General features: G+C 48.1%; 4 protein-coding genes across 4 annotated transcripts in view; 3 read left to right on the top strand and 1 right to left on the bottom strand.

Annotated features, from left to right (window-relative positions):
- Positions 1-15,358: 15,358 nt before the first annotated feature.
- Positions 15,359-23,663, top strand: C8H1orf87 (chromosome 8 C1orf87 homolog). Its single transcript, XM_083158249.1, has 4 exons — positions 15,359-15,416; positions 20,124-20,185; positions 21,615-21,810; positions 23,503-23,663. The coding sequence occupies exons 1-4, from the start codon at positions 15,359-15,361 to the stop codon at positions 23,661-23,663; spliced, it is 477 nt and encodes a 158-aa protein (XP_083014375.1).
- Positions 23,664-28,775: 5,112 nt separating this feature from the next.
- PSMA4 (proteasome 20S subunit alpha 4) lies at positions 28,776-37,182 on the top strand. The gene is made up of 9 exons (XM_083157630.1): positions 28,776-28,933; positions 29,859-29,925; positions 31,894-31,936; positions 33,500-33,662; positions 33,768-33,845; positions 33,969-34,057; positions 34,746-34,876; positions 35,219-35,342; positions 36,862-37,182. Exons 2-9 carry the CDS (start codon positions 29,923-29,925, stop codon positions 37,014-37,016), a joined length of 786 nt encoding a protein of 261 aa, XP_083013756.1. The 5' UTR covers positions 28,776-28,933; positions 29,859-29,922; the 3' UTR covers positions 37,017-37,182.
- Positions 37,183-38,384: 1,202 nt separating this feature from the next.
- HOOK1 (hook microtubule tethering protein 1) lies at positions 38,385-108,559 on the bottom strand. The gene is made up of 22 exons (XM_083157629.1): positions 108,293-108,559; positions 96,226-96,311; positions 94,609-94,681; positions 93,674-93,724; positions 92,413-92,545; positions 91,902-91,969; positions 89,984-90,046; positions 82,806-82,889; positions 60,005-60,162; positions 59,783-59,923; positions 57,133-57,334; positions 56,024-56,134; positions 55,809-55,896; positions 55,389-55,449; positions 54,361-54,501; positions 46,958-47,051; positions 46,705-46,739; positions 46,505-46,587; positions 46,090-46,190; positions 45,410-45,511; positions 43,518-43,586; positions 38,385-41,234 (listed from the first exon to the last, which is right to left on the bottom strand). The coding sequence occupies exons 1-22, from the start codon at positions 108,335-108,337 to the stop codon at positions 41,070-41,072; spliced, it is 2,154 nt and encodes a 717-aa protein (XP_083013755.1). The 5' UTR covers positions 108,338-108,559; the 3' UTR covers positions 38,385-41,069.
- Positions 108,560-139,820: 31,261 nt separating this feature from the next.
- The window catches only part of LOC146026729 (E3 ubiquitin-protein ligase RNF170-like), a 25,349-nt gene continuing 20,990 nt past the window's right edge, over positions 139,821-144,179 (top strand). The window contains exons 1-2 of the mRNA XM_083157628.1: positions 139,821-139,858; positions 140,782-140,886. Of these exons, the coding sequence (XP_083013754.1) occupies positions 140,849-140,886 (38 nt within the window). The 5' untranslated portion in view covers positions 139,821-139,858; positions 140,782-140,848. The remainder of the gene's footprint in view (positions 139,859-140,781; positions 140,887-144,179) is intronic.

Raw genomic sequence — 144,179 nt, 5'->3', positions numbered from 1 at the left:
GATATAAGTTATTTGGCTAACATTTCATGGGGTCCTGCAGACCGATTCAGGGGTGTGTCAATATTTGAAAATGTGACAGTTAGTAATGACTGCACCCCTGCACCATCTTGGTGATCTGGGAGATGTAACAGTAATAAATACACCTGTGCACCAGCTTGGTGATCTGGGAGATGTAACAGTAATGACTACACCTGTGCACCAGCTAGGTGATCTGGGAAAGAGTCCGGGAAACATCACAGTTAAGGTGCCCATACACGCAGCGATCCCGGCGGTGCAATCTGTGTTTTGAGGTGCGCGCTCCCGCGGCACCTCATCGCACAGTACAAAAAGGATGTGCTGCACATACTTTTTGTACTTGCTTTTCATCGCATCGCATTGCATGCACAAGGCATGTGATGTGTGCTATTTAAGCTCAAAACACACTCCCGCATCGGGACGTGTATGGGCACCATTAGTAATGACTACAGCTGTGCACTAGCTGGGGGGGTCTGGGAAATGTCAGTTAGTAATGACTGCACCTGTGCACCAGCTAGGGGGTCTGGGATATGTGACAGTTAGTAATGACTACAGCTGTGCACTAGCTGGGGGGGTCTGGGATATGTGACAGTTAGTAATGACTACAGTTGTGCACCAGCTAGGTGGTCTGGGATATGTGACAGTTAGTAATGACTACAGTTGTGCACCAGCTAGGTGATCTGGGAAACATCACAGTTAGTAATGACTACAGCTGTGAACCAGCTTGGGGTTCCGGCAAACATGTATGATATCATTGTTCCAGTGACGTAACTAGAAAATTTGCCCCCCACTCCCATACATTCATTACATTTTTTACATACATTTCCATTGGATTGGATTCTTGCTCATTGCCGGAGACTTTATGCTCGTTGCCAGGGGTTTAATGCTCATTGCTGGTTCACACGCAACGCTGTAAAATGTGCACTCTCTGGTGTCTTAGATATGCATGCTGCCTGTACGTGAAGAGGGCGGACAGCTGACATCCGCATCACACCTGCATTAGTAATGAGCTCCGGATAAACGCAGCATAGCGATCCGATGTGAATTACCCCCAATGTCTACAGCTACCCACAGTAGTGCATTCACATAATGCCCACTTTAATAGCTCCACATAGGCACACTAGAGACCAGTGGTTCCAGGGCCGGTGCTACGTGTTTGGCGCCCCCCTCCTGCAAACTATAAAATTGCGCCTTCCCGTACTTTACATAGAGCAAGAAGGGTGTATAATGGCTGTAGTATTAATAGTGCCTCTTATACACATAATGCGCCCAGTAGCAGCAGTGCTGACACTAGACAATTTGGTGCCCTGTGCCAGAAAGAACCAGTGCCCCACGCTCACACCAACAATAGTGCACGCCGAAGGCGCGCATCAAAAAATTAGGGCGTGGCTCTGTGGGGAAAAGGCCAATAATAGTACCAATTCACATTACACCATTCACACTGCGCCAGGCAGAGCCCCTTAAGGTCCATACACACTGGGCGTTTATGCCCAGCATGTATGGAGAGCGATGATCGCTATCATCGCTAGGGGGAAAGCCGCTCAGTGACACACAGCCCCTTGGTGGGGGTACAGCCCCTTGGACACACTGCACCAGGTACAGCCCCTTGGACACACTGCACCAGGTACAGCCCCTTGGACACACTGCACCAGGTACAGCCCCTTGGACACACTGCACCAGGTACAGCCCCTTGGACACACTGCACCAGGTATAGCCCCTTGGACACACTGCACCAGGTACAGCCCCTTGGACACAATGCACCAGGTACAGCCCCTTGGACACACTGCACCTGGTACAGCCCCTTGGACACACTGCACCAGGTACAGCCCCTTGGACACACTGCACCAGGTACAGCCCCTTGGACACACTGCGCCAGGATTAAGCACACTGTAATGCCCAATAAACATTATGCCGCACACCAGTGACTCCTGTACGACTCAGAGCTCCCTTCATCTAAGCATGACAATGATTGTTGTGGTGATAGTGAATGGCATGATCTCAGACCCCTCGCCTGGTTCTCATTGTATATTTTTTTATTTTTCTGTATAGCCATAGATTTCTTAGACCTGGAAAACATGCACTGTTGGGGGTACTTGAGGACCGAGGTTAAGAACCACTGCTTGCACAGACCTGATATTATAAAGCAGGATTTGCGGGTAACTCTTTACTTCATACAGCAATTCTAGTTATCCTACCCAGTGTCACACTCATGGGCAATGCTGCCATCTAGTGGTACGGAAGTGTAAAGATAGAACAAAAATAGGTGGATGTGAGACATTTGCGTTCTTTCTCTATTGTTTTCACAAGATAAAGAGCTTTTCTCAACTCTTCTTAATTTATTACCAGGTGAACTGAGATTTCTCCAGAGATGAGTTTGTTCTGCTAACCTCTGTCCCCATAGATCTGGGGCTTACACTGATTTAGTAAGTATCATCAAGGATTGCTTCTCATCGCTGGGTTATGTCCATACTTGCCTACTTTTGAAAACTAGTTTCAGGGAGATTATAATTGGTAGTAGAATTTTGAAAAGTGCCCCATTAAGGGGTTATGTCATGCTCCACCCAAAGGGTGTGTCTAGTTCCATATATGGAGAGATTGTTAATAGGAGATTGTGAACGTGGCACCTAGAAGCGTGGGTGTGCACTGCTACATCTGAGAGGAATCTTGTAAAATGACTTATATCCAAATGTAGATGAGCCCCAAAGCAGTTAGTAAGAGCAACTATACTTGGTAAAGTGCTGGGAAATGGTGCTGATGATTCAATGTAAACGTATCTATCTCTCATTCCTTTTTTCCCCAAAAATGTAACAGTGTTATGTGGGCTAGGTGACATGAGGGAGATTGCTAGACTAATGAGGGAGAGAGGGAGATTGCTGCTATGTCAGGGAGTCTCCTGCAGAATGCAGGAGGGAGGTAACTATGATGTAACAGTGTAATGTGGGCTAGGTGACATGAGGGAGATTGCTAGACTAATGAGGGAGATAGGGAGATTGCTGCTATGTCAGGGAGTCTCCTGCAGAATGCAGGAGGGGAGGTACCTATGATGTAACAGTGTAATGTGGGCTAGGTGACATGAGGGAGATTGCTAGACTAATGAGGGAGATTGCTGCTATGTCAGGGAGTCTCCTGCAGAATGCAGGAGGGAGGTAACTATGATGTAACAGTGTAATGTGGGCTAGGTGACATGAGGGAGATTGCTGGACTAATGAGGGAGATAGGGAGATTGCTGCTATGTCAGGGAGTCTCCTGCAGAATGCAGGAGGGGAGGTACCTATGATGTAACAGTGTAATGTGGGCTAGGTGACATGAGGGAGATTGCTAGACTAATGAGGGAGAGAGGGAGATTGCTGCTATGTCAGGGAGTCTCCTGCAGAATGCAGGAGGGGAGGTACCTATGATGTAACAGTGTAATGTGGGCTAGATGACATGAGGGAGATTGCTAGACTAATGAGGGAGAGAGGGAGATTGCTGTTACAGGGAGTCTCCTGCAGAATGCAGGAGGGGAGGTAACTATGGTGTAATGTGGGCTAGGTGACATGAGGGAGATTGCTAAACTAGTGAGGGAGAGAGGGAGATTGCTGCCATGTCAGGGAGTCTACTGCAGAATGCAGGAGGGGAGGCAGCTATGGTGTAACAGTGTAATGTGGGCTAGGTGACATGAGGGAGATTGCTAGACTAATGAGGGAGAGAGGGAGATTGATGCTATGTCAGGGAGTCTCCAGCAGAATGCAGGAGGGGAGGTACCTATGATGTAACAGTGTAATGTGGGCTAGGTGACATGAGGGAGATTGCTGGACTAATGAGGGAGAGAGGGAGATTGCTGTTACAGGGAGTCTCCTGCAGAATGCAGGAGGGGAGTTATCTATGATGTAACAGTGTAATGTGGGCTAGGTGACATGAGGGAGATTGCTAGACTAATGAGGGAGAGAGGGAGATTGCTGCTATGTCAGGGAGTCTCCTGCAGAATGCAGGAGGGGAGGCAGCTATGGTTATGCCATTTTGAGATTACATGATTTCCCTGTACCTGGCATCGGGGCTTACAAAGCTGGAAAGGCTTCTGTTTGTCTCCACTAGGTGACGCTACATTGCAGAGGTGCAGGGTTAGTGTTCACTGCTGTAAATTGTAGTACCACAAAAATTGGTAAAGCTGCAGTAAGTGGTGATACTGATAATTATTTAGCACCAGATCATAGCGCACTCTGTGGGATCCGCTCGTTTCCTATAAGTGGATCCTAGAGATCTATTTTGGGGTAAAAGACGCTTTATAACATGTTTCTCTGAACTCTGGGAGGAGTCTACACCAGCAGCCAGAAGCTGATGTAAGGTGGGCTTGTGTGCTTTAAATGCCAGGGACTATATTTAGCCCCGGACTGGTCCTGGTCACCTGTGTGTGTAACAGGTGGGTAAGTCTTCCATTACTCCCATTATATCTGTGCCCCACCTTAATATAGAATTTATCCCCCACCACCCCTGGTTTCCCTGTACCCGCGCCACCCTCCTTTCCATTGTGCCCCTCACTGTTCCTCACAAATGACCACACAAAGGTCGACACAGGAAATAGGTTGAGATGCTTATGGTCGACAGGGTTGGGATGTTGATTCAAGTATTAGGTTGACAGTGTCTAGGTCGACATGGGTTTTTCTTTTTTTTGGCACTGAATGTCAACATAGTCGACATGGACGCCATATTGGTGCACCGCATACCGTCGTATGGCTCGCTGCGCTCGCCATGCTTCGAACGCACTATTATGTTCTCCCTCCAAGCCATAGTGAATGGTACGGCATAAAATACCACCTGTCGGTATGAAAAAAAAAGTGAAAAACCTTTGTCGACTTTTTTTACTGTTGACCTACCTAGACACTCAACCTAATGCTTGTGTCAACCTTCCAATCCTGTCAACCTTGAGCATGTCAACCTACGTCCTGTGTTGACCTAAGTGGTGTCGACCATTAGTAGTCGACCCAGTGTGTGTCGACCTTTATTGTGTCGACCCAACCACCATATACCGTAAATAGACTGCGTTAGTAAGGCGGTAGATTAACCCTTAACGCTTCGGGCTCCCAACATTTATATTTAGATATTTACATATTGAGAAAGATTCATTTTATTGTTTTAATCTTTAATCTTTGCCGGCATTTTTAGCATATGTAGAATTTTTTATACTTTTTTTTTTTATAGGGGAGCTTGGGGGGGGGGGGGCAGACCAGTTAATTGTGTAGGACCCTATAAAGTGTTAATCCGGCTCCGTCCTAATTATAACAGGCATAAACAATTGTCAATGTGTGCGACGCTTGTACAGAAGCAGGCGCCGGAGCACAGTATCACTAACACAATCCCAACAACACAAGGACAACAAGCAGCGCTGATATATATATATAGCGGGTATTTATTTAGCACATCTATTACATGATAAGGGATCCTGTCACCTCTCTGTGTCCTGGCTCCAGTTTGTGTATTCTCTGCCTCACCTTAGTAACCTACCTGCCCAAGGGAGGGTGCAGTCACTCTACAGAGCAGAGAAAGCACCACAGGTTCTCTGTGCTGCTGTGAATATCGTATCCAACCTCCACCTAAGCCGGATACCAGCCTGGGCGCAGCGTCAGGTACATGAAAGGGCCACATCAGCATTAACAGAATCCTTCGATCACATTGGATCTTATTGCTAATGTACCACTGGATGTATACCAGGAGAGGCAGGGAGGTCAGTACTGCGGCAATAAAGTCATATTTATCAATATCATTTATGTATTGTCGCCCATTGTACCCATCGCTGTGCACTGTACTTTCTAGCTATGTTCTTCACTAGGGCTTAATCCTACATTTTTTAGATCAAGGGGTATGATAAATAGTACGAGATGGTAACGATTGGACCAGAATCCACGCAACCATTACGGATCTTCAAGAAGCTACAGTATTAGGACCACTCTGTGTCTCCGGGAAAATGGCCACCACAACAGTTTCCCGCAGACCTGCGCACCACGTAGTGTTTACAATCACTGTTACTGATGCAAAAATGGGTGCAGGTTGTGCAGAGTGGGCCGATCTGGACCCAGGGGGTATTTTGGACAGGTAGGATATTTGTAGGCTGCGTATATTGTTTTTGTCCAGAGTCAAGATGGTGCACAGTGCGGTACAGGGGAAATACGTAGTGACTGGGAAAATGTCTGACTGACAGACTGTCACCAGGGGTCCTATTCATAGAAAAAAAAAATGTATAAAATTGGAAGTTGTGATATTCTGAGTAGTGGCGGCCCCCATAAATCCATAAATCTGTGAACATATGCAGCCTAACAAACAGGTCTTAAGTAGGCTCTATGAAAGGAGCAGGGTGTTTCTGTAACATGGTGACTACACCACATATCCTTAATTATATACATGATAATCAGTGGCGTAACTATAGCCCCACAGACCCAGCGGTGGCTTGGCTGGGTAAGTTTGAGTGCAGCATGGTCTGCAGAAGCAATTGCCGCTAATGGGGCTGCCGCCACCGCCGAGACTGTTACTGCCACTAGCAGAGCTTCCTGTCTGCAGTCCCGGCGCAAATACCCCTCACAAAATGGCCGCCCCCTCACAGCAGACTGTTATTAAGGATGCTAGAGAAGGCGGCGACTTCCTCTTGCATCCTAAATAACTGTCTGCTGTAAGACGGCAGACATTTTGCGAGGGGTATTGTGAGGGTTATTTTGAAAGTAACAGTTACAGGAGAAGCACCGGGGCTGGAACACACAGACAGGAGGATCTGCTGGTCCCAGCGGGCCAGCAGTGGCAGATGTAGTGTTGAGGGGGTAAGGGGGGGGGGGTAAGAGGAGGGGGGCGCGCGCAAAAATATTTGTGCATATTGTACAGTGTGTGCGCACTATGGGCTAGATTCAGACCCATTCAGGCAGGCTGCAAATCTGCAGCCAATCTGATAACCGAACGACCGCGCACCTGTACGGAACCGAGTGTGCATGTGTCAGCTGTCCATCCAACAGCAGCCAGTGAAGGGGCTGCTCGTAGGTTAAGCTACACCCTGCGGTAATGCACCGTTCTCTGGGAGTGCCCCAGGAAAAGCAGGCGTTCTCCGGCCGTTGGGGGTGAGGGCTGCTGATGTTGCGGCTTCTCCCCGCGGCCTTTGCAGTGCTGGGTGAGTCTAGACTTATTCCGTGCTGGGAGCAGAGGGGGAAATCAAGGGGGGGGGGGGCGTTTTGCAGGGCTGCATTAAACTGCTCGCTGGACCCCGAACACACGCAGCCCAGGGAGCAGATCCGGGCCCAGCATCTACCCAGCTTAAGGCAGCAGAAAGTTTGATACATCTACCTCGTGTTTCACAAGCTATTTTGTGAGGAACCCTATTCACAATTCTATGATCATACTCGCCACGCATCTGCGTTGTAGTGTTCCATGTTCATGTCCTACTTGGAAATCATTATTATGTGAATTTACTTGTTTTACTTTCGCTGAACGGAATGTTCTGTAGGTGTGGACCGTAGCCAACATATAGGAACCATTGTCCTTCTGTCCGGTTGGGCTGGGACAGTTTGTAGATGTCGCACGTCAGGAACCCTCGGCCCGTCTGCGACACCATGCCGGAGACGATTGTAAAGATTATTGGAAGCAAATACGTCCGATATTCCGTGACCCAATCTAAGCAGTAAGTGGGAGCATTCTGGAGTTTTTGTACCTTAAAATCAAAGGGGATAAATATATTGGTGAATAATTTGTGTGCACCTTAGGGACGGCGCCTCAGGTGCTCGGTAAGCTGCGATGTTCCCGAGCAAACCTGAATCAGGGCCAATGAATCATCTTCAATGAGTATTATAAATGCTTATTTTTAAGGTAACAGATGACGTTAGCTCTTGGGACTTTGTGGCCGCCTTGGAGCAAAAATAGTCTATAAAGTTATTTTGGTTCAAAACCTGAAAATGCACCAACTGTGGGATTAGTAGGTGGCAGGAAAGGTATCAATAATAGCAACGAGTTTGCAGGCTAAGTATTCTGTCACTGCTGAACGGACAATGAAGGAAAATAATATCATGTATGAAACATTTATTATTTTATCACAGAGGCCCAGTCAGAAAAACTGATGTAGGAACCAGCGAGTCAGAAATAAGGGAGATCTTCAGTGGTATCCGTGACGTAGAATCCTTCAGGCAGGAATTACTCAGATCGGACCAGTCGTCCTGTGGCCTCCTCTCATTCTCTGAGGTACAGACCTGTGTTCTACGTGGCACTTTTCCACGGGGGTAATGCAATAGTGGTTTCCAAGCTGAATATTTTGCCTGCCAAGAAGATTAATGTGACTCTTTCATTAAGCATTGATTAGAAAAGTAAATCAAATACAACCAAGATGGGGGCCTGCGTCGTGATCCCATTGTCTACCTAAAGCCTCCTCTGTGATCCACGGAGAGATTTATCAAAGCTTGGAGAAAGATAAGACAATCTTTGATAAAATGCACCCCCCCCCCCCCTCTCCATTTACTGCAGATCTCCCACTGCACAGAATCCTACCTGCCCCCTTCCCAACGCGTTAGAAAAGATGAAACTAGCAGCAAGAATAGAGGTTCAACTCAATAAGATGGATGATCATGATAGTTGTCTACACTCCCACATTCTGTGGAGGCTCTGGTTTTAGTCATAAATCTCCTGCAGTCCTGCATTGTATTTGTATCACCCGGACTCTTCAGATTCTGCCAGAGATGCCACTAAGGAGATTCTTTGCAAGGACAGTGATTTGCTGTAATTACTGTGATATGCTGTAGCCGATGAGAAGTTCCTGCTGACAACTCTAAACCCCCCCCCCGCCCTTGTGGGAACCTTTGATAGGACAGAAGCACATGATCACACAGGGTCTTCTTATCTATGCTTATGTGCACTGGCCCATAGCATGCTGCTTCTGCTAGTGAGTGACTTGGGGATATATAAGAATATTTGGTAGAGATGTTTCTAATGTTTTTTTTTTTTTTTTTTTTTTAACAATAAGTCTTCTCTGAATTATTCCTTTTGCTTTCATGCTCAGTATATGGATATGATTAATTTTTGCCCTATATTTGTTTACCTGTACTTTGCGTTCATATTGATTGTTATGTTTCACAAAATTGAGGCGGAAATCATTTTCCATAGTCTGGGGTTTTCTATCCTTAAACCTGTCTGTCAGCTCAGATTTATTGGAACCTTGTTGCATGCAAGTTGTGTCATATACCAAGTTGTGTTCTTAAAACTATTGTGTAGTTGTATTCTAGTGGCCACTGGTAGGTTGTCTATATAGGGTTCCCATGAGGACAAGAAACTCTCCACCTTTTTTTCTTTTATCAATAATGTCTCCGTCCATTCCATTCTGAAGACATGGCTGACTTTGCTCAAGAACAAGGGGAATTGCGGTGGTGTACTATCTAGCAATCCCTGTGGTAGAGATGTTTCGGTACTTATGTAGTATCTGGGCTGCCGATTTCTAAATCGGGTCGGATCGGGAGATCGCATCGCATCGCATGCGACCATGCGATTCGATGCGATGCGATGCGATGCGATGACCCGATTTTTCCATAGGAATCAATGTTAAAATGGACTGAGTCCATTTTAACATGGAATTCAATGGGAAAAATGGGTCCTTTTCATACCCCTACTATCCAAGTGGGCATGGAGTTGGATATAAACCTGTGGCGAGCGTAGCGAGCCACCGAGCCCGAAGCGTGGCGAGCGAAGCGAGCCCCGCGAGGGGACGAATACCGTCCCCTCGCGGGGCTCGCTTCGCTCGCCACGCTTCGGGCTCGGTGGCTCGCTACGCTCGCCACAGGTTTATATCCAACTCCATGCCCACTTGGATAGTAGGGGTATGAAAAGGACCCATTTTTCCATAGGAATCATTTTAACATTGATTCCTATGGAAAAATCGGGTCATCGCATCCGATATCGCATCCGATATCGGATGCGATGCGATGCGATATCGCATCGCATCGCATCTGATTGTATGCCTTAACTTAAGGCATACAATCAAAAAATCGGCAGCCCAGATACTACATAAGTACCGATGTTTCTTTAGTTAACACTTTTTTTTATTTAGAGTAGCTGGTGTCCGTAATGATTTGGCTAATGCTATAATATTATGGAAAACAGCAAGTCTAATATAGGTATTGAATACAAGTTGCAGTATAGTAACAATAAAATATCATATTACTGCTAATATATTAAGGGATGATTTTACACAAGGCATAGCTGCCTACCCTCCAGCATTCTGCAGGAGACTCCCTAACATAGTAGCAATCTCCCTCATGTCACCTAGCTCACATTACACTGTTACATCATAGTTACCTCTCCTCCTGCATTCTGCAGGAGACTCCCTGACATAGTAGCAATCTCCCTCTCTCCCTCATTAGTCTAGCAATCTCCCTCATGTCACCTAGCTCACATTACACTGTTACATCATAGTTACCTCTCCTCCTGCATTCTGCAGGAGACTCCCTGACATAGCAGCAATCTCCCTCTCTCCCTCATTAGTCTAGCAATCTCCCTCATGTCACCTAGCTCACATTACACTGTTACATCATAGTTACCTCCCCTCCTGCATTCTGCATGAGACTCCCTGACATAGCAGCAATCTCCCTCTCTCCCTCATTAGTCTAGCAATCTCCCTCATGTCACCTAGCCCACATTACACTGTTACATCATAGTTACCTCTCCTCCTGCATTCTGCAGGAGACTCCCTAACATAGTAGTAATCTCCCTCATGTCACCTAGCTCACATTACACTGTTACATCATAGTTACCTCCCCTCCTGTATTCTGCAGGAGACTCCCTGACAAAGCAGCAATCTCCCTCTCTCCCTCATTAGTCTAGCAATCTCCCTTATGTCACGTAGCCCACATTACACTGTTACATCATAGTTACCTCCCCTCCTGTATTCTGCAGGAGACTCCCTGACATAGCAGCAATCTCCTTCTCTCCCTCATTAGTGTAGCAATCTCCCTCATGTCACCTAGCCCACATTACACTGTTACATCATAGTTACCTCCCCTCCTGTATTCTGCAGGAGACTCCCTGACATAGCAGCAATCTCCCTCTCTCCCTCATTAGTCTAGCAATCTCCCTCATGTCACCTAGCCCACATTACACAGTTACATCATAGTTACCTCTCCTCCTGCATTCTGCAGGAGACTCCCTGACATAGCAGCAATCTCCCTCTCTCCCTCATTAGTCTAGCAATCTCCCTCATGTCACCTAGCTCACATTACACTGTTACATCATAGTTACCTCCCCTCCTGCATCCTGCAGGAGACTCCCTGACACAGCAGCAATCTCCCACTCTCCCTCATTAGTCTAGCAATCCCCCTCATGTCACCTAGCCCACATTACACTGTTACATCATAGTTACCTCCCCTCCTGCATCCTGCAGGAGACTCCCTGACACAGCAGCAATCTCCCTCTCTCCCTCATTAGTCTAGCAATCCCCCTCATGTCACCTAGCCCACATTACACTGTTACATCATAGTTACCTCCCCTCCTGCAGTCTGCAGGAGACTCCCTGACATAGCAGCAATCTCCCTCTCTCCCTCATTAGTCTAGCAATCTCCCTCATGTCACCTAGCCCACATTACACTGTTACATCATAGTTACCTCTCCTCCTGCATTCTGCAGGAGACTCCCTAACATAGTAGCAATCTCCCTCATGTCACCTAGCTCACATTACACTGTTACATCATAGTTACCTCTCCTCCTGCATTCTGCAGGAGACTCCCTGACAAAGCAGCAATCTCCCTCTCTCCCTCATTAGTCTAGCAATCTCCCTTATGTCACGTAGCCCACATTACACTGTTACATCATAGTTACCTCCCCTCCTGTATTCTGCAGGAGACTCCCTGACATAGCAGCAATCTCCCTCTCTCCCTCATTAGTGTAGCAATCTCCCTCATGTCACCTAGCCCACATTACACTGTTACATCATAGTTACCTCCCCTCCTGTATTCTGCAGGAGACTCCCTGACATAGCAGCAATCTCCCTCTCTCCCTCATTAGTCTAGCAATCTCCCTCATGTCACCTAGCCCCACATTACACTGTTACATCATAGTTACCTCTCCTCCTGCATTCTGCAGGAGACTCCCTGACAAAGCAGCAATCTCCCTCTCTCCCTTATTAGTCTAGCAATCTCCCTCATGTCACCTAGCCCACATTACACTGTTACATCATAGTTACCTCCCATCCTGCATTCTGCAGGAGACTCCTTGACATAGCAGCAATCTCCCTCTCTCCCTCATTAGTCTAGCAATCTCCCTCATTTCACCTAGCCCACATTTCACTGTTACATCATAGTTACCTCCCCTCTTGCATACTGCAGGAGACTCCCAGATATAGCAGCAATCTCCCTCTCCCCGTCATTAGTCTTGCAATCTCCCTCATGTCACCTAGCCCACATTACACTGTTACATTATAGTTACCTCCCCTCCTGCATTCTGCATGAGACTCCCTGACATAGCAGCAATCTCCCTCTCTCCCTCATTAGTCTAGCAATCTCCCTCTTGTCACATAGCCCACATTACACTGTTACACCATAGTTACCTCCCCTCCTGCATTCTACAGGAGACTCCCTGACATAGAAGCAATCTCCCTCTCTCCCTCATTAGTCTAGAAATCTCCCACATCTCACCTAGCCCACATTACACTGTTACACCATAGCTGCCTATCCTCCTGCATTCTGCAGTAGACTCCCTGAAATAGCAGAAATCTCCCTCTCTCCCTCATTAGTCTAGCAATCTCCCTCATGTCACCTAGCCCACATTACACTGTTACACCATAGTTACCTCCCCTCCTGCATTCTGCAGGAGACTCCCTGACATAGCAGCAATCTCCCTCTCTCCCTCATTAGTCTAGCAATCTCCCTCACGTCACCTAGCCCACTTTACACTGTTACATCATAGTTACCTTCCCTCTTGCATTCTGCATGAGACTCCCTGAAATAGCAGCAATCTCCCTCTCTCCCTCATTAGTCTAGCAATCTCCCTCGTGTCACCTAGCCCACATTACATTGTTACATCATAGTTACCTCCCCTCCTGCATTCTGCAGGAGACTCCCTGACATAGCAGCAATCTCCCTCTCTCCCTCATTAGTCTAGCAATCTCCCTCATGTCACCTAGCCCACATTACATTGTTACATCATAGTTACCTCCCCTCCTGCATTCTGCAGGAGACTCCCTGACATAGCAGCAATCTCCCTCTCTCCCTCATTAGCCTAGCAATCTCCCTCATGTCACCTAGCCCACATTACACTGTTACATCATAGTTACTTCCCCTCCTGCATTCTGCTGGAGACTCCCTGACATAACAGCAATCTCCCTCTCTCCCTCATTAGTCTAGCAATCTCCCTCATGTCACCAAGCCCACATGACACTGTTACATTTTGGGGGAATAAGGAATGAGAGACAGATACAGTTACATTGAATCATCTGCACCATTTCCCAGCACTATACCAAGTATAGTAGCTCTTACTAACTGCTTTGGGGCTCATCTACATTTGGATATTAGTAATTTTACAAGATTCCTCTCAGATGTAGCAGTACACACCCACGCTTCTAGGTGCCACGTTCACAACCTCTTATCACAATCTCTCCATATATGGAACTACACACGCCCTTTTGAAAAGGATAATGACACACCCCCTCAATGGAGCGCTGTTCTACTACCAACTATAATCTTCCTGAAACTAGTTTTCAAAAGTATGAACAAGGTCAAATTGCATTTGGAATTTATTGCATCGGCATTATATTAATCATGTATACTGTTCTGAGTGAGAAAAAAAGAAATACCACAAGAAATATATAGATGCAAACAAGAATCCCATATTGCAGGCAGCAGTGTTACTATCAATCAACTTGCAAAACTAATGTTCTATAGAAATATCTCGCAACAACAGGGTTGAGGCATAGACACGCCCATATGTGGAGCTAGACACGCCCATATGTGGAGCTAGACACGCCCATTTGGGGAGCTAGACACACCCGTTGGGCAGAGTGTGACACGCACCCTCACACGTCTCATCCTACTGTAATCTCCCTGATCCAAGTTAGCTAAGGGAAGCTAACAAGACACACGCAAAAGGTTGACATGAAAATGGTCAACGCGTGAAAATGTCGACATACATTTTTCATATATATTTTTGGTGTCTGTGTCAAAATCTGCCGACATCGACATACCATGTAAGTGTACTCGCTGTACTTGGCAGACTAATATAGGGCCAGATTCTCTAAGCTTCGAAAGTGATAAAATGGAGAGTGATAAACAGCCAGCCAATCAGCTCCTACCTGCCATGTCACAGACTGTGTTTGAAAAATGTGAGACAGGAGCTGATTGGCTGGCTGTTTATCACTCTCCATTTTATCACTTTTGAAGCTTAGAGAATCTGGCCCATAATCTTACTCTATGCCCACTTGGATCGTGAAGTAAGAACAAGTTGGTTAAAAAAAAAATCATGTCGACCTTTTGCTTGTGTTGACTATTGGTCAATGTTGACCTGAACCATAACAACCTTTTTCATGTGTCGAACTATTGCTGTCGACATAGCCTGTCGACCAATCCACCGGATCCCCACATCAGGAGTAACAATGTCTGCTGAGTTCCCCGTGGCTTCCATACGCTGACGATATATCGATGGATTACTATAGAAATACATTATTATAGGGATCTAATAACCGTCTGCAAATGATAATTAACATTTGTCTATTTGTTTTAGTTTCAAAGTGTGTGCACGCGTCACGGGGCATCGGTTCCCCTCTCGCTGCTGATACGTCTGCTGTCAGAGGACGCCTTCACTGAGCGGGGCAAAATACGGCAAGTGGGCGTTATCATCAGCTATATAGGGGTAGATGTACCAAGCCTAGGTGAGAGAGAAACAGAAGCTGCCTTCTGTCATTTCAAAGACTGCGGGGGTAATTCAGATTGGATTGTACAAGCGTTTCACAATGTTTGGGTAAGTGTAATTGAGGTTATAAGTAGTTTAGGGTCTGATTCAGCATCATTAGCAAAGAAAAAAAACACAGACATGTGTTTGCTGCGCTGCAGGTGGGGCAGATGTCACATGGACAGAGAGAGTTAGATTTGCACATCAACAATATACACGTATTTGCTCCCCTTACAAGGCGACATGGTTTGTTCCAGATACAAAGGGGGACAGAATCGACTTCTTTTTTCATTTTGCACCTTCTAGAAGTATCTGATTGGTTGTCCATAGCAACATCTGTTTGGTTGCCCAAAGCAACATCCCAAGTGAAATAGAACTGCCATGCTGTTACCTAGCGGGAAGCCCTGGCCGGGGGAGGGGTGATCAGTAGATGAGGAACCTCCTCAAAACCAGGAAAATCTGTTTTTACAGATGGACAATGATTGTAGAATTGCTGCACGGAGCTGATTGTCAGATGTCCCACCAGACAGAGAGAGGTAAGCAACCACTGTGGTGTCTATGACAAACGGCCAGTGCAAATCACTAGTCATGGATTGTCCCTTACACTTACTGAGCAGGGGGGGGGGGGGGGGGTGTCAGATGGAGATAGAGAGCAGGGCTGGTGGAGGGGGGGGGGGGATATGGCGGAGATTTGTCTAAGCTTGGAGAGAGATAAAGTACCCACCAATCATGGGGCCTTATTCTACTTCGCTCTTTCTGACAAAATCCTTCTTAGATGGACAAAACCATGTGCACTGCAGGGGGGCAGATGTAAAATGTGCAGAGAGAATTAGATTTGGGTGAGATATTTTGTTTCTGTGCAGGGTAAATACTGACTGCTTTATTTTTACACTCCAATATAGATCTTTCTTTGAAGTAAAACCCCACCCAAATCTAATTCTCTCTGCACAAGTAACATCTGCCCCACCTGCAGTGCACATGGTTTTGTCCATCTAAGAAGGGATTTGTCAGAAAGAATGAACTAGAATAACCCCCATGGTTTGGCCAGAGATTCGGACACTGGCTGATGGTCTGGTCGCTTCGCATGTGCAGGGACCGGCTGCGAGCTCTTTCAGACAACTTCATCCCCGGCAAGGTGCTCGCAAGCCTAATTGACAGGCGGGGGAGGGGTGCCAGGGTGGACCCCCCCATGTTTCATGAGCGTGCCCACAAAAACAGTGGGCTCACCCATAGAAACACTGTGCAGCCGCTGAGTGACTTCTGGGCTGGCAGAGGGGAACAGTGAGCAGGATTGGCAGAGGCGTATAGAGACCTGGGTTGGCAAAGATGGATAGTGACAAGGGTTGGCAGAGGTGGGTAGAGAGCAGGGTGGGCAGATGTGGATAGTGAACAGGGTAGGCAGATAGAAATAGTGAGCAGGGTTGGCAGAGGGGCAAATAAAGCTGGGTTGGCAGAGGGCAATAGCAAGCAGGGTGGAAGATGGGTTGGCAGAGGGGGATAGCGAGCAGGGTGGGAGATGGGTTAGCAGAGGGGGATAGTGAGCAGGGTGGGAGATGGGTTGGCAGTGGGGGATAGCGAGCAGGGTGGGAGATGGGTTGGCAGAGGGGGATAGTGAGCAGGGTGGGAGATGGGTTGGCAGAGGGGGATAGCGAGCAGGGTGGGAGAAGGGTTAGCAGAGGGGGATAGCGAGCAGGGTGGGAGATGGGTTAGCAGAGGGGGATAGTGAGCAGGGTGGGAGATGGGTTGGCAGAGGGGGATAGTGAGCAGGGTGGGAGATGGGTTGGCAGAGGAGGATAGCGAGCAGGGTGGGAGATGGGTTGGCAGAGGGGGATAGTGAGCAGGGTGGAAGATGGGTTGGAAAAGGGGGATAGCGAGCAGGGTGGGAAATGGGTTGGCAGAGGAGGATAGCGAGCAGGGTGGGAGATGGGTTGGCAGAGGGGGACAGCGAGCAGGGTGGGAGAAGGGTTAGCAGAGGAGGATAGCGAGCAGGGTGGGAGATGGATTGGCAGAGGGGGATAGCGAGCAGGGTGGGAGATGGATTGGCAGAGGAGGATAGCGAGCAGGGTGGGAGATGGGTTGGCAGAGGGGGATAGTGAGCAGGGTGGGAGATGGATTAGCAGAGGGGGATAGTGAGCTGGGTGGGAGATGGGTTAGCAGAGGGGGATAGTGAGCTGGGTGGGAGATGGGTTGGCAGAGGGGGATAGCGAGCAGGGTGGGAGATGGGTTAGCAGAGGGGGATAGTGAGCAGGGTGGGACATGGGTTGGCAGAGGGGGATAGCGAGCAGGGTGGGAGATGGGTTGGCAGAGGGGGACAGCGAGCAGGGTGGGAGAAGGGTTAGCAGAGGAGGATAGCGAGCAGGGTGGGAGATGGATTGGCAGAGGGGGATAGCGAGCAGGGTGGGAGATGGATTGGCAGAGGAGGATAGCGAGCAGGGTGGGAGATGGGTTGGCAGAGGGGGATAGTGAGCAGGGTGGGAGATGGATTAGCAGAGGGGGATAGTGAGCTGGGTGGGAGATGGGTTAGCAGAGGGGGATAGTGAGCTGGGTGGGAGATGGGTTGGCAGAGGGGGATAGCGAGCAGGGTGGGAGATGGGTTAGCAGAGGGGGATAGTGAGCAGGGTGGGACATGGGTTGGCAGAGGGGGATAGCGAGCAGGGTGGGAGATGGGTTAGCAGAGGGGGATAGCGAGCAGGGTGGGAGATGGGTTGGCAGAGGGAGATAGCGAGCAGGGTGGGAGATGGATTGGCAGAGGGGGATAGCGAGCAGGGTGGGAGATGGATTGGCAGAGGAGGATAGCGAGCAGGGTGGGAGATGGGTTGGCAGAGGGGGATAGTGAGCAGGGTGGGAGATGGATTAGCAGAGGGGGATAGTGAGCTGGGTGGGAGATGGGTTAGCAGAGGGGGATAGTGAGCTGGGTGGGAGATGGGTTGGCAGAGGGGGATAGCGAGCAGGGTGGGAGATGGGTTAGCAGAGGGGGATAGTGAGCAGGGTGGGACATGGGTTGGCAGAGGGGGATAGCGAGCAGGGTGGGAGATGGGTTGGCAGAGGGGGATAGCGAGCAGGGTGGGAGATGGGTTGGCAGAGGGAGATAGCGAGCAGGGTGGGAGATGGGTTGGCAGAGGGAGATAGCGAGCAGGGTGGGAGATGGGTTGGCAGAGGGGGATAGCGAGCAAGGTGGGAGATGGGTTGGCAGAGAGGGATAGTGTGCAGGGTGGGAGATGGGTTGGCAGAGGGGGATAGCGAGCAGGGTGGGAGATGGGTTAGCAGAGGAGGATAGTGAGTAGGGTGGGAGATGGGTTAGCAGAGGGGGATAGTGAGTAGGGTGGGAGATGGGTTAGCAGAGGGGGATAGTGAGCAGGGTGGGAGATGGGTTAGCAGAGGGGGATAGTGAGTAGGGTGGGAGATGGGTTAGCAGAGGGGGATAGTGAGTAGGGTGGGAGATGGGTTAGCAGAGGGGGATAGTGAGCAGGGTGGGAGATGGGTTGGCAGAGGGGGATAGCGAGCAGGGTGGAAGATGGGTTAGCAGAGGGGGATAGCGAGCAGGGTGGAAGACGGGTTAGCAGAGGGGGATAGTGAGCAGGGTGGGAGAAGGGTTGGCAGAGGGGGATAGACAGATGGGTTGGCAGAGGAGGAAGAAGAGTAAGACTGGCAGCGGTGGATAAGGAGCTGGATTTAGCGTTACCCACACCGGTTTTTCATGTGGGGGCACAAAATGTGCCAAGCTCTCAATGTGCCCCATTCTGTGTACATACTGCAGTCATTCTCATTGTTAAAGAAAAGTGATTGTTTGTGGACAAGGGTTAGTAACACTCGCGTGTACACAGTACTGATAAATGTAAATATATCTGACTTGTTTGAATTAGTCCCCTGAGGGTTAAATGGCTCTGACCCCCCCCCCACCCCACCCCCACTGGCTGAGAGCTGCTTGGGAAGCAGAGATTGCTAGCTGTTGGATCGAGAGCTCACTGTTTCCCATAGCTAAATGAATGCCTGTATTCTGACTTCCTCATATGTGAACTGTGCCACTTGTATAAGAACTGAAATATGTTCCGTTCCTTAATCCGGGATTGAACCTGAAGCCATCTGTTGGTTGGCAATGCATCTGTCAAGTGATCTGTGAGCAGTCTTTATTGCTGCCGACTATTTGTGATTCCTGTCATTAAAAATGTATATTGCAATCTGTCCTGTTCTGCATAAATCACACGAACATCTCCTCGGGAAGCTGCTGACAACTGATATTTAAAAGAGATTGGTAAATAACATCCCATGCATGTACATCACTGTTACATGCCGACACAAATAATCTGCTTGTTTGATGCTGAGTACATCACAGCACATTGCATCACCTGCCCTTCATCTCTGTGCCGTAAGCTGGGATGTTATTACCAACATTTCCCTGCCACATATACTCCTTTCAGATCTCGATGCCAACACGGGTCCAATGCTTTCACATTAAACTCGGGTTGCCCTTATACAGAGGGTGACCCAGGTTTAACCCTTCTTATAACCTGGGTGAAATTGTTGGGTTGGTCGACTCTGGTTGTAAGCTTTGGTGCTTCCACACTGCACCTTGACCTAGGTCAACCCGGCACTGACCCAGCAATTACCCAGGTCTGAGGTGCAATGTAAAAGGGGTATAAAAAAAACAGACACCAGCTACTTCTGGCATGCGGTCCTTCCATTATGTTTCACTGATTGACCTGTGGGCCAATCAAAACACAGGGGTGGGGCTTCGTGGGTGTCAGATGGTGGAGCTATGCTCCGTGCCCCGGCGCTTTGAAAGAAAAAAAAAAAGCAAAACATTGTCTTGCTATGCCATCGATGGAGGTAAACTATCGGGTTCTCCCCCATCGATGGCAAAAGTATTCAACATCGGCCATAAACCATCAATGATTTTGAATCATCGATGGTCGATGGCCATCCCTAGCTCCCCGGTGCCGGGAAGGGGGATGAGTCGAGGTCGGACTGGAAGAAGACCAGCTCAGGTCCGATGCAGACGGAACCGTGCATCGGACCTGAGAGGGATGTCAAACACATCCGAATTGGGACGATTTCTCGGCCCGATCAGCCAGGGTCGGATGAAATCGGCCCAAATCGTACTAGTGTATGGGCACCTTTAGTCTTTTAATTTGGTATATGGTGTGCCCTGCTCAGACAACACCATCAAAGAAATATGTGACTCATGAAAGTCATTCTCCTGCTGTTCATATATAGAAAAATAATATGTATTTTTCTCCATAAAGCAAAAGAGGATCCCCCCTCCCCCAGCGAGGAGGCAGACAGTACACCCCAGCCTGGGCACACGGTAAGCCTGCTCCAGATAAGTCTAGTTCTGCTGTGAAAAACAGTTAAATGGAAATGATTTGCCCACTAGCAGGGCCGGATATGGCCTTTGGGGGGCCTGGGTCACTTGTCATTACTGGCTGCAAACTGCACGGGAGAATATTACACTGTCAAAACACAGAGTAAAGGCAGTATCAACTTGGTCAAGGTGTAACTGCATGGGGGGGGGGGGTAATATTTATCTATAACACATGAAAAGCCGGTGTTTGTCCCTCTGTACATTTCTCTGTAGTAGTCCTGACAGGCTCAGAGCTGCCTCTGATTAAAAATCCTCCCATGACAAGGCCGCTGCTGCTGTCCTCCATGGGCCTGAGAAGCATATGAGGAGCTCCACCAAGCAGAGCTCAGCACAAACCTCTCAGCCTCTGACCTCTTGTGCAAAGTCTCATGGGACTTAGTCAACTCCCAGTAATGTGCTACATTCCAACCACAGGAGGCCCTATATAGAGGGGGGCACAGGGGTAGTGACCCTCTGAGACCCCCCCCCCCCCTTAATCTGGCCCTGCTCACTAGTCATGCTCATGAGAATGTGACCAGGAGGTGGCAGAACTTAGGTGGAGTCTACAGGCCTCATTCAAAGCAGTTGGTTTACATACAGCTAGAATAGTTGGTGAATAAAACCTGCGTTACCCCCAAGCTGCAGCATGATTGAGACGCTCCACCCATTTGGAGGCTGTAGGGACCGGTTTTACAAGGCAAGGACAATGTCTACGTCTTCCGGTGCAGACTATCTGGCCCCTATGAACATTTCCCTGCGCCTTTGGACTCATTCTGAGCTGGCAGTTATGTCAATACCATAGAATTATGAATCAGGCCCTATGGCTGGTAGGTCAGTCCGCACCTTCACATTACATTAGTAACAACACGTGAACCAACCCTTTGCTGGGTGGGAGATACGCGTCAGAGACGGGGCACCCTTCCCCGGGCACACAACTAAGAATTGCACAGATCTGTAGATATACAACTCATGGCACTCCCACAAGTCAGAGCGGTTACATGTGATTCCCATGTTACCGCCCAGTTCCCGCCTTCAAAGGCTTCAAAAACGTGATAAAGCGGAGAGTGATAAACAACCCACCAATCAGCTCCCAACTGTCATGTTACAGACTGGGTTTGAAAAAAAATGACAGTTGGGAGCTGATTGGCTGGTTGTTTATAAATGCTGAGACTTGTAGTTCCACTCAGAAAAGAGAAAATGCAGGTGCACCATTTTGGCCAAAAATACGGGTCCAAATTTGCACCTAGCGGTGATGTTTGAGAATGACGCCAATACCTTATAATTTTTTTAAATTTTTTTTTATTATATGTATTGTAACTTTACCAGTCACTGCCCAGACAACAGTAGTGGACGTAGACTTGGCATGTATTACAATACCTAATGTTATTCACAGGATGTTTCAGAAAAGCAGACTTCAGAAGGTCCATATTTGGCCGGAACAAGCTGCAGCTCACAGTGGGACTCCCGGCCCGCGACGGAACCTGCTTTGCATTCATTTGAACGCAGGAGTTGTGAAGACCAGGAGGCTTGGATCGATCGGTTCAGGAGGATGGAAGATGTTCTCCAGCTCTGCCAGATAAAAGACACGGGTAATTAATTCACAGTAGACTGACACTATCACCAAAACTACTGTACGTCACTTTAAAGTTTAATTTCTCAACGCAGCCTTCCGATGAAATTAATAATGTCCCTGGACGTAAAGTGATGACTTTATCCTAGTGGCTACTGTGGGCAAACCTGTGGCCAAACTTACAAAGGAGGAAAAAAAAAATCAAATTTAAAGTTAATGTTGAATTTATAATTGTAAACACAGAAAAAAATGCGCACGAGTATACGGAAAGACACGCGGTAACACAGATGCTGGATTTGTCCTCCGGAGACCCATTATCCAGGAATTGCGCAAAGCCAGGAAGAATAAATATTTTTTATTTTTATATTACATTATTTTATTATTATTTTTTTTAGAAATATCAATTTGACCATAGATGACCGATATTTAAACTGGCAATGATTGGATTGTGACCATCGTAATTTTACATTTTTTGTGCCTACCTGTCAGGTGTACACAGTCAAGGCTGCTTCTTTTACATTGTCCTGCATAGATTTGCAGCAACGTGGCGGGGGTTAATGCCAGACTGCCTGATAAACAATGGCTCCAGTTCAGGCACTGGGGGAGCGAATTAGAAAGCACAGGAGCTGGGAGGTCCCTCTGTGATTGGCGGCTGCTGGAAGATTATCTTCCAGCAACCACCCAACCGCCCAAGGGTATCAATCTGATGGAACAATTCCAGGCAAGTGGTTTAGAAAGTCCACCTGCAATTATGGTGTTGTGGGAATATGGGTATTCTGTTTCCTTTCCCAATCCCAAATTATACTGGTAGGTTTATTGGCTCCCAACAAAAATTAACCCTATTGTGAATGTGTGTATGTACATGTGGTAGATAATATAGATCGCATGCTCCACTGGGGAAAGTTAACTGTATTGAAAGTGTGGCAGAGACTTAGGTGCCACAGTCTGAGCACCTAAAAGGTGGCTCGGATCCTTGGAGAAGCCATAGTTTCAGGCTTACAACCTGGGTATAGTCCAGAATCCAGGTTTTCCGAGGATCACATAATGGACGATGCCTCAGCTGCTCCAGGAAGTAACTGCCCTATTTAGAGGGATTTCTCTGTCTCCTGATGCTGGAACAGCTGGCCAGGCAATAGTTAGGACCATGTACACTTAAGTGTTAGATGGACTATGTTGGACAGACATGGTCAAAAAGTCGACATAAAAAAAAGGTTGACATGAGTTCTTCATGTTTTTTGGTGTCTGTGTTAACAGAGGTCGACATAGACACTGTATAAGTGTACCACTACCCATTTATCACTAAAGATTTCCACAATAGATGTGAACACCCGCACAATTAACTTGCTCCATATGGCTCCATCCAGAGGCCGCTGGCAAACACAACCCATAGAGGTGAGGAGCAGCATTGGCCTTTCATTACAACAGATTGTTACCCCCCCCTTTCCGCAATAAATGATATCTTTATGTACTTTTACAATGTTTCTTGATCATACAGTATATGCCATTTCCTGATCATTGCTGCTAAACCTACATTCTGTTAGCGATAAATTTACTAAAGCTTCTAAAACAGTGAACTGGAGATGTTTCCCATGACAACCAATCAGGTTCTGTTTATCATTTTCTAGAATACAATAGCGAAATGATAGCTTCAATACGATTGGTTGCTGTCAGCAAAACCACTTCAATTAAGTCTACTCCTCATTGTTTTCAGGTCGAGTAGAAACCTCGAGAGCAAAAGACGTCATTCACAAGTTCAACGCCTTCTATAACTTGACTTTGAGCGCAGAGAAAATCACCGAAGCTCTGGAAAAGTTCGGCTCGGGAGACGGCGTTCTCCTGCGCCCCACGCTCCTTTTCCTGAAGGAGCTGTGATCAGGGCAGGCGACAGGGGGGGTCAAAGGGGACACTCGTACCGGGCCCGACCAGTTGAGGGGCCCCAAGACTTTGAGGGACTGAGGGTCTGAAAGCATGGCTGCCTAATCACTCGTCTGGCTACCTGTACTACCACACAACACACAATGCTGTGCCCTCTCATCACTGCCCTCCCGTATTATATTGCATTGTAAATATTAATGATCTATTTACTTCTAATAATAAAAAGATACATTCAATATGCAATGTAATAAGAATCCGCGTTCAGTGTTGGGGGCTCCCCGAGATATCAGTGTTCCGGGCCCCAAGATTTTTGTTGCCAGCCCTGGCTGTGATGTGAGAGCGCGAGACGCTGACTGGCGGGGAATGATCGTCTCCGCATTCTGTTTACAGCAGTTGTCAGTCACCACAGAAGTTTGGTGTTCGCTGAGGACGATGCTGTTTTTGTTACTGGTATTTAGAAGAGAATCGCAATAAACGGCATTAGTAATGCTGATGAGGGAAAATACATTTGCTCATCAAATTGGATAATATCTCACTTTCAAGGTGAGGTGTGATAGCATACCGCTCATTAGTCGATGCGGGGCGCCTGGCAGATTGATGCGGTACCCACAAGAGGGACAACAACATCCGCTACCAGGAAAGAGAAATAAATAACTAAACTTGTGTTGAACAAAAGAAAATGCAGTGTGATTACCAGGGCGCGATATACCTAGGGAATGAACCATGTATAATGGGCCTGATTCACACCTGATTTTCCTGTGTGCGCAGTCTGTGTGTAGCCCAGGACTTACCCGGCAGCTGCGGTTGAAACAGGATGTTGGGGCAGAGTTGACATCACACACACCCTCCCCTCAAAAAAAAAATGTCCAGTTACCACCGACAAACGTTGGTTACCTGTCAGTCAACTTGCGAACGGCCAGCAATTAAAAAAGGAGTAGGATGTAATCACAGGACGGTCTCGTGCATGCGTACATTGTTCTGTTGGCATGCGCAGTCTATCGACAATCGCCTGATATGCTAATTTGCAGTTCAGATATGAATCAGGCCCAATGTATACTAGCTCTTGGTCACCTTCACCCAATACACAACAGGTGAGATCACTATTGGCTTTGCCTGGTTAAATCTAAGCAGCTGTGTTGGGAGGGTTTGAGCATCGAATGCAAAGATGGCACAAGCACTGTGCATAAAAATAAGGGAAAACAGTGGTGTAGGTAGTAGCAATAAAAAAAAAGTGACTTAACGTGTTTCTTCAGAAAAAACTGAGGGAGGTTCCTCAGAGAAGCGCGTTTAGCCACTTTTTATGAAACATGACCTTTTGGGATGCCTTAAACCTTTCCAAACCAGGATACCAGGACAAGAGCGGTCTGACCGGCATGGAGACACCTACAGCCGCTGGAACTGTGAGAAATCTGGTACGATAGGTCAACAGTGGTCTAGATTCACACCAAAAGGTCAGCAGGTCAATATTGACAAAAGATCAACACAAGCATAAAGTCGAGAAGGCCAAATTGAGTTTTTCCCATTTTTTTCCCATTTTTGGCTTTTTCATACTTTAACATCCACACGATAGAGAATGGTAAAGTCCGCTTGCCACGCTTTGGGCTCGGTGGCTCGCTGCCCTCGCCACACTTTATTAAATCAACTCCACGCCATAGTGGGGGTATGAAAAGGTCGGGAGGACCCGTAACGTGTGCGCTCAGGGTGATGTGGATAGTGGGGGTGTGCATGGGTGCTGTTAAAATGAAGTACCATCACATCTCATCGCATGGGTGCTTATACAATGAAAAATGCGATCCGCGGGCAGGGGTGCACGAAAAATTTACTGAGGAAAATCGCATCGTGCTGCACAGCAAAATTGCATGCGATGCGTTTTTCCTACGGTGCCGTAAGTATGTTAATTGTGCACCCTGCAAATACACAAGTACATACAGTATATACTCGAGTATAAGTCGACCCGAACATAAGCCGAGGCACCTAATTTTACAACAAAAAACTGGAAAAACGTATTGACCCAAGTGGGACCCTCACTCGAATATAAGCCGAGGGGGGGGGGCTTTTTCAGCATACAAAATGGTCTGAAAAAGTAGGCTTAAGGTGCCCACACACTAGAAAGATCTGCAATCTTAAGATGTGCGCATAAATTTGCCTTCAAATCTTTGGTCTGCCCTGGACCAAAGATTTCAGGCGAGCGCACATCTTTACCAAAGATTTTTCTTAAGATCCCGTGTGCGTTCCTATGGATCTTTTGTTAAATCTTCTGATCTTTTGTGCAGCACGTAAGATCAGAAGATTCAGCTGAAGATCCACGGGAGCGCGCATCGGACCGATTTTCGACCGATTATCGGTAAATATCGTACGATATATCGGGCGATTTATCGAAAATCGGACAATCGGCCAAAAAATCGTTCTAGTGTGTGGGCACCTTTATACTCGAGTATATATGGTAAAGGCCCCCATACATTAGGCCGACTTGTCCTAGGGACAAGTCGGACCCAATTTACCTGCGAGCCGCCCGGCAGCTCCCCGGGAGGCTCACATACAATTTGGCACTTGATGTGCCATTTTTTACATGGGATAAATCGCATGCGATTTATCCCATGTAAAAAAAAACCCCGGGGAGCTGCAGGGCGGTGAGGAGTAGTGGGGGCGGGCGGCGGCGGTGGTGGGGGCGGGAAGCGGCGGCCATCGGTGGTGGGGGCGGGCGGCGGGTGCGGTGAGCGCTGCTGACCTGGCCGGGCAGTGTACTTACACATAGCAGCAGCGGGGACGGGACGCGTAGTGGCGGCTATTAGATTTTTAAAATATTTGTCAAATGACCGGCCGCTCTCTGATTGGCCGGAGAGCTCTCAGCCAATCAGAGAGCGGCCGGTCATTTGACAAGTATTTTAAAAATATAATAGCCGCCACTGCGCTGCCCGTCCCCGCTGCTGCTATGTATGAATGGGCAGCCTGTGATTGGCTGAGCGCTCTCTCAGCCAATTGCTGACTGGCTGAGAGAGCGCTCAGCCAATCACAGGCCGCCCATTCATTGTATGGGCTTTTTTTTTTAATTCCGTACTGACAGCTCCCGTCGGCTCCCCCTGCCCGGCTCTATGCCGCCTGTGTCCCCTGCAGCGCCCCCAGCCCCCCCTGCTCCCTCTACCGCCGCGTCGCCCCACTAGGTCCCAAGTCGGGTGGTCGGACGTGCAGCAGGTCCGACCACCCGACGCGGATCCGATGCGCACGGGACCGCGCATCGGATCTGAGGGGACATCAAAACTAGCCGATTTTGGTCCGATTTCTGCCAGATCCGACTGATCTGGCTGAAATCTGAACAAAATCGGCTAGTGTATGGGGGCCTTAAGTTCTCCACTCTTCCGCCTCAGCTGCCCCTTTGACCTTTCTCCTACTCCCCCCATGCTGCCATCTTCCCCCAGACAGATAGAGATCTCTAGATAAATCTAGATATCATGTATGATCTACCTCTGTCATCATGTACAGTAGCTTCCCCGGAGACGGTGCAATTCAGCAGTTTAGAGGTGCCGAAATGGAATTTCGGCCCCCTCCTAACCTAAAAACATTGTGGCGCCCCGAAACAGTTTACAGGTTATCAAATTTTAACGCATAGTGAGTAATGTCAGTAATGTATGTACAACAGTGAAGATGGACTCCTACCAGAATCAGGAGAGTAAAGATCCAGTAAATCACTTACATAAGTTCTGGGTGTGCTTAAGACAGGGTCCTCTCTGTCCAAAGCAGCAGGCAATGCGTTACCAGAAGTTGTCATTGGCTAGGGCAGTGGTCCCCAACCCTGGTCCTTAGGAATCCCCAACAGTTCACATTTTCCAGTTCTCCACACAGAAACGCAAGTGAAATATTTAGCTTCACCTGTGAATCTTTTCAAATGTGTCAGTGAATAATGAGAGCACCTGTGCACCTGACAGGTGGCCTAATAAACGTGAACTGTTGGGGGGTGCTTGCGGACCAGGGTTGGGAACCACTGGGATAGGGTCAAACCATATGTGTCTTTTACAAAGGAGCTCCTAACTGACATCTTTGTCTATAATATTTTTACCACGACAAAACATTATTAAAAAATAAAATAATCTATTATAAAAAATATTTAATCTTAATGTCCTTATTGAGCCCGGTTGGTTCTACACATGTTAGTAAATATACAGATTGCATCTCTGCTTTAGTCTCTTGATTCTCCAGTTTATTTGTCCTAAGGATCTAAATATAATAAGGGGGAGAGGATGAGTATCCAGTCACCCCCTTTACCCCAGCGCTTACTAATACCCCTTTCACAATCAAAAGCAATTGCACGCCGGGTCACATGCCGGGTGCGAGCCGGCTTGCAAGTGCTTTCACACTGGCCGCCCGACCCGGCATAACGCCGGGTGGGTGACGTCATCTGGAGGCAGGGCCGGGGCTGGGAGATTACATCATCCCAGCGGCGCCTTTACAGTGCAGTGAACGGGACCCGGGTCGCGTCGACCCAGGATACCTGTTCACACTGTGCCTAGCCCTGCGAGCGTTCCGGGTCCAAACCTGGTCAAGACCTGGGTTGAAATCCCGGAACGCTGGACCCAGGATAATATACCAGGACCCTTTCACACTGACTCATTTCCCGGGTTGATGCGCGTTCATGTGCAATAACCCGGGAAATATTTGTCAGTGTGAAAGCGGTACTAATCACTGAGTCCCCACATGTGTTGGGTACAATCGATCACAGCTTTATTCACCCAAAGCACACCATTATTTATTTATGTACAGTTTCTTATATAGTACATATTCCTTTGACAGTGATAAAACAAACTGTGTAACAACAGACAGACTTGGAGGTAAGAGGGCCCTGCTGCAAGCTTACAATCTATAGGGATATACAGTATGAGGGAAACACAAGGACAGGCACCAGTAAGCCCCATAGCAGTCCCACCAAGTTACATGTTCAGAAGGGAAGCTATATAATACATAATTGCCTCCGAGGGTTATGTGTGCGGTATATAAATATGATAGGCTTGCCTGAAGAGGTGAGTTTACAAGGAAAGACAAATAACTTTAGCAGCCTGTAACCATAGACTTCCCTCAACCAAGATGGCCGCTGAAGCCACTTCCGCCCTCTCATCACGTGACGGCGGCTTGCAATAGTGCGCTTGCGCTAACGGCGGCCATGTTGCCGTGTGTCTGAGAGCGGTGACTGCGCGCCGGTGTCTGCATCTGTCGCCTCCTCTGTGTCTCGGTCTCCTCTTACCGCGTCCACCCCGGAACCCCTCCAGGCTGAAGCGGTGAGTCTACCGGAGCACGGTGCCCCCTGCTGGTGATGCCGTGTAGCCTGTGCCCTGTGGTGGCGGAGGGAGAACACTGGAGCTGGCCATGACAATGCATTATCCCTCCCTCACCTGCCATATCTAACCCCTGTGCCCACTACTACCTAGACCACTGCCCCCTGCCTCCACAAAGCCTGTGCCCACCACTACCAAGGACCACTGCCCACTGCCCCCTGCCTCCATTAACCCTGTGCCCACCACTACCAAGGACCACTGCCTCCTGCCTCCACTAAGCCTGTGCCCACCACTACCCATGCCTCCACTACCCCTGTGTCCACCACTACCCAGGCTACTGCCCCCCTACCTCCTCTACCCAGGCCACTGCCCCCACTACCCATGTGCCCACTACTACCCAGGCCACTGCCCCCTGCCTCCACTACCCATGTGCCCACCACTACCCAGGCCACTGCCCTCTACTTCCACTACCCCTTTTCCCACTGCTATATCTAGCCCTGTCCCCACTACATATAAATCTAGCCCTGTCCCCACTACTATATAAATCTAACCCTGTGCCCAATGGCAAATCTACCCCCTACTTCCCTTGTGCCTACTTTTGACTTCCCTTGTGCCTTCTCCCATATCTACACCTATCTCCACTACCCCATAGCCACTACCATCATAACCTCTGACTCCACTACCCCTGTGCCCACTACCATATCTACCCCTGTGCCCACTACCATATCTACCCCAGTGCACTACCAGATAATAAAACACAAAGTAATGTAGTAATCAACTGTATATTACCCTGTTAGGGAAGCAGTGGCCAATGTCACCAGGTTGTGCCCTGTATACAGTGTTTCTCCAGTGTCTGAACGCTGTCCCTGTATGTATGTATGTATGTACAGATGTGTGCAAATTGTGTGATAACATTCTCATCTTACAGGAGACGGCTCAGAGGACAGAGCTGAAAAGGTTCCTGAGGACAAGGAAAATCTTAAACTCATAAAATGGTGAGTTCTAATGGTGATGGATTGTTTAGTGTGCCAGTCTCCGGCCCTGACAGAGAGGGGCTGTGCCAGTCTGCGGCCCTGACAGAAAGAGGGGCTGTGCCGGTCTGCGGCCCCGACAGAAAGAGGGGCTGTGCCGGTCTGCTGCCCCGGCAGAAAGAGGGGCTGTGCCGGTCTGCTGCCCCGACAGAAAGAGGGGCTGTGCCGGTCTGCTGCCCCGACAGAAAGAGGGGCTGTGCCGGTCTGCTGCCCCGACAGAAAGAGGGGCTGTGCCGGTCTGCTGCCCCGACAGAAAGAGGGGCTGTGCCGGTCTGCTGCCCCGACAGAAAGAGGGGCTGTGCCGGTCTGCTGCCCCGACAGAAAGAGGGGCTGTGCCGGTCTGCTGCCCCGACAGAAAGAGGGGCTGTGCCGGTCTGCTGCCCCGACAGAAAGAGGGGCTGTGCCGGTCTGCTGCCCCGACAGAAAGAGGGGCTGTGCCGGTCTGCTGCCCCGACAGAAAGAGGGGCTGTGCCGGTCTGCTGCCCCGACAGAAAGAGGGGCTGTGCCGGTCTGCTGCCCCGACAGAAAGAGGGGCTGTGCCGGTCTGCTGCCCCGACAGAAAGAGGGGCTGTGCCGGTCTGCTGCCCCGACAGAAAGAGGGGCTGTGCCGGTCTGCGGCCCACAGTGAAGGCGGTTGTTTTATTCATGGGTGATATTCACCAGAAAGCACCTCGCTGTACTCATTTATTCACTTATTTTTAAAGAAATCGGCAGTGGCATTAGTATTAAAATGCAGATCGTTCTGCTAGTGACTCAGAATCAGACCTGTGTCTCATTATGTTGAACTTATAGGCTGAGTTTTGGTTCAGCCCACCAGAGGGGCGTTCCCGCCAGTAGAGAGTAAATTGTCATCTGACCTAGGGAAACATGTAACGGAAGCCCCAATTATCCAGTTTTTATTTTGTGTAACGTCATAAAGTGTAGTGTTGTGTGATAGGTAACTTAGATTGTAAGATCCATTGGGGCAGGGATTGACGTGCTTTGGGCAGCACAGACATTGTTATGGTTAACATTGCTCTAACAGCGCTGAGGTCATGGGTTCGGTTCCCACCATGGCCCTAACTGCATACCTCCCAACTGTCACGATTCCGTCGGGACAGTCCCGATTTTCGGGTCCTGTCCCGACGTCCCACCCGCGGCAGGCATTGTCCCGCTGCAGGGGGTGGCAGTTGGGAGACCCCCCAATCTAGTAGAATAGACGCTGTGCGCATGCGCACAGCGTCTATTCTCGTATGAAAATGAGGTCGCGGCTAATTAGCATAAGCCACGCCCTCATTTGCATACGCCCGCCCCCTTTTCGGACGCTCGCGCGGCTTCGCCGTGCGAGTGTCCCTATTTCATCTGGACACAAGTTGGGAGGTATGTAACTGTGTGGAGTTTGTATATTCTCCCCGTGCTTGCGTGGGTTTCCTCCGGGTACTCCTGCGTCCTCCCAAATCCAAAAATATACTGTTAGGTTGACTGGCTCCCAAAAAAATTATATGGGCAGACTCCATTGGCCAAGTGGTTATCTACCACCAAATTCTAATGCCTTACGTGTGGCTGCTATATAATAAAAAGAATGTAGCCCCATTCTCTGCTTGTGATAAGCTTTCATAGAAGCTGAAGAAAGAACTGCCTGTGTCACATACGTATACAGAGTTAGCATTGGTATCTGGTAGCTGTTTCCCCTTATGAAAAAGTCCCCAGCCATCCTGCACGCTGTAATGCATAGCATATTTGCAATGGCTTCTGGCTGGACGTGGCAGAAGTTACACGTGACTGGCACATGGGGCAGCGTTGCTTCTTGTGTTCCCTGTGGGGGGGTCTGTGTCCTAATGTCACACCTCTAGGAACACTGAGCTGCATTGCGTATCTACACCCTGAAAATGATGATTGTTTATGCTTTTAGAAATGTTAAGTTAATTCTCTGTGCATCTTTTGTCTTAACAGTCTCGAAGATATGATTCCAGAACCACAATATTCTCCCCAGAGGGTACGTTCTATCACACCGCAGTCTCACTGCTGCTCACATTACACCCTTCTATGTAATCTTGTGTATACACAAACTGCATTCTCTGGGCGGTGACACAATCCTCCCATCACTTTCAGTTTCACTTTGTGCCCGCAGCAGCAGTAGATACAGTCTGCACTGTGCTGCTTGGGGGATATCCTGGGGAAAATGGTTATAACTCAGTCAGAGGCGGGGCTGCCATTGGCGCAGCAGGTATAGTGCATCGGAGGCCCTGAGGGGCCCATTGTTTTTCCATGTTACTGTGCCCCTGCCCCCTTACTGATTTATTAATCGTGATACTTTGCTATTGGTGGTAACGGTCTGAATGTTATCCATGTGATGTAGTTTGAGTCATTAATTCTAATGTACTTTCATAAATTTTAATCTGCGCATTATTAACATTTTAAGGTAATTGTGTAATATCTGGGCGCCCAATTTGTTTGATTGTACGCCTTAACTTAAGGCATACAATCAGATTCGATGGACCCGATTTTTTTCGAAAAAATCGGGTTGATCGCATTGCATGCAACCAAATCGCATGCGATGCGATCGGCGCGATTTTACATTGGATTCAATGTTAAATGGTCCCTGAGACCCGATTTTACATTGGGTCCAATGTGAAATGCCCCCCAGACCCCATTTTTTATTGTATACCCACCCTGTTCATACCCCCACTATCCAAGTGGGCATGGAGTTGATTTTGAATACATTTTAAGTAATCCGCGTCCCCTCGCGGGGCTCGCCACACTTCGGGCTCGGTGGCTCGCACGCTCGCCACCCTATATAAAATCAACTCCATGCCCACTTGGATAGTGGGGTTATGAACAGGGTGCGTATACAATAAAAAATGGGGTCTGGGGGGCATTTCACATTGGACCCAATGTAAAAATCGCGTCCATGATGGATCGCGTCCAGTGTTCCCTCTAAGCTGTGCGCGCGTACACAACTCGACGAGCGTGCGCACAGACATTACAACAGAGCGCACAAAGCAGCAGCGGTCCCTTTTTGCAGTTGTGGACTCAATTAATGTGTGTTTCACCCATTAACTACATTGTGTGCTGTGCTTTGAATGTTTAAATGTTTAATATCAGTTTGAAGTAAAGTTAACACAAATGCTGAATGTCATTTTCCAGTTATATATAAGTGACGCACAAAAGTTGCACAGCCAAAATCTTTTGCCGCACACAGCCTTCGTAAAATTAGAGGGAACATTGCGTCCATCGCATGTGATTTGGTTGCATGCGATGCAATCGACCCGATTTTTCAGACCGGGCGCCCAGATAATACACAAGTACCCATTTTAATACAACGCAAGTACTTTTTCCCGAGATGGCCTCTGTGGATGAGCCCATTACATGGCCCAGAACTTACACCTTTCAAAAAATGGCCTCAATGTGTTTTGTTTTTATTCCCTTATGTCCTCTCCCTATATAACGTTGGGTATTATAAGAAATAAATATTGGGTGAAAGGGTAACTTACTGCACTAAGTTTGGGTTTTTGAGGATATAGGGACTTTCAGTCATTGTTTTGCCTCCTCCCCACAGGTCGCCTGTATCAGGTGGAATATGCCATGGAGGCGATCGGACACGCCGGCACCTGCTTAGGGATCTTGGCAAACGATGGCGTCTTGCTGGCAGCCGAGAGACGGAACATCCACAAACTCCTGGACGAAGTTTTCTTTTCAGAGAAAATCTATAAACTGAACGAGTGAGTCCCGCGAGCGGCCTGTTACCCTGGTCCTACCTCTAGTGAGGTCAGCCGCCAGTATGGGGTCGGAGCCTCTGAGTAAGCCTCTCTCCTCTCCTGTTTCAGGGACATGGCTTGCAGTGTAGCTGGGATTACGTCTGATGCTAACGTGCTGACAAACGAGCTGCGACTAATTGCTCAAAGGTGGGTGTAAGGAAGACGTACGCTTCGCTTGCGATGCTGACGTCAGAAGCTGATATAGCAGAAAGTGTCGGGTTCGATGACATGTTCACCGTATATTAAATGTGTAATAATTTTATATCCCAGGTACCTGTTACAGTACCAGGAGCCAATCCCGTGTGAGCAGCTGGTGACCGCTCTGTGTGACATTAAACAGGCGTATACACAGTTTGGAGGTAATCTGTCCATATATAATGTGTCTACAAGCCATATTGTGATGTAAAAATTTGAATTCTTTATACAGCGCCTTCTCCCGGTAGGACTCGGAGCACTTCACACTATACCGGAGTGTGAGGCATCCATCTTGGCTGCGCTATCAGTTGCTAATCTAAGCGATCATTCATGTCAGTTCCTGCACCATTGGAGCGGATGGCCTCATTTCCTTACTATGCACAGGCCCACTTACCACTTTATCACAGGAGGGGCCTTTTTTTTTTTCAGTTAGACGATTATTTGATTTTGTGGGAGGAAAATGGAATTACCAGGAGAAAGCAATGATAATCGCAGGGAAGGCATACAAACTCCACGGGGGGGGGGGGGGGGGAGAGGGAGGGAGCGAGCGAACAAGAGGCCCTAGTTCTGCTGCATTGAACAATAAAAAATCTCAACAGATAAATAGCACCTAGTCGTGCGCCAGTGTCCCTGTTTTTTTTTTCCGGACAATTTGCTTTTTGTTGCGTTAGAAACCAGCACACTGGCGCTTGTGGTACTTGTATAGTTGTTACAGATCAGTGTGAAGAAGGTTCTGGCGCTACGTGTTGTAGCATCTCAGTTGCGCTGTGCAGAGTAAAGGTGTAAGTTGTTTTATGTGTATGAGAGCTGTTGGTGGGTATCGTACTTCACTCCGTTATTTCTATTTCGCAGGCAAGCGCCCGTTCGGAGTCTCCCTGCTGTACATCGGCTGGGACAAGCACTACGGATTCCAGCTGTATCAGAGCGATCCAAGTGGGAACTACGGGGGCTGGAAAGCCACGTGTATCGGGAATAACAGCGCAGTAAGAGCCTCCTTTCAGTTCAATCATCTGCATATAGCACTTTATGTTCTGGTGTCACCATGTGCTCATTGTCCTGTGTTTTAGTATTCTCTTTACCCCCACTTCATCCACCAATAACCATCACTAGTAAATGTGGATGTTATTTTAAACCAATGTTGACTTAAGGAGAGCAAAGAGGGAGATTGCTGTGACTGAATATCCAAATGTTCATTATTATTAAGAAGTGGTTCATTGGCCCAGTGACGGCATTTATCCGGTTGCCCGTTGTCACACAGCGATGATCATTAGTGATTATTATAGGATGTGAGCGGTTAGCAGTGAATGACTTGGGTTTGTCTGCAGGCGGCTGTCTCTATGCTGAAACAGGACTACAAGGAAGGAGAAATGACCCTGAAGTCAGCGCTGGCTTTAGCTGTGAAAGTCCTTAATAAGACCATGGATGTCAGCAAGCTGTCCGCCGAGAAAGGTAATAACCGAGTGTAACGGGTACATTTACTAACACTCCCCAAAATGAGAAGAGGCGATGTTGTCCATGACAACCAGATTCTGTCTAGCATTTTATTGACAGAATCTGGTTGGTTGCCATGGACAACATCACCTCTTGTAATTTTTAGAAGCTTTAGTAAATGTAATCTCTAAGTATCTGGGTTCTGTTTAAATGTTCTTTAATCCCTCAATATTGAAAGAGATAAAGAGGGGTATTCAATCTGGAATTCCGACTGTCGAAATGACCGACAATTGGATTCCCGTCCCGTTTTTCAACACGCCCACTTTCAGACTGTCGGAAAGTGGCCATGTCAGCGAAAACATCCGCAGATTGTCGAACAACAGTCGTAAATTTGACAATCCGCTGCCGTTTCCGACAAAACAGATCCGACTTGTTTTAAAGTCTGATCTGTTTGGTCATAATCTGCTGTCGGAAACGGCTTAACCCTTTGAGTGCCAAGTGAATTTGTCAAAATAGGTGTAAAAATAATGTCCTGTAATGTTTAACATATAGGAAATAGAATTTTTTTTTTACGCAACATTTTTCATTTGAATTTATATAACAAATGTGAGCGATGCTGGAATTTTTAGCAGATATTTTGTACGGCTCTCACAGAGATGTTGGCACTCAGTGTTATTGTTGATTCCAGCATCATTAAATGTTATATTGATGTTAATTTAATGTTATCTACTTTTTTATGGGGGGGATAAAAAAATTAAAAAACAGGAGGTAGCATTGAGCTTTTTGAAACCATTTTTGACACCAGCTTTGGGCTATTTGATTATAACATGTTTTTTGTATTATGTGCCTATTTAATTCAGTTTTTTGAGTATGAACACATTGGGGTAAATTTACTAAAATTTCTAAAGTTGAAGTGATGTTACCGATAGCAACCAATCTGATTCTATCATTTTCAAGCATGCAATAGACAAATGAAAAATTCTTATGCCCACATAGAATCTGTGCTAAGTACTGGACATGAAAACCGAATACGAAACAGGTGTAGTTTCCTGATAAGAGCGGTCGGTGGCTGTATACGGGACTATATGGATGATAGCCCCAGGGGATCAATTATCCTGTGGTAGTTCTCCACAAGTAATTGAAATCCCCCCCCCCCCCCCCTTATGGGGCATTTACACAGAGCGATTAAAACCCAGTTTTTAGATTGCTTAGAAATGAAGAACGGACCGCTCCGTGTGTGTGGCCATTGCCTGACTAGATATATACTGCATCTGTATAAATCTAGCCATCGCCCGTGTTCTCTCACCAGAGAACACTGGCCGTGGCAGATCGCTCAGCGCACATTAACGGCATCGCTGAGCACAGATGCTCAGTCGCCCGTGTGTGGGGCTTTAGATTTTATAAAGGTAAAATATCCATGAGTGATAACAACATGGCTGAACAACAACTATACCCTTCATTCAGCATTTCTGTGAACTGCGCCCAGTGTATGTAAAACATACTGGACGCTGTATTCATTTTAAACGCTTTGTTTCAGTGGAAATCGCCACATTAACCCGCGAGAACGGGAAGACGAAAATCCGAGTCCTGAAACAGAAAGAAGTAGAGGAATTAATAAAACTCCATGAGGCAGAGGAAGCAAAGATAGAGAAGGAGAAGAAAGAGCGGGAACAGAAGGAGAAAGACAAGTAACGGGGGAAATGCGCTGGTTTTTTTTTTTTCCTGTTAAAATCTGTATTTCCTGATTTGTCGCTCGCTGACTCCCACAACCACATTCTCATTATTGAATGAATTTCTACCACTCATGGCGGCTTTTTGTTTTGTTTCTGGAATAAACCTACAACTAGTTTTTCTTAAACCTCTGTTTGGCTGTTAAACCCTAACTAGTGTCCTTGTATAGATGCAGTCAATCTAGTAGCGTTTGGTAAATGTGTAGCTAGATGACTAGAGGTGGCTGCCTGATACAGCTGCTCGGCCCAGGAGGAGGCCGCCAGCTTGGAAGTTATACCGCCATGTTTTGTAGAACAAGATGCCCTGCGCCACTATTAACCTAGCGACCTGCAGCCGTAATCCACCTAGCTATAGTTTGCCTGGACACTGGTCCGACTTTCCATGCTCACACCCGAGGTCCTACAGTATGAAAGTTCTCAAAGATGCAGTCCTCGGGGGAACCCTAACAGTGCATGTTCTCAGAATCGCCGTTCTTAAGCACAGGTGTGTTAATCACTTGCACATTTTAAAAGTTCTGCAGGTTGTACTAATAATTCTTTTGTTTTTTTTGAAACCTGGAAAACCTGTACCGTTCACGGTCCCCCGAGGGCTATTATTGGGGAAACTGCTGTAGATATTTAGTCTGACACCATAACAGGTGGTTAAGGAGTTGGTAAAGTATTAAGGCACATGTGATGTTTCCAGTTCGGAGGAAAGCCTCGGACCATTCACTGCACAGTGATGGAAGAGTCTACAGCGATGCGCTGTACAGGTGGTTAATGTCTTGTCGTAAGGGCTTTGGGTGTAGGTTACTGTAAGGGTGCCCATCAAAGCACCACATGCAGGTCCCAATAAGATATGGGACGAACTGGGGAATAGAGGGGGAGGAGACACTGTTGAACCTTTTGATTCACACCCGGTGGGGTTAAAGGAGTTTTGGGGCTGCAACAAAATGACTCAGGCTGTATGACACTGGCTCCGAAACAATCTCCCTTCACCCCCTCCATGGAAGAGGACACCTGAAGATCCGGCATGTTCCCCACCAGCCTCTGGCGACCCGCCTTATTTCTGCCCCCAGCTGCTGTGCGGTTGGACCAATTACAAGGTCACATACTTTGACTGCTTTCTGATTGGCTGGAGCGCATCACATGGGTTTTTGCTATCGTGACTGAGTCACTGCTCCAAACCTTGTCATACATTCTGCAAATGCTAAAAAAGGTTCCCAAACTTTCTCCCACCGCTGCCCCCGTTAATTATGCGCTGTGCAGAAATCGAACGACCCGGTGTACCGGCTGATTATATCTCTCCGCTGTCCGCACACATTAAACATAAATGAGACACGGACAAATCTTTATTTTAAAAATGTTATATTTCAAGTGAATACAAATAATTTCCAGAGAGTAAACAGACCCGAAATAACATTCTCAGAGTTTCCGCATAGTGTAAAAATACAGTAATACTTTTTTTCTTTTAAATCAAATGCAAGTAAAATAACATTTAAGACCAAGTCAAACATGAAGGCTGGAATACTTAAAATGGTCAGTATGAGGCGCGAGGCATTCATGCGCCTCGCAGGCTTCTATGTGCAGTCTTGTGAATATCGATTCATCACACAAACTGTCCGTGTCTGTTGCATGTACGGTAGGTGATCGTTACACTGAGAAATAAACATGCAAATCATCTTCCGGTTCTTTGTGGACAACATCATCTAACCAATCAGAGGCCGGCTTTCTTCAGTGTAATACATAGTTCACTAATAATAGTAGATGTCTGATTGGCTGCTGTGAGTTATGGTAAACGATGTCACGGTACGGCTCACCTGTGCCAAATACAGGAATTGTGCCAACATGGTTTCTTGAAAGGAAAAAATATCCCTCAGGAGTAAATGTCTTACAAAGTGTGGACCCTATAAGCACGGCATTGTCTGGAGGAATGAAGACGCGTGGAACCAGTACCAATATCGCATGTTCTCTGCTTCGTACAAGCGTCGCTAATAGTCTGTATGGGGAATTCCAAAAGTACAGGAAAATCTGTATGTAAAATGGAAGACTATCTATCTAGATAAAGACTTTATACCACATTCAGATCAAAATCTCCAGATCACCCTGGGGTTTTGAACTCTGGTCCAACCTAGGTCAGACCCGGGACAGGGATCCGGATGACTGGCCAATAGGACGACCAGCAAAAGATGGCCAAGGCAATACTTACGTTTTCTACAGTTTTTTTTCTCATAATATCACGATCCATGAGGCTATGTGCAACACTTATTGGGGGTCCACATAATCTAGTGTTGTCATTGACCTAACCCCCCCCTGAAAACTCATGTCTACCTATTCACGTGCTCAACCGTTTCCATGTCGACCTATTGAACGTTAACCTACACAGTGTCGACTCTATGATCCATTGACTGTTCTGTCGGTACTTAGAGATTACGGCTGTTCCTATGTTCGAAACAGGATCGTTCCTTGGTCACTACCTTATGTTTGTTGGTGTCCCCAGTACTGAGTGGTTTCTATGGCAATTATTACTCCATAGAACTGCAGCGGTATATAGGACGTAACACATATCGCCAAGCAGATCTCATTAACCCGTCCAGATCATCTGGATCTTACAATATGTATAATATTTCTGATCAAGTCTAATGAGTGACTTTAGTGCCACTGCTTATTTCCTGGTGGTCTGTAGTAAGAGGAGCCAACATTTCTACACACATCTGATTGGATGAACACATGACCGCTCCTCTGTAGCTTTATTGGTACATGGCCACTGATGGTCTACACGGGGCTTCCGCTGAATGGATTTTGCGTTACGTAACGATTAATAGCCATGAATTGTGTACAGCTTGTACATCCTCTCTGGTGTATAATGGCATTACACAGACACATTGGGGCAGATGTATTAAGCCTGGTGAAGAGATAAACTGGAGATAAAGTGGAAGGAGATAACGCACCAGCCAATCAGATCCCAACTGTCATATTTCAAACACAGCTGATTGGCTGGTGCGTTATCTCTTCCATGTTATCTCCACTTTAAATCCAGTTTATCTCTTCTCCAGGCTTAATACATCTGTCCCATTATACCTATATGAACTGGCGGGTTAACTGTTCTCTATAGGGGCAGAGGACGGACACAACTGCTGACTGAACATTACTTAGAAAAACCGTCCAGCCCAATTTTATTAGGAGCGCTTTATATAAATGGAAGGGATTAAACTTCTACATGTTTCGGTGGGGGGTTGCGAGAGACCTAAAGCTTACGGTTATTGCAGGAGAGGGCAGTCGTCATAAAAAAAATTAAATAGAAGCGCATTTATATTTCCTAAATAAATTAAAGCATTTGGAATTATATTATTAATTTTACAGCAGGTATCCAAAAATACAATTCTAGAGATAATTGGTTTGTGGATTCAATAGACCTCCTCTCATGTATCCGTTAAGCAAAATATATCAGTACAACAGTCTCTTGTGTTCCCGTGAGAAATACCTATATACATTGTGCTGCCTTTTATGAATTAAAATGGTAAAAATGACTTAAGATATTTGTTAAAACTTATCCCTCCCAAGTTAGAGTTAAAGTGTCTGTCACTATATACAGTAATGTCAGCAGTTCTGTGGGCTGAACCAATGTAGCCTATCCAGTTACTTGGAGCCAGTGACATCAGAGGAGTGTCTCGTGTCCCAGTGATGTCACTAGCTGTAGAGAACTGGAACTGTATGTATGCGTCAGGACACTTTAAATTTCTTATAAAACGACAGACGAACATAGTTCAAATAATATTCTCAGTATCCTTAAGTACAAGACATAAATATATATATTTTCTTTCTTTCTTTTTTTCTTAAGTCTTATGAAAAGCAAAAAACCCATGGACTTAGAATTAGTTGGCGGGTTGTATATGTCTAGTGTGTTTCACAACAAGACGTCCACAAGGGGGAGACACGAGCGGATGACCTGCATCGCCTTCACTTTCATTCTACTACCAGGGTTTTAAAAAAAATACTTGTAAGTGCACTTCAGTGTGTACGTATCCTCTACATCTTAATTAGGAGAGGCGGCATGCACGGTGACGGCGGCGCTCCTCCTGCTGTTGGTGACGTGGCGCTGCTGGGCCAGGAAGGATCTTCCTGAGGAACCTGCCCCGGAATCCCTTCCTCCCCGTCCAGCCAAGCGGGACTCCATGGCCAGTTTCTGGTGCTCGATGCTCTGCCAAAACAAAGTCATCTTAGAGGCCTGAACAGGTTCAGTAAAGCATCGAAATACAGCCTCCTACCCCCTTTAGGTCCCTTGCCATAAACAAAGTTCCCTACTAAATTATTGCTGGCTTTATTATATACAGCTTATGTTAATCATGGGGGTTACAACAACGGCCTTTATTGTAGATGGAAAGTTTGTGTTTTAAACTTTTTATTATATTGGGGAAGGCAGTGGCGTAACTATATATTTTGCAACCCCCCCCCCCCGCCAAATTTTTTCGGCGCCCCCCCCCCCCCCCCATACTCTTACCTGACGGTCACTGTCCCGTCCAGTCTCCCTCAGTCACCGCTGCGCTGCTGCCCGGCCGCATCTGCGTCACTGTCCCGTCACTCGCTCCCGGCGCCGGCTCCTGCTGATAATGAAAAGTGACTCTTAGAAAATGGCTGCCAAAACTGTCTGCAATACGGGGGCAGCCATTTTCTAAGTGTCACTTTTCATTATCAGCAGGAGCCGGCGCCGGGAGCGAGTGACGGGACAGTGACCGCAGATGCGGCCGGGCAGCAGCGCAGCGGGTTACTATAGCACCGCAGCCCCCCAGGCGCCCATAGTTACTCTGCGCCTCCCCGCCATGGCGGGGGCTGCGGAGGCTTAGTTACGCCACTGCGGGAAGGGACTTCCTAAGTGCAGGGTCAGATTGGGACATGAAGATGCAGCAGTAGAGACCTCTATTTAGGGGTGTGGCCAGCCTTTACAGGGGGTGTGGCTAGCTAACACGGAGGCTTGGCTAACCATCAGAGCAGGCCTAGCCAACCCGCGTCCTCCGGCTGTTGTGAAACTACACACCCCGTCATGTCTTACCATGCTTTTAGCATTCCCTAATAGCAAACTGGCATGCTGGGACTTGTAGTTTCACAACAGGTGGAAAGCCATAGCTTTGCCAGGCCTGCATTAGAGCTTGTATAGTCTGGGCCCCTTTCTAAACATATTCCGTGCATGACTACTTGCACTGTAGAGAACGCACCATAGTCCTGTGCAGTCCAGGTACGGCGGCACTCGAGGCGGCTTACAACGTTTGAACGCCCGGTGTGGTATATAAGGTAAGCCTGTACTTTTGATTATTATCCTGATAAGCAATGCAATAACAACGTTCTGAAACATTGATGCACAAGACTTAGGACTACGTGTCCATTTTAGTTGTAAGCCGTCTGTAAGTGCCGCGGTACTTGTGGAGTATCACGGCTCCCATCGTATGGCATTGTATGCCATATGTAGTGGCATACGATGGCATGCGATACGATTTTTACCGATTTTTGAGCATTTTTGCTCAAAAATCGTATGCCATATGTAGTGACATATGATGCGATACGATTTTGTACCGATTTTTGAGCATTTTTGCTCAAACATCGTATGCGATCGCATCGGATGCCATACGATGGCATCCGATGCGATGCGATGGCACCCGGTTTTGCACTGAAATGCATCAGAATGCATTGAAATGTGTATTAAACTAGTGAAATGCCCCCAAATGTCATTTTTCATAGTGCACCACCCCCACTCTAAACGTCAACCCGAAGCGTGGCGAGCGGCGGCGGTACGCGTCCTACGACCTTTTCATACCCCCACTATCCACGTCGGCGTGGAGTTGAGAATAGAATAGTGTGGCGAGCGCAGCGAGGCGTGCGGACGCGGATACCTGTGAAGCCCGCGAGGGGACGCGTATAGCTGTGAAGGTATCCGCGGCCGCTCGCCACGCTTCGGGCTCGGTGGCTCGCTGCGCTCGCCACACTATTCTATTCTCAACTTCACGCCGACGTGGATAGTGGGGGTATGAAAAGGTTGTAGGACGCGTACCGCCGCCCCTCGCGGGCTTGCTGCGCTCGCCACGCTTTCGGTTGACGTTGATAGTGGGGGTGGTGCACTATGAAAAATGGCATTTGGGGGCATTTGACAAGTTTAATACACATTTCAATGCATTCTGATGCATTTCAGTGCAAAATCGGGTGCGATCGCATCGCATGCAATTTGATCGCATGCGATGCGATTTTTAGCATACAATCAGGATATGACGAAGGTCGTGGGAGCCGTGATACTCCACAAGTACCAGTGCCGCCGTAACAGCTTGTGTATTGTGACGGAGGGCGCATGGGCTGCCGGCTTATCCTGACTGGAGCTGCTTAACCCTCTGCATGAACAACACATACAGGGTCCCTGGGTCACAACTACAGCTATGAACAGAACACATGGAAGGAGGAGCGGCTGTACACTGTGACCGCCCCCTAGTGGTAAGTGTACCTTGTTGTACCAAGCTGTCACTATTAGCTGCTCCTCGTATTCCCGTAGCTTCGCTTGCTGACAGTCCTTCTGCAATAGAGAATACGTGATTTGTGTAAGAAAGATCCGTGTAAGAAACGTATGGAGGCCCTGTAAATCACATAACTGAGGCACTAATTAAATAACCTGTGCTAAAGCGATGCTTAAAACTGCCCCCCCCCCAATAATTAATATTTCTGATTGCATTCACCCTGGGGCCAAATATAACAATGTGAGAATCAGAAAGTGAGAGATTTTGGGAGAGTTTTCCCATTTTATTAAAGTGGCAATCATTTACTCTGCAAAACAAGGATGATTTTGCCATGTAAATGATTGGCATAATAACCCCTCAACAGACAGTGTTAGTAACAACTTCACACAGATCCTGAAAGCAAACTTTGTATCAGCAGCACATTAAGCAGAAATAAATGTGGGGGACAGAGGACAAGGGTAACTAAAGAGCGAAAGGAGAGGAAAGAAGACAAAAGGAGGGAGAGAAAAAGGGAGAGAGGAAAGAAGACAAAATGAGGGAGAGAGAGAGAGGAAATATAGCAAAAGAGGGAGAGGAAAGACAAAAGGAGGGAGAGAAAATAGAGGAAAAGTGGGAGAGTAAAAAAGAATGAGGGAGAGAGGAAAGAAGACAAAAGGAGGGAAAGGAAAAAAGACAATGGCAGGTATTCAATGCTGTTTGCGAGTGGTGACAGTGAGCAGGGATTCCTGCTCGCTGTCACCACTCACCCTGATAGCATTCAACACAGCCTCCGCATCCGCCAATTCCCCCTCGCTCCGTTTTTTGAGCGAGGGGGAATTGGCGGATGCGGCTCCAGAAGCAGCGAGACCCGCGGCTAAAAACTGCGAGTTTTCTGCAGCAGCCGCTGGTCTCGCTGTTTTGGGGAATTCTCGCCGTCCTGTGACGGCGAGGATTTCCCCAGGACGTTGAATAGAGTGAGCGGCCGGCGCGGGGGTTAAACAGCGAGGATCGCTGGTTTTCAGCAATCCTCGCTGTTTAACCCCCTCGCCGGCCGCTCGCTGCGGCATTGAATACCCCACAATGAGGGAGAGAGAAAAAGAGGCAGAGAGGAAAGAAGACAAAAGGAGGGAGAGAAAATAGAGGAAAAGACAAAAAGGGAGAGAAAATAGAGGAAAAGAAGGAGAGAAGACAAAACAAGAGAGCATACAGAGTAAATAAGACAAAATTAGGGAGAGAAAATAGGGGAAAAGAGAGGAAAGACGACAAAAGGAGGGAGAGAAAAAGAGGAAAGAAGACAAAATGAAGGAGAGAAAATAGAGGAAAAGAAGTAGAGAAGACAAAACAAGGGAAAGCGTACAGAGTAAATAAGACAAAATAAGGGATAGGAAATAGGGGAAAAGAGAGGAAAGAAGACAAAAGGAGGGAGAGAAAAAGGAAGAGAGGAAAGAAGACAAAATGAAGGAGAGAAAATAGAGGAAAAGAAGGAGAGAAGACAAAACAGTAAATAAGACAAAATTAGAGCGAGAAAATAGGGGAAAAGAGGAAAGAACACAAAAGGAGGGAGAGAGCCGGGGGGAAAGGGAAATAGAGTGAAATGGGGGAGGAGATAGCGAGAAAGAGGCAAAGGGGAGGGAAAATGGGGGAAGGGAAACCCAACTAGTGACCAGGCGAATAACCGCTCTATAATACTGGTATTAGTGTAATCAGGCAGAGCCCTAGGTACACAGGCAATGGTGCCAATAGTCATTTCTCCTCTTGATAAATCTGCAGAAAATATTACAAGGCTATTAAACGCTTTAGGAAACCTGACTGACGAGATGGGACTTGTAGTGCCACAAGTGCTGTAAGATAAATAAGAGTAACGCCAGCACTTGTAACTACATGAATACAGCGAGAGAACTACCTCCAGCGCATCGATCCTGCGATCCTTCTCCGTCAGCTGCTTCCTCAGTAACATGATCTCCGCTGACGCTGGGTTTAGCTTAGGATCTAACGTCTTTATTACCTACAAAAATAACATCACTATATTACATCACAGGTTATATACTACATTACATCACAGGTTATCACCATTTCCACTGGGTGTACTTGCTGGAATTATGGCTGATAAGTGTAATTGTGGCTCATATGTTACAGGTGTGTAAGAAACATCAGCGATTGTATCCAAGTAATTGTTCAGTTTTACATGGAGAAACATAACATATAAAACAGTGCATTATTTTCTGTAGTATCTCAGGAGTTGTGTAAGGAATCAGTAATCTAGGGCGGCTATTCCAAAACTCAATAGAGTGTAGCCTATGCAATCACTTGGAAACTATGACATCATTAAGAATGTAGCCTATACATTCATTAAGAAACAGTGACATAATTTAGAAGGCAGCATATCCATTCACTAGGAACCAGTGACATCACTGAGAATGCAACCTATCCATTCACTAGGAACCAGTGACATCACTAAGTGCAGCCTAACCATTCTCTATGAACCAGTGACATCACAGGGTCAGAGAACAATTGGCTGCATATTCAGGTGTATACATGTAGTACATCCACTGTGTGAAGTCATTTAGAGCATGTCACACTCACATTTCTTGCTTTTTCCAGATAAATCTTATATCGGTCCTCCATTGCTTTCATGTCCTCGTCCTTCTTGTGCAGTGCAGCCTCCAGCTCCTCAACCCGCTGAGCTTTATTGGCAGAAAATAGACAGACGGAGAATCATTTTTTTTATATTATCTGTTTTACCGTGTGTGTGTGCGCGCGCATGTGTGTGTGTGTATGTATGTGCATGTGTGTAAATCTTCCCAAATTACATACAAATTCCCAATACAATTCTCATTCATCACAAGTTCTAGAATTCTCATCAATAATAACATCCCATACCTACCACATTGTATCTCACATATACCCGGATATCGTGGTGCTAGGACTAGTAAGGTGCCCTCTATACCCACACCCAGCAATATCAGCTGCCCCGGGGTAATGATCACCAAGACCTCACCACTCTGATCTGTATCTGGCTTGAGATCATCCAGCATTTCCTTCTTGGTCTCCAAAGCATCATGAACCTCTTTCAACTTTTCCCTGTGAAGAAATGAAAGATCACAATTTGCTCCATGTGACTGAGAGGGGGTGGGGGGACAGACGGACGGAGAGGGGGCTACAGACCCCAGGAATGCGGGCGTACAAAACCATACTTACATCTGGGCTTCTATTTTCATCTTCAATGTGTTGGACTAGAACAAAAATAAACGGAGTTAGTCTACAGACACCTCCAGGGGGAACGAGAGAGAGAGAGAGAGTCCAATAAGGCCAGGTGACCACTGACGTTGTGATGGTGTCTTTTAACCACTAATGAAAACTCCAGTCGGGTTTTCCAAGCCTTTGTTGCTGTATTACTATATTAGTGTTTGTCTATATTACCAGTAGACAATAGGATCTGATAGATACTCACCCCTGTGCCTTCTGCTTCTGTTCCCTGGTTCTGTAAGGTCTTCTGCAGATCTGTAATTTGAAGCTGTAACTCGTCTACACGACCCAGGTTTAGCCTGTGAAACAGAAGATAAGATTTTAACAAGTTACCCCATGAACAAACACCGAGGGTGGGGTGCTATACCCTGTCCCCTGCCAATGCTTGCTGATGCCAATCTCAGTTGCAGCGCATGAGATTTAGAGGATGCATTTAGCAACCTGGCGGTCAATATGCATATGAGTTATGTGCTGCACTGGGGCCGTGTGCAGTATTTGTAGCCGCACAATCTGTGTGATGCACTGGGATTGTATTCGCAATTTACATACAGATTTTATTTTTGTATGTAGGTCAAATACTGCGAACTGCTCCAACTCTAAACCATACGCTTTCCTGTATGCAGCACAAAATGGTTTTCCAAGGCGCAATTTACTCCCCAATATCTAAATGTGCTCTTCTGGTGCGGTTCTCAGATGCATTTTGAACCTTGTAGTTCTAATCGCATGTTGTTTCTCTTGGCTTGCGATGCGCACTCCCGCGTACTGTTGTAGTGTATTGCATGGGATTTGAACTAGATGCCATGCGATCTAGTAGAAAATGTACCATGTGTGGGCACCTTTACTGCTAAATCACCCATTTATACGCCTTATGCTAAAATTAAGTTAATTTTAGTCACATTTATGGCAAACAATTCATCAGGGCTGATGTTATTACGTGTGTATGACTGTTTTTATAACGGGTGCTTTTCTGATATAAAATAACATGACATTTGTTCAAATATATTAAACCAGTCAGCTCAATATTTTACGTAATGGAAACTGATATACAACCATTAATGCGCCCGTTCCACCACTCTACTTCATCTCGGTAATCTCACTCTAGAAAATTAAATCGCACTTTTGTATTGTGCAACAATACTGGGTGCACCAGTGTTTTACTGTGTAAGGAATGCCCTCACTTTGCCAACACTCCATCGGTGGTTCACCGGTTTGCACCTCGGCAATATGGCGCCCTGTTGCTCGATAAACCAATGCACGATGTTAGCATGGACTATGCCCTATACCTATGTTGCTTTGTAATTCTCAGATGAGGCCGCACCACAGTACATGTAGACTTACAGAAAAATAAGAAGGCTGCAGTTTAAAGTTTGGCCACAAGATGTCAGCAAAAGTCAAACGAGAAAAGAATAAGCAAAGTGTCTATAGGTAAAATGCAAAAGTCTATGTCTACTGTACTGTTAATCGCATCAGAATCTTTTTCTGCTACCAGTATATATATATACTAGGTGATTCATCGCGCCCTACGGGCGCTCTTCACACCGGCGTAAGGGGCTACGCCCCTTAATTTGTGAACATTTGTATTGTGAGAAATATGGTTAGAATTGTATGAAAGATGCCTGTATTGCAACTTCTGGCAGTGGGTGAGGGTCCAGCGTGGCAGCACAGGAGTACCGGACGGTAGTGTCTCCTCCTACTGGGTGGGAGTTAGGGTGCATGAGAGCAGGAGGCTGGGATATGAGGCATGATAGGGGTATGTGGGCAACACAGCGTCAGCGATTACCCAGTGGTGGAAGTTACGGTTCAGGAGAGCAGGAAGCTGGGTAGTGATAGGGGTGTGTGGGCATACGGGGGACTAAAGAGGGTGGTGGACACTGTGCAGCTTCTGCCAGTGGGTGAGGGTCCAGCGTGGCAGCACAGAAATACAGGAGTCAGTGTCTCCTCCGACTGGGTGGGAGTTAGGGTGCATGAGAGCAGGAGGCTGGGCGGTAAAGCATGATAGGGGAATATGGGCAACACAGGGTGAGCGGGTCTCCACTGGCGGAAGTTACGGGGCAGGAGAACAGGAGGCAGGGCAGTGTCCTCCCACATTGATGGCAAAAGTATTCAACATCGGCCATAAACCATTGATTATTTGAAAATCATTGATGGTCGATGGGCATCCCTAGAACTGGAGGAGGGTGGGGGACAGTATGCAGCTCCCGGCAGTGGGTGAGCGTCTCCTCCCACTGGGAGGGAGTGAGCGTGCATGAGAGCAGGAGGCTGTATAATAGTGGTATGTGGGCAAGACATTGATAAAAGTTGTGGCGCTGGTGCAGAGGGCAGTGGGGAAACCTGCAGTGCGGCAGCCAGGGCCGGATTTCCCACCTAGGGGCGGTACCTGCTTGTGGTGGTACAGGATCCCCCATTGTCACGGGGGTACGTGAAATGTGGGAGCGGGGGCCGCGGTGGTCCGCTGGGGTGTGGAATTGCCGGAAGGGGGTCTGGGGGGTCTGCAAATTGCGGGAGGGGGGGTGGTGTGTGGGGATCCGCGGTTAGCGGGAGGGGGCGGGGGTCCGCAAATCGTGGGCGGGGGCGCGGGGGGGCTTGAATCGTGGGAAGGGGGGTCCGCAAATTGCGGGAGGGGGGTTGTCGGGGTTACTGAATTGCGGGAGGGGGGGTTGCGGAGGTCCGTGAATTGCGGGAGGGGCGCGTGGGGTGCCGTGAGTCAAGGGGGGGTGGTGCGGGGGTCTGTGAATCATGGGAGGGGTCATGAATCGCAGGAGGCGGGGGTCGTGGGGGGGCTGCGAATCGCAGGAGGGGGGGTGTGGGGGGTTGCCGTGAATTGCATGAGGGGGGCGTGAATCAAGGGAGGGTGGGCGCAGGGGGTGGTGCGGGGGTCCGTGAATCGCGGGAGGGGGCATGAATCGCGGGAGGGGGGGTCGTGGGGGGTTCCGAATCGCAGGAAGGGGGGTATGGGGGTGCCGTGAATTGCGTGAGGGGGGCATGAATCGCGGGAGGGGGGGTCCCCGAATGTGTGAATTACGGGGCGGTCGCAAATCGTGAGAGGTGCCGAGGGGGCCCGCAAATCGCGGGAGGGGGGCGCTACGGGTGGTTTTGTGAATCGCGGGAGGGGGGTTCGTGGGGGGTTGCGAATCGCAGGAAGGGGGGTGTGGGGGGTGGCGTGAATTGCGTGAGGGGGGCATGAATCGCGGGAGGTGGGGTCCCCGAATGTGTGAATTAGGGGGCGGTCGCAAATCGCGAGAAGTGCCGAGGGGGCCCGCAAATCGCGGGAGGGGGGCGCTACGGGGGGTTCCGTGAATCGCGGGAGGGGGCGGCGCGAATTGCGGGAGGGGGGTCGCAAATCACAGTAGGGGGGGGGGTGCCGTGAATCGCGGGAGGGGGGGTCGCGGGGGGCCCTTTTAATGCCGGGAGGGGGGGTCGCAGGGGTCCCGCGAATCGCGGGAGGGAAGGATGCAGGGGTCCTGCAAATCGCGGGAGGGGGCTCGCGGGAGGGAGGGGTCGCTGGGGTCCTGCGATTTGCGGGAGGGTCGCGGGGGTCCCGCGTTTCGCGGGAGAGGGTGGTCGCGGAGGTCCAGCGAATCGCGGGAGGGGTGGTCGGGTCTGGGACGGATATTAGACAGCACTTACATCGACAGCACTTACATCGACAGCCATTACATCGACACCATTAGTTCGACAGCTCAATAGGTCGACATGGTTTTAGGTCGACATACCATTAGGTCGACATACCATTAGGTCGACATGTCATTATGTCGACAGCTCATTAGGTCGACAGCTCATTAGGTCGACATGTTTTTAGGTCGACACTGCCGTTAGGTCGACAGAGTCTATGTCGACAGTCAAAAGGTCGACATGGGTTTTTTCACTGTTTTTTGGCCGAAATGTCAACACAGTCGACATGGACACAGTTTGAAGTGTACCGCAGCCGCTCGCTATGCTTCGGGCACGGTGCCTCGCTGCGCTTGGCACACTATTTTATTCTCCCACCACGCCCTAGTGGATAGTAGGGCATGAAATACCGCCTGTCGGCACATGTCGGCTCAATAAACAGTGAAAAAAACCATGTCGACCTTTTGACTGTCGACATAGACACTGTCGACCTAATGGCAGTGTCGACCTAATGAGCTGTCGACCTAATGAGCTGTCGACCTAATGAGCAGTCGACCTAATGAGCAGTCGACCTAATGAGCTGTCGACATAATGACATGTCGACCTAACCATGTCGACCTATTGAGGTGTCGAACTAATGGTGTCGATGTAATGGCTGTCGATGTAAGTGCTGTCTAACAATAGTCCGGATACCGGGGTGGTCGCGGGGGTCCCGCGAATCGTGGGAGGGGGGTCGCGGGGGTCCCGCGAATCGCGGGAGGGGGGGTTCGCGGGGGTCCCGCGAATCACGGGAGGGGGGGTGCGGGGTCCTGCGAATGGCGGGAGGGGGGGTCACGGGGGTTCCGCAAATCGCGGGAGGGGGGGTCACGGGGGTCCCATGAATCGCGGGAGGGGGGGTCGCGGGGGTCCCGCGATTCGCGGGAGGGGGGGGTCGCGGGGGTCCCGCGATTCGCGGGAGGGGGGGGTCGCACGATTCGCGGGAGGGGGGGCCCGCGATTCGCGGGAGGGGGGGTCACGGGGGGTCCCGCGAATCGCGGGGGGGGTCCCGCGAATCGCGGGAGGGGGGTCGCGGGGGTCCTGTCAGAGGGTAGGGATGTGCAGGAGTAATGGTGGATGGTGGCTGTGGAGTAATGGTGGATGGTGGGCGTGTACTGTAGCCCTGGCTGGGCGGGGGGAGGTGATGTCAAGGGGGTGGAACGTCAGACACATGAAAGTGAAACTGTCCTACACAGGAACGTTCTCCACAGGGGTTGAGTGACAGATCTGGCTAAATATATAAGAGATTTCTATTAACTAATTGTTTTTTTCCCCCCATACTAACATGGGTATAATATTCCCTGTACAGGTAAGGGTTATAATGTTTAGCAGGCTGAAGCACCACACAGGGTGCACTGTGACCTACACAGTCATTCTGCGGTCTGACAATAATTACATTGATCCTATTTGCAGAGATCAGGACTGATAGGATTTGCTGAAGCGGTGGACGCACTGTGACATGGTGAGTGGGAGTCTGACAGGTGACATCAAAGGATGACGATCTACGGGAAAAGTCCCCCAAGTGGTCTGGGAAATCCTGGATGAAAAATACTGGAGACCAGCATCATAGGAAGTCCATGGCCCAGACCCTCTGACCATCCCCCCCCCCCCCCACACGTGATGTTGTGTTGTCAATAAGAGACATCCTGGACCAGAAAGCATTTTGGGTGTCATGCAACATGGCGGTGTTCCTGCAAGTCAAATCCTGGTGCCACCTGGGCAGCATCAGAGCTGCCTGCTCTGCCTTACATTTTGGGCGGCAGCACCACTTGCACACAAAATAATGAGAATATATTTAATAAATAAACTCTACTAAACAATTTATTAACTAAACGGATCATTTGGTTATTTCCAAATGTTTCTATTTGCAGTTGTAGCGGACGTTTAACTAACATTTATCACTACACAACTTCATTCTTGTTACAGGCACTGGCCCTTTAAGGAAACATGTTGAGAAATGTAATATTGATGTTACCACCACAGGATAACTCTACACACATCAGATGAGTAATAGCGTACGTGGGATTTGTAATATAAATTCTTGCCCATCCAGTGTGGAAAGGTGCTTAACTAGTGCTCAAGGTGCCCCTTTAAATCCACATAGTACCTCTGGCTTCCAGAGATTGGCCTCTTGGCATCAAAGGCAGCCTTATCAGATGGCCACTAATCTGTACTAGGTACTGGTGGCAACACTAAGATAGATGTTCTCATACGTACTGGTGACATCACTAAGGCAAACATTCTCAGGTGTACTGGGGACATCACTAAGGCAGACATTCTCAGGTGTACTGGTGACATCACTAAGGTAGATGTTCTCATACGTACTGGTGACATCACTAAGGCAGACATTCTCAGGTGTACTGGGGACATCACTAAGGCAGACATTCTTAGGTGTACTGGTGACATCACTAAGGCAGACATTCTCAGATGTACTGGTGACATCACTAAGGCAGACATTCTCAGGTGTACTGGGGACATCACTAAGGCAGACATTCTCAGGTGTACTGGTGACATCACTAAGGCAGACATGCTTATACAAACTGGTGACATCACTAAGACAGACGTTCTCAGGTTTACTGGTGACATCACTTAGGCAGACATTCTCAGGTGTATTGGTGACATCACTTAGGCAGACATGCTCATGCGTACTGGTGATATCACTAAGGCAGACATTCTCAGGTGTACTGGTGAGATCACTTAGGCAGACATTCTCAGGTGTACTGGTGACATCACTTAGGCAGATATGCTCATGCCAACTGGTGATATCACTAAGGCAGACATTCTCAGGTGTACTGGGGACATCACTAAGCAGACAGTCTCAGGTGTACTGGTGACATCACTAAGGTAGACATTCTCAGGTGCACTGGTGACATCACTAAGGCAGACATTCTCAGGTGCACTGGTGACAATACTAAGCCAGACATGCTCAGATGTACTGGTGACAATACTAAGCCAGACATGCTCAGATTTACATGTGACATCACTAAGGCAGACATTCTCAGGTGTACTGGTGACATCACTAAGGCAGACATGCTCAGGTGTACTGGTGACATCACTAAGGCAGACATTCTCAGGTATACTGGTGACATCACTAAGGCAGACATTCTCAGGTCTACTGGTGACATCACTAAGATAGATAATCTTAGGTGTACTGGTGATATCACTAAGGTAGACAATCTCAGGTGCACTGGTGATATCACTGGCAGACATGTTCAGGTGTACTGGCAACATCACTAAGATAGACAATATCAGGTGTACTGGTGACATCACTAAGGCAGACATGTTCAGGTGTACTGGTGACATCACTAAGATAGACAATCTCAGGTGTACTGGTGACATCCCTAAGGTACACAATCTCTGGTGTACTGGTGACATCACTAAGGTAGACAATCTCAGGTGTACTGGTGACATCACTAAGGTAGACATTCTCAGATGTACTGGTGACATCACTAAGATAGACAATCTCAGTTGTACTGGTGATATCACCAAGGTAGACAATCTCAGGTGCACTGGTGATATCTCTAAGGTAGACATTCTCAGGTGTACTGGTAACATCACTAAGATAGACAATCTCAGGTGTACTGGTGACATCACTAAGGTAGACAATCTCTGGTGTACTGGTGACATCACTAAGGTAGACACTCTCTGGTGTACTGGTGACATCACTAAGGTAGACATTCTCAGGTGTACTGGTGACATCACTAATGTAGACAATCTCAGGTGTACTGGTGACATCACTAAGGTAGACATTCTCAGGTGTACTGGTAAAGGGCGCACACAATACTTTGTACAGGAGACACAGATATCCCCTGGAGAACAGCTTGGTCACACCCCTGACGTGTCCATTACTAGTAATACATTACTATTGTGTTACTTTGTCCTGTCACCTGTCAGTACCATACAATGCTGCAATTAGAAGCCACAAGCCGAGCAGGCAGCATGCTGGCTGTGATCAGCACTTACCGGTTCTCTGTCTCCAGCTCGCTCATTTTCCGCTGCTTCTCCTCCAGCTGCACCTGCAGATCCGCAATGTGCTTGTTCTCCAAACCTTCCTGCTGCACACGCAGCATCTTATTCTCATGCTGGAGTCTAATGAACATCTCCCTGCGGTGAGCGGGACACAGGACATGACACAGTGTGCGGGGAAGTCACCCTGTATGTTATAACATTTCCTATAATGCCTTCACTATAACGGATCTGCCTCATTGGCCACCGCCGGCAGTCGGAAACAGGGCCACACTCTGGGGGCAACCGTCCTTCAGTGGTAAATGACCAATCACAGATCCATAATAATAATAGTGATACAGTTTATGAATCTGGGTCCATATGTACTAGGATCTTATTTTTGGGAGGTGCGAGGTGCCGTCCAATCTTGGACTTTTTTTTTAAACCGGCACTCATGTACAAGGCTAAACCAACCTGGTTTTGCCTTGTAACTGGTTGCCGCTTTTAACATATGTTCCCAGGTGATGATTCAATTACAGATACACCAGCACTGTCCCAAAACTCACCCCAGTGGTAGCGTAAGTGCGTCATGTACCCGGGGCAGAGATACCCCAATCTCAATGCTGATCGGATCACTTCTGTTTCTAGAGCCTGGATTTTGGGGGATTATGACATCACATCACTTCCACGCACATAGGTAGCTAGGTGATTTGTAACTGTATCATTTTGTTACATTTCCAAGAACTGGTTACAAATTGTTTCTAGCCCCAGCCCGATCCCTTATCTGGGGTCGCAATCATCAGATTAGGATACTATAGGAAGAGGTCTGGTTATCTGGATAATGGAGGTCATTCTGGTTGACGAATTTCACAGCTTTGCGAGCCAACTAAACGCCGCCCGCACAAACACTCTCCCCCCCCCCCGCTCACACAGCAAGTGTCCCCGCACCCTTGTGCGCGGGGCCGAAATCATTTGATAAGCGAATATCCGCAGGCCTTCATTGTGTCACTGGTAGAATGCTCCGGTGCACAGCCCCCGCTACTCACCGATACTCCACCGGGAGGAGCTCTGCAGCCAGATTGTCTTTGCTTTTGAAAGCAGAATCCCCTAAAACAGGGACAGATGGTTAGGGATGCAGATGTATGTGAACTAGCACTGGGCAAAGTACAACTCGTTCTCCCGGCAGTGGCGTAAAAGCATAGAAGCTGTCAACTGTATTGTGTGTGTGTGTGTGTCTGTCTTTGCACTGAATCCATTTTAATTCAAACACAGGCTATTCCATTCATGCGTATACTGTATTAATAGTTACAGATCTGTAAGACGTTTCACTGAAAGTCAATTCCCTCGCACAAGCTATAGATGGCGCTAGACACTAAAGAGTTACTTTGCAGTTGGACACTGCTGAGATGTAGGGTGCCCCCTAGTGTACAGAATGTGCAATGGCCACACTGTGGCACCTCACTCACCAGACGCATTAAGGTGATCTTGCTGTACCAGGGAACATCTCAGCTCCTCGTTGGTTTCCTTCAGGGCGTCCCGTTGGATGATCAGTCTCTAGGGTGATTAAGATGCAGTCAGTGACCTCTGTAATAAATGTAACTATACCGCTGGTCCTTATGCTATGGAGTTATACTAGCGTTACATACTATCCCGGAAGGACATTGGCCTTGATTCCTGTTACCTCTTTTTCTTTCACAAGAGCGTCCTGCTTCTCCAGTAGCCGGCTCATCTCATACGCCAGGGTGTCCGCTCGCTTAATTTCCATGGAAAGCTTATTATGTAGATCCTGGACCTTTAGAGACAATGTGAGATTGTCAGGCACATGGTATAACGTGAGACAGTGGTGCATGGTAGTGACCAGCTGCTGAGAACCGGGCATTCGACACATGGCAGGAAAACGGGCACTCTGGCTGATTGGCCAGACTAAGAACCACCTGTGGTGCCCACACAAAATGTAAAGACCGCCAATGCAACTGTGCCATTCAAAGCCATGCTGCACTGCATGTGCAGAGAGAGTTAGATTTTTAGAGTTTTATTATTTCTGGCTGCTTTAATTTTACACTGCCATTTAGATTTCAGTTTGAACACACCCCCACCCAAATCTAACTCTCTCTGCACATGTTACATCTGCCCCACCTGCAGTGCAGCATGGTTTTACCGATTTTGAGAACAAATTTGTACTGCCAGACTGAATTAGGCCCAATAAGCGTTACGGTCTAACATAGCATTTCGCATTAAGATAGAGCCGCACACACACTGAATGCCCCATATCATTTTAATCAGCAGAAGCTGCTTGTGCATCATAATCCGATATTCAGCACATCTTACTTTCTTCCCACCGGAATTAAAATGTATTTTTTATTTATTTCAACACATCCGCTGAAATCACTCAAATCCACAAATTGGGATTGCGATGGGTTTTTCCCCAAATTATGGAGGAGGTGCATTGCGTGAATGTGCAGGTGTGCTGGTGACATCACCGGCACACCCACGCACTCGTGCAATGCACCCCTGGGACCGGAGATGCCGCTGAAGAGGATCCCGGTGACCGCTGTGGACATCGGGGGACGAGGGGAGTATGAAAGAAAGAGGTGGGGAAAAAAAAAATATATATTCTGAAGAACCCCGGTTTACATGGATTTGGGAGACCCGACCTATACTAATGAGAACAGGTGAGGAGGGACAAAAAGTAGGCGGGATCTAACTATGGTAGACAGGCGGATACTGGAATTTGCAGTCGGCATGACTCCCATACACACATAACTAGCGCCCCCTGGGGGAAGCACCCACCTGCCGCTTATACGTCTCCAGCTGAGTGCGAGCGGCATTGGCCTTCTTCAGGTCCTCCTCCAAGCTCACTGTATTGTGCATGTACATGAGGTTAGTGTCCTCCAGGGACTTGACTTGTCGGCGCAGGTCGTTGAAGTCCTCCAGCTTCTTGCGGTATGACTCCATGGTGGACTCCAGCTTGGTGGCTTTGTCTGCGGTGGCTCTATGAGGAGGAAAAGGACCGGTCGGTATTTTATCTAGCGTCTCCTGCCCTACTGCCGCCTATGGGGTATATATTATAAGATGGGATGTTGCCCTCAGCAACCAAACATTTTATTCCTTGAGCACCTTCTAGACCATAATAGAATCTGGTTGCTATGGGCAACATCCCACAACTTCAATAGCACTCCCATCTTAGACAGAACAGATTCTGCCTATCATTTTCTAGGATGCAATAGAGAAATGATAGACAGAATCTGATTGGTTGCTAAGGGCAACATCTCACCTTCATTTTTAGAAGCTTTGGAAAATGTACCCCTAAGATCAGGACACGAGGTAGAATTTGAATCGCTAAATCTACTGATATATGTATAGTGAGTAACGTGATGATATGAACCACTGGGCCTGATTCAGTACCGCTCGCTAAGCAGCAGTTGTACCCACTGTCCGGCAGAACGCTCGCTCTCCCCACAGCTGAATCCCCTCGGTACCATGCCAGGGGATGTGCACGAGAACACATCCCCTCACATGCAGCTTAAGGGAGAGAGAGATCATTCGGCAGGGCAGGACCTCTGGGACTCGCAGCAGAATGAGGGCCTAGGTGTACTGGATAAAGGTAGGCAATAGTCATTAAGTGGTGTAGGTGCAATGGCTGATGGGATGAGATGTATTGGACGAGTGCAGGGCAGGTGTACTAGATGAACAAAAGGCATTGGGTGCAGTGATTGTGAAGTGAGTGTGAAGTAGGTGCCCTGGCTGAAGGGAGGTGTTAGGATGCAGTGATTATGGAGTAGGTGCCCTGGCTGAAGGGAGGTGTTAGGGTGCAGTGATTATGGAGTAGGTGCCCTGGCTCATGGGAGGAGTTAGGATGCAGTGATTATGGAGTAGGTGCCTTGGCTGATGGGAGGAGTTAGGATGCAGGGAGTGTGGAGTAGGTGCCCTGGCTGATGGGAGGAGTTAGGGTGCAGTGATTATGGAGTCGGTGCCCCTGCTGAGGGAGGAGTTAGGATGCAGGGAGTGTGGAGTAGTGCCCTGGATGATGGGAGGAGTTAGGATGCAGTGATTATGGAGTAGGTGCCTTGGCTGATGGGAGGAGTTAGGATGCAGGGAGTGTGGAGTAGGTGCCCTGGATGATGGGAGGAATTAGGATGCAGGGAGTGTGGAGTAGGTGCCCTGGCTGATGGGAGGAATTAGGATGCAGGGAGTGTGGAGTAGGGGCCCTGGCCGATGGGAGGAGTTAGGATGCAGTGACTGCGGAGTAGGGTCCCTGGCTTATGGGAGGAGTTAGGATGCAGTGAGTGCGGAGTAGGTGCCCTGGCTGATGGGAGGAGTTAGGATGCAGTGAGTGTAAAGTAGGTGCAATGGCTGATGGGATGAGATGTATTGAGCGAGTGCAGGGTAGGTGTACTAGATGAACAAAAGGAATTCGGTGCAGTGAGTGCGGAGTAGGTGCCCTGTCTGATAGGAGGAGTTACGGTACAGTGATTATGGAGTAGGTACCCTGGCCGATGGGAGGAGTTAGGATGCAGTGAGTGTGAAGTAGGTGCCCTGGCTGATGGGAGGAGTAAGGGTGCAGTATTATGGTGTAAGGACCCTGGCTGAAGGGAGGAGTTAGGATGCAGTGAGTGCGGAGTAGGGGCCCTGGCCGATGGGAGGAGTTAGGATGCAGTGACTGCGGAGTAGGGTCCCTGGCTTATGGGAGGAGTTAGGATGCAGTGAGTGTGAAATAGGTGCCCTGGATGATGGGAGGAGTTAGGGTGCAGTGATTATGGAGTAGGTGCCCCTGCTGATGGGTGGAGTTAGGATGCAGTGATTATGGAGTAGGTGCCCCTGCTGATGGGAGGAGTTAGGATGCAGGGAGTGTGGAGTAGGTGCCCTGGATGATGGAAGTAGTTAGGGTGCAGTGATTATGGAGTAGGTGCCCTGGCTCATGGGAGGAGTTAGGATGCAGTGAGTGTGGAGTAGGTGCCTTGGCTGATGGGAGGAGTTAGGGTGCAGGGAGTACAGAGAAGGTTCCCTTGCTGAGGGAGGAGTTAGGGTGCAGTGAGTATGGAGTAGGTGCCCTGGCTGATGGGAGGAGTTAGGGTGCAGTGAGTGTGGAGTAGGTGCCCTTGCTGATGGGTGGAGTTAGGGTGCAGGGAGTACAGAGAAGGTGCCCTGGCTGATGGGAGGTGTTAGGGTGCAGTGATTATGGAGTAGGTGCCCTGGCTGATGAGAGGTGTTAGGGTGCTGAGTGGGTGCACTTGTCTAAGAGATACGTTGGTCGGAGTAAGTATGAAGCAGGTGCGCAAAGTCGTATATATCAATGCAACAATGAGTATTCAGTGTGTGCAGTGAGGGAGATCAGTCATTACTGTGCACAAGGACTATAGTTCTAGCGCAGTCTTGTACTACACTATAATGTGGGCGTCCTGCTCCTTCCTGTTACTGGTCATTACTGTCGTGGGAATACCTGAGAACATCGATCTCATCTCTCAGCGCCCTGGACTCCTCGGCCACATTAGCCAGCTCATCGTTCCTGTTCTGCGTCTCTATCAGCTGCTTCTCCAGCAACTCGCAGTGAGCCCGGTATTCATCCTTCGCCGCTTCCAGTCTGCCGATACAAACAGGTTCAAGTGTTACTCTGCAGGCGAGACCACCGCACGGCTGCCCGGGATCTACCATCTACCTGTACCTGTAATTCTCCTCCTGTAACTGATCCAGCTGTATCTGGAAATATTTCTTGGTCACCACGGTGCTGGACTCATCAAATGGGTCCAACTGGTTCAGTCTTTCATTCTGAAACTCGTTCTCAGCCAATAAACTATTCCTTTCCTCCTGGAGGCTGGCCACCTGCGGAACAGTATACGCAGCGTAAGGAACACGGGCAGCGCAGCTTCGTATATACAGATACTGAGAACATTTATGGTACATCATCCACTTTGGCGCAATTCTTATTTAAGAGGTGCGCAGAAGTTCGTGGATGACTTTGTGTTGGTGGGGAAGATGTTCTTCTACTTTAATATTCAGTCAATAAATAGCTCATAGGAACGGGCCATTTCCGTAATAAATAAAGAACCTGATTCAGCATGTATGGCATATGGTAAGCTGCTGCCATCTCCTGCCTGCATACCACCTCTTGCCTGCATACCACACCCTGCCTGCCTACCACACCCTGCCTGCCTACCACCCCCTGCCTGCCTACCACCTCCTGCCGGCATACCACCCCCTGTCTACATACCACCCCCTGCCTGCATACCACACCCTGACTGCATACCACCTCCTGCCTGCATACCACCCCCTGTCTACATACCACCCCCTGTCTACATACCACCCCCTGTCTACATACCACACCCTGCCTGCCTACCACCTCCTGCCTGCGTACCACCCCCTGTCTGCATACCAGCCCCCGCCTGCATACCAGCCCCTGCCTGCATACCACACCCTGACTGCATACCTCCTCCTGCCTGCATACCACCCCCTGCCTGCATACCACCCCCTGACTCCATCCATACCACCCCTGTCTGCATTCTACCCCCTGCCTACATACCTCCCCCTGACTGCATACCACCCCCTGCCTGCATACCACCCCCTGACTCCATCCATACCACCCCCTGCCTGCATACCACCTCCTGCCTGCGTACCACCCCCTGCCTGCATACCACCCCCTGCCTGCATACCACACCCTGACTGCATACCACCCCCTACCTGCATACCACCCCCTACCTGCATACCACCCCCTACCTGCATACCACCCCCTGCCTGCATACATCCCCTGCCTGCATACCACCTCCTGCCTGCACACCACCCCCTGCCTGCATACCACCCCCTGCCTCGATACCACCCCCTGCCTGCATACCACCCCCTGCCTGCATACCACCTCCTGCCTGCATACCACCTCCTGCCTGCGTACCACCCCCTGCCTGCATACCACCCCCTGCCTGCATACCACACCCTGACTGCATACCACCCCCTACCTGCATACCACCCCCTACCTGCATACCACCCCCTGCCTGCATACATCCCCTGCCTGCATACCACCTCCTGCCTGCACACCACCCCCTGCCTGCATACCACCCCCTGCCTCGATACCACCCCCTGCCTGCATACCACCCCCTGCCTGCATACCACCTCCTGCCTGCATACCACCCCCTGACTCCATCCATACCACCCCTGTCTGCATTCTACCCCCTGCCTACATACCTCCCCTGACTGCATACCACCCCCTGCCTGCATACCACCCCCTGACTCCATCCATACCACCCCCTGCCTGCATACCACCTCCTGCCTGCGTACCACCCCCTGCCTGCATACCACCCCCTGCCTGCATACCACACCCTGACTGCATACCACCCCCTACCTGCATACCACCCCCTACCTGCATACCACCCCCTGCCTGCATACATCCCCTGCCTGCATACCACCTCCTGCCTGCACACCACCCCCTGCCTGCATACCACCCCCTGCCTCGATACCACCCCCTGCCTGCATACCACCCCCTGCCTGCATACCACCTCCTGCCTGCATACCGCCACCTGCCTGCATACCACCTCCTGCCTGCATACCACCCCATGTCTGCATACCACCCCCTGCCTGCATACCACCCCCTGCCTGCATACCACCCCCTGCCTGCATACCACCTCCTGCCTCGATACCACCCCCTGCCTGCATACCACACCCTGTCTGCATACCACCTCCTGCCTGCATACCACATCCTGCCTGCATACCATCCCCTGCCTGCATACCACCTCCTGCCTGCATACCACCCCCTGTCTGCATACCACCCCCTGCCTGCATACCACCTCCTGCCTGCATACCACCTCCTGCCTGCATACCACTCCCTGCCTGCATACCACCTCCTGCCTGCATACCACCCCCTGCCTGCATACCACCCCCTGCCTCGATACCACCCCCTGCCTGCATACCACACCCTGTCTGCATACCACCTCCTGCCTGCATACCACCTCCTGCCTGCATACCACCTCCTGCCTGCATACCACCCCCTGCCTGCATACCACCCCCTGCCTCGATACCACCCCCTGCCTGCATACCACACCCTGTCTGCATACCACCTCCTGCCTGCATACCACATCCTGCCTGCATACCATCCCCTGCCTGCATACCACCTCCTGCCTGCATACCACCCCCTGCCTGCATACCACCCCCTGCCTGCATACCACCTCCTGTCTGCATACCACCCCCTGCCTGCATACCACCTCCTGCCTGCGTACCACCCCCTGTCTGCATACCACCCCCTGCCTGCATACCACCTCCTGCCTGCATACCACCCCCTGCCTGCATACCACCCCCTGCCTGCATACCACCTCCTGTCTGCATACCACCCCCTGCCTGCATACCACCTCCTGCCTGCGTACCACCCCCTGTCTGCATACCACCCCCTGCCTGCATACCACCTCCTGCCTGCATACCACTCCCTGCCTGCATACCACCTCCTGCCTGCATACCACCTCCTGCCTGCATACCACCTCCTGCCTGCATACCACCCCCTGCCTGCATACCACCCCCTGCCTGCATACCACCCCCTGCCTGCATACCACCTCCTGTCTGCATACCACCCCCTGCCTGCATACCACCTCCTGCCTGCGTACCACCCCCTGTCTGCATACCACCCCCTGCCTGCATACCACCTCCTGCCTGCATACCACTCCCTGCCTGCATACCACCCCCTGCCTCGATACCACCCCCTGCCTGCATACCACACCATGTCTGCATACCACCTCCTGCCTGCATACCACATCCTGCCTGCATACCATCCCCTGCCTGCATACCACCTCCTGCCTGCATACCACCCCCTGCCTGCATACCACCCCCTGCCTGCATACCACCTCCTGTCTGCATACCACCCCCTGCCTGCATACCACCCCCTGCCTGCGTACCACCCCCTGTCTGCATACCACCCCCTGCCTGCATACCACCTCCTGCCTGCATACCACTCCCTGCCTGCATACCACCCCCTGCCTCGATACCACCCCCTGCCTGCATACCACACCCTGTCTGCATACCACCTCCTGCCTGCATACCACATCCTGCCTGCATACCATCCCCTGCCTGCATACCACCTCCTGCCTGCATACCACCCCCTGCCTGCATACCACCCCCTGCCTGCATACCACCTCCTGCCTGCATACCACCCCCTGCCTGCATACCACCTCCTGCCTGCGTACCACCCCCTGTCTGCATACCACCCCCTGCCTGCATACCACCTCCTGCCTGCATACCACCCCCTGCCTGCATACCACCTCCTGCCTGCATACCACCTCCTGCCTGCATACCATCCCCTGCCTGCATACCACCTCCTGCCTGCATACCACCCCCTGCCTGCATACCACCCCCTGCCTGCATACCACCTCCTGTCTGCATACCACCCCCTGCCTGCGTACCACCTCCTGCCTGCGTACCACCCCCTGTCTGCATACCACCCCCTGCCTGCATACCACCTCCTGCCTGCATACCACTCCCTGCCTGCATACCACCTCCTGCCTGCATACCACCTCCTGCCTGCATACCATTCCCTGCCTGCATACCACCTCCTGCCTGCATACCACCCCCTGCCTGCATACCACCCCCTGCCTGCATACCACCCCCTGCCTGCGTACCACCTCCTGCCTGCATACCACCTCCTGCCTGCACACCACCTCCTGCCTGCACACCACCTCCTGCATGCACACCACATCCTGCCTGCATACCATCCCCTGCCTGCATACCACATCCTGCCTGCATACCACATCCTGCCTGCATACCATCCCCTGCCTGCATACCACCTCCTGCCTGCATACCACCCCCTGCCTGCATACCACCCCCTGCCTGCATACCACCTCCTGCCTGCATACCACCTCCTGCCTGCATACCACCCCCTGCCTGCATACCACCTCCTGCCTGCCTACCACCACCTGCCTGCCTACCACCTCCTGCCTGCATACCACCTCCTGCCTGCATACCATCCCCTGCCTGCATACCACCTCCTGCCTGCATACCACCCCCTGCCTGCATACCACCCCCTGCCTGCATACCACCTCCTGTCTGCATACCACCCCCTGCCTGCATACCACCTCCTGCCTGCGTACCACCCCCTGTCTGCGTACCACCCCCTGCCTGCATACCACCTCCTGCCTGCATACCACTCCCTGCCTGCATACCACCTCCTGCCTGCATACCACCTCCTGCCTGCATACCATCCCCTGCCTGCATACCACCTCCTGCCTGCATACCACCCCCTGCCTGCATACCACCCCCTGCCTGCATACCACCTCCTGCCTGCATACCACCCCCTGCCTGCGTACCACCTCCTGCCTGCGTACCACATCCTGCCTGCATACCACCTCCTGCCTGCACACCACCTCCTGCCTGCACACCACCTCCTGCCTGCATACCACATCCTGCCTGCATACCATCCCCTGCCTGCATACCACCCCCTGCCTGCACACCACCTCCTGCCTGCATACCACCTCCTGCCTGCATACCACATCCTGCCTGCATACCATCCCCTGCCTGCATACCACCCCCTGCCTGCATACCACCTCCTGCCTGCACACCACCTCCTGCCTGCATACCACCTCCTGCCTGCATACCACCTCCTGCCTGCATACCACATCCTGCCTGCATACCATCCCCTGCCTGCATACCACCTCCTGCCTGCATACCACCCCCTGCCTGCATACCACCTCCTGCCTGCATACCACCTCCTGCCTGCACACCACCTCCTGCCTGCATACCACCCCCTGCCTGCACACCACCCCCTGCCTGCACACCACCTCCTGCCTGCATACCACCTCCTGCCTGCATACCACATCCTGCCTGCATACCATCCCCTGCCTGCATACCACCTCCTGCCTTCATACCACCCCCTGCCTGCATACCACCTCCTGCCTGCACACCACCTCCTGCCTGCATACCACCTCCTGCCTGCATACCACCTCCTGCCTGCATACCACATCCTGCCTGCATACCATCCCCTGCCTGCATACCACCTCCTGCCTGCATACCACCCCCTGCCTGCATACCACCTCCTGCCTGCATACCACCTCCTGCCTGCATACCACATCCTGCCTGCATACCATCCCCTGCCTGCATACCACCTCCTGCCTGCCTACCACCACCTGCCTGCATACCACCCCCTGCCTGCATACCACCCCCTGCCTGCATACCACCTCCTGCCTGCACACCATCTCCTGCCTGCATACCACCCCCTGCCTGCATACCACACCCTGTCTGCACACCACCTCCTGCCTGTGTACCATCTCCTGCCTGTGTACCACCCCCTGCCTGCATACCACCCCCTGCCTGCTTACCACTTCCTGCCTGCTTACCACTTCCTGCCTGCGCATCACCTCTTGCCTGCATCCCACCTTCTGCCTGCATACAACCTCCTGCCTGCATACCAGCCCCTGCCTGCACACCGCCTCCTGCCTGCTTACCACTTCCTGCCTGCGCACCACCTCTTGCCTGCATCCCACATTCTGCCTGCATACCACCTCCTGCCTACATACCTCCCCCTGCCTGCTTACCAATTCCTGCCTGCATACCATCCCCTGCCTGCATAACCGTTCCTACCTGCATACCATTCCCTGCCTGCATATCACCTACTTCCTGTGTACCAACTCCTGCCTGCATACCACCTCCTGCCTGCACACCACCCCCTGCCTGTATACCACCTCCTGCCTGCTTACCACCCCCTGCCTGCACACCACCCCCTGCCTGCATACCACCCCTTGCCTGCCTACCACCTCCTGCCTGCACACCACCCCCTGCCCGCATACCACACCCTGCCTGCACACCACCCCCTGCCTGCATAACGCCCCCTGCCTGCACACCACCTCCTGCCTGCACACCACCCCCTGCCTGCACACCACCTCCTGCCTGCTTACAACTTCCTGCCTGCGCACCACCTCCTGCCTGCATACCACCCTCTGCCTGCCTACCACCTCCTGCCTGCACACCACCCCCTGCCTGCACACCACCTCCTGCCTGCACACCACCCCTGCCTGCGCACCACCTCCTGCCTGCATACCACCCTCTGCCTGCCTACCACCTCCTGCCTGCACACAACCCCCTGCCTGCATACCACCCCCTGCATGCATAACGCCCCCTGCCTGCACACCACCTCCTGCCTGCACACCACCCCCTGCCTGCGCACCACCTCCTGCCTGCATACCACCCTCTGCCTGCCTACCACCTCCTGCCTGCACACCACCCCCTGCCTGCATACCACCCCTGCATGCATAACGCCCCCTGCCTGCACACCACCTCCTGCCTGCACACCACCCCCTGCCTGCATACCACCTCCTGCCTGCTTACCACTTCCTGCCTGCGCACCACCTCCTGCCTGCATACCACCCCCTGCCTGCCTACCACCTCCTGCCTGCATACCACCTCCTGCCTGCACACCAGCCCCTGCCTGCCTACCACCTCCTGCTTGCACACCACCCCCTGCCTGCACACCACCCCCTGCCTGCATACCACCGCCATCCTGCACACCACCCCCTGCCTGCATACCACCTCCTTCCTGTGTACCACCTCCTGCCTATACACCACCCCCTGCCTGCACACCACCCCCTGCCTGCATACCACCTCCTGCCTGCACACCACCTCATGCCTGCACACCCCTCCCCTGCCTGCGTACCACCCTCTGCCTGCGATAGCAGTTCTCGGGGAACATTGCGACTGCTCCTCTGAGTATGTCTGACCTCACTATGGCTGTCTGTCACAGGGCAGCTTGTGAGGCCAAGGAAACTGCACTGTGCAACCTTGCCACTCCCGGAAAAAAAAGGGGGCCGTTTCTGGCAATGCCAGCCCCTCTCCCGGTACGCCTATGTTTATAAATCAGGCAGAGGAGTTCTCAAAATTACGATGCAAGCGCAGCGCCCCTCCTACACATGCGCAGAATGGATCCTGCGTGTGCGCAGTTTCCCGACCTATGCGATCAGGCATGAATTAGGCCCAAAGCCCTTTGTTATTATTTTTCCAGCTTCCTAAAATGTGTCTCTGACGAGTAAGGAGACGTTAATGACAGTGAGTCAGTAATGTAGAGTAAGGAGACGTTAATGACAGTGAGTCCGTAATGTAGAGTAAGGAGACGTTAATGACAGTGAGTCCGTAATGTAGAGTAAGGAAACGTTAATGACAGTGAGTCCGTAATGTAGAGTAAGGAGGCGTTAATGACAGTGAGTCCGTAATGTAGAGTAAGGAGACGTTAATACCATACCACCTCCTGCCTACATACCTCCCCCTGCCTGCTTACCAATTCCTGCCTGCATACCATCCCCTGCCTGCATAACCGTTCCTACCTGCATACCATTCCCTGCCTGCATATCACCTACTTCCTGTGTACCAACTCCTGCCTGCATACCACCTCCTGCCTGCACACCACCCCCTGCCTGTATACCACCTCCTGCCTGCTTACCACCCCCTGCCTGCACACCACCCCCTGCCTGCATACCACCCCTTGCCTGCCTACCACCTCCTGCCTGCACACCACCCCCTGCCCGCATACCACACCCTGCCTGCACACCACCCCCTGCCTGCATAACGCCCCCTGCCTGCACACCACCTCCTGCCTGCACACCACCCCCTGCCTGCACACCACCTCCTGCCTGCTTACAACTTCCTGCCTGCGCACCACCTCCTGCCTGCATACCACCCTCTGCCTGCCTACCACCTCCTGCCTGCACACCACCCCCTGCCTGCACACCACCTCCTGCCTGCACACCACCCCTGCCTGCGCACCACCTCCTGCCTGCATACCACCCTCTGCCTGCCTACCACCTCCTGCCTGCACACAACCCCCTGCCTGCATACCACCCCCTGCATGCATAACGCCCCCTGCCTGCACACCACCTCCTGCCTGCACACCACCCCCTGCCTGCGCACCACCTCCTGCCTGCATACCACCCTCTGCCTGCCTACCACCTCCTGCCTGCACACCACCCCCTGCCTGCATACCACCCCTGCATGCATAACGCCCCCTGCCTGCACACCACCTCCTGCCTGCACACCACCCCCTGCCTGCATACCACCTCCTGCCTGCTTACCACTTCCTGCCTGCGCACCACCTCCTGCCTGCATACCACCCCCTGCCTGCCTACCACCTCCTGCCTGCATACCACCTCCTGCCTGCACACCAGCCCCTGCCTGCCTACCACCTCCTGCTTGCACACCACCCCCTGCCTGCACACCACCCCCTGCCTGCATACCACCGCCATCCTGCACACCACCCCCTGCCTGCATACCACCTCCTTCCTGTGTACCACCTCCTGCCTATACACCACCCCCTGCCTGCACACCACCCCCTGCCTGCATACCACCTCCTGCCTGCACACCACCTCATGCCTGCACACCCCTCCCCTGCCTGCGTACCACCCTCTGCCTGCGATAGCAGTTCTCGGGGAACATTGCGACTGCTCCTCTGAGTATGTCTGACCTCACTATGGCTGTCTGTCACAGGGCAGCTTGTGAGGCCAAGGAAACTGCACTGTGCAACCTTGCCACTCCCGGAAAAAAAAGGGGGCCGTTTCTGGCAATGCCAGCCCCTCTCCCGGTACGCCTATGTTTATAAATCAGGCAGAGGAGTTCTCAAAATTACGATGCAAGCGCAGCGCCCCTCCTACACATGCGCAGAATGGATCCTGCGTGTGCGCAGTTTCCCGACCTATGCGATCAGGCATGAATTAGGCCCAAAGCCCTTTGTTATTATTTTTCCAGCTTCCTAAAATGTGTCTCTGACGAGTAAGGAGACGTTAATGACAGTGAGTCAGTAATGTAGAGTAAGGAGACGTTAATGACAGTGAGTCCGTAATGTAGAGTAAGGAGACGTTAATGACAGTGAGTCCGTAATGTAGAGTAAGGAAACGTTAATGACAGTGAGTCCGTAATGTAGAGTAAGGAGGCGTTAATGACAGTGAGTCCGTAATGTAGAGTAAGGAGACGTTAATGACAATGAGTGCGTAATGTAGAGTAAGGAGACGTTAATGACAATGAGTCCGTAATGTAGAGTAAGGAGGCGTTAATGACAGTGAGTCCGTAATGTAGAGTAAGGAAACGTTAATGACAGTGAGTCCGTAATGTAGAGTAAGGAGACGTTAATGACAGTGAGTCCGTAATGTAGAGTAAGGAAACGTTAATGACAGTGAGTCCGTAATGTAGAGTAAGGAGGCGTTAATGACAGTGAGTCCGTAATGTAGAGTAAGGAGACGTTAATGACAATGAGTGCGTAATGTAGAGTAAGGAGGCGTTAATGACAGTGAGTCCGTAATGTAGAGTAAGGAGACGTTAATGACAGTGAGTCCGTAATGTAGAGTAAGGAAACGTTAATGACAGTGAGTCCGTAATGTAGAGTAAGGAGACGTTAATGACAATGAGTGCGTAATGTAGAGTAAGGAGACGTTAATGACAGTGAGTCCGTAATGTAGAGTAAGGAGACGTTAATGACAGTGAGTCCGTAATGTAGAGTAAGGAGGCGTTAATGACAGTGAGTCCGTAATGTAGAGTAAGGAGACGTTAATGACAGTGAGTCCGTAATGTAGAGTAAGGAGGCGTTAATGACAGTGAGTCCGTAATGTAGAGTAAGGAGGCGTTAATGACAGTGAGTCCGTAATGTAGAGTAAGGAGGCGTTAATGACAGTGAGTCCGTAATGTAGAGTAAGGAGGCGTTAATGACAGTGAGTCCGTAATGTAGAGTAAGGAGGCGTTAATGACAGTGAGTCCGTAATGTAGAGTAAGGAGGCGTTAATGACAGTGAGTCCGTAATGTAGAGTAAGGAGGCGTTAATGACAGTGAGTCCGTAATGTAGAGTAAGGAGGCGTTAATGACAGTGAGTCCGTAATGTAGAGTAAGGAGGCGTTAATGACAGTGAGTCCGTAATGTAGAGTAAGGAGGCGTTAATGACAGTGAGTCCGTAATGTAGAGTAAGGAGGCGTTAATGACAGTGAGTCCGTAATGTAGAGTGCTCACTTTATGCTTTGACTTTGAGCTATCGCTGCAGGCTCTTATACAACCAGCTGTATGGGGCAGTTGTGTAACGAGTTATCCTTATGTAAGGGGCAATGTTAGAAATGACAGAGCCACGGCCCACTTCAAGGGCAGCACATACAAAGCGAGGAGACACGGAGCAAGGACAGCAGTATTGGCTAATGCGATCAGAATGTCTGATTACCGCGTTACTCATTAACCAGCCACATGATTGAAGTGCTACAATGTATATATAATACAGTCAAAGCAACAAATAGACTTTACTTTAAAACAAAACAAAATCTATATCCACAGTGTCTACATAGTGCTGTAACTACGTGTCGCTACACACAGCAGACTGCACACTGTGCATCACCAAACCAGGCGTCAGACATATACAGGGGGCAGCAGACACACAGTACACAGGGGACGCTGACATACAGTATACAGGGGGGTCCGACATATACAGGGGGCTCCGACCTATACAGGGGGCAGCAGACACACAGTACACAGGGGACGCTGACATACAGTATACAGGGGTCTCTGATATATACAGGGGACTCTGACATATACAGGGGGCAGCAGACACATAGTATACAGGGGGCAGCAGACACACAGTACACAGGGGACGCTGACATACAGTATACAGGGGGGTCCGACATATACAGGGGGCTCCGACCTATACAGGGGGCAGCAGACACACAGTACACAGGGGACGCTGACATACAGTATACAGGGGTCTCTGATATATACAGGGGGCTCTGACATATACAGGGGGCAGCAGACACATAGTATACAGGGGGCAGCAGACACACAGTACACAGGGGACACTGATATACAGTATACAGGGGTCTCTGATATATACAGGGGGCAGCAGACACACAGTACACAGGGGACGCTGATATACAGTATACAGGGGTCTCTGATATATACAGGGGGCAGCAGACACATAGTATACAGGGGGCTCTGACATATACAGGGGTCTCCGAAATATACAGGGGGCTCCGACATATACAGGGGGCAGCAGACACATAGTATACAGGGGGCTCTGACATATACAGGGGGCTCCGAATTATACAGGGGGCAGCAGATACACAGTATACAGGGGACGCTGACATACAGTATACAGGGGGATCCGACATACAGTATACAGGGGGCTCCGAATTATACAGGGGGCAGCAGACACACAGTACACAGGGGACGCTGACATACAGTATACAGGGGGCTCCGACATATACAGGGGGCTCCGACCTATACAGGGGGCTCCGACATATACAGGGGGCTCCGACCTATACAGGGGGCTCCGACCTATACAGGGGGCTCCGACCTATACAGGGGGCTCCGAGATATACAGGGGGCTCCGACATACAGTATACAGGGGGCTCTGACATATACAGGGGGCAGCAGACACACAGTATACAGGGGACTCCGACATACAGTATACAGGGGGCTCTGACATATACAGGGGGCAGCAGACACACAGTATACAGGGGGCTCCGACATATACAGGGGGCTCTGACATATACAGTCGGCAGCAGACACACAGTATACAGGGGACTCCGACATATACAGTGGGCTCCGACATATACAGGGGGCTCCGACATACAGTATACAGGGGGCTCCGACATATACAGGAGGCAGCAGACACACAGTATACAGGGGGCTCCGACATATACAGGAGGCAGCAGACATACAGTATACAGGGGGCTCCGACATATACAGGAGGCAGCAGACATACAGTATACAGGGGGCTCCAACATATACAGGAGGCAGCAGACATACAGTATACAGGGGGCTCCGACATACAGTATACAGGGGGCTCCGACATATACAGTGGGGTCCGACATATACAGTGGGCAGCAGACACACAGTATACTGGGGGCTCCAACATATACAGGGGTCTCCGACCTATACAGGGGGCTCCGACCTATACAGGGGGCAGCAGACACACAGTATACAGGGGGCTCCGACATATACAGGGGGCTCCAACCTATACAGGGGGCTCCGACCTATACAGGGGGCTCCGACATATACAGGGGGCAGCAGACACACAGTATACAGGGGACTCCGACATACAGTATACAGGGGGCTCCGACATACAGTATACAGGGGGCTCCGACATATACAGGGGGCAGCAGACACACAGTATACAGGGGACTCCGAAATACAGTATACAGGGGGCTCCGACATATACAGGAGGCAGCAGACATATACAGGGGGTAGCAGACAAACAGTATACAGTGGGCTCTGACATATACAGGGGGCTCCGACATACAGTATACAGGGGGCTCCGACATATACAGGGGGCTCCAACATACAGTATACAGGGGGCTCCGACATATACAGGAGGCAGCAGACACACAGTATACAGGGGGCTCCGACATACAGTATACAGGGGGCTCCGACATATACAGGAGGCAGAAGACATACAGTATACAGGGGGCTCCGACATATACAGTGGGGTCCGACATATACAGGGGGCAGCAGACACACAGTATACAGGGGACTCCGACATACAGTATACAGGGGGCTCCGACATACAGTATACAGGGGGCTCCGACATATACAGGGGTCTCCGACCTATACAGGGGGCTCCGACCTATACAGGGGGCAGCAGACACACAGTATACAGGGGGCTCCGACATATACAGGGGGCTCCGACATATACAGGGGGCAGCAGACACACAGTATACAGGGGACTCCGACATACAGTATACAGGGGGCTCCGACATACAGTATAAAGGGGGCTCCGACATATACAGGGGGCAGCAGACACACAGTATACAGGGGACTCCGAAATACAGTATACAGGGGGCTCCGACATACAGTATACAGGGGGCCCCCGACATACAGTATACAGGGGGCTCCGACATATACAGGGGGCAGCAGACAAACAGTATACAGGGGGCACCCGACATATACAGGGGGCTCCAACATATACAGGGGACTGCAGACAAACAGTATACAAGGGACGCTGATATACAGTATACAGGGGGCTCCAACATATACAGGGGGCTCTGACCTATACAGGGGGCTCCGACATATACAGGGGGCAGCAGACACACAGTATACAGGGGACTCCGACACACAGTATACAGGGGGCTCCGACATACAGTATACAGGGGGCTCCGACATATACAGGGGGCAGCAGACACACAGTATACAGGGGACTCCGACCACACAGTATACAGGGGGCTCCGACATACAGTATACAGGGGGCTCCGACATATACAGGGGCCAGCAGACACACAGTATACAGGGGGCTCCGACATATACAGGGGGCAGCAGACACACAGTATACAGGGGACTCCAACACACAGTATACAGGGGGCTCCGACATACAGTATACAGGGCCGGATTTGTGCCTAGGCCCGTGAGGCACCGGCCTCAGGGCGGCACTAATTAAGGGCAGCAGGCAGGCTGACATTCTGTTAAATAGCAGCATGGCAGAGCGGGTGGGCAGCGGCGAGTGACTAGCGCATGAATTATCATATGTCGGCGGCAGCGCCGCTCGTCACCCGCCACTGCCCACCCACTCTGCCATTCACATTACATCACCGCATAGTGGCTGGGTCCGACGGTCCCCCTGCGCGTCCAGAAATGGCTCAGGCTCACTGCTGCCGGCTCCCGCCCATTGGCTACTCTACACACACAGTCTATTGGAAGCTGTGTATCCAGCAGCTGAGCTGATCAGCGCGCAGATCCTCCCTGCACTCAGTCAGTCACAGTGTGTGAGCCGGAGAGAGACTGACGGAGACACTGTGCTAATCACTGTACTAATAAGTGCCTCCCTCCGGGTCCTCTGTACAGTGAGCAGTCCAGAGTGCTTAAAAAAATATTAAGGTGGGCTACAGTTACATTTTAATGAAATATATAAATAACAATGTATATACATATATGATTACATTAAAATAGGGGGGGCACAAAAATGTTGTGCCTAAGGGCCGCCTGACCCCTAAATTCGCCCCTGACAGTATACAGGGGGCTCCGACATATACAGGGGGCAGCAGACACACAGTATACAGGGGGCCCCCCAACATATACAGGGGGCAGCAGACATACAGTATACAGGGGACTCCGAAATACAGTATACAGGGGGCTCCGACATATACAGGGGGCAGCAGACAAACAGTATACAGGGGGCACCCGACATATACAGGGGGCTCCAACATATACAGGGGGCAGCAGACAAACAGTATACAGGGGGCACCCGACATATACAGGGGGCTCCAACATATACAGGGGGCAGCAGACAAACAGTATACAAGGGACGCTGATATACAGTATACAGGGGGCTCCAACATATACAGGGGGCTCTGACCTATACAGGGGGCTCCGACATATACAGGGGGCAGCAGACACACAGTATACAGGGGACTCCGACACACAGTATACAGGGGGCTCCGACATACAGTATACAGGGGCCCCCGACATATACAGGGGGCAGCAGACACACAGTATACAGGGGGCTCCGACATACAGTATACAGGGGGCAGCAGACACACAGTATACAGGGGGCCCCCGACTTACAGTATACAGGGGTCTCCGACATGTAGTATACAGGGGGCTCCGACACAAATGCATCCACCCCGTCCTATCACACGTCGTTATTAGTCATAATCAGAGAGTGTTACGCTGGTTCGCATTTATTTCTTATGATATAAACTGGTAAAATAAGAAACGAGCTGTCTATGAATCTGTAAATACATTGTTTGTGCCGTATAATATATAGTATAATATTTAACCAAAGTAAGATTCAGATCTGGATCAGCCAATTATACCAATTATACCGGCGTTACACCGAAGTGAAACAGAAGGAGAGAAAACAACCACAACTCTGACAACCAGAGGACTCCTCTGAGTGAGTTCCCTGCACCTCACAACATCCTACTCCTGCTGCTTAATCTGGATATTCAGACTTAATAAAAAAACCTTCAGTATCACCATCAGTGCTTGTATTTGTACTGTCAGTATTGAAAATGCCCAGCTGTACCTCTAATGGCTCCACCTGTCCTGCACTACCACTGGCAGTAGGTGTCTCCCAAGGTCTGGTCCTCTACTTCTCTCTCTCTCTCTCTCGCTATACGTCCTCTCTGGGTGAGCTCATCCCCTCATTCCACTTCCACTATCACATCTATACTGATAATCCTCTCCTGATCTCTCTCCCTCTCTCCTTACTCATATTTCCTTAAACTTAGCTTGTCCAGGAATGAGCTGATCATCTTCCCACCCTCCTGCATAAAACCCGACCATCTCTCATCCGAACCTTCTGTTTATGCTCACTGCTACCCCTTCTGTGTCACCCCTGTCTGTCTGCCCCTCCCATTTAGAATGTAAGCTCTCACGAGCAGGGCCCTCTCTCCTCATGTGCCTTTATTAAGAAATATATCTCTGCCACCCTGATGATTGCTTCAGTGTCCTGTCCCCTGAGGGAACTGTCTTTATTTAGCATGTACTGGTCCTAAATTGTCTTGTACTGTAATAAGTTATTTGTTAACTCATTTATGTATTCTGCTGCGGAACCCTTGTGGGGCCATATAAATAAACAATAATAATGAAAAATATCCTCATCTGACAGACTATAATCTCACTGGACATGCCATAGCCTCACCCGATACACTATACCCTCATCTGACACGCTATATTCTCACCAGACATACTATACCCTCACCTGACACGCTATATTCTCACCAGACATACTATACCCTCACCTGACACGCTATATTCTCACCAGACATACTATACCCTCACCTGACACGCAATATCCTTACCTGACACGCTATATTCTCACCTGACACGCTATACCCAAACCTGACACGCAATATCCTTACCGGACACGCTATATTCTCACCTGACACGCTATACCCTCACCTGACACGCTATATCCTCACCTGACACGCTATACCTTCACCTGACGCGCTATACCCTCTCCTGACACGCTATACCCTCACCTGACATGCTATACCCTCACCTGACACGCTATATCCCCACCTGACACGCTATATCCTCATCTGACACGCTATATCCTCACCTGACACGCAATATCCTCACCTGACACGCTATACCCTCTCCTGACACGCAATATCCCCACCTGACACGCTATACCCTCACCTGACACGCTATATCCTCACCTGACACGCTATATTCTCACCAGACATACTATACCCTCACCTGACACGCAATATCCTTACCTATACCCTCTCCTGACACGCTATATCCTCACCTGACACGCTATACCCTCTCCTGACACGCTATATCCTCACCTGACACGCTATACCCTCATCTGACACGCTATATCCCCACCTGACAAGCTATATCCTCACCTGACACGCAATATCCTCACCTGACACGCTACACCCTCTGCTGACACGCAATATCCCCACCTGACACGCTATATCCTCACCTGACATGCTATACCCTCACCTGACACGCTATATCCTCACCTGACACGCTATATCCTCACCTGACACGCTATACCCTCTGCTGACACGCTATACCCTCACCTGACATGCTATATCCTCATCTGACACTCTATATCCTCACCTGACACGCTATATCCTCACCTGACACGCTATAACCCCACCTGACACGCTGTACCCCCACCTGACACGCTGTACCCCCACCTGACACGCTATATCCCCACCTGACACGCTATACAACCACCTGACACGCTATACCCCCACCTGACACGCTATACCCTCACCTGACACACTGTACCCTCACCTGACACGCTATACCCTCACCTGACACGCTATATCCCCACCTGACACGCTATATCCCCACCTGACACGCTATATCCTCACCTGACACGCTATATCCTCACCTGACATGCTATACCATCTCCTGACACGCAATATCCCCACCTGACACGCTATATCCTCACCTGACACGCTATACCCTCACCTGACACGCTATATCCTCACCTGACACGCTATACCCTCTCCTGACACGCTATACCCTCACCTGACACGCTATATCCTCACCTGACACGCTATACCCTCTCCTGACACGCTATACCCTCACCTGACATGCTATATCCTCATCTGACCCACTATATCCCCACCTGACATGCTATACCCCCACCTGACACGCTATACCGCCACCTGACATGCTATACCCTCACCTGACACGCTATACTCCCACCTGACACGCTATACCACCACCTGATACGATGTACCCTCACCTGACACGCTATACTCTCACCTGACACGCTATACCCCCACCTGATACGATGTACCCTCACCTGACACGCTATACCCTCACCTGACACGCTATACCACCACCTGACACGCTATACCCCACCTGAAACGATGTACCACCACCTGACACGCTATACCCCCACCTGACACGCTATACCCTCACCTGACACGCTATACCACCACCTGACACGCTATACCCCCACCTGAAACGATGTACCACCACCTGACACGCTATACCCTCACCTGACACGCTATATCCTCACCTGACACGCTATATCCTCACCTGACACACTATACCCTCTCCTGACACGCTATATCCTCACCTGACACGCTATACCCTCACCTGACACGCTATATCCCCACCTGACACGCTATATCCTCACCTGACACGCAATATCCTCACCTGACACGCTATACCCTCTGCTGACACGCAATATCCCCACCTGACACGCTATATCCTCACCTGACATGCTATACCCTCACCTGACACGCTATATCCTCACCTTACACGCTATATCCTCACCTGACACGCTATACCCTCTGCTGACACGCTATACCCTCACCTGACATGCTATATCCTCATCTGACACTCTATATCCTCACCTGACACGCTATATCCTCACCTGACACGCTATACCCCCACCTGACACGCTGTACCCCCACCTGACACGCTATACCGCCACCTGACACGCTATATGCCCACCTGACACGCTATACAACCACCTGACACGCTATACCCCCACCTGACACGCTATACCCTCACCTGACACACTGTACCCTCACCTGACACGCTATACCCTCACCTGACACGCTATATCCCCACCTGACACGCTATATCCCCACCTGACACGCTATATCCTCACCTGACACGCTATATCCTCACCTGACATGCTATACCCTCACATGACATGCTATACCCTCACCTGACACGCTATACCCTCACCTGACACGCTATATCCTCACCTGACACGCTATACCCTCACCTGACACGCTATATCCTCACCTGACACGCTATACCCTCACCTGACACGCTATACCCCCACCTGACACGTTATACCACCACCTGATGCGATGTACCCTCACCTGACACGCTATACCCTCACCTGACACGCTATACCCTCTCCTGACACGCTATACCCTCACCTGACATGCTATATCCTCATCTGACCCACTATATCCCCACCTGACACGCTATACCCTCACCAGACACGCTATACTCCCACCTGACATGCTATACCCCCACCTGACACGATATACCGCCACCTGACATGCTATACCCTCACCTGACACGCTATACTCCCACCTGACACGCTATACCACCACCTGATACGATGTACCCTCACCTGACACGCTATACCCTCACCTGACACGCTATACCCCCACCTGATACGATGTACCCTCACCTGACACGCTATACCCTCACCTGACACGCTATACCACCACCTGACACGCTATACCCCCACCTGAAATGATGTACCACCACCTGACACGCTATACCCCCACCTGACACGCTATACCCTCACCTGACACGCTATACCCTCACCTGACACGATATACCCTCACCTGACACGATATACCCTCACCTGACACGCTATACCCCCACCTGACACGCTATACCCTCACCTGACACGCTATACCCTCACCTGACACGCTATACCACCACCTGACACGCTATACCCCCACCTGATACGCTATCCCACCACCTGACAAGCTATACCCCCACCTGATACGCTATCCCACCACCTGACACGCTATACATCCACCTGACACGCTATACCCTCACCTGACACGCTATACCCTCACCTGACACGATATACCCTCACCTGACACGCTATATCCCCACCTGACACGCTATATCCTCATCTGACACGCTATATCCTCACCTGACACGCAATATCCTCACCTGACACGCTATACCCTCTCCTGACACGCAATATCCCCACCTGACACGCTATACCCTCACCTGACACGCTATATCCTCACCTGACACGCTATATTCTCACCAGACATACTATACCCTCACCTGACACGCAATATCCTTACCTATACCCTCTCCTGACACGCTATATCCTCACCTGACACGCTATACCCTCTCCTGACACGCTATATCCTCACCTGACACGCTATACCCTCATCTGACACGCTATATCCCCACCTGACAAGCTATATCCTCACCTGACACGCAATATCCTCACCTGACACGCAATATCCTCACCTGACACGCTACACCCTCTGCTGACACGCAATATCCCCACCTGACACGCTATATCCTCACCTGACATGCTATACCCTCACCTGACACGCTATATCCTCACCTGACACGCTATATCCTCACCTGACACGCTATACCCTCTGCTGACACGCTATACCCTCACCTGACATGCTATATCCTCATCTGACACTCTATATCCTCACCTGACACGCTATATCCTCACCTGACACGCTATAACCCCACCTGACACGCTGTACCCCCACCTGACACGCTATACTGCCACCTGACACGCTATATCCCCACCTGACACGCTATACAACCACCTGACACGCTATACCCCCACCTGACACGCTATACCCTCACCTGACACGCTATATCCCCACCTGACACGCTATATCCCCACCTGACACGCTATATCCTCACCTGACACGCTATATCCTCACCTGACACGCTATATCCTCACCTGACATGCTATACCATCTCCTGACACGCAATATCCCCACCTGACACGCTATATCCTCACCTGACACGCTATACCCTCACCTGACACGCTATATCCTCACCTGACACGCTATACCCTCTCCTGACACGCTATACCCTCACCTGACACGCTATATCCTCACCTGACACGCTATACCCTCTCCTGACACGCTATACCCTCACCTGACATGCTATATCCTCATCTGACCCACTATATCCCCACCTGACATGCTATACCCCCACCTGACACGCTATACCGCCACCTGACATGCTATACCCTCACCTGACACGCTATACTCCCACCTGACACGCTATACCACCACCTGATACGATGTACCCTCACCTGACACGCTATACTCTCACCTGACACGCTATACCCCCACCTGATACGATGTACCCTCACCTGACACGCTATACCCTCACCTGACACGCTATACCACCACCTGACACGCTATACCCCACCTGAAACGATGTACCACCACCTGACACGCTATACCCCCACCTGACACGCTATACCCTCACCTGACACGCTATACCACCACCTGACACGCTATACCCCCACCTGAAACGATGTACCACCACCTGACACGCTATACCCTCACCTGACACGCTATATCCTCACCTGACACGCTATATCCTCACCTGACACACTATACCCTCTCCTGACACGCTATATCCTCACCTGACACGCTATACCCTCACCTGACACGCTATATCCCCACCTGACACGCTATATCCTCACCTGACACGCAATATCCTCACCTGACACGCTATACCCTCTGCTGACACGCAATATCCCCACCTGACACGCTATATCCTCACCTGACATGCTATACCCTCACCTGACACGCTATATCCTCACCTGACACGCTATATCCTCACCTGACACGCTATACCCTCTGCTGACACGCTATACCCTCACCTGACATGCTATATCCTCATCTGACACTCTATATCCTCACCTGACACGCTATATCCTCACCTGACACGCTATACCCCCACCTGACACGCTGTACCCCCACCTGACACGCTATACCGCCACCTGACACGCTATATGCCCACCTGACACGCTATACAACCACCTGACACGCTATACCCCCACCTGACACGCTATACCCTCACCTGACACACTGTACCCTCACCTGACACGCTATACCCTCACCTGACACGCTATATCCCCACCTGACACGCTATATCCCCACCTGACACGCTATATCCTCACCTGACACGCTATATCCTCACCTGACATGCTATACCCTCACATGACATGCTATACCCTCACCTGACACGCTATACCCTCACCTGACACGCTATATCCTCACCTGACACGCTATACCCTCACCTGACACGCTATATCCTCACCTGACACGCTATACCCTCACCTGACACGCTATACCCCCACCTGACACGTTATACCACCACCTGATGCGATGTACCCTCACCTGACACGCTATACCCTCACCTGACACGCTATACCCTCTCCTGACACGCTATACCCTCACCTGACATGCTATATCCTCATCTGACCCACTATATCCCCACCTGACACGCTATACCCTCACCAGACACGCTATACTCCCACCTGACATGCTATACCCCCACCTGACACGATATACCGCCACCTGACATGCTATACCCTCACCTGACACGCTATACTCCCACCTGACACGCTATACCACCACCTGATACGATGTACCCTCACCTGACACGCTATACCCTCACCTGACACGCTATACCCCCACCTGATACGATGTACCCTCACCTGACACGCTATACCCTCACCTGACACGCTATACCACCACCTGACACGCTATACCCCCACCTGAAATGATGTACCACCACCTGACACGCTATACCCCCACCTGACACGCTATACCCTCACCTGACACGCTATACCCTCACCTGACACGATATACCCTCACCTGACACGATATACCCTCACCTGACACGCTATACCCCCACCTGACACGCTATACCCTCACCTGACACGCTATACCCTCACCTGACACGCTATACCACCACCTGACACGCTATACCCCCACCTGATACGCTATCCCACCACCTGACACGCTATACCCCCACCTGATACGCTATCCCACCACCTGACACGCTATACCCCCACCTGACACGCTATACCCTCACCTGACACGCTATACCCTCACCTGACACGATATACCCTCACCTGACACGCTATACCCTCACCTGACACGCTATACCCTCACTTGACACGCTATACCACCACCTGACACGCTATACCACCACCTGACACGCTATACCCCCACCTGACACGCTATACCCTCACCTGACACGCTATACCCTCACATGACACGCTATACCCTCACCTGACACGCTATACCCTCACCTGACACGCTTTACCACCACCTGACACGCTATACCCTCACCTGACACGCTATACCCCCACCTGACACGTTATACCACCACCTGACACGCTGTACCCCCACCTGACACGCTATACCCTCACCTGACACGCTATACCCTCACATGACACGCTATACCCTCACCTGACACGCTATACCCTCACCTGACACGCTTTACCACCACCTGACACGCTATACCCTCACCTGACACGCTATACCCCCACCTGACACGTTATACCACCACCTGATACGATGTACTCTCACCTGAAGGTCCAGCTCTCGGCACCGTTGCTTAAGTTCTTCTTTTTCCGCTTCAGCCTCATGATATAATTCCAATGTTCTCTTCATCTAAAACACATGTATGACAGGAAAAAATCACATGTGTGCATTTAGCCATGAAATGAAGACGTGTCCTTACATTTACATTGATTGGTTACATCTCTTCCCTGTACCGGAGAAGGCGCGCAGCAGGCATGAGCCACCTTGCGTCGCACTTGCTAGTGAATGATTGGGATGTCTGCATGGAAACATTGGTTCATCCCACAAGATGGCCGACTCAGCCGTGTGCAGACCTACAGAACACAGTATCACGTTCTTCCCACCATGTCTCTGTCATATAACTGTCTCAGATTAAAACGGCAAATTACACATCAGCTTTGGAGATTATACCCAGCTATATATTATATAATGTCTAGTACGTGGGAAGTGTGACTAGTGCAAGTGCCTCCTTGTAAGTGGCTTCATGAAACCAATATAACGTGACATTAAAGCTTTAATAACCACGGACGGTGATGTCAGAGGGCAGGCGGTGACAGACTTTGCGTTGTGGAGAGTGAGTCATGTGTTGTGTATGATGTGTATGTACTACGCTATGAGGGATGTGGTAATATGGAGTATGGGCAGGAGTTACACCGGGTGTGGCCGACACCGTAGGGGCTGAGGAATGTGCCAAACAGGAGCTGTCTCCAAACCAGTTTTAACACATCATAAATTAGCATGTCATTATGGACCAGTTTAGACGCTCATTATACTATATACACACACATTATAATATATACGCATATCATTCACATGTACACTTTATAACATCAACAAAGAAAACATGCAATGACAGGTACTGTACAAAGGCAAGGTGGTCAAAGGGCCCAATTCAGACCCACGCGCTGGGCTGTGAATACACAATCCCCATAGTAGCCCTGCAGATTCTGGCATCAGTATAATGCAGTACGCCAGGCTTCCGATGCTGCCCACGGCTACAACCACTTGTGTCACTGGCTGAATGTGACTGATAACCACACTGATCGTACACTATGTAACATACAACCCATCCAGCACAGTGATTCCTGCACTATACCAGTTTCTGGAGGGATACCTCCCCTGTATCTATGCACATGGGTTCCTCCGAGGATACCTCCCCTAGCTCTATGCACATGGGTTCCTCCGAGGATACCTCCCCTAGCTCTATGCACATGGATTCCTCTGAGGATACCTCCCCTAGCTATATGCACATGGGTTCCTCCGAGGATACCTCCCCTGTATCTATGCACATGGATTCCTCTGAGGGATACCTCCCCTGTATCTATGCACATGGATTCCTCAGAGGATACCTCCCCTAGCTCTATGCACATGGATTCCTCTGAGGATACCTCCCCTAGCTCTATGCACATGGATTCCTCCGAGGGATACCTCCCCTAGCTCTATGCACATGGATTCCTCAGAGGATACCTCCCCTAGCTCTATGCACATGGATTCCTCTGAGGATACCTCCCCTGTATCTATGCACATGGATTCCTCCGAGGGATACCTCCCCTAGCACTATGCACATGGATTCCTCCGAGGACACCTCCCCTGTATCTATGCACATGGATTCCTCTGAGGATACCTCCCCTAGCTCTATGCACATGGATTCCTCCGAGGATACCTCCCCTAGCTCTATGCACATGGAATCCTCCGAGGGATACCTCCCCTAGCTCTATGCACATAGATTCCTCCGAGGATACCTCCCCTGTATCTATGCACATGGATTCCTCCGAGGATACCTCCCCTGTATCTATGCACATGGACTCCTCCGAGGATACCTCCCCTGTATCTATGCACATGGATTCCTCTGAGGGATACCTCCCCTGTATCTATGCACATGGATTCCTCAGAGGATACCTCCCCTAGCTCTATGCACATGGATTCCTCTGAGGATACCTCCCCTAGCTCTATGCACATGGATTCCTCCGAGGGATACCTCCCCTAGCTCTATGCACATGGATTCCTCAGAGGATACCTCCCCTAGCTCTATGCACATGGATTCCTCTGAGGATACCTCCCCTGTATCTATGCACATGGATTCCTCCGAGGGATACCTCCCCTAGCACTATGCACATGGATTCCTCCGAGGACACCTCCCCTGTATCTATGCACATGGATTCCTCTGAGGATACCTCCCCTAGCTCTATGCACATGGATTCCTCCGAGGATACCTCCCCTAGCTCTATGCACATGGAATCCTCCGAGGGATACCTCCCCTAGCTCTATGCACATGGATTCCTCCGAGGATACCTCCCCTGTATCTATGCACATGGATTCCTCCGAGGATACCTCCCCTGTATCTATGCACATGGATTCCTCCGAGGATACCTCCCCTAGCTCTATGCACATGGATTCCTCCGAGGATACCTCCCCTAGCTCTATGCACATGGATTCCTCCGAGGATACCTCCCCTGTATCTATGCACATGGATTCCTCCGAGGATACCTCCCCTAGCTCTATGCACATGGATTCCTCCGTGGATACCTCCCCTAGCTCTATGCACATGGAATCCTCCGAGGATACCTCCCCTGTATCTATGCACATGGATTCCTCCGAGGATACCTCCCCTAGCTCTATGCACATGGATTCCTCCGAGGATACCTCCCCTGTATCTATGCACATGGATTCCTCCGAGGATACCTCCCCTAGCTCTATGCACATGGATTCCTCCGAGGATACCTCCCCTAGCTCTATGTCCATGGAGCATCCCGAGGATACCTCCCCTAGCTCTATGCACATGAATTCCTCCGAGGGATACCTCCCCTAGCTCTGTGCACATGGATTCCTCTGAGGGATACCTCCCCTAGCTCTATGCACATGGATTCCTCTGAGGATACCTCCCCTAGCTCTATGCACATGGATTCCTCTGAGGATACCTCCCCTGTATCTATGCACATGGATTCCTCTGAGGATACCTCCCCTAGCTCTATGCACATAGATTCCTCTGAGGATACCTCCCCTAGCTCTATGCACATAGATTCCTCTGAGGACACCTCCCCTAGAGCTATGCACATGGATTCCTCTGAGGATACCTCCCCTAGCTCTATGCACATGGATTCCTCTGAGGATACCTCCCCTGTATCTATGCACATGGATTCCTCTGAGGATACCTCCCCTAGCTCTATGCACATAGATTCCTCTGAGGATACCTCCCCTAGCTCTATGCACATAGATTCCTCTGAGGACACCTCCCCTAGAGCTATGCACATGGATTCCTCTGTGGGACTCCCCAAGCTCTATGTCCATGGAGCATCCCGAGGATACCTCCCCTAGCTCTATGCACATGGATTCCTCTGAGGATACCTCCCCTGTATCTATGCACATGAATTCTTTTGAGGGATACCTCCCCTAGCTCTATGCACATGGATTCCTCTGAGGGATACCTCCCCTAGCTCTATGCACATGGATTCCTCCGAGGGATACCTCCCCTAGCTCTATGCACATGTATTCCTCCGAGGATACCTCCCCTAGCTCTATGCACATGGATTCCTCTGAGGATACCTCCCCTGTATCTATGCACATGGATTCCTCCGAGGATACCTCCCCTAGCTCTATGCACATGGATTCCTCTGAGGATACCTCCCCTGTATCTATGCACATGGATTCCTCTGAGGATACCTCCCCTAGCTCTATGCACATGGATTCCTCCGAGGATACCTCCTCTAGCTCTGTGCACATGGATTCCTCCGAGGGATACCTCCCCTAGCTCTATGCACATGGATTCCTCCGAGGGATACCTCCCCTAGCTCTATGCACATGGATTCCTCCGAGGGATACCTCCCCTAGCTCTATGCACATGGATTCCTCCGAGGATACCTCCTCTAGCTCTATGCACATGGATTCCTCTGAGGATACCTCCCCTGTATCTATGCACATGGATTCCTCTGAGGATACCTCCCCTAGCTCTATGCACATGGATTCCTCCGAGGATACCTCCTCTAGCTCTGTGCACATGGATTCCTCCGAGGGATACCTCCCCTAGCTCTATGCACATGGATTCTTTTGAGGATACGTCCCCTGTATCTATGCACATGGATTCCTCCGAGGATACCTCCCCTAGCTCTATGCACATGGATTCCTCCGAGGATACCTCCCCTAGCTCTGTGCACATGGAATCCTCCGAGGATACCTCCTCTAGCTCTGTGCACATGGATTCCTCCGAGGATACCTCCCCTAGCTCTATGCACATGGATTCCTCCGAGGGATACCTCCCCTAGCTCTATGCACATGGATTCCTCCGAGGGATACCTCCCCTAGCTCTATGCACATGGATTCCTCCGAGGATACCTCCTCTAGCTCTATGCACATGGATTCCTCCGAGGATACCTCCCCTAGCTCTATGCACATGGATTCCTCTGAGGATACCTCCCCTGTATCTATGCACATGGATTCCTCTGAGGATACCTCCCCTAGATCTATGCACATGGATTCCTCCGAGGATACCTCCTCTAGCTCTGTGCACATGGATTCCTCCGAGGGATACCTCCCCTAGCTCTATGCACATGGATTCTTTTGAAGATACGTCCCCTGTATCTATGCACATGGATTCCTCCGAGGATACCTCCTCTAGCTCTGTGCACATGGATTCCTCCGAGGATACCTCCCCTAGCTCTATGCACATGGATTCCTCCGAGGGATACCTCCCCTAGCTCTATGCACATGGATTCCTCCGAGGGATACCTCCCCTAGCTCTATGCACATGGATTCCTCCGAGGATACCTCCTCTAGCTCTATGCACATGGATTCCTCTGAGGATACCTCCCCTGTATCTATGCACATGGATTCCTCTGAGGATACCTCCCCTAGCTCTATGCACATGGATTCCTCTGAGGGATACCTCCCCTAGCTCTATGCACATGGATTCCTCCGAGGGATACCTCCCCTAGCTCTATGCACATGGATTCCTCCGAGGATACCTCCTCTAGCTCTATGCACATGGATTCCTCCGAGGATACCTCCCCTAGCTCTATGCACATGGATTCCTCTGAGGATACCTCCCCTGTATCTATGCACATGGATTCCTCTGAGGATACCTCCCCTAGCTCTATGCACATGGATTCCTCCGAGGATACCTCCTCTAGCTCTGTGCACATGGATTCCTCCGAGGGATACCTCCCCTAGCTCTATGCACATGGATTCTTTTGAGGATACGTCCCCTGTATCTATGCACATGGATTCCTCCGAGGATACCTCCTCTAGCTCTGTGCACATGGATTCCTCCGAGGATACCTCCCCTAGCTCTATGCACATGGATTCCTCCGAGGGATACCTCCCCTAGCTCTATGCACATGGATTCCTCCGAGGGATACCTCCCCTAGCTCTATGCACATGGATTCCTCCGAGGATACCTCCTCTAGCTCTATGCACATGGATTCCTCTGAGGATACCTCCCCTGTATCTATGCACATGGATTCCTCTGAGGATACCTCCCCTAGCTCTATGCACATGGATTCCTCTGAGGGATACCTCCCCTAGCTCTATGCACATGGATTCCTCTGAGGATACCTCCCCTGTATCTATGCACATAGATTCCTCCGAGGATACCTCCCCTGTATCTATGCACATGGATTCCTCTGAGGGATACCTCCCCTAGCTCTATGCACATGGATTCCTCTGAGGATACCTCCCCTAGCTCTATGCACATGGATTCCTCTGAGGATACCTCCCCTAGCTCTATGCACATGGATTCCTCTGAGGATACCTCCCCTAGCTCTATGCACATGGATTCCTCCGAGGATACCTCCCCTAGCTCTATGCACATGGGTTCCTCCGAGGATACCTCCTCTAGCTCTGTGCACATGGATTCCTCTGAGGATACCTCCCCTGTATCTATGCACATAGATTTCTCCGAGGATACCTCCCCTGTATCTATGCACATGGATTCCTCTGAGGATACCTCCCCTAGCTCTATGCACATGGATTCCTCTGAGGATACCTCCCCTGTATCTATGCACATAGATTCCTCTGAGGATACCTCCCCTGTATCTATGCACATGGATTCCTCTGAGGGATACCTCCCCTAGCTCTATGCACATGGATTCCTCTGAGGATACCTCCCCTAGCTCTATGCACATGGATTCCTCTGAGGATACCTCCCCTAGCTCTATGCACATGGATTCCTCTGAGGATACCTCCCCTAGCTCTATGCACATGGATTCCTCCGAGGATACCTCCCCTAGCTCTATGCACATGGGTTCCTCCGAGGATACCTCCTCTAGCTCTGTGCACATGGATTCCTCCGAGGATACCTCCCCTAGCTCTATGCACATGGATTCCTCTGAGGGATACCTCCCTTGTATCTATGCACATGGATTTCTCCGAGGGATACCTCCCCTAGCTCTATACACATGGAATCCTCCGAGGGATACCTCCCCTAGCTCTATGCACATGGATTCCTCAGAGGACACCTCCCCTAGCTCTATGCACATGGATTCCTCAGAGGATACCTCCCCTAGCTCTATGCACATGGATTCCTCCGAGGATACCTCCCCTAGCTCTATGCACATGGATTCCTCCGAGGATACCTCCCCTAGCTCTATGCACATGGATTCCTCTGAGGATACCTCCCCTAGCTCTATGCACATGGATTCCTCCGAGGGATACGTCCCCTGTATCTATGCACATGGATTCCTCCGAGGATACCTCCTCTAGCTCTATGCACATGGATTCCTCCGAGGATACCTCCCCTAGCTCTATGCACATGGATTCCTCCGAGGGATACCTCCCCTAGCTCTATGCACATGGATTCCTCCGAGGGATACCTCCCCTGTATCTATGCACATGGATTCCTCCGAGGATACCTCCCCTAGCTCTATGCACATGGATTCCTCCGAGGGATACCTCCCCTAGCTCTATGCACATGGATTCCTCCGAGGATACCTCCTCTAGCTCTATGCACATGGAATCCTCCGAGGACACCTCCCCTAGCTCTATGCACATGGATTCCTCCCCTAGCTCTATGCACATGGATTCCTCCCCTAGCACTATGCACATGGATACCTCCGAGGATACCTCCCATAGTGCTATGCAGTAAGTATGTAGGAGGATTACTGTTAGGAACTAGAGCGAGGATTACGGTTAGGCACTGGGCACAAACCCACCCACTTACTAATTAGTGTACAGTGACAGTGAGGAGCACTTACCTGCAGGTCCAGATCTCCGGATGACTCTGTAGTTGGAGAGTCCACAGTGTCTTTGCTCATCAGCTGTAAGACACAGCAAGAGCTGCATTATGTAACATTAACACATTGCTATACCAAAATACTACCTTATAGAGATACACAAGGGTACATTTACTAAGATGGGAGTTTTATTGAAGATGGGATTTTGCCCACAGCAACCAATTGTCACAGGGTTGCATGGTGAGACCTGTGTGTGGGCACATGTGTCCTAGTGAGGACATAAAGTTGTAATAGTGTACAGAGAATGTAAGAACACTGAGTAAAGTCCCCATACAGTATTACTACACAGTGTTCTTCCATTCTCCAACCACTGAGCTGTTACCAGCTGTGTGGATACAGATGGAGCCAGTGTCACATGGTTATCTGGCCTTCTGTGTGCCAAGCCTAGTCCCCACAATACACAGAAATCTCCTGTAATACCGTTTTCTGCCACCGGGTGGAACACTGTTTATGGAATCATGGGGGTAATTCAAACCTGCTAGCACAGGTGCGAGTAGGCACAGCGAGCGATCTGCCAAGATGCTGCCTGGCTAGAGTGAAATCACGGCTTGCAAATTATTATATGTGATCACTGTGCCAATGGATGTGTACGGCTACACATCCATTCGCAGCTGTGCCAATAACAATACCCATCGTCACAGGCTCGCCATCAAATGAATTTTAGGTACTTGTGTACTATCACGGCTCCCATCTCATCCCATCTCATTGCATACCATAAGGCTTAAGATGGTATGCAATGAGATGAGATGTGCTGCAATGGGACCCGATCTTATACAATTTAAAATTGTATACCATTGTATATGGCATACGATGAGATGAGATGAGATTTTAAATTGTATAAGCACACTAATGGGTGCTTTCAAGGTCAATTGGCCCCCCTATAAGATTTTTAATTGTATAAGCACCCTAATGGGTGCTTACAATGTTAAATGCACCCCCACGCCACCCCCACTATCAACGCCAACCCGAACGCAGCGAGCCCGTGAGGGGCGGCGGTACGCGTCCTCCGACCTTTCCATACCCCCACTATCCATGTCGGCGTGGAGTTGATTTTATTTAGTGTGGCGACTGCAGAGAGAGAGATAGTAATCTAATACCCTTATATATATATATATATATATATATATATATATATGTAGAGAGAGAGAGAGAGAGAGAGAGATAGTAATCTAATACCTCTTTCAGACCGCAAAATGCAGGGTCGCACTGGGACTTTGAAACAATTCGGTCCCAGTGAGACCCTGCATTTTGGTCTGTTCAGATTACTTCAGCGAACCGCCAATATTGCCGGTTTGCTGACGTCATCTGTGGGCGCGGCAGAGCGTCATCAGGGGTGGGGGAGGAGGCAGCGCTTAGAGCTGGCGCTTCTCCAAGCATTGCCTCCTCCATTAATGTGAACTGGAAACGGGTCGCTGGACTCGATTAACCTGAGCAACAAGGCAACGAGACGGTAAGAACCCTTCTTTTTTACCTGTTCGTATTGTCATGTTGCTACTGGTTTGCGGGACCCGGTAACCCATTTCACATCGCACTAATTACCGGGTCGAACCAGCAAGAAACCAACATGAACCCGGGAATTAGGTGCGATGTGAAAGGGGTATGAGTCTACAACAGGAACATTGTAGTACTGCCCTACTCGTACAACAAAGCTCAGCAATGCCTCCTGTATGCTTCAGAGGGGTCACCTGTACACCCCACAACACCTCTACAACAACTCCTCCATAAATGCCCCCATTTTGCCATGAGACAGAGACACAGTCAGAATACACAGGATAACGGTTATTGGACTGAGGAATGAGCACTGGATACTTTGGGTATTTGCTTGCGCTATATATGAAACGTATATAATAAATGACATTTATACGAAGTTAACCCTTACCTCCTGGATGGCTGCCATCACCACGTGCTGTACCGACTCTTCCAGTGTCATTATTATCTTGATGTGTTCTGTGAATAAGAAAGTGCTGGACTAAGTAAAAGGCACCAAGACACAGCGAATCCCGGGCGGTCACTCGTGGCCTCATTGTGCGAATCCCGGGAGGTCACTCGTGGCCTCATGGTGCGTATATGACAATTGTATCTGACCATAGAATCTACTTCTTTTTCATTTACCCCTGAGAATCAGTCTCATAATACATTCACCAGCGACTAGTAATGAATATAAAGATGTTTCCCTGACTTTGAGAACGTGACCGTTCAGTGATTTGTTTTTGCTTTGTCTGATAACGCTGACTTAGAAAATTGCTGAGTCTCCAGGAAGTCGCAGCGCTGATGGCGATAAACAACAGCCGGAACGGAGGAACTTCCTCTTAGACTGATAAGTTCAGATCAAAGGTCGAATAAATAATAAAGACTTCAATAAGAATCAAATCTCGCTGCACATACTGTACCTTGTTTCTGGTCACAGTTAATAGCGCACCCCAATATGAGCTGGAGGAAGCGCCCCATCTCTCCGGAGTCAGAGTGTTCCGCGATTTGGCTGAGGTCAGGAAGGAGGTATTCCGAGACTGGCAGACCTACTACCTGCAACAGCGGGATAACAAAAACAGTTACACCCCCTCATTTATGTTTATTACGTGGGGCATACGTGGGGTATTCAATCTCAACCGCTAATTCCGACAGGGGAAACAGCGGACCCCACCTATTCAATGCTGCCGTTACCGATAGCATTGAAGACAGACTATGACAAAACAGAACCAACTTTAAAACAAGTTGGATCTGTTTTGTTAGAAACGGTCATGGATTGGCGAATTTACCGCCGTCTTTTGACAATCCGTGTCCAATTACGCCAACATGCCCACTTTCCGACACTCGACAGCCGGAATAATTGAATTCCGACTGTCGAGTTACAGTCGAACTGAGTGAAAACGGCCCGGGATTCCGACTGTCAGGACGTTGCTGAATGAGGCCTTTACCTGTTTGGCTGCAAAACGTGCTATAATCTACATCACCCAATCAGAGCCTTGCTTTCACTGTAACTTGCACATTTATGGCCCTTATTCAGATCTGATTGCAGTGCAAATTTGTTTGGAAAATGGGCAAAAACATGTGCACTGCAGGTGGGGCAGATGTAACATGTGCAGAGAGAGTCAGATTTGTGTGTGTTATTTTGTTTCTGTGCAGGGTAAATACTGGCTGCATGATTTTTACACTGCAATTTAGATTTCAGTTTCAACACACACCACCCAAATGTAACTCTCTCTGCACATGTTACATCTGCCCCACCTGCAGTGCACATGGTTTTGCCCATTATCCAAACAAATTTGTACTGCAATCAGATCTGAATAAGGGCCTATATGTAACAGCTCACTGGTGATTGGTCACTGTGGTTTATTGCATAAATTTGCCCAACTGCAATGTCAATAAATGACCTCTACTGGGTTTGGGGTGTATTCACGAAGCAGTGAAAAGAGCGGAGAAATGTGTCATGGGATAAGTGGCAACCAATCAGCTTTGAAGGAACATTCTATAAAATTATATGGAGAGAATACCCACGGATGATATATTCTACTATAGACCAAGATTGAATACCCCCCCAAGTACTCTTCCTACCAGTATCATAGATATATTGGGTAATTCCTTGAATGCAAATCATCAGCGATATTGTCCATCAGCCCCATTTTACAGAGAGACAGACAGTGTCCTCCTTACCTCGCGGTAATAATCCACTATTCTCTGCAGGATCTTCTTTAGATTATTGATCTAAACAAACAAAAGACAAGTTCACACAACAACACACGGATCCCGAACTGCACACCTGCAGTATCACAGCGGCCTCTCTGCCGGCATGTCATCCAATGGTAACGCTCAGATTTACTGCAGCACATTAGTAAATTAATTCATTTAAACTTTATTTATATTCAATGGCACAAACGGGGAACAAAAACCTAAAATTTAGCCGGGCGGCGTTCATGGGCTCGCTCTGCTGCGAATGTAAGCTACCTAGTGTGCCAAACTGAATCAGGCCCCTGGTCCGCGCCTTCCCCACGCCAGGTACGCTGAGCATAGGGGCCTATGATAAAGTACCATTTATTTACAATATTTCCATTTGTGACATTAAATAAAGACAAAAAGTAATATAGATCCTTTTCAAATAATAAATGTATAATTATTATTTTATAACGCACAACCATTCCCATGCTGAAATAACTGCATATGTTTAGAACGCACTCTTCTTTTATTACTATCTACCTTTTCCGTCAAGGTTAGAATAATCGGTTAGTGATGATACTGGCTGGGATTGACGAGGGAGACCCCCCTCAGAATAACTCTTTAAAGGGGACAGATTGCTAATGTTGGTGTGCAGCTACGTAGGCCGGCTGCCGTACTTAGGTGACAGGGAAGGCTGTATAAGGCCTTGATCCAGTTCCCCTGTTCCCGCTAGGACATCCGCCTCTGGGAGAGCTGTGTATACACGACACAATTGTGTAACGCCGTAGGGCGTGAAAGATGTATTGCTCCACATCTGACTGAATCTGGGTGCGTTAAACTACAGGTTGATGAATCTTACTCTAGAATAATCAATAACAAAATAAATATTGCTAAAGTGACTTGAGAAAAGTTAATTGGCAAACAGTAATAATTACCTTTATCCTTCGATTATCTCCCACGTCCTCTTTAATACGAGCAAGCCAGGAGTCATCGAAATGTGAGCTATCGCTATGGATAAGAGACAACAAATTTGTGTGGTCAGCAATACGTGGCGCAGTACGGACAATACATCTGACGTAAATCAGGAGAAATCAAATGTGTGGTATAAGATTAAAATCAATATTTTTGTCGACTTTGGTGAAGTCCTGAGCTGTAAACACAGACGTGTCCTCATACACGTAGCCTCAATATGCCATATGGTGCAAGACGCCGTCCCAACCGAACCGCCCCGAGGAGTAGCGCACCATCGTTTTCGTTACATTTTGTGCCTTAATGGCATCAGAGACGCAGAATACACATCACTCGCAGTACACTAGAGGTGCTGGGCTGTGACTTTTACCTCACAAAAATTAGATTTAGACACGTACAAAGTCGCAGATGAAGTGCAACGTAACTTGAAGAAAAAGCTGCGAATGCTGCATCGATGCACTTCATATACAGACTCAAGGTGCGCACACATTGGGTGATATTTTGAACAATATCGCTCATTTTTGCCCTTCTGAGCAATAGCGGTCAAAATATTGGCCAGTGTGTATGCAACGAATGATTAATTTGATTAATCAAATTAATCATGATTAAACCTTGTTAACAAGTAACAAGGTTTATGTCCTCTGTACATGCATCGCATTTTTGTCTATGTCGTTCACAAAAAGGTGCATATTACTAGATTCTCACTAGATCGTTCGTCGTTTGGCATATTATTCAGTGTGTACGCACAATATCGTTTGCCCACAACAACTAGGGAAATTGTTCAGCAATATCGTTCACTGAACACATCGTGTACAACTGTCACACATCAAATACTGTAGATCAGTGTAATCTAGCAAAGTTTTTTGCTCATTTTGCCCATGCCGATCCCCCCCCCCCAAAAAAAATGAAATGAAATGGCATGGATGAAAATGTACTAAAAGTGGTTGAAAACGCCCGGGATTGAATACTGATAGGCAAATCTTTGCCGCTTTTTTCTCCTGGCGAAATACTTGGCCAGGATTTACTATCCCCCTTAGATGGTATTGTGCCAAAATGACAACAAGAGTTTAGAGCAGTGGTTCCCAAACTGTGCGCCGTGGCTCCCTGGGGTGCCTCAGGACACTTGCAGGGGTGCCCTGGGTTGGTGGTCCAGGACCAACTAAAATGATTAATGGTTAATTATTTATAAGCAAAACCAGTGCTGGTGGCTGCCAATCATAAAATGTGTACAAACAGAAGCAAATCCTGCCCTTTACCACATAACTGACCCTAGGAATCAAATATAAACCCAATCTAATTAAAATAATTTTGGCCTAGGGGTGCCGCAAAAAAAAATATTTTACTTTAGGGTGCCGTGATTAAAAAAAGATTGGGAACCCCTGGTTTAGAGGGTTCTCTCACTCTGGACCTCCCAGCGCCCAGCAATCATATATGCCATGGTGCCCCACACATGTTTATTATACAGCATAAGAGACACCTAAACAAGAACCTCACAGCTTATACTTAGAGGCATACATATAAGATAAAAGTGACACAAGAGTAATTGAACAACATTAGGCCCAATGTAATAAGGTGCAGCTTACATTTGGTGAAGTATCTGTGCCATGGCGACACCGTTGCTTAAGTCGGCAATAGTCTTACATGGAGCGCTAGTGTTGAACGTCTGTAGCTGCAACAACAAAAAGATTATTCAGTCAACACAATGAGATATCGGATGCAAAAATGGCGTTCTACCTCAAATACTGAAGTAGAAAAAAGAATCTACAAAATAATATACACAAAAACACACCGTAGCAAATGATTACATAGAAGTGGTGTCACAGTTGCTACCACTGCATACAAGGAGGCAAAAGACTAAAGAAGAGCAGCAGCAGAACAAAATAACAAAGATAATTAAAATTAGGCAAGTTTTACTACCAAAATAAATCAAACAATTGATGACAATCTACTTCACTGAAGAAACAGATTCATATTAAAGTGATGTTAATGTTGTGCAGAGTCAATGTTAATTCTAGTAATGTGGTCTTTGAATAAGTGTTTGCTAAGAATGACAGAGCCGAGGTCGATCCTCATGGGCGGGGCCTAATCACTGATGCGAGAATAACAGCACTTTGCTTATAAATGAATATGCAAATATTGTAACTTTTTATCTCTAAATGTGAAAAAAACACGCTAGCAGCTAAAAACGCATTTCTATTGTTATGGCTTAATTGACTTCACATGATATTAATTAAATGGCTTCTGCATTTGTGCGGTTTCAGACACATATTTTAATGGTAATCTTAAATAATCTTCTGGAAGGAGCTAAACAAATAAGAAGTAGAATCTGATTGGTTGCTATGGGCAACATACCATCTTCGATAGAACTCCCTCCTAGGAGTGGGCATGGCAGGAGGATGGAACTAGAGCTGCTGGATATTATTATATTATGGAGCTGACATTGGGCCAAATGTTACAGGATGCGATTTGTCACAAGGGCAGATTTGTAACACTGAAAAAGGTCACGTCGGACAAATCGGCCCCTATTACTTTTGTCTCTATAAATGTAGCTTATATAGTTCTACAGGCAACAGCGGATGTAGAAAAGAGTGAGGCCAAAAGCGTGGTCATTACCCGTAGCAGAAGTCTGGTACACCGAAGACACGAAGTAGCCGCGGGTAAGGGAGAAGCGTGGTCTTGATCTTAGAAAGGGTCTGGTACAGTGAGCAGACACGAAGTAGCCATGGGTAAGGGAGAAGCGTGGTCTGGATCTAAGCCAGGGTCTGGTACAGTGAGCAGACACGAAGTAGCCACGGGTAAGGGAGAAGCGTGGTCTGGATCTAAGCCAGGGTCTGGTACAGTGAGCAGACACGAAGTAGCCATGTGTAAGGGAGAAGCATGGTCTGGATCTAAGCCAGGGTCTGGTACAGTGAGCAGACACGAAGTAGCCACGGGTAAGGGAGAAGCGTGGTCTGGATCTAAGCCAGGGTCTGGTACAGTGAGCAGACACGAAGTAGCCACGGGTAAGGGAGAAACGTGGTCTGGATCTAAGCCAGGGTCTGGTAACGTGGGCAGACACGAAGTAGCCACGGGTAAGGGAGAAGCGTGGTCTGGATCTAAGCCAGGGTCTGGTACAGTGAGCAGACACGAAGTAGCCACAGGAAAGAGAGAAGCATGGTCTGGAAAATTAGCAAGGGTGTCGTACAGTGGGCAGACACGAAGTAGCCATGGGTAGGGGAGAAGCGTGGTCTGGATCTTAAGCTGGGTACACATATGTACAATTTCCTTTTTCTTGCGACCGTTCGATCGACCGAATACACGTTCGGCCGTCCAAAACATACGACCGTTCTGCGCGTACACATATGTACAATTTTACTTGCGACGTCCGATGTACTCCCGTCCAAACAATCGCAAGAAGAAGTATATGAGAGACCCTGTAACCCTTTGCCTGCTGTTTTAACTAATGTGTGTTTAATGCCTCACTGCTCAACACTTTAGACGCATCACTTTAAGACATTAATCAATGTTGAAGTTTTAATAGTGTGTTATGGTGCCCTGAAAAGAGCTTCCAGCCCACTCTATTAAAACTTCAACATTGATTAATGTCTTAAAGTGATGCCTCTAAAGTGTTGAGCAGTGAGGCATTAAACACACATTAGTTAAAACAGCAGGCAAAGGGTTACAGGGTCTCTCATAATGCAGCATACCACCGTGCTTTGTCAAACTGTCAAGCATATCGATCGAACGTGCGTACACACTTCACTTTTGTTCCGATATGGAGCCGTCCTGTCGGATGAAATATTAAGCAGCAAAGAACCTTCGACCGACCGACCGTGGACGGCCAAGAGCGTTTTTGGCCGTTTATCGGTCGCACAGCAGCAATTGGGACAGCGTACACACCTATACAATCGAACGGCCGTTTGCCCCCAAATTGGAAGAACGGCCCGACGATTGTATATATGTGTACCCAGCTTTAGTCAGGGTGTGGTACACTGGACAGACACGAAGTAGCCACGGGTAGGGGAGAAGCGTGGTCTGGATCTTAGTCAGGGTGTGGTACACTGGACAGACACGAAGTAGCCACGGGTAGGGGAGAATTGTGGTCTGGAACAATAGCAAAATCTTTCCAAATGATGGTAGTGCGGCTTGCAGAGACGTCACACTGACCAGGGTATAGGCGCAGGTGTGAGGGTCTTTCAGAATGAAATAAGTGTTTCCGGTGTAAAGCAGCTATTTAGAAGCACGGAATACTAGTGTGGGAATCTTGGTACCTGTTTTGCAGGACGTCAGTGCACTACTGTACAGGTACACCTTTATATGTGCTCTCTGTATTAGGATGGCACCTGTGTGCCTGTACTGACATGACACAAACACGCTACCGGAGAAACCTGCTTACAGCCCAGGTATTATGGGATATTGGGATCTTACACAGAATTGCTCATATATTGGGGTGCTATTATCTTAGCAGATTTCTGTAGCAAGGTATGCTGCAACTTGTAGTTCAACACAAGCTGGAGAGCCACTTGTTGCCATATAGGTAACAGTGTGACCTCACAGTACACTTAGGGGCCTGATTCTAATGTTGCAGCAACCAGGATTTGTACTGGTACGTCCACCGGTGGCTTTGCAGATCCAAGCGGTTGCAGATCATAGGAGCTGAGTAACTCTATAGTCCCACAGGACAGCCGCGAGAAGTCAGGAGCTGGCACCAAGTTTTCCGTGTATGGAATCAGTCACAGACTGACATGTCTAGAAAAGTCACAATACGCCTGTGATTTTGCCGGCGCTCCTAGTTACCACTCACAAACGTTCCCTTACTGTCAATCACTTTGCCGATACATTCTCTTTGCAACCATTGACCCCAGTGAATTGTGCGCAGTGCGACTGTAATGCATGTGCAATCGGCTGATAATCACTTATCTGAAATATCTGCATTATGTACAAAACAGAATTAGGACAGTCCACAGGACGCACTTCAGGAGCGAAAGGTAAAAATAAAATCTGGTTTGAATGCTCCATTCAGGTAAGTAATGGATTCACACTCAGGAGTACAAATGAGGTTTATCTGCAAAGAGCTTATTTAAGTTGCATCCTCTGTCATGCTGTAAACACACCCAGGATTTGTCAGAACTGGTTCTACGAGTATTTAATGTGAACACAGCTTAAGTCGAAGTAGTATAAACTGTTAAGCTGATGTAAGCGTTTATGCATACCATAGGGATTGCCTGGTGAGTGCCTGTCTGGCTGACCAGCTCTGGATAGAACGTGGCCAATACAAATATACTGTATCTATCAGCCATAACATGGCGAGCACGGGTTGGCGCCGTGCTAAGTGCCGCGCGTGGGAAGCAGTGTAACCGCGGATTCGAGGCCAACCTCCACGCCTCATCCCGTGAGGAAGCAAACACCGTAACATCAGCATACCTGATATTATCTAGGTCCGTCTGGTGCTGATGTGACCCATCGAGGCATGGACTCGGAAGGTCTCCTGTGCTATCTGCCACCAAGACGTTAGCAAGAGATCGGTTACGTCCTGTAAGTTGCAAAGTGAGGCTTCCATGGTGCAGATTTGTTTTTTTCCAGAACATTCCATAGATGCTCGATCGTACTGAGATCTGAGGGATTTGGAGGCCAAGTCATCACCTTCATCTCTTTGGCATGTTCCTCAGACCACAGATGAGCAGTGTTTGCAGGGAGAGGCCGCTGCCATCATGGAATACCGTTGCCATGAAGGTGGGCACTTGATCTGTCCCAATGTATAGGTAGGTGGTATGTGACGCAGTAACCCCCACATGAATGGCAGGACCCATGGTTTCCTAAGAGAACATTGCCCTGGGCATCACACTGTCTCCGCCGGCCTATAGTGATCCTGATCTCTTCCCTAGGTAAAGGGCGCACACGCGCCCAGCCGTCCACATGATGTAAAAGAAACCGTAATTTGCCAGGCCACCTTCTTCCATCGCTCCGTAGTCTGGTTCTCATACTCTCGTGCCCATTGTGATCTTTAGGAGTCAGCATGGTCTCATTGACCGGTCTGCGGCTACGATGTTCCATATGTAGGAAGCTGCACTGCGTGTTCCGTCACCTGACTGTCGTAGCCAGTGTTAGCTCTTAAGCAGCTCTTCTGTGGGAAAGGAGCAGGCGGGCAAGCCTTCACTCCCCAAACACATCAGTGAGCATTGGGTGCACAAGACCTAGTCACTGGTCCACCGTTTGTCCTTCCTGCCATCATTTTTGATCAAAAGGAACTCATCAACTTAAAAAAATTACTGTTTACTAAAGGACTAATATGTTCCCCCCTTCGCAGGGGCCATACTAAAAGCTAAAACTGCTCCTCACCTCTATAGAGTGTTACCTGCACCGACGATGGACTTATGTGCTGCAATAACCTGTATTCAGGTTCGCCATTCAGATGGCAGATTTCGGTATTTGAGCATGTATTTAATGACATACAAGCCACAATCCACTCACAAATTTAAACAATCAAAGGGGGGCCTCAGTGCCTTCGGGCACTAGCAGGCCAAGTCCCTGGTGCTACAAAATTTATGCCTACTAACTGGCCCCTATCAGGCATCAGCACAATGAACAGCCAAGTTCCTGTGGCTGTGCAGGTCTGAAAACCTGGACCAGAGCCATGTGCCTGAGAGCCAGTGCAAGGCATCTCAGCACCCCAGGCACTGACCTTCTGGGCGCTGAGTACCTGCTCCAGGGGGAGTACGGCCATCAGCGTATAGTCCAGGGGTGTGTTATGGAGTGTTATTATAGTCCAGGGGTGCTGCTGCATATATGCACAAAAACAGTTGGGGACTGAGGTACTCTCCATATAGGACATTACTACGTGCAGCCAACCAAATCCTTGCACGAAAAATACCTTAGATTAAGCAGTTCAGCAAAGCTGATTCGATTAAGTAATGGCATTTGCTGAATGAATGTCTGTATGGGGCTATATTTAGCTGAGTGGCTTGCTCATGCTGTATCACACAATGCAGTGACAGAGCGGCAGCACTACTGGTAGCATTGCCACCGCTGAGAAAAGTGCATTAACAGATTTACATTTTTCCCTAAGCCGAAGAAATCTGAGCGTTACATAAATTCTACCGTCAGTCACTAACACATCAAATATCAAATCCTATTACCCAGGAGCCCTCTGATTGGTCAGTGACTAGTTAAAGTATCAGAGTAGGATGTGATAGGAAAACATAATACAATATCTTTATGGCAGTGCTAAAATAAATATATATATATTACGTAAGAGTAATGTATCAAAAATGATAATAAACATAATTGACTTTAACACAGTATAACACACTAAACTATATTACCGTATATACTCGAGTATAAGTTGACCCGAATATAAGCCGAGGCACCTAATTTTACAACAAAAAACTGGGAAAACCTATTGACTCAAGTGGGACCCTCACTCGAGTATAAGCTGAGGGGGGGCTTTTCAGCTTAAAAAAATGTTCTGAAAAAGTAGGCTTATACTCGAGTATATATGGTATATATATATTGTATAAATTATATCTAGTATGGCCTCTCTTTAATCAACAATTACAAGTAATCATATCCAAATTTGCTATGAATGACCATTATCTTCACGATGAAGCTCGTGTCTGGAAAACCACTTGCCAACTGTCAGATATGTGGATTTATTTAAAAATCAGATTGCACCCAAGTGGATAAATATAATCAATTCATCATTGTAACCTCTGAAGAGAACTTGTTGCTCCATTATTTATTTAGGTGCATTTGTACTTTTCCAGAATAAATCCAATTTGATTCCATTATAACAAAATGAAATATATGAAAAATTGCGGTGAATACATTCAACTGTACATGTAATAAGGTATGTGACTTGTCTGTACATGTGCTTATAAATATGAGGTGTGCACGCAGACAAGCATGAGGATGTGTACACATTATTTATAGGTGTATTCAAAAATACAATTAAAATGACTTGCCCCCCAATCTCATTCGCCACCAGTAACGATTCTGACTCAAAATTGCACACAAGTCTGTTTTGCGATATATATCGCGGTGCAGGCTCCGCGGCTGAGGGAGCGCAACTATGAGGAAATTTGTGCTGTTCAGAATCCTAAGCATCTACATTTGCAGCGTGGGTGTAATATTCCAACAAATGCACACATTGGGCAGTATTCAATGTGGCCGTCGAGGGGGTTAAACGGCAGGGATCGCCGAAAACAAGGGACCCTCGCTTTTAACCCCCGTGCCGGCCGTTCACCATATTCAATGTTCTGGGGGAACCCTCGCTGTCAGATGATGTCGAGGATTCCCCTAAACAGCGAGGTTCACGGCTTAATGCAGCGTGCTCCCTCGCTGTTCTGGCAGCCGCACACCCCGTTTCCACGTCGCTGTAAAGACCTAGTGATGTGAAAACGGCTTGTGCAGGGGGCTCATTTGAAAACAGACCATGCAAGCTGTGACACGGCTCGCAAAAAGCATTGAATATACCCCTTCTGTGTCCTGGGGACTGTAGAACACAGATATTGGGCATAATTCAGACCTGATTGCACGGCTAAAAAATTTGCAAGCCGGGTGGTTAGAGATATGGCCCATCGAGCACCATCGTGGGCATGTTCAAGGCTGTCCTGCAAATTTTTGGATTGCTGGACATTCCCAAGGTGATTGACAGGAAGCTGGGATTTGTGGGTGGTAACTGGATGTTTTCTGGGAGTGTCAGGGAAACCCCCAGGTGTGGCCAGGTGTGTGAGGGGAAGTCATGTGATGACAGCTCCGCCCCCGATCAGCCTGATTCCATTGCAGCCACCGAGTAAGTCCTGAGCTACGCACAGACTGCGCACACTTGGGAATCATTGGATCGCGAGCGGCTTTGCAGCAAATCGCAGGCTTGCACAGGGCGGGGTTTTACTCTGGCGGGGCAATGTACGCCTGATCACAGTGCTCTAAAAATTAGATCAGAATCAGGCCCATTGGACGGATCTCTTGCAGGACTGGAGGACATAAGCACTGATATCCGCGCGTATTTCCTTGCACGCACCTGCGACCGGCCCCAAATGTGCCCAATAGATATACATTTCAGCCCAGTTTTCAATTATTTCACCCATGTAAAAATTTGAATTCATGAAACTTTATTCTAAAAAACACAACTCCCAACCTCTTTGATCTATGATTCAGGACTCCAAAATATGGACGTGACATCAGCAAAAGAGGCGGGGCATTGCGGTAATACAGAGTCAGCGAGTCAGTACGGATGGTGTAATGGTTAGCATTACTGCCTCACAGCACTGAGGTCGTGTTCTATTCCCACCATGTGTTATATATACAGGGCAGTACGGATGGTGTAATGGTTGGCATTACTGCCTCACAGCGCTGAGGTCATGGGTTCTATCCCCACCATGAGTTATATATACGGGGCAGTACGGACGGTGTAATGGTTATAGCAAAAGAGGCGGGGCATTGCGGTAATACAGAGTCAGCGAGTCAGTACGGATGGTGTAATGGTTAGCATTGGGTTCTATCCCCACCATGTGTTATATATACGGGGCAGTACGGATGGTGTAGTTGTTAGCATTACTGCCTCACAGCACTGAGGTCATGGGTTCTATCCCCACCATGTGTTATATATACGGGGCAGTACGGATGGTGTAATGGTTAGCATTACTGCCTCACAGCACTGAGGTCATGGGTTCTATTCCCACCATGTGTTATATACGGGGCAGTACGGACGGTGTAATGGCTACATTACTGCCTCATAGCACTGAGGTCATGGGTTCTATCCCCACCATGTGTTATATATACAGGGCAGTATGGATGGTGTAATGGTTACATTACTGCCTCACAGCGCTGAGGTCATGGGTTCTATTCCCACCATGTGTTATATATATACGGGGCAGTACGGATGGTGTAATGGTAAGCATTACTGCCTCACAGCACTGAGGTCATGGGTTCTATCCCCACCATGTGTTATATATACAGGGCAGTACGGATGGTGTAATGGTTACATTACTGCCTCACAGCACTGAGGTCATGGGTTCTATCCCCACCATGTGTTATATATACGGGGCAGTACGGACGGTGTAATGGTTATAGCATTACTGCCGCACAACACTGAGGTCATGGGTTCTATCCCCACCATGTGTTATATATACGGGGCAGTACGGATGGTGTAATGGTTAGCATTACTGCCTCACAGCACTGAGGTCATGGGTTCTATCCCCACCATGTGTTATATATACAGGGCAGCACGGACGGTGTAATGGTTACATTACTGCCTCATAGCACTGAGGTCATGGGTTCTATCCCCACCATGTGTTATATATATACAGGGCAGTATGGATGGTGTAATGGTTACATTACTGCCTCATAGCACTGAGGTCATGGGTTCTATCCCCACCATGTGTTATATATACAGGGCAGTATGGATGGTGTAATGGTTATAGCATTACTGCAGCACAGCACTGAGGTCATGGGTTCTATTCCCACCATGTGTTATATATACGGGGCAGTACGGATGGTGTAATGGTTAGCATTACTGCCTCACAGCACTGAGGTCATGGGTTCTATCCCCACCATGTGTTATATATACAGGGCAGCACGGACGGTGTAATGGTTACATTACTGCCTCACAGCACTGAGGTCATGGGTTCTATCCCCACCATGGCTATAACTGTGCGGAGTTTGTATATTCTCCCCGTGCTTGCGTGGCTTTCCTCCGGGTACTCCAGTTTCCTCCCACAATCCAAAAATATACTGGTAGGCTAATTGGCTCCCAACAAAATGAACCCTAGAATGTCTGTGTGTGCGTGTACATGTGGTAGGGAATATAGATTGTAAGCTCCACTGGGGCAGGGACTGATGTGATTGTTCAAATACATTCTCTGTACAGCGCTGCGGAATATGTGTGCGCTATACAAGAAACTGGTAATAAATAAATATCCAGTGCTCCAGGAGCTGCTGGCATGCCTCCTGTCCTACTTACAAATGAACCGGTGCTTGCACTGTTTCGCTACCATTTTTAGGCCGTGTTTCCGCCTGCGCTTGCAGTAACAGTGGCTCCGGCCTCTCATAGCCCAATCGGCTGATCTGCGAGCGATGCTGCATGTTTGTACGCAGACGCTGACATGTGCGAGGCTGACGGCAGCATTTTCAGATCATTAACTGCGTACAAATTTGCAGCTGCAAACGCATTCGTGTGTCACTGAATCAGGCCCTATGTTGTGTGCTTAGTTGATTAGAAATGCAATCTGCCTTGGGTGCCGACACCAGCCGCACACAACGGCCCTAAGCTCACTCACTTCAGAGAGGATTCAATTCTCTCGTTCACATCCCTACTTCTCAATGGAGTCTTTAGTATGGGGATATTTAAGTAGCTTCAACTTGAAATATAATACAGCATAAGCCGGCAGACGTTCCTTCGGATTTATAAAGCAGCCAACAACTTAGTACATATCTAGCCACAGACATCTGCACCCTATTCAATGTAATATTAGGGGGGCGATTCAAATATTTTTTTCGCACCAGATCTCTCGTCTAAAGTGATGGGAGATTAGGGGAGGGAGGGAGGGGGGGCACATGGTACGGTCGACAGGATTGGAAGGTTGACACAAGCATTAAAATGGTTATTGTTCAGTAACTTCAACTTTAAGGCCGACAAGAGTTTTTCACCTGCTTTTTGTCCCGAATGCCAACATAGTTGACATGGACACCGTGAAAGTGTACAGGAGGGAGGGGTCGTTAACGATGCGTGGGAGATGGTGTTGTTAACGATATTGAGTGTACACTTTAGGGGATATTGTAAAAGACAATCAAAAGGTCGAAGTGAGTTTTTCACATGCTTTTTATCTCCCAAATGTCGACATAGTGCCGTGACCATGAACACCGTCACAGTGTACCGCGGGCCCCTCGTTCAGTGGCCACTGTAGTCAAAATTTGACTACACATCCAACAGAGGAGGTTGCCAATGTCCCTCGGGAGAGCGCATTGTTAATGATTATCGCATAATATGTACGCACCTTAGGGGGTATATTTACCAAAGTGCGGGCTGACAAAAGTGTAGCTGTTGCCCATACCAACCAATCAGGTTATCTTCTAGAACAGGCCTGTCCAACCTGTGGCTCTCCAGCTGTTGTGAAACTACAAGTCCCAGCATGCACTGCCAATGTTTTGCTATTAGGGACTGCTAAAACTGTGGCAAGGCATGCTGGGATGTGTAGTTTCACAACAGTTGGGACGGCCACAGGTTGGAAAGGTCTGTTCTAAAAGATAACAGCTGGGATCTGATTGGTTGTTATGAGCAACATCTACACTTTTGCAAACTGACAATCTAGCAAATATAACCCTAAACTTATGAGGTTTCCATAATATCAACAATTTATAATCAGGCAAATACCCATATCACAGCGTAAGCTACCTGTTACCTCTCTGACATAAATCACCCACCTGAGGCACTGGTATAAGATCAGACACAAACTGTAACAAACCATATCAGGTGCACAGCAGGAAACACAGGGTGACATGCAAGTGTGCAAAATGCAATGTCGCTGGGAAAGTCTTCCTTGGGGTAATCTCCTGATGGAAACACCTGACATAGAGGTATGAGGACATAGCCCTACTACATGCTGCGGCGTAGAGCTGTGGTGACATCCCTGGGAAGCCATTAGCGGGGGAAGTTGTGTCATTATTTATATGTGTAATAAACTATCCAATGTGTCATTCTGTAATGAGCGCAGCTTGCTGCATATATCAGAGCAGGGGGTGGAAGCCCACCCGGTATTACAGCTATCCGAAGGGGGTCATCACCTCTGCACCCCAACAATGCTGAAGTAGCAAGCAGCACATCAATCTATCTATCTATATATATATATATACACATATATATATATACACACACACAGATGGAGAGATACATAGATATAGATAGATAAATGGATATAGAGTGAGAAATTTGGATAGATACAGAGATAGGGATCGATAGATAGATAGATAGATAGATAGATAGATAGATAGATAGATAGATAGAGAGTTATATAGAATATAGACAGACAGAGATAGATACATATTGTAGATAGATAGATAGATAGATAGATAGATAGATAGATAGATAGATAGATAGATAGATGTGATAGAATGATAGATAGATAGATAGATAGATAGATAGATAGATAGATAGATAGATAGATAGATAGATAGATAGATAGATAGATAGCGTTATATAGAATATAGACAGACAGAGATAGATAGATACATATTGTAGATAGATAGATAGATATATGTATAATATAGAGATAGATAGATAGATAGATAGATAGATAGATAGATAGATAGATAGATAGATAGATAGATAGATATATGTATAATATAGACAGAGATAGATAGATAGATAGATAGATAGATAGATAGATAGATAGATAGATAGATAGATCTGTCCAACAATTTAAGTGCAAAGGTGGGGGAACTGTGTCAGGTGATGCTGAGACTTGTAGTTCCACACCTGAAGACTGTCTATGACAGGAATGACACCACCATGAAGCCCCATCAAGATCATTGATAGTAATGTGTGCAGCGTGTGCATCTGCATATAGGACATGAAGAGTATACAGGCTAGCCATGATGTGAGAGCCCCCCATACATCACTGTCCCCCCTCCCCAGCATATGACGTCAGTGATGACTCCCCCCCTCCCCATACTCACCCAGATAATGAGGCTCTCGCATAGCTCGTTCTCCTTGCCAGCCATATCTCTCTTGTCACTTGCGCCTTCCCTCCGTCCTCCTGATCCAGTTGACCTCACCTGGAAACAGGGAAGCAGGGAGAGAGCGATCGATTCGCCCGTAAAAAGCAGCTCTCTCCCTGTGTTGACGTAAGCCTCCGACTCTGGCTGGGAGTTGCGCAGCCGGGGCGGCGTAAATCAGTTCGTGAATAGCATATTATCCTCACGCCCCCATAGTGAGCCCGACTCAGCCACGCCCACCACGGATGACAGGTGCAGGGCACGCCCCCAGGTCTGCAGCAGGTGACTGTCACAAGGTCGAGGCCAATCATTGGGTGCGGGGACAGGTACAGACCAATCCGTGTTTGCCTAGCAGAATGCTTTGCTCGTTATTGGTTGAGGGCTTTGCTATAAGGCGGCGCCTGCGCGGCTTGCCGCCATTAGTGAAGCCATGTGTGTGATCAGTGGTGGTTGTTACAGGCTGTCACTGACACTGTACCAGTTTACCTCAGTGTTATAAGTGATAAATACCAACAACATATGCTTTGTTATAGGCGATAAATAAAATGTGCTCACACAGCTGCCGGCATTTCACTGCTGTAATACCCACGTCCTGGTGCATAATGCGGGGGAACATGCACAGTTACTTATGCACTGCATTCTGTGGTAATAATGGCAGATAGGAATGAGGGGGAATAATAAAAGCAAAATTGCAATAATTCACAGGTAACATGCAGAGTTACTCATTGTTTTATGTGGAGATGATATGAAGCAGGAGAGGAGGGTTAATACTTTAATATCCATGCACCTGTGGAATGGGAAGTATGATTAGAAATGCCTAGTCCAGTACTCATGCTGAGGTTGCAAAATATTTCTGCAAAAAATGCATCTTGTGCATGAACAAGTAAGAAAGACCTTCTGGACCCCTAAAACTGGCAACTGATATTGCAAGACCATAGAGAAGGCTGCTAGTAGTGTGTCCATGAGCAAAGTACTGGGGGGTTAAAAGATGTTAAATGGTTGATTTTTGCACTGTGGAGTATTGGTGTAAATTATGACACCCAGCCAGTGTTTAATGGCAACTTATAAGTCCAGCATTTTGGGGAACAGAAAAATATATAGTAATTATTCAGTGTTTTCGGACAGTGTGTACAGACCTTTAGTAATCACTTCATCTGTACACCAGCTAGGTGGCCTGGAAAACATGACTGTTCGTAATGACTACACCTGTGCACCAGCCAGGTGGCCTGGGAAACATAACTTAAGGAGCCCATACACGGTCCGTTGTGGACCGGCTCCGTTCTGTACTATGCGATGCGCGCTCCCACGCATCACATAGTACGGTACAAAAAGTATGTGCTGCACATACTTTTTGTACTAGGTAAACATCATATCGGATCGCAGTGCATGCACAATGCATGCACAAGGGATGCGATCCGATACGATGTGTGCTGTTTAAGCACAGAACGGATCCGATAAACGGACCGTGTATGGGGGGCTTTAGTAATGACTACACCTGTGCACCAGCCGGGTGGCCTGGGAAACATAACTTAGTAATGACTACACCTGTGCACCAGCTAGGTGGCCTGGGAAACATGACCGTTAGTAATGACTGCACCTGTGCACCAGCTAGGTGGTCTGGGAAACGTGAACTGTTGGTAGATTTTGGGGACTGGTTTGGTCACCCATGACTTATAGAAATGAGGCAGCACATCTAAAAACTGAAAGAATCATTATGGAAGCTCATTGTATGTTCTCATATATTTGCATAAACCTTCTGCATTGATGTCATTTTTCTCAATTGCCCCTCTTTTCAATACAGCATTGACTACTCACCAAGGATTCTCTTCACCCTTTGAATGCCAACATCTCTGAGAAATGTGTAAAATATCTGCAAAAAATGCCGGCGTTGCTCACAAATGTATACATTCAAATAAAAAATGTGCGTAAAAAGATTATATCAGGTAAACATTACGGGTCATTATGATAAATAAAAAAGTTTTGGTTGCCAATTTTCACACCTGTTTTGACAATTCACTTGGCACTCAAAGAGTTAAAGACTACAGCAAAGTCAGCAGGCAGCCATCTAAGCCATTTTGTATTATCTGATTTTTTTTTATCATGTGAAGACTGTTCAGTATGTTTTAAATTTCGGTTAAACCAGCCGTTCCAACTTGGGAAATTAAAAAGAACAGTTGTCTTAAGATGTCATTAAAATGAACTAAATTAGGCTGCTCAGCTGCCTGGGTACTAGCAAGAGCCAGACAGTGCTGTATACAATGCCAGTTGACCATGACTCCGCCTGTTTCATCTTTTAATAGTTTTGCTACCCCTTTGTGCTTCCCAATCACAACAGCTGCCCTATCAGAGCCTAGACACCAAGTTATATTTTTGTTAACCCTATTTGTCAATTCGTTTAATTATTTTTAGCCGAAGGACAATGTCTGCTGTATTTCACATAGCGATAATGATATCGTTCAGTGATGTTCATTTTTGTTCCCATAATGAATTACTTTACATTTATCAACGTTAAACTGCATTTTCCACCTTTCCAGTTTATTTAAGTTACTTTGTAGTGTTTCCACATCCTCTCCTGAGTTAATTTCCTCACTCAATTTCGTGTCATACGCAATTTTACCCACTATGGGGGTTATTTTGGTTCGCTCTTTCTGACATTCCTTCTTAAATGGACAAAACCATGTGCACTGCAGGGGGGCAGATATAAAAGGTGCAGAGAGAATTAAATTTGGATGAGTTATTTTGTTTCTGTGCAGGGAAAATACGGACTGCTTTATTTTATCATTAGTAAATATATTAAACAAGGTGGGTCCTGTCAATGGCGATTAAATATGACCAAAGAAACAATAAGTGAAAAGCGTAGGTTACGTATTATGTCCGTAACCAGCGTACCCTTTATACCTAGCTACGTGCGTACAAAACGTAGCGCAGCGTAGCGTACCTTTATTGTGTATCGTACACTAAAGAACCAGTACTATATTAAGAGATCCTTTCGCAGTACTCTGACTCTAATCTGCGGATATACCTTTAAGGACAGTGTCCGTAATATACCTTATCGCTATGCGAATAAACAGACACAACCACAGTATAGAAGTAAGGAGATAGGAACTCCGTAAAAAGATGTATTTAAGTCCCTAACGGACAACAGGGGGTTACAGGAATAGAAAATACAGATATAACAAGTGATACAAAAGTCTAACAATGAGTATAATAAACAGGCTCTACTAGGGGAAGAAAATACAGATACAGGATACAATCAGCCAACAATACAATGAAAATAAGTACCGTGAATGCAACCGTTTACCGTCCCATCAAATATGCGCAGCGCAGTCCGGTCGGAGCTCGCTATCGTTCAGGGTTGAACTATAGCCCGGTCGAAGGTCAGGGAAAAGGAAGATGTGCCGAAGTGACCAAGGCCGCCCTGGGTCACCTATCTTATAGGGTCAGAAGGGGGAGGTCAAAGGCCATTCTTATTGGTCGGGGGTCGTATGTCAGGTTCTCTGTGATTGGGGGTAAAATGATGCACCTGGTTTGAATAGGTGCAGGGGAGTGAACTTTTGGAGTTCTTTGTTTGTTGGTTTCGTCGTCAGGGGTTGTAAATAGCAGTAGAAACCGGTTACAACTAGATTCCTTTGTTGTACACTTTTAAACAGAAACTGTCTTAGAGTTATGGATTTTGTCCATAACTATCGGACCGTATGTATTGCGAAATATTCGCAATGACCGGAATACTGCGCATAAGAAACGGAACGGAACGGTACTAAACATGATACAGACGGATGTATGCAATGCTAACTAAGCTATGTGTGGCGTTCTAGACCTTTAACTATACTTTATTTAGTGTCAGTATGTTCTTATGAATTTATGTGTAATAGTATGGCTACGCTTCTGATCCACTTTGTCACACAGACTCGGGTATGGAAACTTTATTTTCGCAACTCTGCGAACCAAAATGGAGGCCATACTATCCTAAAATGGCGTGTATGCAACTCGACTTTAACAGTCCACCCTTTAACAGTAAATATAAAACTGTTACAATACAAAACATTTTAAACAACAATACAGAAATTCATAATCCTAACAGAGAAATTAGGATCCGTGAATTGAACATATAAGGGGAGTAAACCATCTGCTCTTTGGCCGATCCAGGATCATGGATAAACGATGGGCCGCATTTATCGAACAATCTACTCAGGGTGACGAAGGATAATGTACAATTTTTGGGATAAAAATAAAAACAAGGGAGGTTACAACATATACACGTTCACAAATATGGTTTCTTTAAAGGGAGGTGGTTTCGATTCTAGGGTCATATACCAAACCCTGGTCTTCCTCTGCATCTCTCGTTCTTACACTCATGATTTCTGTACTTTTTGTCTTTCCCCGGGTCACCACCTTTAAACATTTGAACAGTAGCACAAAGACTATGATGGCACCACCGATACAGAGAAGGAGTTTTCCTATGTTAGCTATGATTCCTTGCGCCCATTTTCCTAAACCGGAGAACCAGTGCATGGGATTCAACCAGGAGGTCCATTCGCTGACTTTGTTACCTATTTCTGCCAGGCTGATATTGTGTTCCCTTCTAAATTCCCATTTAAGCTGAAGAATCTCATCCATCCGATGATCTATGATTTCTTCTGGGTCTTCAGTATTGTTGGTGATGTATGTACAACATTTCACCCCAAACTGTGTAGAGAGGGTGACACAATATCCTCCTGTCATAGCTGTCAGATAGTTCAACACCATCCGATGTTGGACTAGCTCTCTTTTATACGCTTGTAACTCTTTCCCAGTGTATCTAAAGGTGTCATCATAAATCTCAGTGATGTTATCTACCAAGCTGGCCAATGCTTGGATATACTTAAAATTTATGACTCCTCTGGCGGTATGGGTGATATCTAATGCGATGAGGAGTTGGATACCGAACGACTCGTGTATCATTTCCGAAGCTAGGGGTTCTTTCTTGATTGTTAAATCCCTTTTATGGATTTGATCATAATGGGTATGAGTGTAAGGAGGAGGTACACTTTTGTGTATGCTTACCATTTCATCATGTGTAAGGGTCATCACTTCAGGCAACACTCTACCTAAATAACAAATTCCAACGTAGTTCATGGAGAGCCATTTGTACGCCCTTCTACCACAAATATAATAAACATCGTCAGGGAGGAAATAAGGGACAGAGTATTTCATGATTTTATCACACATTATCCATAAGAACATTCCTGTCCGCTGCTCCCTGACTTGTTCCTCACAGGTTTCTGGCTGTAGGGTCATATTACAGTAGCCGGCTGATACTCTGCCGGCCATCATTTTACTTTTCTTCACCGTGTAGACATATTTATAATGTCTCCCACTGGTGCGGATCTTTAACAGTAATTCTTTATCAATAGGCTCTCCATCTGGACGCTGGGAGTAAGTTATTGTCTGGTTGTGCTATGTCACTTCCCAAGTACCAATCGTTCTGGAACTCGAGAAGTTCATACATACCAGGGACTTATCCACTTGGTATGGGTGTAATCTAAGACTAGGGGACCTGGTATACAGGTATCTCTTATCCAGTGGCCTCCCTTTATTTAATACGCTTATCTCTGAAATATTAAGCGGGTATGGGACTAGGCCTACACTACTCCTTTTATGTAGCACTTGTGAACACACCCAGCATTCTGTTTGGTTTAAGACCTTACCCACTAGTGAGTGGTAATCACTCAAGGGATGTCGGCCTGTAGTTGCCTTACTTGTCGACTGACATCGCTGGATGCATTCTTCTTCCATTTTCGGTTGACAATATCTACAGACACAGTACTCACCAGACAATAACCCATCACATAGCCCTTGAACTACGTTTTCCTCATACCTTTTACCTTCTCCTGTTATGGGTAAAGTATCAAGCTGATTTAGGGATTCTACTTCACCCATATCTGGGTCCATTATTACACTGTCAGAACTCCGCTCCGATCGCTCTAGAATGTGGCAGCCACCGAGTATCCTTGGATAAGGAAGAGGAAACAGGAAGAAAACAAGGAAATAGATATATAACTGTGAACCTGTTGCTTGGAGTCCTTCCATCATCTCTACCCAGGGGACTTGTATTTGCTCTGCTCTTGGACCTTTGCTCGCTCAGGTTGCTTGACCTTGGCTGCCTTTCAGTTTTCCCGGAACAATGCTTCTAGCGACACTTCTTCTCTTTCGCTCTCTGCACACTGGAACTCTGGGTTACTGGCTTTCTTGCAGTGGGACGAATGTATCCAAGTCTCTCTCTCTGCCACTTTAATTGATGTAGTGCTGGTCAACAAAACTTGGTACGGTCCTTCCCAACGGTCTATCAAACAACCTGAGCGTAAAAAATTTCGGATCATAACAAAGTCTCCTGGTTTAAGATTATGACAATTTTCGATAGGCATATCAGGTGTTAATATATTCAGCTCCTTTTGTTGTTTCCGTAGCTGTTTGTTTAGCTTTAGGATATACTGTACAGTTAGCTCATTGTTACACTTGAGATCATCCTGTGGGTCTATCATGACGTGTGGCTGCCGACCAAACAATATCTCGAAGGGGGACAAGTTGAGCGGAGCCCTGGGAGTGGTCCTAATGCTAAACAGCACAATAGGCAGTGCCTCTGGCCATAACAACCCTGTTTCAGCCATGACTTTACCCAATTTGTTCTTAATAGTACCATTCATTCTCTCAACTTTGGCGCTCGCCTGGGGACGATATGGAGTATGAAGTTTACTATTAATCCCCAGGAGTTTACACATGATTTGGAAGACCTCTCCTGTGAAATGAGTGCCTCTGTCACTCTCAATGACCTTTGGAATACCATATCTACAGACAAACTCCTGACATATTTTCTTTGCTGTAAAGGTAGCAGTGTTGGAGGCAGCGGGGAAAGCCTCCACCCAGCTGGAAAACATGTCAACACATACTAATACATATTTCAAATTTCTACAGGGTGGTAACTGTATGAAGTCGATTTGTATTACCTGGAAAGGGCCTTCTGTAGGAGGGATGTGGGATGGCTCTGTTGGGATGGCTTTTCCAATGTTCTTCCTCAAACAGGTGAGGCATGACATTGCCACTCTACCTGCTTGAGAAGCGAACCCTGGTGCACACCAGTAGGCCTTTACCAGTTTGCACATACCTTCCTTCCCAAGATGTGTCAGCCCATGGGCCGCCTCGACTAGACTAGGAAGGTATGCCCTGGGGGCCACTGGTTTCCCGTGTCCATCTCTCCAAAGTCCGGTGGACTCTTGGCCACATCCCTTCGACTTCTATACTGCTCTTTCCTGTGGGGAACACAAATTCTGCATGTCTATCAGTTTGGATGTGGATACCATGTTCAGTGTACAGAGGTTTGTAGGATGGTTTGAAATATTTACAGGGCATGCGGCCCTTTTCGCTGCCTCATCAGCGCGGCTGTTACCAAGGGACACCGGGTCCTTCTCTGATGTGTGAGCTTTGCACTTGATAACAGCCACTCTGTCTGAAAGCTGGATAGCTCCCAGAAGTCTTCTAATGTATGTCGCATGCGCCACTGGTGTGCCAGCCGCCGTCATGAAATTTCGGAGGCGCCATAGGGCTCCAAAATCATGTACTACTCCGAAAGCATATCTGGAGTCGGTATATATGTTAACTGATTTTCCCTTGGCCAGTTCACATGCTCTGGTCAGTGCCACCAGTTCTGCTACTTGTGCTGAGTGAGGTGGTCCCAAGGGTTCAGCTTCCACAATACCTTCTCCATCTACTACCGCGTAGCCTGTGCACAGCTCTCCCGTCTCCGTTTGTCTATGACAGCTACCATCAGTGAATAAGGTTATGTCTACCTCACTTAATGGGCTGTCGCTTATGTCAGGACGTGCTGTAAAGGTCTGATTCAGGTAGGTCATGCAATCATGTTTGTCCTCACCTTCACTAAACTCTGCTTTACCATATTCAGCAACATTCCCATCACCCTCCACCCTTTGTGCCTTGGAGGGCACATGAGGAAGGAATGTGGCTGGGTTTAGTGTGTTGCATCTTTTGATGGTAATATTTACTGGGGCCATCAGCGCCAGTTCCCACTTGGTGAACCGTGCTGAGGACACATGACGTGTTTGGGCAGAATTTAGGAGGGCAGAGACAGCATGGGGAGCATGAACAGTTAAATCGTGTCCTAACACCACATCCTCACTCTTGTTTACTAGTTGTGCTATTGCGGCCACACTTCGTAAGCAAGTTGGGAGTGAGCGTGCTACTGTGTCCAGCTGGCCACTGTAGTACGCTACTGGTCGGTTGGCATCACCATGTTTTTGTACAAGTACTCCTGCCGCACACCCAGCTGATTCAGTTCCGTACAGTTCAAAGGGTTTCCCATAATCTGGCATTCCCAGTGCTGGGGCCTTTGTTAGGCTCACCTTTAGTTCCTCGAAAAGCCAGCTCAGATTCCTCAGTGTGAGAGACCCGGTCTGGCTTAGTTGAGGAAACCATCTCTTGTAGTGGTAATGCCAGAATAGAGAATCCTGGGATCCAATTGCGACAGTATTCACACATGCCTAGGAACGTACGGATCTGGTGCTGGGTCTGTGGCAGTGCCATGTTTCGAATCGCTTGGATTCGGTCGTCGGTGAGGTGTCTCAGCCCTTGGGTAAGGCAGTGGCCCAGATACTTAACCCTGGTCTGGCATAATTGTAGCTTATCCTTTGATACTTTATGTCCTGTCTCTGAGAGATGCATCAGCAGCTGTCTAGTGTCATCCACTGACGACTCCAGTGACTCAGAACACAACAATAAGTCATCGACATATTGTATAAGTATCGAACCACTCATGGGTTGAAAGGATTGCAAACAATCATGCAAGGCCTGGGAGAAGATGCTGGGGCTGTCTATGAATCCCTGGGGGAGTCTTGTCCAGGTATACTGTACTCCTCTGTAGGTAAAGGCGAACAGATACTGGCTGTCAGGGTGCAAAGGGACAGAGAAAAACGCAGAACACAAGTCAATGACTGTGAAATGAGTACAGTGAGGTGGTATCTGCATTAGGATGACAGCTGGGTTTGGCACTACGGGGAATTGGCTCTCAACTACTTTGTTTACCCCTCTTAAATCCTGCACTAGTCTGTAGCCCCTCCCCCCGCTCTTTTTCACAGGAAAGATGGGACTATTGGCCGTGCTGGAAGTTCTAACTAGGATTTGCTGTTGGAGCAATCGCTGGATCACAGGGTATACTCCTAGCTCAACTTCGGGTTTTAAAGGGTATTGCGGTATTTTTGGGGCTATCCTGCCTTCTTTTAAACGGATCTCTACTGGAGCTACATTTGCCATCAGCCCAGCATCCTGTCCATCTTTAGTCCAAAGGGAACTCGGTATTTGTGCTGTAATTTCAGCTACCCTAGATGGATTTGACTCTATAACAGTGGAATACAACATTAGCCTCTGAGGACTGTCCAGCATATCTTGCACTTCTTGTGTAAGATTTCTAGGAGTGTCCAGGAATACCCCATCGGGGGTGCAATAGATGACACATCCCATTTTACATAGTAAATCTCTACCCAGGAGGTTAGTCGGGGCCGCTGCAGCCAACAGAAAAGAGTGTTTGGTATGCAGAGGCCCGATTGTAACCTCTGCTGGTTTCGTCAGTGGGTAATGTTGTATTTTTCCTGTTACCCCAATTGCTGCTACTGATTGGTCGGTGAAACCCAAGTGAAGAGGAGTGTTGAGAACAGATCTGGCCGCCCCTGTATCAACCAAGAAGGTTTGCCTTACTCCAGCTATATCAACCTTCACCTGAGGTTCCTCTCTAAGGTGTAGACTAACAGTCTAACTGGCTGTAGGATACAGGTATGACCTGTTTCCTATTGTCTTACCTGGGTTGCCCTTAGTACAGTGTCAGCCATCAAATGGGGAGGAGGCATGTTGCGTGACCTGTCTGTCTCCTCCCATTGTCTAGGGGCTGGGTATCTCCGTGTCTCACCTTGGTGAGATTCCCATTCTCGCCTATGTGTTTTGTAACTCCTTGGGTTTCCTGACTTACATTGTGCTGAGTAGTGTCCTTCCCTATTGCAGTTGTAGCAAATAATTTGCTTTCTACCTGTGTCCCTGGTGTTTCGTTGGTATGCAGCTTTATTTGGGGCATTTGTAAGAGCTTGGATGCTAACCATCATCAGTTTATCAGTTTGCAGTTCTCTGTGCTTCTTAATGTTACGGTCGTGGTCCACAGCAGATTCCCGTAGGGCATCCACTGTCATTCCACGCCAATTTGGGAAAGAGGTTTGGACTCTGGCTCTCAGGTTGTCTTTAAGCCCTTCCACCAGCACAGAGACAATCATCTCCCTCAGGTGGGGGTCGTCCTTAGGCTCGGAGACACCAGTGTATTTTGATACCGCCAGCAAGGCCTTAGCGAAATAATCAGCAGCAGATTCACCATCCTTTTGTTTGATGGTGAATATCTTGCTATATTCCACTGCCGCAGGAAAATATACTCCCAATTGTAAGTTGAATAGGCGTATATTTTCCTGGTTGATCTCATCATTTATCTCCCTGTCCACTTTCAATCCACTATCCTGAATGAATTTCGGGATGTCTATGTGAGTAGGGAGACAGGCCCTCAACATGATTCTCCAATCCTTGTTGGTGGGCTCATCAGAGTTTCCCAGATCCCTTACAAATTTCCGGCACAATGCCAGATCTTTCCTAGGATCAGGGAAATCTGTAATGATGGACCGCAGCTCTAACCGTGTCCATGGGTTTAGCATGGTCATCTTTCTGGTAGGTATCACACCCTCTCTGTCTGCCTTACCATAGGGAACCTCCAGTGTGTGTACAGGGTATGTTTGTACCACATCCGCATTACTGGGACCTGGTTGGGAGTTGTCCGTGTCTGTGCAGTGTGGTGCTATCTTACCTGAGTCCATGACTATGCTGTTGGCATCAGCCGTCTCCTCTCCCTGTGCAGGGGCCCCAGCAGCAGGTTTTGCTGGTTCAGCCTTTCCTTCAATCATGTTAATTGCATGGGAGACGGCCAGTGCCAACAGCTGCTCGTTTTCCTCTCGGGTTTCCTTATAAGGGGATAAGACAGGGTACAAGTTAGCAACGGTTACATTATTACTCATGTCTTGCTTATTAGTTGTTAACCCCTTCGGCACATATGGGGGTGGGGGAGCTGTTGCGGCTACGATTGCATTTTTATTGTGGCTGATTGTATCTGGCACTGCCAGACATCTGATTCCCCATTGTTCCTGTCCTTCCTTCTGCCACAATTTAAGAATTTCTATGTGCTTCACTCTCTTCTTACGACTGGAGAGTAGACATATTTCATCTTTTACTGCCGATAAGATTTCTGGATCAAAGCTACCAACACTGGGAAATTCTAACTTGCTGCCTTGTGTCATCTTTTTCCATTTCTTTTGGTAAACAACTGCTCGTTCACCGTGCTTACAGCACATAATGAAAGCCGCCGATCCTTTGGGTCGACTCGCTTCCTCCCTAACTGACACGTTATCACTGTGTGACCCGTTATTACCCATAATTACAGGAATAGACGTTCACAGCTAGTAGATACCGGTGGGTTGTTTAAGTTGAGAGCTCCCCAAAACACTCACTTCTCAGCGTCCTAGAACAGTCCCACAATCAAGTAGGTGCGAAGGCTACGAGGTATGATACTCAATCACCAAGTCTTTCAACTAGCAGCGAACTTCTAGTCAACTTGCAAGGTGCGGCCTAGTTTTTCCAGGGCACAACAAACTTGTTTTCCTGTACCCCCAAAAACTGTTTTTTCTAAATCAGCTAATCGGATCACTGGGTTCCAATTTAGCTTCTTGTACCCTCCTAGTGGATCAAAATAGGTAGTTCCACGGGAGGGGCAGTTCCTATGGGCACGTCGTCACGTGCACCCTGTCCTACCTGGACTGTCCTACACTGGACTACACTGCGCTTGAGTCGTGCCGTCACACACCCGTTCGCCTCAGTTTTGTTTCACACTGGGCGCTAGTTACACCTTGGTCTTATGCTTAAATTTGAAATATTTCTGTACAGAAAATCTTCCCAGGCTGGTAGCTTCTCACTAGGTACTTATGCAGGTATAAATCCCTTTTAAATAGCTATAGGAATCTATTAAAATAATGCTTGAGTTGCTTGTTTTTGGAAAATGAACAAAAAGAAAAAAAAACTTATTTTCTTTTATTAATCACCGCCCCATCCACAGTATATTACTATACTGTTTTAAATAAAGCTAGTGGTTTAATACTGTTCACCTTTTGAGTTCTTATGTGTGCTGCATGTGCAGTGCCAATGAACAGCCACGTGTGTACGTGCGTTGTTCACAGACCGCCGATGAATCGGCCACCCACGTGTTCTATAGTGTATTTGCAAGGTTGCGCTCGAGTTTCGCTATACGCAGTAATTGCGCCTAAATGTGGAATAAATCCCGTAACTTCGTCCGAAAGTTACGTATCAAGATGCGAAATAAATCCCGCACCTAATCCGTAAATCACGTACAAAGATGCGAAAATTTCCCGATATGGGCACGTGCGCGCGCACCTTGCGTAATACACAATAGACGCTTTACGTTACTGTAAAAGGCCCAGAACTTATCGCCACATGGCGGAGTCTCTGGTCCTGCAGTAACTAACAATAAAAGTTATAGTTTTGCACAGAAGGGATCCTCTATGTACTATAATAAAACACAGGCCTTTGTCTCCACGTGTGCGAACTTTATCGCACGTGGCACATATACTGTAATAAACAAGCAACTCAAGACACTATACCCCGTTAAACTACTTGTGGCAGGCAGAAGTACAGTTTACTAAACACTTAGATATGCTTTAAAACACGTGGCTTAATGTTTCACTTATTGTACTTCGGGTTCAACGCTAGCACTTCTCGAACCCCACACCGCCGCGGACCTGGCCTATCCAGCAATGGATAATAAATACTTCCACCCTTTTGCTGGTATAGGTCAAGCCGCGCGCCTGGTACTGAGCTCTAGAATGTGAAACGGACGGACGATGCCCCCAATTGTCAATGGCGATTAAATATGACCAAAGAAACAATAAGTGAAAAGCGTAGGTTATGTATTATGTCCGTAACCAGCGTACCCTTTATACCTAGCTACGTGCGTACAAAACGTAGCGCAGCGTAGCGTACCTTTATTGTGTATCGTACACTAAAGAACCAGTACAATATTAAGAGATCCTTTCGCAGTACTCTGACTTTAATCTGCGAATATACCTTTAAGGACAGTGTCCGTAATATACCTTATCGCTATGCGAATAAACAGACACAACCACAGTATAGAAGTAAGGAGATAGGAACTCCGTAAAAAGATGTATTTAAGTCCCTAACGGACAACAGGGGGTTACAGGAATAGAAAATACAGATATAACAAGTGATACAAAAGTCTAACAATGAGTATAATAAACAGGCTCTACTAGGGGAAGAAAATACAGATACAAGATACAATCAGCCAACAATACAATGAAAATAAATACCGTGAATGCAACCGTTTACCGTCCCATCAAATATGCGCAGCGCAGTCCGGTCGGAGCTCGCTATCGTTCAGGGTTGAACTATAGCCCGGTCGAAGGTCAGGGAAAAGGAAGATGTGCCGAAGTGACCAAGGCCGCCCTGGGTCACCTATCTTATAGGGTCAGAAGGGGGAGGTCAAAGGCCATTCTTATTGGTCGGGGGTCGTATGTCAGGTTCTCTGTGATTGGGGGTAAAATGATGCACCTGGTTTGAATAGGTGCAGGGGAGTGAACTTTTGGAGTTCTTTGTTTGTTGGTTTCGTCGTCAGGGGTTGTAAATAGCAGTAGAAACCGGTTACAACTAGATTCCTTTGTTGTACACTTTTAAACAGAAACTGTCTTAGAGTTATGGATTTTGTCCATAACTATCGGACCGTATGTATTGCGAAATATTCGCAATGACCGGAATACTGCGCATAAGAAACGGAACGTAACGGTACTAAACATGATACAGACGGATGTATGCAATGCTAACTAAGCTATGTGTGGCGTTCTAGACCTTTAACTATACTTTATTTAGTGTCAGTATGTTCTTATGAATTTATGTGTAATAGTATGGCTACGCTTCTGGTCCACTTTGTCACACAGACTCCGGTATGGAAACTTTATTTGCGCAACTCTGCGAACCAAAATGGCGGCCATACTATCCTAAAATGGCGTGTATGCAACTCGACTTTAACAGTCCCAATATTGAACCTTGCGGGACTCCACTCACATGGATAAACATAAAACAAGCACATCATCACACTGCGGTGATAAAGGTGGGTTACATCTGTGATTGGCCCCCACCACACCGGTCCTGGGATCACTCCAAAGCTCTGGAACCTTAAAGGTATGAACCAGGAGCATGTAGGTAGAAGATATCAGACAGATCACGATTCACGGCATCAACATCAGCATTTTTCTCCTGCCAAAGGCACACCAGCTAAATGCATTACAGACTCACAAGTCCTTTGTCAGAAGCTTGGTTTTTCATTTGGCAGTGGGGATTCTTATAGAACAATCAATTAGCAAGATAATTGGCACAAATAACGCACCTGTGACAGTACTTCCTACTTTATACTTCCGCCGGAACTGAGATGACGTTGGTGTTTTTCGTGTCACCATGCATTCCGTCTGGATGTACCCAGAACCAGAAGTAACAAGTAATTTTGACAGAACCACCATGGCGACCGATGTTTTGAGGGTCTTTGTATGTTCCATCTGCTGTTTTAGAGCAAAATTACTTCAAATAATAAAGTTATCCTGTAAGTTTTACATATGAATTTACATACAAATATGAAATGCAATATAAAAACATAAACGGGCTCTTCTTTGGATATTAACAGGGCCGGCGCCACCACTAGGCAAATCTAGGCATTTGCCTAGGGCGCCGGCCACTGGAGGGCGGTATTTGGCCCCCCCTTGCCGCCCGGGTACCTGTCCTGCAGCTTAAAAGCTGGCGGCGGCAGCGGGTGTCCCTGCAGTCAATAAGAAATAACGAGCGATATCCGCCGGGCTATGCGGAAGCGCTTCTGTTTTGGAAACACTGGCCGCACGCTGATTGGCTGAGATTCAGCCAATCACCGTGCGGCGTGCGGCCAGTGTTTCCAAACAGAAGCGCTTCCGCATAGCCCGGCGGATATCGCTCGTTATTTCTTATTGACTGCAGGGACCCCCCGCTGCCGCCGCCGCCAGCTTTACAGCGCCGCTGGACAGGTACCCGGGTGGCAGACACCGGGGCGCCCCCACCCCGACTTGCCTGGGGCGCTCTGGTGCCTTGCACCGGCCCTGGATATTAATACAGTATTGAATGTTCGTTTCGATGTTTTCCTTCATCAATTTAGCAGATTTCATATAGTCCACAAAACTTAAGTATTTAAAAAAAATAAAACACGCTGGCCACTGACTGGTATTAATAAAACATAGTGGCAACTGACAGGAAAAAATAAAGCACACTGACCCCCGACAGGAAAAAAAATAAACACATTGGCCCCTGACAAAATAAAGAAAAATAAAAGAAAACTCACTGGCCACCAACAGGTAATAATAAAACACATTGTCCTTCACCATGAAAAAATTAAAACACACTGGCAGGTATTCAATGAGGCCGACAAGGGGGTTAAACAGCGAGGATTGCAGAAAACCAGCGATCCTCGCTGTTTAACCCCCGCGCCGGCCGCTCGCTCTATTCAACATTCTGGGGAAATCCTCATCGTCGCAGGACGGCGAGAATTCCCCAAAACAGCGAGACCCGCGGCTAATGCAGAAAACTTGCTGTATTTAGCCGCGAGTCTCGCTGCTTCTGGAGCCGCATACGCCAATTCCCCCTCGCTCAAAACATGGCATACCTCCCAACAGTCCCGTTTTATCGGGACAGTCCCGATTGTCAGGGGCTGTCCCACCCGCGGGCGGCAGTGTCCCGCGGTGTGGGGGGGCTGTTGGGAGTCCCCCCTGTCAGCTGCTAAGCAGCGGGGAATAAACGCTGTGCGCATGCGCACAGCCTCTAGCCATGCCCCCAGCCCCCTGGCTGGGGGCATGGCTAGAGGCTGTGCGCATGCGCACAGCGTTTATTCCCCGCTGCTTAGCAGCTGACAGGGGGGACTCCCAACAGCCCCCCCCCACACCGCATGACCCAGAGCCTCTGGGTCATGCCCCCATAGCGGCAAAATGGGGGCGTGGCCTCGCGGAAGAGCCGTGAGTATAGGCCACGCCCCCAAATTAGGCCACACCCCCCGAAAATTACGCCGTGCCTCCGGCGCGCGGCAACAGCGTCCCGCATGCTAGACTTCAAAAGTTGGGAGGTAGGACATGGAGCGAGGGGAAATTGGCGTATAAGGGGGCTGCGTTGAATACTGACAGGGTGAGTGGTGACAGCGAGCAGGAAGCTCTGCTCGCTGTCGCTGCTCGCCCACAGCATTGAATACCTGCCACTGACCACCAACAGGAAAAATTAAAGCACACTGCCCCCCCGACAGGATTAAATAAAACATACTGGCCCCAACAGGAAAAAAAAATAAAGCACACGGGCTCCTGAAAAAAAAATGGAAACACACTGGCTACCAATAGGTAGTAATAAAACACATTGTCCTTCACCATGAAAAAAATAAAACACACTGATCACTAACAGGAAAAAATAAAATACAGTGCCAGGCTGTGCATTCAGAATTGTATCGGTAAGTTTTGTTGACAAAACATTTTCCAACCAATTCAAACTCTTAGTCGCTGATGTTATTTAAACTCGCAACCTCTTTTATTCTCCTATACTTATAAAGGCTGAACCAATTCAATTCTATTGTGGCTTTGGGTGAATGTTCTTATTCCTAATAATTCAAATACAGAACTCATTTTTCTTCTCTTACCCCTAAAGGGGTGAAAATTCATAAATTGTATCACCACATTCCTTATTGTTCCATCTGAAAATCTAAATATTTGTTTATATTCACACTCTAAGTGTCCTTAAGCTGGGTACACATATGTACAATCGTCGGGCCGTTCTTCCGATCTGCGGACGAACGGCCGTTCGATTGTATATATGTGTACGCTGTCCCGATCCCTTCGTTGCGATCGATAAACGGCCAAAAACGCTCTTGGCCGTCCACGGTCGGTCGGTCGCAGGTTCTTTGCTGCTTAATATTCTTCCGACAGGACGGCTCCATATCGAAAGAAAAGTGACATGTGTACGCACGTTCGATCGATATGCAGCCCGTTCCTGCGATCATTCCTCCCAAAAGCAGCACGCCCATGTGGGTGTTGACTAGCTGCGTCATCCCTCCATCAGCGCAGCATGTAAACAACAGGAAGTCTTCTCCCCCGTACTTTCCGCGCCATGCTGTTAAAGAATATTCGTTGTGTGTGCATTCCTTTTGAAATAAATAATCGTTGTGTGTGCATTCCTGACAGATATAGTTATAGAAGTAGATAGATAGATAGATAGATAGATAGATAGATAGATAGATATGTGATGTTCATTGTTCTGCATAAACACTTAACATTTATTAAGAAATACTGACAAAAAATACTGTGAACACTTTGTTTATTTGGGTGGTCGGACCTGAACAGAGTATCACATACAGGTGCTTGCGTGAAGGTTTAGCAGGAAAGCCCACCCACCCAAAAAACATAAAAACACATTTGAACATGGTGGTGTATGTAGTGGAAAGCGGTCCCACGGCAGCAACGCATCACATGGGAACATCCCGGCCTGCTCACATGTGATGCATTGCTGCCGTGGGACTGCTTGCCATGACATAAGTGCCACGTGTGAAGGTTTAGCAGGAAAGCCCACCCACCCAAAAAACATAAAAACACATTTGAACATGGTGGTGTATGTAGTGGAAAGCGGTCCCACGGCAGCAACGCATCACATGGGAACATCCCGGCCTGCTCACATGTGATGCGTTGCTGCCGTGGGACTGCTTGCCATGACATAAGTGCCACGTGTGAAGGTTTAGCAGGAAAGCCCACCCACCCAAAAAACATAAAAACACATTTGAACATGGTGGTGTATGTAGTGGAAAGCGGTCCCACGGCAGCAACGCATCACATGGGAACATCCCGGCCTGCTCACATGTGATGCGTTGCTGCCGTGGGACTGCTTGCCATGACATAAGTGCCACGTGTGAAGGTTTAGCAGGAAAGGCCACCCACCCCAAAAACATAAAAACACATTTGAACATGGTGGTGTATGTAGTGGAAAGCGGTCCCACGGCAGCAACGCATCACATGGGAACATCCCGGCCTGCTCACATGTGATGCATTGCTGCCGTGGGACTGCTTGCCATGACATAAGTGCCACGTGTGAAGGTTTAGCAGGAAAGCCCACCCACCCAAAAAACATAAAAACACATTTGAACATGGTGGTGTATGTAGTGGAAAGCGGTCCCACGGCAGCAACGCATCACATGGGAACATCCCGGCCTGCTCACATGGGATGCGTTGCTGCCGTGAGACTGCTTGCCACGACATGCACCATGCTTCTGGCCTCCAAATAAACAAGAAGGAGAAAAAAAGTTAAATAAAGTACACAAACTATTTTTTGACTTTACAATGCAAACCGTTGTAAATTTTCTCATATAAAGAGTGTACTACTGCTACGCCTTTTTGGATTTTTGAAATTTTTTGGGCTACGGTATGGACTTTTCCGCTTAGTTCTTGTAGACATTTATGGACTTGTGTCATGTTTTCTTGCATTGTGCTTTCGTCGCTGGACGTGTCAGGTGATGGTGTGTTCTTCTCCCCCTCTGCACTGACATCTGAAATCTCGATGATATCTATAATAAGTACAGATAAAGAAAGGTTTACCTTTCCACAAATGATACGTCACTATCCCATAAAGATGATTTGCAGTATACACTCACCATCTACACTGCTGGTGATCGCAATCACTTGGTGGCCCTCTGCGGTCCCTTCCATCGGCTGCGCAGCCTGGATATCATCTATAGTGACAAGGTAAAGTGACATATTACTACCCCTTGTTGTGTGTATAAAACATGTGTTGTTCTGTTGGTGTGCTGGTACAAAACCTTACCTGTTGTCAGGGCCGGATTTGTCACTAGGCCCGTGAGGCACGGGCCTAGGGGCGGCACCTGTTATGGGCGGCAGCTGGCAGGCACCTGCTGTCACCCAGTCACACACTTTACAGAGCGGTCGCTTGCCGCCGCTCCGCAGTGCAAGGAGGAGCTCTCTAGCCTCCCTGCATCCTCCTCACAGCTATGCCTGTGTTCAGCAGCACTGCTGCTGCTGTCCGTCGGCTGCCGCTGTACTGTCCCACTCTGGGCAGCAGCATCGGCACTGCAGCCTGAAGTTACTGTGACCCGTCCCTCCCTCCTTCCGTGCATGCAGGGCAGGCAGTGGCCCTTATTCTAATTCGGACGGTACGGCCCGCGTGCGGCCGTACCGCCGATGTTTTTATTCTGCACATGCGCAGAGGTCAATCTGCGCATGTGCAGCCCCCTTCGCCGCAGACGTATTTCGTCCGCCGCAAAGGGGGCGTATAGGGGCGTGAGGGGCTTCATACCCTCATTTCCCTATGTGTACGCCCCGCGTTTCATGGGCGTTCCCATGCAAACGCGGGGCGTATGCATGGTAATGAGGGTATGACGCAACTCATGGGGGCGGAAAGCTGACGTCGCCGGATGTCAGCTCTCAGCCCCCATACAAGCTAGCACACGGACGATTGTCCGTGTGGTCTCAGCTTGCGGGAGCTGCTGGGGCGTGCGGACCTGCCTTCGATGGTCGACGACCATCGAATGCAGGGGGCAGCTCCCACCATGGTGGAGGCGTACGCCTCCACCATTTTTATGCGGATCGCCAGCCGTCCGTGTACGGACGGCCGTGGCGATCCGTCTCGTGGGCGGGGATTGGTTTGTGCGGCCAGAGCACCGTGTGCGGCTCTGGCCGCACCAACCAGAATAAGGGCCAGTATGTCTTCCCTGCTCACACGCTGACAAGCTAAAACTCCGTCTCCGTCTCCCTGCACTGAGCTGTGAGCACTCAGGTTACGAGCCCTCCCTCCTCTCTTCATGCTGCACGGAATGTATCTGGAGCACTTTATCTGTTTGAATTTGCATACCTTCAATTAAACAGTAAGTGCTAATAAATTGGCATGTTAAAAAAAGTGTGTGCTTAGGTGTGTACCAGAGCTATTTATTGTGTGTTTCCAACGTATGTTGTTGGTGACTGAGTAATTTGTTTTCTATTATGCTGTGTATGTATATATGTATATATATATATATTTATATATATATATATATATACACATACATACATACATACATACATATATACATATACATACATACATACAACGCGGGTGCACATATACATACATGTATACATACATATGGGGGGGGGGGGGCGGGGGGGCAGCCAAAAATGTTGTGCCTAGGGGCGGCCTGACACATAAATTCGCCCCTGCCTGTTGTACTCTCCTTCTTTATTTTTAGGTTGGAGGCCCTGTCTCTGCCTTCCTCATGTCTTCTCCTGGGATGGATTTCCTCTGAGTAAAAACAAGCAACATGTCAGCAAAACACACAAAATGTAATGGATCATGACAGTATATTAATAAAGCTACCTAGGGCATTGGACTCACTTCTTTTAATAATTCCACGAATTTTCTTGAGCTTGGCCTGCTCCTTGTGCTTCAGGTCCGACCACCGTTTTTGGAGCTGGTATTTGGACCTTCTTTTCCCAAACTTCTCCTTTATCTCCTTGCATACACGCTGCATAATAATTTCTTTTCTATAATTTGTCTTGGGGTATGTTTTTCTCGAACAATCGTAGTCCCTTCTATCCAGCATTTTGACCATCAGTTCCACCTCTGCAGATGACATGGCGGATGCGCGCGTCACTTTTTTCTCCTTGTTGTCAGCGATTTCTTTATCTGTTGTTATCAGTGCTGAATTGGAAAACAAAGGTTCTGTAGGTTCTGTACTGGCCTCCCCCATATGCGGTGGCGCCAGACCCTCCGACATGGCTCCTCGATGTCCCGTGTCTGTGTGACGCGAAGCACGTGAGTGGGGCGGAGATTCGTGTGCTCATCCAATCACTGTGTTTCAAGCCACGTTCAGCACGAAAGAATATTCCGTCGTTGCTGTTGGATTGATCGGAGCAGCGCAGCGAATTTTCCGGACTGTATCGACATTTATTTCGGTGAGTATTAAAACAAAATGTGTAGTTTTCTATGACAGGGACTTCAATCTGTGGGCCATGGGTATGCTGGGGCTTGTAGTGACCGTGTATCCTATGTCCCACAGAGTTTCAACTCCTGTACTATAGCTACAGTATATCTAGTGGCCCACAGACTGAACACCTGTACATTAAATGGTTTATGGTGTGCTTTGTGTATCAAGAAAATAATATGCCTTTTTATTTAATTTTTTGGAACAGAAATTCAACCATGGCAGAAAAAAATGTCGAGTTCATGAAGGACTTCATTGAGGCCTACAGGGATCAAAATTGTCTCTGGAACACAAAATCCAGAGACCATTCCAATCGGCAGAAGAGGCTATCTGCTCTGGAGGAGCTGGTGAGGGTGAGCCAGACCTACTACCCCACAGCCAATGTAGAGTGGGTCCGGACTCGGATTGCCAATATGAGGACCGTCTTTAAAAAAGAACTGAATAAGGTTGAGTCCTCAAAGCGGTCTGGGGCAGGGGCAGACCAAGTCTATGTGCCCAGGCTGTGGTACTACGACCTGCTGGCCTTCACGGTGGACCAGGAGCTGCCCAGGGATTCGGTGGGCAACACTTCAAGGAACCAGCCTGCCCCCTCCACCTCCGCGTGCAACCAAGAGGTTTCTGATGACACCCTTTGCGGCACAGTAAGTAGACGGATTTTTTTTAAAAAAAATTTTTCAAACCAGATAAATATAACAGCAAGTACAGTATAAAAATTGTGAACATGTAAAATTAAAAGGGGGGGTATCGCCCCCTGCAGCTGACCTCTCTGTTGGGCACAACAGAGAGGTCAGTTGCAGGGGGCGATACCCCACCCTTTTGGTTATACATCGTCAATTTGACCTTCTCTGTGGCCCTAATTCTGGTTCTTCTCAGTATTTGGAATATTTTTGTATTTGGAACTTTTGGTTGCCATTGGTAATCCCTGGTATCTACACTGTTGTAGTCTTTCTGGCGCGGATTATTGTAATATTTTTTTGTTGTCTAAAATTAACGAAATAATATCATTCTGCCAATCCACAGCGCCAACACCAATAAAATACTGCATGTATACATCCCTGTTAATTTAGCTCGCATAGATGCATTTCTGGTGTTTAAATTAGTATTTGGTATGTCTGGTATCTAAATAATTAGTTTCCAGAGATGCCAGTCATAACGCCTCTTCAACTAGCTCACTTTCATCCATGGCAGCAACATGGTGGTGTGTGGGCTGCGTTCTTCTGCGTAGATATAAAAATATATGGAAGTGTTAAAAATCGATAGTGATACATCATCTTGTTTTGTTACAGCCATCGCTATTTGAGGAGGAATCTTCGGCATCGCTGGAGGTGGCATCACAGCTGCCTTCACCGACCCTCTGCTCCACCCCCACACCAACCGTCACGACCAGCGCTGCTGAACCTCAAACAAGCGCTCAACCTCCAGCAGAAGCGCCATCACGAAGAGGACGCAAAAGGCCGAGGCAGACTCCAGATGCTGCGGACGTGGCAACCACCAAGATCCTGGAGTCTGCCAACAGATTGATGAGCATGGATGCGGATGATGCGGACCGGGTGGGGAGTGTATTAGCTGACAATTTGCGAAAGTTGGACCCGGCTACAAGGGTGGAGGTAGAGCGCATATTTTATGAGACGCTGTACCGGGCCCGTGTGGGGACTCTGTCCCGGCACACACGTCTCACCGATGAGACCCCTCTGCCTAGGGTTGAATTTCAACCCATCAGCCCAGCTCCTATACCCCAACAAGCGGTATTTCACCCGGTGCAATATCCCCAGTATCAACATTTACAGCCACCAACTGGGCAAAGGCAGCACCAACCGGCAACGTTGGCTAATACGCTCCCACCAGGTCCACCTGGTGGCCCCTTCCAGAGTTTATTGGAAAGTCCATCTCCCTCCCAACCACCGATGGATACAGGGGATTATGGGGTGGGACAAGTTTACCACCATATGTAAATATTTTATATAGTTTATTTAAGTGCATTATTGTTTTAAATATTTTTATGTTTAAGTATTTCTTTATTATTTATTTACTTGTTATTTATGTTATATTTTTTATAAGTTTATAAGTTAATAATTTATATAAAAATTAAAAATTCGGTAATCTAGTTGGTGTCCGTGTGAAAATATCATTTACCATGCAGGGTGACTATAGGGCACAGATATACATATGGGGTACATGCATGTTGTTTCAATATTTACCTTCATGTATTGCTCCTGGAGACTGTACAAAAGTACCAGGAGAAATTGGCATAGAAATAGGTGTGGTGGATCAACTACTTTCTAGTACATAAACACCAGTACTGGGTACAGTCTGCACTCCAGGTGCCGTGGCATTGTGCCCTCCAGGAATGCCTGGCACCTGAGTACTACCACTCACTTGCCGTGATTCGGCCTCCACCTCCCCCTCCTTGCTGCAATAAGACGCAGAGGACAACTTGTGCGGAACTGTGAGTATACAAATTTTATTGGCAAAATATTGATTAGTACACACCAAAAAACAATATATTTACAATGACAAAAACGTACATTTTTAAGCAATCATGTCATTCTGCCACTCCACAGCCCCAACACCATTGAAATAATCCAAGTACTCGTCTCTTGACAACTTTGCTTGCGTTGATGCATTTCTGGTGTTTAAATTATTTGCCAAAGCTGTCAGACCAATAGGCTCGTCAACAACTTGGCTGTCGTCCACTGTAGCCCCCAGTTGTTGTGTGTGCACCGCTTTTCTGCGCATGTAGTTGTGCAGCACACAGCAGGCCAGCACCACTTTGTCAATCTTATCTAGGCGCAGATTGATGGCACTGTGAAAAATTCTGAATTTATTACTCAGAATCCCAAACGCATTTTCAACCACTCGCCTGGCACGTGACAGGCGATAGTTAAAAATGCGCCGTTCCCTGTTCAGTGCCCTTTGTGGGTAGGGTTTAAGGACATTAGGGTGCAATGCAAAGGCCTCATCCGCCACAAAAACAAAGTTCAAACCGTGCTCATTTTCAGTCCGCTCTGGCAGATTCAGTTCATTTTTTTTCAGTTGGTCGTGGAAAAAGGTATACTCCAGGGCTCCTCCATCTGAAACTCTACCATTTTTCCCAATGTCCACAAATACAAACTCGTATCGAGCATTAGCGATGGCCATTAGAACAATGCTGAAGAACCCCTTATAGTTATAATAAAAAGAGCCACTCTTTGCAGGGGGCATGATTCTGACGTGTTTGCCATCGATAGCTCCACCACAATTAGGGAAATTCCAAAGATCACGGAAATCACGTGCAATATTTTGCCACTCCTCCTTGGTCGATGGAAACTGCAATATAAAAGTATATGCGTATTAATAATCTGTTGGGTTGATTTTAGACCCATCAGCCCTCCCCCATTGCAGCCTCAAAGCTATTACCCGCCTTATCAAAATGACCCCCCACCCACTGGTGTAAAAGATTACATTAAAAGGCATTGTAAAGATATACATATAGGGTACAGGTATGTGCACAGCTATACATATGGGGGACATGTATGTAATTTCCATATTTACCTTCATGTATTTGTCCTGTAGAACTTGGACGATGGCATCACAGGTGTCTGGTATTATCAACCCCAGCGCTTGAGATGATATTGCGGTGGTGAATCTCAGGTCGGCAAGGGTCCTGCCTGTTGCCAGGTAACGCAGCGTTGCCACCAGTCTCTGCTCTGCAGAAATAGGCCTCCTGAAATAGGTGTCCTCTCTCTCTATTAAAGGGGTAACCAGTGTCAGCAGCTCCATGAAGGTAGCGTCATCCATACGGAGATAATTCCTGAAATCATCAGGATTGTTCTCCCGTATCTCCTGTAGCAATGGCATGTGGGAGAAGGTGTCTCTCCTCAGAAGCCAGTCTCTGGTCCAGCAGCTCCGATTCTTGGTCCTTTTTCTTTTTTTAATAGCCCGCAATCTAATGGCCATAGCAGCCAAAATGCACGCACGAGCCTTCCTTCTCCTCAAGCTCATAATTAAAAAGGCCCGAATGCACCGATAGACGAACGAACGTACGTACGTATATCCAGTACAGCTAGCAATGATCTGAATAGTCACGGCTCTATTCACTGTACTACACGAACGATTCTTTGTTCCGTGATCACGCCTCGTTTTGGTATGCTCTTTTAATCCAGCCCATTATGATAATGTTGTGTACATTTTTATCGTGCGAATAGCCAGAACGGGAGAGTGTGTACGGTGGTACAATCTTTTTCTTGCGATTGTTTGGACGGGAGTACATCGGACGTCGCCAGTAAAATTGTACATATGTGTACGCGCAGATCGGTCGTATGTTTCGGACGGCCGAACGTGTATTCGGTCGATCGAACGGTCGCAAGAAAAATGAAATTGTACATATGTGTACCCAGCTTTATTCCCCTGGGTTGTCTCTCCTTCTGATTATCAGTAAAAATTGCTGAAGAGGATCCTGTTGAAGAAGGAAGACTGCACATCAAAAGAATACCATGCTGCCCTCAAGTCTCTTCCTATGCCTTTCCTGATGAGTATCTCTAAATCTGGCAATTTGGTTGATATTATCGAAAGGTGTTCAAGGAACTTGTCCTTGTGTTTGATCTAAAGATGCAGGAATTTAAGTTAGAGAATGCATGGTAAAATGATAAACCTTTTTCAAGAAAATTTAATGAAAGCAAAATATGTTTAAAAAAATTAAGGCTATTTAGCAAATTATTAAGAGTGAAAATAAATATTCAGTTGCCGTCAGAATAAAATTGGATAATTTTGAAATAACTAACTATAAATTATTTATGTTGTTAATTCAATTAGGTGTTGGTGGAAGTTCTGGTGAAATACTAACATTTAATTTCCACCAAATTTAATTAACACCATAATTAATTTATGATTACTTATTAAAACATTATCTTTCTCTACCGTTTACCTTGGTTTTGTCTATTAAATTCAGGTAACATCTTTTTAGTCACATTAATTGGATATTAAATAGGTAGACTACATTCTTGAATTATCTATAACTCGGTCTCTTGTTGGGGTATACCTGTAAAAAAATATATAAAAAAAAATACTTTTTGAATGAAACCTTTTTTACTACTTTGAAGTAAAAATAATGGAAAAATTGATTTCGAAATTCCTTGTCACTTTTTTCGTTCGTATTTGATACAAATCTAGACCGATTCAAAAATCGTAAGACCTATCCAAAATGCTATGACAATTGTCAGGACTTTTGCAAAAGAGCACATCTTAACTCAACCTTGAAAATCCTTCTGGAATACTATGCAATATGCCAGTTAATTTTTCCATCTAAGATCAACATAATGTTTACCAGCACCTATATTCTAAAATATGTATTACCTTAAAGTAGGGGGTAGTTCAAGACGTATATCTCTTGTTTATGGTGTGACATGTCCAGAATATAACGTGTGGTACTCCCATATAGGGGTATAAGTTTGCATTTCATGTGTAAATATGTTATTACATATGATTATAGTGGAGGCACTGTTACACATCAAAGTGATCCATACCACCCTCAAGGGGGGGTTAAATTTGGAGGCACCACTTGAGGTCCTTAATACAACTTCAGGTTTATATAATATACTGTAGCCAGTATGGCTCAGATTTCACGAGGAGAAGTTATCGAATGTGTACACAAAATGGAATCGTCACTATAATGAGTTTTGCATTTTGTGAGGACATTACCAACACCACTGGTGGAGTTGTGATGACTGAAAATTGTTGAGAAGAAACAAGGGAGATCATGGAGAAGTGCATGCTATATTCATTTCCACTAGCCATGATCTTGATGCTTCTTTGCTCCCTGCAGTGGTGGCAGTAACATCAAATCCCGATAGAAGGGGAAGAATAATTTGGCCTGAGAAATATTCTAGTGCAGAAGCGGCTAAGCCTATGACTGTAAGTGACATCTCCTCTCAGTCTAGTGGACTTCCCTCAGCAGAAATGGGAGAAAGGCCGTCCCAGAGTATTGAAGAAAGATTAGGGAATCAGTTAGAAGTCAAAGTTGACAAAGTAGTACATCAGCTAGAGCAGGGGTGTCAAACTCAAATTCATTGGGGGCCGCATCAGCAGTTTGGTCACCCTCAAAGGGCCGGTCCCCCAAAAAGTACAAATGACAGAAAACTTGTACAAGGTGTAATTTAAAGCAGTATGAAACAGGACATGCATATAACAATAATGCGATAACAAAAATGGTGGGCCATTAAACACAGAGCTATGCTGCAGAAATGTAATTCCACATCCAGTACTAATTATATTGAGGTGCAGGATTCAGTGGTAGACAGGGACAGAAGGTGCCTTAGGGATGCTAGAGGAGGTGACACCATTTTGGGAAAGACATTTTAATGTGGGCTAGCAAGATGGACACGCAGTGACTAGAGGAGAGCATGACCTGGTGCGTAAATGTCACCCTCAGTGACAGAGATCCCCACGTACAGCGGCCAGCCCGAGCTATACATTACTAACCTATTTCAGTCAGCCGCCTCGCACACACGGTTACCGCTACTACCAGCAGTCCAGCACGGATCGCCAGCTGCATGACGTCCCAGTAACCAACCCCACAGAGCGAGCGAGTGCGTGCGGGGTGGGGGGTGGGTGAGAGGAGGTGGCCTAGGCAGGAGCTGGGACACACTGCCCCTGCGTGCTATCTCCTCACGCGGGCCACATGACGAGGTCTGGCGGGCCGCATTTGGCCCGCGGGCCTTGTGTTTGACACCCGTGAGCTAGAGTGATGGTATTACGAAGGGAGTTATCGGAGATTGAGGATATCCTTTGGGATCCTTCCGGTACCTGTGGGGGAGGAACCATATAAAGCCTGGATAGAGGCTGTGATTCACCAGTCAGAGGAGTTCTGAAAACATATATATAAAAAAATAGGATTGTAGAAAGTTAAAAGGGAACCACAATGGGAGTAATCCAGGCTACCCGGAAATGGAATCGGGATGCTATAGTAGCCAGATATTTCAAAGCTTTACAATATACATACAGAACACTAGAGGATGTAGGTGATTTGATTGCCTGGTTTAATCACACCTTTCAGGACCCAAAAGCAAAATTGTCCTAGTATGTATATAGATAAGATTGTTTAGTTCACATGATTGTAGATAGAGGAGGGTTCCCCCAAGAGGAGATAAATAGCAGCCATGTAAAACAAGTGATTTGGGGGCTTTGACCTCTGGTCCAGTGGCTCAAAGTCTGAGTTGTACTGCTACATTCCCCAGGAGTCCCACTTAACTGAGTTAATACAATACATTACCAAAAAGGAGGCATTAATAGCCACTAGGGGAAACAAACATCACACTAAACCGAAGGAGGTGGTAGCCATTGCTGAACTGGCGACTCCTCCAGAGGACCAGGTAATCAAACTAGTCTCCCTAATTTTTTATATCAATTCAGTGGGGAATATTCAGCAAAAACATTCCATCCCCGATGGCATGATAGGACCTGTCCTACAGGTAGTTGCAAAATGTAATGGTCACCCATGTACAGTATTGATAGACAGTGGATGGCAGGTGTCTATGATTTTTGAGCAATGGTATAAAAGCTATCTCACTGATGTCCCACTTAGACCTTTGGAAGGGTTGGTATTTTGGGGACTAAGTGAACACAGATACCCCTATTTAGGTTATATCATAGTGAATATTGAGTTCCCTGAGGATCGTTTCCAATGATTGTAGCCCGAGTTTCCAGGTGAGAAGGCTGTTGTAACCGTAACAATTGGCACTAATGCCCACTTATTTAAAATTTTAAGCAATTGCCATTGACACTTGATCCAGGAGGCACAAGCTCTGAGCATGTCAACTCACCGCATAGAACATCCTGAATAGGGAAACATGCATAGCGAGTATGGACTCTGGTATCTCTATAGAGTATTTAATCAAATGTTTTTAGGGTAGTGACGTTGGATAGGTAGCAAGAAATACCTTGTGTGAGAAACTAATAAAAAGAACACAGGTCTTTTTTTCTTTGTGAATGGGAAAAAGGTGAAGGAGTCGAGGACAGTAATGAATGAATGAAACCCCATTCCATCAAAGGTCAAGACGGTTGGCCCCTGCAGACTTCAAACATATTGGACAACATCTTTACACACTACTGGATGCTGAGGTAATTCAACACTCAGAAAGCCCTTATGCTTCGCCTATTGTGTTGGTTAGAAAGAAAAATGGGAATCTACACGTGTGTATTGATAACTGAACACTTAATCAACGTACTGTAATGGATCAATACACTGTCCCCAAAGTAGAGGAAGCATTAGACCAGGCATGTCCAACCTGCGGCCCTCCAGTTGTTGTGAAACTACACATCCCAGTATGCCTTGCAATAGTTTTAGCATTCCCTAATAGCAAAACTATGGCAAGGCATGCTGGGATGTGTAGTTTCACAACGTCTGGAAGGCCGCAGGTTGGACATGCCTGCATTAGACTGTCTGCACGGGATTCCGTGGTTTATGGTTTTAGATTTTGCGAAGTGGATATTATCAAAACCCCATGAGTCCCAGTGACTGAGTGAAAACTGCCTTGACTTATTTAGGATTTCCACATTACGACACTTGAATTGCTCTGCCTGTCCCCATTTAGTGGCTACCAGCAGTGCGCAACACTTTTGACTTCCCCCCATAAAGGCAAGGAGCAGCACTAGCCTTTAATTAAATAGGGTTGGGCTCCTTGTCATGCACACATTGGTGCGGCAAATGCTTTGTGTAGCTAGTGTCTGGGGTTCAGGTAGCAGGGCTGCGTCTGACACTGGGAGGAAGCACTGCTCTATATCTAATTAATCAATATAATGTGTCGCTAAATGAAAATAAAATCTAATTTCAATGTAATGTGTAAAACAAAAAGTCCAAAATTAATTGTAATAGTGATAGACTAGTGCAGGCCTCTCCAACCTGTGGCTCTACAGCTGTTTATTATTCCCTTATAGCAAAAGCTCTGGCAGGGCATGCTGGGACTTGTAGTTTTATTTGCCGCCAGTCCCGTGTGATCCAAATACAAAATCTGAAAAACAATAAAGAACACAAGGTACAATCACCAAAGTTCGAGACCTGCGAGTAGAGTGGCCCCCGTACCAATATAAAATGATAACGCTTATCTGAAATCTCAGAATGACTCCTTAGACGATACTTCATAAAGTAATCCTTTAATAAAGCTCATGAGAATACAATCACATAAACAGACTAATTAGCCTAATTCTATTTCGGTAAAAGCAATTACCAAAACAAACAACAGAATTACATGTGCAATTTGTGTAATAAAATATGGCTTAATTGATTATAAGTTGGAACATGTCAACTCATACCTGCCTACTTTTCATAACTCGGAAGAAGCCCGGATTGGAGTGAAAGGGGGGTGGGACGAGGCTGATGTCATCAAGCCCCGCCCCTATGACAGTCAGCCGCATTAATTTGCGGGTCCGCAGATTAGGGGAGTGGCTAAAATTACGCGATTCACAGCATTTCAGCCCCACCCAGCGGACCCAGTGTGAGGTGAGAGGGGTGTTCTGTTTGGGGAGGTGTCTAATAATTTAATATATATCTATATATATATATATATATATATATATATATAAAGGGCTAAGGGCCAGATGCACTAAGCTTCAAAAATGATAAAATGAAGAGTGAGAAACAGCCAGCCAATCAGCTCCTACCTGCCACAGGCTGTGTTTTCAAAATGTCATCAGGATCTGATTGGCTGGTTGTTTATCTCTCTACATTTTATCACTTTTGAAGCTTAGTGCATCTGGCCCTAAATGAGGTGAAGTACCCCCACTTACCACTAGAGGCCACTCAACGGACCAAATTACTCCTTAACAGAAAGTGAAACCAAAATGATCTGTTTCACACTTCCTGGATACGGACAGATGGCCAGATTTAGGCTTGAAAAGTGATAAAATGGCAGAGTGATCAACAACCAGCCAATCAGCTCATAACTGTAATTTTTCAAACCCGGTCTATAACATGGCAGTTAGGATCTGATTGGCTCTGAATGAGACAAAATTTAAACGACAGATAATTCAAATGATTCGCCAGTCATTTCTGAAATTTGCCAAAAGGTGCCGCTATAAATGTCCCATAGGCATATACATTGAAATGTCCAATAACTGGTACATAAATGGTTACTATGCTTGCTCAATATTTATTTTTATTTAGCAAATGACTAGCGCATCATCTGAATTATCTGTAGTTTCATTTTTGTCTCATTCTGTGCAGTAGAACCAGGGCCGGCGCCACCACCAGGCAGCTTTAGGCATTTGCCTAGGGCGCCGGCCACTGAAGGGCGGTAGTGAGCCGCCGAGGAGATCAGGAAGTCGGAAGAAAGCTGACAAGCTGCAGCAGCTGTCAAGTACAGGACACCCAGCCAATTCAACGAAGCAGGGAGCAGGTGAGTACGCCCCCCCACCACCCCTGACTGGAGCCTACCGTGGATGGAGCGCGGTAGTCAGCACCCGCTGCCCCCCCCCCCCCGTGCTGGGCAGCAGCAATCTGCTGCCCCCCCCTCTTGGAGAGCGGTAGTCAGTGCCTGGCGCCCGCTGCCCCCCCCCCCCCCGTGCTGGACAGCAGCAATCCACTGCCCCCCCCCCCCCCTGGAGCGCAGTAGTCAGTGCCCGGTGCCCTCCCCCGTGCTTGACAGCTGAAATCCGCAGCCCTCCCCCCAGTTGGAGCGGGTGAGGAGGGGGGGGGGGGGCGTTGGGCTGCTCGCCCGGGGCGCTGGCAGGGCTTGCACTGGCCCTGAGTAGAACGCACTCCAGAGCACTCTGAAGTGAATCATTTGATGGGTAGTGAAAATCAAATGATTTTTTTCCTCTAAGCGTCCGCATGCGTACTGATGCGCACCGGTATGCATCTGTCCGCAGCCCTGCAAACTCATTCATAAGTCGTGATGTTGCGAGGCAGCGGGAAGCAGTTACCTGCTCGCTGAGCCCCGAACACTCGCATGCCCAGCGTGCAGGCCTGAATGAGGCCCTTAAAACTTACCTGTAATTCATTATTTGCATTTACCAGAAATATTTGCTAACTTGCAAACCACCGGATTGCAGCTGCTTGTCCGCGAGAGCTTCCCTAATATCATATGACCACAATACTTGTGACTTGAACATGATCTAGTTAATGGTTGATAGGTTTTAGTTTAGTAATATTGCTAAAGACAGGGTTTTTTTTTTTTCCTTCTTTTTCCCAAAATAATTCCTCCCAAGCTTTTTGCTGAGCCTGATACGTAGGTCATTCTCCTACAACCATTTCCTTAACCAAGTATGTGTGTGTTTTGTTTTATTATGAAAACCTTGACACCGGATTAATATTTAACAGGCGCCTAGTTATGTGCGTGTGCCCTGTTATGTCCTAGCAGTGATCTGCTTCCACTGATCCCGTCAACATGCTCAGCCACACGTTCTGCAGCCCCGCGCAGTCCAGGTAGGATAATTCTAGTGACACGGTGCTCTTTATTGGAACAATTTTTCACCAAACTTTTTAATTAAAGATTTCCATTCATTGTATTCAAGCTTACAGCGTTTAGATTATATCCCTAAAAGAATGTAACAAAATGCGACTGTGTTAGATACAGTTTTATTTGTGCAATACAGAATCTCTTCTAACCAATCAGGAAGCTTGAAATACAAAAAGCATCGATTGCCGCTTCCAAATTTTGTAGGAGTGAATACAGGCATGGTGTAATAAGCATCACAGCCGCGTACCACCTCATACTAATCCCATATGCACTTACATATGGGATTAGTATCGTAAAGAGATGCCCCTTTTTGCTCACAGGGGCATCTCTTGGGTGGGTTTTGGAGAAAAACGTAGAGGGGAGTGATCCAATTGGACCCCTTTCAGGGGGAAATGCAATGAGAAGCCCTTAGACTTCTATAGGGTAATTCTAGAAAATTTGTGGCATTCCGTCGCTTAGTACACATGACAAATACGGCCAGAAATTGTCTGGTTTTGGATGCCTTTTTCCTTTAGTACATAACACCCTATTTGCCGATATAAATGACATTTTTGGACAGTCATTATATCATTACCACATTAATAGATTTATTTTAATATTTTAAGGGTTTTCTACCATTTTCTGTGTTTTAAATTCATTTTTTTGAGAGTAACAATCCTATATAATAAATGGTTCCTCACCTCTATGGAGGGAATTCAGGGGTTTTGTGCACCAGTGGACACTAATGACCTGATTGGACAATTAAAGTATTGCTCTGTTTGGACGTGCACAGCTGTTTTTGACGGGGTGGGAACTAGTCAAGAATATTTGAATATGAATATTCTATAACTGTCATTTTTACAAGAAAAGTTGTCTCCCTATTGTATAGCGCCGGTGCCTCATTAATAAGAGTGATGAATGCCATTTCTACTAAACGGGATTTGTATACACATAGCGTCTCCCATATCCACAACTCTGTCATCCATAATATTCCGAGAGCGACTGAGACAGTGACACCTTTGCTTTCTGATGGTTCAGAGTACACAAACTTTGTTTTATGCACAAAATTCTTACAAAGTAATAAAATTACCTTCAGGCTGAGTTTGTAAAGCCCCATACACACTAACTGATATTACAAACGATATATCGCTCATTTCGGCCATTCTGAGTGATATTGTTTGTAATATCTTCTTGTGTGTGCGCTCAATATTGTTAACGATGCTCTCTCCCGCGGGTCGTTAATGATGTCCTCCGTCATCTGTACATGCAGCTCATTTTTGGCTATGTCATTGACTACGCCATGTACGGAGGGGGGACAGGATGACATCACTGAATTATATTGTCAGTGTATGTGATATATCGCACGTTTGCGAGTTCCGCAGAAATTGTTAAGGATATTGCTTGTGGAGCGAATTGCCTAGTGTGTAGTGGCTAAAGGTGTATATAAATATAATTAATTTTATGTATGAAGACATTTCAAGTTTCATGCTCAAAAAAGATTAAGCATATTGTATAAAATTACTTTCAGGCTGTGTGTATAAGGTGTATAGGAAAACGAATTGCATTTCGAGTTTAGATTCGGGTTCCATCACCAGGATATCTCATTATGAAAAGATTCCAAAATCCGGAAAGATCCAAAATATTTCTGGTGCCAAGAATTTTTGGATATGGGACACCCAACCTGTATCTGCAGATGACCTACAGGTCTCTGTCGTTTATTAAGCTAAATGTTGGTTCATATTCCATATTCCTTTAGTTCTGCTTCAGTTCCTGTTATCATAACACAGAGGTGTCTCAGTGTTCCAGCTGGTAATGTAATCCGTATGTAATGACCTGTCATGCGTGCAGACCATAAACATAAATGAAAGCTCCTCACACGTTCCTCTATCCTCTCGTATACAAAGTGCAAATGACAAGTTGCCAATATTTGTCAAAAGTCATTTGACTGATAGACGGGTGATTATCAGCAAGTTACGTGTGGTAATATCTCAGTAACATTACACCACGAACGCCATCGTGACTTGTCCAGGAAAGATTGTTGTACTGGATGATACATAGTTACCCATATTCATTATTTAGGTTCCCAAACTGTGTGCCTTGGCTCCTCGGGACACTTGCAGGGGTGCCTTGGATTGGTGGTCCAGGACCAATTCAAATTCTTTATGGTCAATGTAAAAGGCAAAAATATTGCTGGTGGGCTGTCAATAATAAAATACAGTATGTGAACAAACAGAAGCTAATCCTGTCCCTCACCCATAATTAAACCTATGCATGACATATAAAACAATTTACTTAATTTTTTCCCAAATTTCTGAATAAGAAACTTTTGACCTAGGGGTGCCGTAAAAGAAATTTTGATGTTCTAGGCTAGGGTCCCGGGATTTCAAAAAGTTTGGGAACCACTGATCTATATATTTATAGTGTCCATTTGTGTGTCTCCGAAACACGAGTGAAACTACCTCTCTCTCTCTCTCTCTCTCTCTCTCACACACACATGCACAAACACAGAAGCAATCACAAAGTATCAGACTAGCTTTCGAAGCATTTGCTTCAAGCGGGCTTACTAGTTTATCATATATACTTACAGAGTACAGAGCGTTATTACCGAAAATGATATCTGACATTTTGGGGGCGATACAATTTTTTCCACATTCCACAATTTACCGACTTTCCGGCTGTCTGCATGGAACTTGCGGCCACCGACATTGCATGTTTTCCTTCGTTGAACGTGGAAGTGCACAGGACACTTTGGGCTTCATTCAGACTTGTTCGCTAGACTGCGTATACGTGCTGCCTAGCGGAACGGGTCAGCGCCGATCACCGATCCCCCCAGACTGCCTGCATCCCCTTGCTAGCATGCGAAGGCATGTGTACGGGAAAACATCCCCTCGGTCGTCTTCTCTCCACTTTGGAAATAAAAGTCAGTGACCACCCCCATTTTATCTGTACATGTTACATCTGCCCCACCTGCAGTGCACATGGTCTTGCCCATTTTGAGAACAAACTTTTACTGCGATCAGACCTGAATAAGAGCCATGGACTGTTGCGGTGCCTGGAGGACAGCATTTGAGAACCACTGCCATAGACACATGATTCTAATTAGCAGACATTATAGATCTGTGCAGCGCAGCTACTGTATATTATTAGCAAATGCTCAGCACGGTCAGTCATCTGCTTTATAGTAAAGCTGCGGCTGCTGCACAGCTTACATACACCGTGTGTCAGGAATCAGGATATATAATAGGAGGAGGAAGCGCTCAGCGTTTAGTACAGTTATCCT

This window comes from Crinia signifera, chromosome 8, assembly GCF_055691185.1.
Source record: "Crinia signifera chromosome 8, ASM5569118v1, whole genome shotgun sequence".
NCBI classification, from domain to species: Eukaryota; Metazoa; Chordata; class Amphibia; order Anura; family Myobatrachidae; genus Crinia; species Crinia signifera.
This window is presented reverse-complemented; position numbering and strand designations above follow the sequence as displayed.

Coding starts and splice junctions, on each gene's coding strand:
- C8H1orf87 (XM_083158249.1), top strand. CDS start 15,359: ATGATTGTAGAATTGCTGCACGGAGCTGATTGTCAGATGTCCCACCAG. Junction 15,417..20,123: donor GTCCCACCAGACAGAGAGAG/GTAAGCAACCAC, acceptor TTCTCCATAAAG/CAAAAGAGGATCCCCCCTCC. Junction 20,186..21,614: donor CACCCCAGCCTGGGCACACG/GTAAGCCTGCTC, acceptor TGTTATTCACAG/GATGTTTCAGAAAAGCAGAC.
- PSMA4 (XM_083157630.1), top strand. Junction 33,846..33,968: donor CTGCGACTAATTGCTCAAAG/GTGGGTGTAAGG, acceptor TTTATATCCCAG/GTACCTGTTACAGTACCAGG. Junction 34,058..34,745: donor GGCGTATACACAGTTTGGAG/GTAATCTGTCCA, acceptor TCTATTTCGCAG/GCAAGCGCCCGTTCGGAGTC.
- HOOK1 (XM_083157629.1), bottom strand. CDS start 108,337: ATGGCTGGCAAGGAGAACGAGCTATGCGAGAGCCTCATTATCTGG. Junction 94,682..96,225: donor GCACAGATACTTCACCAAAT/GTAAGCTGCACC, acceptor TCTTATCCATAG/CGATAGCTCACATTTCGATG. Junction 43,587..45,409: donor GCAGGATCGATGCGCTGGAG/GTAGTTCTCTCG, acceptor TCTCTATTGCAG/AAGGACTGTCAGCAAGCGAA.